Below are 121896 nucleotides of genomic sequence, written 5' to 3' on the forward strand. Positions count from 1 at the left end.
CCATACAAACGCCCTGGCTAGGTTCTTCATTTTCACTCCACCCAGATGCCCCTCGTGAAGCTCCTTTAGAACTTTATCCTGGAGTTTGGGTGGAATCACCACTCTGGATCCACACATCAAGGTTCCTCGGCACACTGACAGCTGTTCTCTTCTTTGCAAAAATGCTGGCAACAGTGGTTCGCCATGTGCTGGCCATGCCTTCACTGTTAAATCGTAGACTCGTGAGAGAGTCGGGTCATTTCTAGTTTCCCTTTCAATGGCAGAATTTGTTACTGGTAGACATTCGACTATGGTAGAGTGGAAAATCTCCACTGGGTCTACGGTAGGTGCTTCTTCTACCGTTGGCAACGGTAGGCGCGATAACCCGTCAGCATTCCCATGCTGTTTTGATCCTTTGTATTCTATGTTGTATTGGTGTACCCCTAGAAAAAGGGACCACCTCTGTAGCCTTTGCGCTGTCATAATGGGAACACCCTTTTTAAGGTTGAATATGGAGATGAGGGGTTGATGGTCAGTCAGGAAGGTAAATTTTTGTCCGTGTAGGTAATGGTTGAATTTCTTCACTCCCCATATCAGGCTGAGTGCTTCCCTGTCGATTTGGGCATAGTTACGCTCAGCTGAGTTCAATGAGCGTGACGCAAAAGCTATCGGCCGTTCCGAGCCATCAGGGAATTTATGCGATAATACTGCTACGCCGTAAGGGGATGCATCGCACGCCAGTCTGATTGGCAGTGATGGGTTGTAATGAGCCAAAACTTCTTTGGACGTGATTAAGTCTTTGCATTTATGGAAGGTACGTTTACAGTCTTTGCTCCATTTCCAAATTACTCCTGTTTGTAGCAGTTCATTAAGAGGGTGTAGAAGAGTTGATAAGTTCGGTAAAAATTTATGATAGTAATTTATTAATCCCAGGAACGACCTTAATTGTGAAACATTTTCAGGTGCTGGGGCTTTTATGACCGCTTCAATTTTTTCACGTGACTTATGCAACCCTTCCTTATTAATTATGTGGCCACAATATGATATTTGATTTTGGAAAAATTCGCACTTGGGGCGATTTACTCGTAGGCCCCGTTCTCTCAGCCTAGTGAGCACCTGCTCCAAATTGGCAAGGTGGTCGTTTTCTCCTGTTACAAGGATGTCGTCTAGGTAGCATTGAGTCCCCGGAATCCCTTGGAGGACTTGCTCCATAGCTCTTTGCCAGATAGCTGGAGCGGATGCTACTCCGAAAACCAGTCGATTGTACTGGTACAGACCTTTGTGTGTATTTATCGTGAGATATTTTTTAGAGGCCTCTTCAACCTCCATCTGTAGATATGCCTGTGCCAAGTCAATTTTGGTGAAACGTTTCCCTCCGGATAGTGAGGCGAAAATATCTTCTATCCTCGGAAGAGGATACTGTACTGTGTGAAGGACCGGGTTTACAGTCACCTTGAAGTCTCCACAGATGCGAATTTTTCTCTGTTCTTCAGATTTATCATTATTCAATGCTTTCTTCATGACTGGAACGATGGGTGTTGCCCACTCGCTCCAATCTATTTTGGATAATACGCCTGCCTTTTCCAAATTCTCCAGCTGTGCCTCGACTGCTGGACGAATTGCGTATGGCACCAGTCTTGCCTTAAAAAACTTGGGAATTGCTGCATCTTCCACTTTTATTGAGGCGGTGATGCCTTTCAAGGTTCCTAGTTTCTCTTGAAACACTTCTTTGGCGTTGGCCAAGATGTCTTTTAATCGTTCAGGTATGACGTCATCATCGTTTTTTTTCTTACTGGTCACCGTCAGTGTCTGAATGGAGTGCCAGTCTAAACGTATTTTCCTGATCCATTCACGTCCCAACAGCGGTGGACCACCATCTTGTAGAATGTATAAATACAACTTTTGTATTTCCTTGCCGTTGTATACAACAGGCACCCTTATTTTTCCTTTGGGGTATACTTTCTGCCCCGTATATGTTTTCAAGATAATGGATGTGTCTTTTTTAAAGGTATATGCGGAAATAGCCGCTCGTAATCCCGTCGATTTATGACGGTCAGAGCTGATCCTGTATCTAGCTCCATTTTAACTGGGGACCCTGCTATCGTGAGGGTAACCCAAATGGTCTGGTAATCATCTTTGGCAATTACATTATGTAATTTGAGACAGCTTAGTCTCTTGTTTTCGGAGTCGCTATCGCTCTTCTGGTCTTCAGAGCTACTGTCCGTCATCATTTGTACCTTTCTGTACTTTTCTTTATTGATTTTTTTTTTCCTGTCTGTGGATTTTTTTTGTCCAGATCGGCATACCCGTGCAATGTGTCCAATCTTTCCGCATTGCCTGCATGCTTTGTCCTTGAACCAGCAGTCCCTCTGGTCATGGGTGGATCTGCCGCAGCGATAACATCTCTCGAAACCCTGTGTCATTTCATGGGTGCCGAAGTCCTGTGTCTTTTGTTGTATCTCTGCAGCTCCTCTTGCGGCTGCTTCGTATGATACAGCCATACTGAAAGCCTTGTCCAGTGTTAAATCTTTTTCAGAAAGCAGCCTTTTCTGTGTTCCTTCACTTAAGAGACCGCAGACGAATTTGTCTCGAAGATAATCTGCTAGTCCTGCCCCGAATTGGCAGTGTTTTGATAGCTTTCTTAATTCGGTGAGGTAATCAGCGTTACTTTCATTCTTGTGTTGATTTCTCTTGAAGAATTTGAATCGTTCTGCTATCAGCAGCGGTGTTGGGTTTAAGTGCTCCTGTAGGGTATCAACAATTTCTTTAAAATTCTTGTCCTTTGGTTTGGCTGGAGTGATTAAATTTCGTAACAGCCCGTATGTCTTTGCGCCCATTAGATTTAGCAGTAGTGAAGCTTTTTTTTCATCTTCTATTCCATTTGCGGTGCAATATACCTCCACTCTTTCCACATATGTGGTCCAATCCTCTATCTCGTTATCAAAAGCATCAATATTGCCAGACTTAGGCATCCTAGAAATAAAATGGCGCTTCCCGCGCTTTTCTTTCTTTTCTGCAGAAAAGATATGGCGCTTCCCCGCCGCTGCTGCCGATGACAACGCTGTTTCCGTGGTTTCCGTTCTTTTTATTTATTTATTTACAGTTGGAGACTCGTTCCCGCCGGACTCTTTCTCTAGGTCTGAACGCCGACCTGCTTGCAGCGCCGGCCGTCTCCCGAGTGCTCCCTCCCCGTCTGTTACTGCTTGCCTCCGCTTTCGCTGCTTGGCCCAGCTGTAGAGCCAGCCGCTGGAGCCCCAGCCCGACGCCCAGGAAGGATTATTGCAGTACCTGCCACCAGCTTGGCTAGCTGGTGAAACCACAGCTTTTTCTTTTTCTTGATTTTTCTTCAACTTTGGACGCCAGAGGAATCGATGTCCTTGAGGTGCTGCCGAATTGCAGGTAAGTCCGTTTCCAATTCGTCGCCACTGTTGTGTCTGTGTGTTGATAGAGACACTGAAGACAGGAGTTGGTTTCATAGCTGTTTACTAAACAAAGTCTGGAGGGGAACTAACTGATACAACACAATATACAGGCTTATATAGCCCGAGTGGCCATTACCGGCATTACAGTACACATGGGGCTCTTAAAGGCACATACACTACACTTTCCCTGTGCGGTGAAGGTCATGGTGGCGCTTCCTGCACTGCATCCAGGTGCGATGGGTGACTCCCAGAGAGTTTACCTCTGCTGCCACCTCCATCCAGGCAGCCCTGGACTCTTTGGGAGGCCTCTTCCTCCCTGAGCGAGGGTAGAGGACCTCCCTGTGGGCCCTTACCCCATCCACCAAGGTCTGCAGTGACGTCTCGTTGAATTTGGCCGCAGCTCGGCCTCTGCCGCTGGCAGCAGCTGGTGCAGGCTCCTCTGCCATTTTGCAAGAGTGGTTGAGAAGCCTGCAGAGGTGAAGAAGCTTGCTGGACACTTTAAAAGCACCACGAATGATGACATCATACTGTGGGGCTTTCTGACTGGAAATGGACAATTAGCAAGGCTGCCCACACGCTGGAACTTAATTGGCCACTTGAGGGAAAATTGCGTCCAGCTGGCTGACCCATTTTTTTTCGGGTCAGAACCCCACATTCGGGGAACCCGAACATTTCCTGCACGATCCAGAAAATCGGGCCCATTGAGATACATGAGAATTCTCATGAGAATTCTTTAGCGCCATGAGTTTTAACATCAGTAATGAAGGACATAGTCATTAAATTTATTTACAAGAATTTATGATTAAACAAAAACAAAAGCATAGAGTACAGTAATACAATGCTTGACCTCTACAATACTTCAAACTGTCCTGAAAATAAGAAAAAGTCCAAGCTCTTGGTGTTTGTTCCACAATTTTTTAACTGACTCTTAGAATAACATAATGTGGGGACTTAAGCTCCATGATGCCTCTCCCACTGCTACTGCATAGGTACAGGCAGGCAAAGAATAATTAAAAACTGGAGAACGGGGTGGGGGGATTGTCATTTATGCTATACTGAACAGGCTGCAGTGCCTCAGATAAAACAAAAATTATCACTAAAAATTACATAACTATGGTGAAAAAAAATCAACAATGAAAATAACATAATACTAAAATATTGCAAGAAAATGCAAAGCCTGTGGCAATTTAAAAGATCCTTTCCACATGGAGCTTCCCTTGCTCTGATTCCAAATTTCTATCTTTCTGTCTTCCTTTCTTGGGTGAGTTCCACACTGGGAAATTTGATGCGGGACCTAACTTGAATAAAAGTCACTTTAATGAGATTCATACTTGCCAGTAATGCAGCCTAATTTTCTCTTCCCAAATAGTGCCTTGGAAAATTAAGTATCGTGAGGTCGGAGATCTGATTTTCTAACCCGTGACCATTGTCAATGAGGCTCTGAGCTCCTGCCAGAGCATTTTTTTTTCATTGTACAATCAGGGCTTTTAACTTTAAACAGTTTCAGGCCAAGACCACAGCTGTGTAAATGCATCATAGAAGCTTCTTAATTTACCTCAGTATGAACCCAATGTTCGTTTAACAACAATTAGTCTCTCTAGCTGCAAATAGCATATACCTATGCTTTTAAGTAGCACAATGCTCCTGAACTTATAATATATTGCATCCTTTGACTTTGCATGAGTAGCGCCAGAATTGAGTTCAGAAAGTCCTGGGTTTTGGGAAGTGTAATTTCAGCACAGTGGGAGTGGAGGGACAGGAAATTTGAGCAGAACTCATTTCCACCCTTTTCTGACGCAATGGGTGTTGTGTATGTAATATGTGTGCTACTTTAAACCTATGGACAGGACTGCACTACTTGTAGGGCGTAGTGATACGCAGTACCACTCCTGGCCATAGGGGTATAAATAGTACTGTGGGTACTGATCTCCCCTCAGTTCCCGCCTGTGGGCATGAAGTAAAGACCTACGTGTAGTCCCTACCTCCAACCAGTAAAGACCTGTTTGAGTTATACGTTTAAGTCTTTGTGTTAATTGTTCAATACAATACACATACTTAACACTGGCGACGAGTCAGGTTCTTACCCTGCGGCAGTTATTCCACGGCGGTTGAAGAGAGGTTTCAAACCACACCACCCCACTGGAAGCGACAGGCATTAGGACCCTGAAGCCTCCATCAGCGACTGAAAACTGGAGGACAGAAGACATCCTGCAGCTTCTTTTTCAACCTCGGTGGTGGGTAAGCCGAGCAGCGTTGGCTGCAAAGACAGGGCTGGGGGAAGTCGGAGGAAGAAGGGCGATCGCGATCGGGAGATAAGGGCCATCGATCGCAATCCCTGATAAGGGCCGCACTCGGGCTGGAAGGCGCAGCGTCGGCAGACACTGAAGGCGCGAGAGCCGCGGTGAAAAGCGCGGGCCATCGATCGCGGCGGAGATAAGGGCCGCACTCGGGGCTGAAGGGAGAAGACCGCCAAGCGCGGGAAAACCGCCATTTTGTGGGCGGAGGACGACGGCAAGAGCGGGAAGCCGCCATCTTTGATAACAAGTAAAGAAAATAAAATCTGAGAAATTGCAAATCTACAATGCCTAAACACGGGAATATTAGCACCTTTGATAGTGACCTCGAAGATTGGGCCATATATGTTGAAAGAGTAAAAAATTATTGTAAGGCCAATAAAATTCGTGACCAAGATAAAGCTCTAACATTATTAAATTTAATGGGTGCGAAGACATACGGGCAATTGAAACACCTGTTATCACCAGATGAACCGGCGGATAAGACGTTCGATGAGATTGTTACTGTCCTGAAAGATCATCTAAACCCCACGCCGCTGATGCTAGCGGTACGATTTAAATTTTATGACAGAAGGCAGCTACAGCATGAAAGCAATGCTGAATATTTGCTGGAATTGTGTAAATTAGCGAAATATTGCCAGTTTGGAACGGGACTGACAGATGCACTACGAGACAAATTTGTGTGTGGTTTATTTAAACAGGATACACAAAAGCGACTGCTCGAGGAGAATGAGCTGACGCTTGAGAAGGCGGTCACTATGGCAGCAGCACACGAAGCCGCAGCGAGAGGCACGGCAGTAATGCAGCTACGGTCACCGGAGCTCAGTGCACACAAATTGGGTGTGAGTTCTGGCAAATGTTATCGTTGTGGAAAGACAACGCATGATCAGAACCAGTGTTGGTTTAAAAACCAAGAATGTAGAACTTGTGGTAGGCTTGGACACATAGCTAGAGTATGCAGGTCAGGGAAGAAGACCAGCAACAAGAAGTCACCGCAAGGAAAATACGCAAAAGTACACAAGGTGGCCGAACAGGAGTCCGATTCAGACGCTAGCAGTAATGAACTGGCTGGCTTAAGCAGTATTGAACTGGCTAGCTTAAGGGTACTCAACGTGGGTAAGGGTGCAGACCTCCAGACAATTTGGGTCACTCTTCAGATAGAAGGAGTCCAAGTAAAACTGGAATTGGACACTGGATCGGCATTGACGGTCATAAATAAGAAAGATTATGGAAGGTTATTCCAACATATTCCCCTACAGGATACGGAGCTCATATTGAAAACATACACGGGGCAAAGAGTGTACCCCATCGGGAAAATTGAGGTCACAGTGGTCCACAAGGGCGAAGAAAGTCAAATAATGGACTTATATGTGCTATCTGAAGGAGGTCCTCCACTACTAGGACGGGAGTGGATTAGGAAAATGAATATCGACTGGCATTTCCTACAAACAATAACGAGTGAGAACTCGGTGAACATAATCAACCCAGACTCTGGAACTGATGATGGTAAGACCAACCCGTGTGCAAAAGACAAAGTTTCAGCACAGAATTCCACTGAGATAGAGAATTCTGAGTCTGTCCAGTCTACTGACATGCACATTTCTGAGGGACACCGGGCTCGAACTCAACTCCATTTCAAACTGCAACAGCAATTAGAACAAATGATTCGCCGTTTTGAGCAAGAGATGAATGCGACGAAAGAGTTCTTTGATATAGAGTGGGAACATCTGGAAAGACAACAGAAGCAGCTGCTGGAGCAAATGGAGCAGGAGCACACAAAACGTCTGATGTCAGAGGAGTTAACGGTCAGCCAACTCCTGCATATGCTGAAGGACAGGACTCTGAAATGGGAAAAACTTGAACACGAACTTCAATATTCAAACGAAAGGGGTTCGGAGCTCTCAAAGGTTATTGGAAGAGCTGAGGTGGCAACACAGACTGAGATGACTGCAACAGAGCAGCCCTTGGATGCCAAAAGTACACTGACTCACGTCAACGTAGAACAACAGACCGCTGAAACAGCTGCTACGGTAGAGGGATTGAATAGTCCGATCAATCAATCTCCAAAAGAAGTTGAAGTATTAAAATCACAAATGAGGTCATTAGTAAACAACTTGCTGAAAGCCCAGAAAAAGTTAGAGGAAGCGGAACACGTGAAGAAGTCTCTTCAGGAAAGATGTCTGGATTTGGAACAAAAGCTGGCTGACGTCCAGCTGGGTAGGGAGGACATAGAAGACCCTCTCGCTGACCTGTCGGACGACTCCGAATATTACTATGTCCTGTCCTGCCCAACTTGTAACTTCGACTCCCACCATACAGAAATCATGGAGGAGCACCGAAAGTCTACGGAACATCGGGAGAAGGTGGCTCTACTACGGAAAAAGGAGGAAGAGAAGGAGGAACTGCGCATGCAGCTGGCAGCTGACAGTGGAGCCCAGAGAGTCTCCAAGAAGCAGAAAAGGAAAAGTCGAAACAGAAGATGACCCATCTGAACCATTATTACCTCTACCAGATCACACACGTGGTCCCTCCGAACGGAGCCAAATCAGTTCGGAAGTTCAAGCTGTTAAATCCATGGAAGGACTATTGAATGAGTCACTCCAGCAACGTGAACCGACTACACCACAGAGACTGAATCTGTGAACTATTTTCCGCAGAGATTGAATCTGTGAACTGTTTTCCGCAGAGACTGAATCTGTGATCTGTTTTGACATGAAGTTATCTATGTATCTATGTTATTCTGTTATGTAAACCTGAAGTTATATATGTATATATGTTATTACGTTATGTTAAATGGGGAGATGACTGTAAAGCTAAGAAGGGAGGAATGTTGTGTATGTAATATGTGTGCTACTTTAAACCTATGGACAGGACTGCACTACTTGTAGGGCGTAGTGATACGCAGTACCACTCCTGGCCATAGGGGTATAAATAGTACTGTGGGTACTGATCTCCCCTCAGTTCCCGCCTGTGGGCATGAAGTAAAGACCTACGTGTAGTCCCTACCTCCAACCAGTAAAGACCTGTTTGAGTTATACGTTTAAGTCTTTGTGTTAATTGTTCAATACAATACACATACTTAACAATGGGAAGTTCTGACAGAGAGGAGCGGTTACTTCACCTTAACCCGCCCGCCATCATTTTTGGAGGTGAGACTGGCAGGATGCCCAGTTCCCCTAAAATCCCACCAGTTGCACCTATTGTACAACCAGCAGTAAATACTACTGCATGCAGCAGGCATACTTGCTCTACAAGGGTCATAAGTGTGACCCACAATGCCGTATCCAAACAGCAATTATTCCAAAAGAGGTGAACTGCCAGGAGAACCAGTGAGAGAACAACTTCGGATAAAATTTCAAAGATTTGGAACTTAGCTTGTGCCTGCCCTCCCTCTCCTGTCCACTGTAGTATTGGCAATGTAGTAAGAATTCTGGAATTTCTAGCCCCTGCTTTCTGTACTTATTATTCTTTATCTTGTGGGTCTTTCAACACTAAGAGGCGCTGTAGTACCTTCAAATGGTCTCCCAATTTCATCCATAGCCAGCTGTCCTGCCACCAACTGCAAGTTGAGTTGCAATGTCTAACATTGAGTTTTGATTTTTCAAATGTTAATTTCTTCTTTAACTTTTAGTAAAATCGGGGCTTATAAATACAGCACTGGTACGAAGTGCTTCTTTTTGAGGCCGCGTTTATTTAATTAATTTATTAGTGGCAAACCCACTCTGCACACCAGGGATGCCTGCTAGCGTGGCCTGCTGAGCTGTTTTTATTTATTGCTTTGGGAATGCCTGGCTGGCTGAGCTGCAAGCTTATACATTTAATTAACTCTGGGGATGCCTGCCAACCCATTCATTTCTGATTTTATTTATTCCATTTATTAACTTAAAGAATACGTACTGGCCCCCTGAGCTGCAACTTTCTTTCAATTTAATTTATTAGTTCTCAGGATGCCTGCCAAACCGCCAAAGGTTTTTACATTTAATTAATTTCAGAAAACTAGTTTTCTGAACCCTTAGGTGCTAATTGCCAACCTGCTAAAGCCTGTTGTTTTCATTAATTAATTTGGGTGAATCCTGCTCCTTGAGACTGAAGGTGACTTTTTGCCTGCCTCTGTCCATCTTACTCTGTTCCTCTTTAGCTCGCTCAGTCAGCTTCAGCCCCACTATCTCTCTGTTTTTCCATATCCATTCCTTGTCATTTCTATTTTTTATTTTAATCTGATTTCCTTTTTTTTATCTCATTTATTTCTACTTGGCTCTAATGCTTCTATTTATCTATTTTTTTCTGTCCACTTCAGCCGTGCCCTTTCTCTGTTCTTCTGTGGCTGCTGTGTCTCCTTTAGCCCTGCTCTTTCTGTGCTCTTCCATAGCCGCTTACATCCACTTAGGTCCTCTTTTTCCAGTTCTCCCCATCCATCCTATTCAACTCCTCTCCATTTATATTTATTTCAAATCACTATACTCACCTGTCACCCATCCTACTCTGCCTTTGTCAATTCCTTCAATCCACAATAACCATTACCCCACAGATACCCATTACCATCTCATATACCCACTGTCTCCCCAGTCTCCATTACCAATCGCCTAGCTATTCTTTTCCCCAACTGCCCACTGACCACCAAATAACCACTAGCCATCATCCAAACTTTTTACCCGTCAGCTGCAATCCCCCCAGTACTCACTACTTATCCTTTCAATACTCATTATGCCCATACCTTCACCCCACATACTAAGTACTCCCTCCCCAGTACCCACTACCCATTCCTTCAACTACTCATTATGTCCATAACCATCCTCACTCTACCCAAATTAATTCTTACTATCCCAGACTACTCACCTTGTTTACTCACTTTTCTAATGGCCCAAATACTTGCTATACATATTACTTAATACTCCCTCAATACCACTCCCTACCACTTCTCTACTCAGTAATCTACCTCAACTACCCCTCTACCACAGTACTTCCCTTCCCCAACTGCTCACTTGTCTGCCCATAAAATTCACTACCCTGCAGCATACCTCACTTTCCCAGCCCCCTAAACTACTCCACGCCACCTCGCAAATCACAAAGCCAACACGCCTTCCCCAACACCATATCCTCTCATTTACCTCCATCAACACCACCTGACGTAAAAAAAACTACTAACCACTTGGTCTAAGTATTAAACAAAGCTTTAATCAACTGTTTTTCAACCTGGAGATCTAGTTGTGTCCTTCACTAGTTCCTGTTAAAGAATTTCCTGAGCAAGCTGGGCCCGTGCCCGAGTATTTATACTCTCCCTGGACAGCGCTACCAGCAGGCCGCCCAGTATCATTTCATAAGTCATTTCCACATGAATGACAAGATTCATGTCACCACCTATGTCCACTTCTTTTACAACACTATTTCTGCCAACAGCATATGATGAGAGATCCACCAGTAATATATTAAAAGTCTTGCATAAGCATGTGCTTCTTGCATATAGTTTCTTGTCACACTTTTCCCGACCTACTGTTTCCATCTTGTCTGCCTGTCACCTTTTAAAACTTATTTATATTTTATATTTAGCTCTCATTGAATCCTCCTGTTGCTCACTACAAGAGAGGTAGCGATGTGGTGCTGTTCTCCACCATGCCATCTGCTTGAGGACTGATAAAATTGGGCTTCTTGCCCGACGCTGTTTCTGGTCTTTTCCCACTGCCTGCTGCTGCTTCCTCGCCACCATATATAATTGGAAAATACTGCAGTAGCATAGCTCACCCTTTGAAGTGAGTATAATCGAAGAATAGGCTTTTGGGGAACAATGGAATCATTGCAGTTTTGATCCCCTGAAAGGCCTGAAACAGATTGGGAAATGCTGTCTGCGAAAATTCCAAAAGGGCCAGGGGGAAACCAGAAAAAAAATTAAAAATTGAGCACAAATGATGGGCACAGAAATAGGAAGAGGGTGCCCTAAGCAGTGATGCTGACATTAGTATGTTTCTAATCGCAGTAACGCCACTAGTGGGAAGCTGATGGTAGTGCCACCTCTGGTGAAATTTTATTAAAATGTAATATTATAATTGATTATTCCACCAATTTTTTTCTTTCGTCTCCTGAAGCTAATCATATGCTGGGATACAGCTCTATATCATATACAGCAATGGCTTGAGTGAAAATAGTATATTGTAATAATTTGTTCACTTTACTAATAATTAAGATAGATGTATCATTTACATCATAAATTGCAAACATTTTCATTTAAATAAAAAATTGAAATTTCTGTCTTTGCTAATTCTAAAATTATCAATGATTGGAATTTCACCTGCACTAGATTCACGAATGGCAGTAATATAGATTCATACAAATATATCCTCTGGATGTGACAACACAGATACTGAATCAAACTTGTCAAGCACTTTTCATTTAGATTCTGAAGTTCCCTCTTTGTTGATCATTTCAGAATTAAACGGATTTTCCTGTCTCCAAGCAGAATTCTAAAGATAGAAGAAAAATATAATTTATTGGTTTTAGCTTTTTCATTCTTTTATTGTTACATTTTAATAGTATCACTGTTAAAACAATCAGTTATGCTGCTATGTTGTCCAAACCATTTCATGCAGTAGTGTTTAAAAAGCACAAATTGAGTATTCTGTTAGATATTTCTTTATGCAATGTATGTGTGTTTACAGTCTCTGGTCTTTAGAAGAATAGTTAGAGGTTGGATTCTGGCATTGTTGTGATGCGAAACCTTTTATTCCCCAGTCTTTCCATTTTTATAATCAATCTTATGGATGTTTACTGCAATGGGCTGGAGTGAATATAACATTGTGAAAAACAAATTTCTTCAGGTATCTTTAGATATTGGAAGTCTTGAAGAAGGCATACAATATTAAATTTGTAGTCATAAATTAAGTTTAATTGAACTAAGTCCCTATGTTGCTGCATCTGAGAGTCACTGAGGATGCTGATGTGGTCAATGTGTTGATGACAATTCCTGCATGTTGGAGTCCATTTCAATTGCCCTCCAATCATCTCAGAAACAGCCAACCTCTGTTCTATGATTCAGAAGTGCAGCATTAACATTCCTTCTTTCACTGCATTTGTTGCCGTTAGCCGCAGTGTATTCGCTGATCAATCTGTCCTGAAGTTCGTAAATTGGAAGCTCTTTCAGTCTCTTTCAAAGTTCCTAGGCCCAGAGGCTACATCTGGATTGATGCAAAAATGCTGCTCCTTGGTCTAAACGCACAAACCAGAAAGCAGCTTTTCTAAGCCTTGAGGCCGATGAAGTTTAAACAACTCAAGGAAGTCTTTGTTGTACACGAGTGCAAACAGAAGGAGGGACTTGTGGACTGGGTTGAAGGAGCTCGTAGGATGGATTCAGCCCATGGGCCACATCTTGCATACTGCCAAATCAGAGCCAGAATCTTATTTGTTGCTCATTCATTCATTTTTTCTAATCCTCTAATCCATATCTTTTTGAATGTAGGGTGCACAGAAGTGCATACAAGCTTCTAAACATCACCATACCATTGAATTATACATGCATATTTAGCATATTGACAACATTTTCATATTGATTGGAGCCTTTCAGTAAATAGTAAATAATCACCATCCAAATCCTTTTATACATTTCCAGTTCACATATGCTTTACCTGTTATATATCCACATTAAAATCCATCTGCTATTCTTCAATCTGCTTAGATCCCTTGGAATGCTATTAATTTCCCTTACAAAAGTCACCTGACCATGGAGCCTGTAAACGAGAGATACCAAGTGGGACCGTCACTTCTTTCAAAGAGCAGGGAGGCACTTTGGTAGTCAAGTCATGGTGACTACACTATTGCAGCTCCTAGAGCTTACATAAGCGTGGCAGAGGCCACCCTCTTAACTAGGGAGTAGATCATCATATGAGGAGAACTATAAAGAGTGAAAATATGTTTAAAAGATAGTCAAGTTTTGTATCTCATCATGTTTGCTCTGATATTCCTGATGGCCATTATAATTGAACTCACTTTGAATTGTGGACTTCGCACTTTGTGTGCAGAGTAACTTGAATAGGCTGCAATACTGTGCTTGGAAGGGTAGGCAGAGATTCTGCTAATAGGACGTTTACCAGAGTTGGATATATCTGCCCTTCCCAACAATCCCATCCCATTCTTGTTTAAATATTAGCCAACAGGAAGCATTCCTTGTTTTTCTTTGTGTATATGTTTGCACACAGTACTTATTAGTAATATTGCCTCATACTCTTTTTGTATTAAGAGAGATGGACTTAATAAATTGTGTTACCTGATTAAAATTCCTACTACCACTGCTCCAATCATTGGTCCCATCCAGTAGACCCAATGATAGTCCCAGTAGTTGGCCACCACTGCTGGTCCAAAAGCTCGGGCAGGATTCATACATGCCCCAGACGAACCACCACTGAAAATGACAAACAATAAGGGTTATATTATTTGCTGTGTTACAAATCTTATTTTCAATCATTGTAAGAGTAATCCTGGTCTCAATTTTATATTAGCACAAATGCATTATATCCAAAGACTAGTTTGATAGAATACACCATGTACATGTATTAGTTACTGCAACTGACATATTTATAAAATATGATCAATGAATGATTTATATTCAGTGTAAATCCCCATCTAAAATTACTACTTGAAATTTTTTTTGCATCTGACCAGTAATTAAAATTACTAAAATCTTTAAAATTAATAGTTTTAAGTTTTTTCCATCACTCTCACTGGGTGGTTCCCTAGCAAACTCATGAATTAAACCTTATAATTTGTCCATTATCTATTCTGATGCTGATATTGTCCAGTGAAACAGCTCAATGAAGAAAAAGAAAGCAGTATATGTTTGGAAGTGGCATTAGTTTATAAATCTGCAGTGAAGTTGCAATATATATTTTCCTCTGATAGGTGGATCGGAGATAAGGCATTACATTATTGCTGTTTCAAAATTCCTAGAGCCAATATTAACATATTAATGTTTTCACACTGGCAATCTATTCTGTAATTGTTTTTTATATACACACTAGTGGCCTCTGTGCTTTATTCCTGTGTTCTGGGCTGCAATTGGCTGAAACCTGGGGGGAATCACCACCAGAAATGGGTCGACCATTATTTTCCTCCGTCAGGATGAATTAAGTATGCAGAATAGATTCTTAGCAGTATCTCCACTTCTCAGTGGGTGTCTGCCACTACAGGGGAGGGAACTGTCATGGTGCTGAAATGGGCAGGGTCAATTTTAAAGGTGACAGAAGAACCCTATATGTGCCTGCTCAAAATTTTTAATTTGCTCTGAATGTCCTCGGGAACAAAAAATTGCAATTTGAGGGGTTAGAAGTGGGAGAGGTGTCCAAAACGCCTATCTTGCAGCCAAACAACTCATCCTGTTCCCCGAAAAAATTGTATTAATTATGGGTCCCTGCGTTTTAATAAATGATCCATTAACTATTAAATCAGACAGTTTTTTTATACAATTGCCCACATCTGATTTTATGTAATAACTTGTATCAAACTGATCTGACCAGAATTTCTAAATTGTGATATCGTGACTTTGGCCTTCAGATGGCAATTAAACATTTCAAATGCAGGCTTATATTTAGTAAAGATAGTGTGTTGGTTGGTTGGTTTCGTCATTCCAAAATGAATAGTGCACAAGAAGGCACTAACAATTCCTTAATAAATGCTGCTGGTATTCTGATCTCCGAAAAAGTTTGTCATTTGGATGAATCAACTCTTGCGAGGAGGGGCAGATGTGACTTTTGATGAGTAACACTTTAACATTTTTGAATAATTTGCAATTTTACAGTGCCACCCATCTTGGAGATGCAGCTGGAGAGGCTCAGAAGTAAGTAAGAAATAACACCACCTACCTTGGAGGCCAAGCTTGGAAAACTCAAATCAGAAGTAAGTAAAATGAATAAGTAAATTTAATTATGGCAGACAGGTGCAATGGAAATAGCATAACAGGTGGGAGCAATCAAGTGTTACTTGAGAGGAAGTGCATGTATATGTAAAACTTTAATATATTACTCGCAGATCTTTCATGGCATTCCTCATGGTGAGTCGAAGGATTTTATTTTTATTTGTTCATGGGGTGTGGGCGTCGCTGGCAAGGCCAGCATTTATTGCCCATCCCTAGTTGCCCTTGAGAAGGTGGTAGTGAGCTGCCTTCTTGAACCGCTCCAGTCCGTGTGGTGAAGGTACTCCCACAGTGCTGTTAGGCAGGGAATTCCAGGGTTTTGACCCAGCGACAATGAAGGAACGGCAATATACTTCCAAGTTAGGAGGTGTTGGTGTTCCCATGTGCCTGCTGCCCTTGTCCTTCTAGGTGGTAGAGGTTGCGAGTTTGGGAGGTGCTGCCGAAGAAGCCTTGGCGAGTTGCTGCAGTGCATCTTGTAGATGGTACACACTGCAGCCACGGTACGCCGGTGGTGGAGGGAGTGAATATTTAAGGTGGTGGATGGGGTGCCAATCAAGCAAGCTGCTTTGTCCTGGATGGTGTCGAGCTTCTTGAGTGTTGTTGGAGCTGCACTCACCCAGGCAAATGGAGAGTATTCCATCACACTCCTGACTTGTGCCTTGTACTGTAGATGGTGGAAAGGCTTTGGGGAGTCGGAGGTAAGACACTCGCTGCAGAATACCCAGCATCTGACCTGCTCTTGTTGCCACAGTATTTATGTAGCTGGTCCAGTTAAGTTTCTGGTCAATGGTGACCCCCAGGATGTTGATGGTGGGCGATTCGGCGATGGTAATGCCGTTGAATGTCAAGGGACGGTGGTTAGACTCTCGCTTGTTGAAGATAGTCATTGCCTGGCACTTGTGTGGTGCGTATGTTACCTGCCACTGATCAGCCCAAGCCTGAATGTCGTCCAGGTCTTGCTGCATGCGGGCATGGACTGCTTCATTATCTGAGGAGTTGCGAATTGCACTGAACACTGTGCAGTCATCAGCGAACATCCCCACTTCTGACCTTATGATGGAGGGAAGGTCATTGATGAAGCAGCTGAAGATGTTTGGGCCTAGGACACTGCCCTGAGGAAGTCCTGCAGCGATGTCCTGGGGGGGCTGTGTTGATTGAACTCCAACCACCACAACCATCTTGTTGTATTATAACAATAGATATGTTGTCGACAATACCTTGTGGAAACTGTGAAAAGGAAAATGTTACAGGAAGTAAATGTGCACTGTATGCAGGAGTTTTAATCTATTTTGGGAGATCTAATGTGGCGTTGCATGGATATTTTCCTGGGGTCTAGGAATAATGGGGTTAGTCCTGTGATCAGAGAACACTGAGAAAAAGGTCTGGGAGCAAGAGGAAAGTCTTAGGGAGGTGAGCCATAGGGACTCTATCACAAAGATAGAGCAGTGCTGAGAGCACTGGGCAGGTCCTGGGATCTGTGATGACTGGAAGGAGATCATGAGGTCTAGAAACAATGGCGGCATACCCATGATCAGAGAACACTGGGAGAATGGTCTGACCCATGATCAGAGAACACTGGGAAAATGGTCTGGGAATGGGAGGAACGTGGTGGGTGGCAGATTCTGGACTCCAGAACTACTGGTGACGGGCACGGGAGCATTGGGAGGGACAAGGTCTGGAATTCTTGAGGGAGAGGAGGCCACGTATTGATTGGGGGAGGAAACGTACTGGTTTGGGGAGAACACTGACGTGCAATGTGGTAATGGGAGGGGTGGGGGGACATGATGATTGGAAAGAGGCTTAAGGCATGTTCAGAAATCTTTAGCTGCTTTCTTTGCTTTGGATTTATATATCCCCTACCTCTTCAGTTCTGATTTGCCGTTACTTTTACGCCAATCAACAAAGTGTGACGGAAATGTATGATGAGGGACGTGTTACAGGAAGTAAGTGTCACACTTACAAGAAGTGTGAAGTATGCGCAAAATGTTAATGTATCACTAGTGGATCACCTGTTGTGTTGCACATAGTAAGAACATAAGAAATAAGAGCAGGAGTAGGCCATTCGGCCCCTCGAGCCTGCTCTGCCATTCAGTAAGATCATGGTACTATCCCCATATCCCTTGATTCCCTTAATATCCAAAAATCTATCGATCTCTGTCTTGAATATACTCAACGATTGAGCTTCCACAGCCCTCTGGGGTAGAGAATTCCAAAGATTCACCACCCTCTAAGTGAAGAAATTACTCCTCATCTCAGTCCTAAATGGCCGACCCCTTATTCTGAGACTGTGACCCCTGGTTCTAGACTCCCCAGTCAGGAGAAACATCCTTCCTGCATCTACCCTGTCAAGCCCCGTAAGAATTTTGTATGTTTCAATGAGATCACCTCTCATTCTTCTAAACTCCAGAGAATATAGACCGAGTCTACTCAATCTCTCCTCATAGGACAATCCCCCCATCCCAGGAACCAGTCTGGTGAACCTTTGTTGCACTCCCTCTATGGCAAGTATACCCTTCCTTAGGTAATGAGACCAAAACTGTCCACAATACTCCAGGTGTGGTCTCACCAGGACCCTATATAATTGCAGTAAGACATCTTTACTCTTCTACTCAAATCCTCTTGTAATAAAGGCCAATATACCATTTGCTTTCCTAATTGCTTGCAGTACCTGCATGTTAACTTTCAGTGATTCGTGTACAAGGACACCCAGGTCCCTCTGAACACCAACATTTCCCAATCTCTCACCATTTAAAAAATACTCTGCTTTTCTATTTTTCCTACCAAAGTGGATAACTTCACATTTCTCCACATTATATTCCATTTGCCATGTTCTTGCCCACTCACTATATCCCCTTGAAGCCTCTTCACATCCTCCTCACAACTTACATTCCCACCTAGCTTTGCATCATCAGCAAACTTGGCTATATTACATTTGGTCCCCTCATCCAAATCATTGATGTAGATTGTGAATAGCTGAGGCCCAAGCACTGATCCTTGCGGTACCCCACTAGTTACAGCCTGCCAACCCGAAAATGACCCGTTTATTCCTACTCTCTGTTTTCTGTCCGTTAACCAATCCTCAATCCATGCTAGTATATTACCCCCAATCCCGTGAGCCCTAATCCTGTTTAATAACCTCTTGTGTGGCACCTTATCGAATGACTTCTGAAAATCCAAATACACCACATCCACTGGTCCCCCCTTATCTATTCTGCTAGTTACAACCTCAAAAAACTCTAACAGATTTGTCAAACACGATTTCCCTTTCATAAATCCGTGTTGACTCTGCCCAATCCTATTATTATTTTCTAAGTGCCCTGTTACCACATCCTTAATAATAGATTCCAGCATTTTCCCTACTACTGATGTCAGGCTAACTGGTCTGTAGTTCCCTGTTTTTTCTCTTCCTCCTTTCTTAAATAGTGAGGTTACATTTGCCACCTTCCAATCTGCAGGAACCATTTTAGAATCAATGGAATTTTGAAAAATGACAACCAATGCATCCACTTTCTCTCGACACCTCTTTCAAAATTGGAGCATATGGCCTCTCTGACTTGTCCTTGTGTTGCCATTTCTCTCTCAGTCTCTCCTCTCTGTTTCCTTCTGTCTCTTTCCCTTTTGCTTATCTATCGATAGCATTTTGACTGATTTGTGGAGAAAAGATAATACAGCATCACATAGTGGTGTTACAGGAAGCCATGACAGGTGGGTAATAAAATTAACATTGGAAATCCAATCAGATCGTCACTTCCTGGCATTACAGGGAAATGTAACAGGTAGAAAAAAAAAACACATTATCAGTGAGAATGGTGATTAAAAACCTCTACCTACCCATAGTGCAAATTAAAAAACGCAAAGCACATCTTAAAACTCTGTACAGCAGCTCGAAGGTCATTATTTCAGTCCAGTTTCTAATCCATAACTATTCTTTAGTTGACTACGTTAAAAAAAAATTCTTAACAGTCTAATCAGTTTTATTGAAGCTTCAATAAACAACAGCAACTTGCATTTATATAGTACCTTTCTGCTCATCTTTCAACTCCTGGCATTACAGGGAAATGTAACAGGTAAATATAACAGGCAAGTATGGGCATTTTAACATGGGAATTCTTTACATCGCAGTTTTCAATGAACTGTGTTACTCCGGCCAGAATTTTAATATAGTATATAGATTTAGATAGATAAATGTAGATGGATATAGATAGATGAATATGTCTACATGCACTCTTACCTAGCCAAGATATTTACTGTAACAGTAAACCCAATGCAGAACGGTGCCAAAGGAGTTGTGCTTTTCTGATTAATAGCTCCCATGCAGACTGCTAGTACAAGAAAGGCTGTTGTGATTATCTCACAGATAATAGCTCTTGCAACATGTTCGTCCTTTTGAATAGCTGTGAATGCTGCTCCAGTTGCGTTGAAAAAGTTTCCATCCTGTGTAACAACCTTAAAACAAAACAAAAACTAATTTTTAACAGTCTTCTTCAGTGGCTATGATACAGTTAAGCTTTTCATGTCTAGTTAGAGTACTTTGTATAGAGTTAGGTTCTAAACTTTTTTTGAGCCTTTTTAATAATTGATAGTTACACAATCATATATGAGTGAAAAAGCTGTGACATTTAAATATTCAAAGAACTTCCGTTTCTATTGACTGTTCACTGGATTGGAAATGTTTGACAGTAACATTTTGGGCACAGAGGAGAAGACCATTGGTTCATTTAACCTATCCTTACACACCTCCCATCTAGTTCCTTACCTGATTCTAATAGCCCTGTACCCCCTTTCCTAACAGGAATACATCCATTATTTTTTAAGCTCTGCTTTGGTTTTCTGTTCCAACACCCCTGCTGGTAATCTGTTTCCTCTGAAAAACACCAGAGCCGATGTAACAAAACTTCAATAACATATGTGAATAAACATATCAAAAGAAAGGCTAAAATGCGTGAATGATATTGCAACAGGCGACATAATCCTAATGGCACTTTCCTATTCCATAATATTTTGAATTCTTATGAATATTTAATGTATCTCTATCTAAAATGATATCTAGAATTTAAATTCAGTATTTATCCCAGTCATATGGATGGCTGAAGAAACCCTTGCATTTCATCTTCATTTTGTTCTAATGATTTGAAATACTTCTTGTACCCAAACTCTATATCTGTACACTCCAGGAAGTCTGCCCTTTCATTATCCATTCTTGCCCTCAGCATTAAAAGGCTGTTGAAAGATATGAGAGATAAAGTGGGATATAAAGCCTGTGACTTTTGAGACCAGTTTGATGGATGGAAATGTTTCTCTCTAGTCCTATAGAACAGGGAAATATCCAGGTTTTGGGGTTGTATGCATTTGTGTATGTTTTTTTAATTTCACAGGGCAGCAGATATGGGCATGGCTCCCCGCTGTCCTCTCTGCTGCTGCTCCACACTGCTGTGGGCGTGACTTCTTGTAGCTTAAACTATTGTGAAAATTCCCACCCACACCACCCTTCCATCCCTTCGAACACCAGCAGGTAGGAACCAGGAGTGGATCTGGGAGGGGAGGAGAGTGACTGTTGAAACAGAGTGTGGGAGGGGATTGAAAGGTAACAATGTGAACTGAGGGGGAGGGGTGGATAGTGCCACAATGAACTGAGGAGAGTGGGTTGAAGGATACCAGCACAAACTGAAAGAGTGTGGGAGGGGGTGAAATGCGCCAGAAGGAACTAAAGGGAGAGGGGGAGGGTAGTGGAAAGTGCCAGTTTGAACTGAGGGGTGGAGGTGAGTGAAAAGTGACTAACATTCATTGAAAGGGGAGGGGAGTACAGGGTGCCAGCCTGAACTGGTGGAGGTGGGACAGCATGAATTGTGGGGGAGTGGAGGGCTGAAAGGTGCCAGCAATTCTAGCATGAACTCGGAGGATAGGTATATTTGAGTACCTGTATGAACTGGGAGAGAGTAGAGAGTGCTGGTGTGCTTGGTGAGTGGGGGTGGGAAGTAGAAATTGCCAGAATGAACTGAGTGGAATGGGTGTGAAAAGTATCAGCATGAATTGAGGGAGGACATTGAACATGTCTTCATGAACTAAGGGGAGAGACTGCCAGCGTGACCTAAGCAGAGGGGAAGAAAAGTGTCATCTTGAACATTTGTGAACTGTTTGTGCATTGTATGGCCATTATCTAAACTACACCATTTCCCTAAACTCTCAACTGCATTGTGCACCCTCTCTCTTAACGTCCTTGTTGTGTCGGTACCTTTCTACCTAGACACAATTTAGGACTCAGAACTCAGAGATTCAAACATGAAGTGCTTTATTGGAAGGAAAGGAAGTTCTGGCAAGTTCCGAACAAAGAGAGCTAAACTTAACCGAGAGAATACCCAACCATTTATCTCCTGTGACAGCGCCACCACAGGTGGGAGGAGAACACACAATACATAACATTTCCTCCCCTCTTAAATGGAAGGTCCACATTATTCCTCAATAGGTAAGTTACTTTCAATACACTGAACGAACATAGGGTAGAGGTAGACTGCCTCAAACCCTGACTTTACCCTGGGGTTTACTCTGCCCCAGTCTTGTGGGTAAGTCACTAAGCCTACAGATCCAAGCGTCTTGGAGGCCGCCGCTCTCTGACAGGATACCGGCGGTCATCGCTGGCTTCCACAGCAGTAGGCATTGACACAGACCTGGATGGAGAAGGTGCCTGTGTTAGTTGAAAGTCAGGAGTTTGCACAGGTGGAACAGTCTCTTTGACTTCCTGTGTTGGAGAAGAGCACTGTGGCAAAGGATGCTGGTTTGCGGTATCATTCGGAAACAGTTCAGGCCAACCAGCCATTGGAGCCTCTGTGGCTGTCTCTGCTCCTAGCAACAGTTGATCTGTGTGTCTTCTCCAGACGACGTCCTCAGCAGTCTCAACCGTGTAAGACACCGGGCCCGTCTGTGCGATCACCGTAGCAGGAACCCATTTCGGTCCAGTGTTGTAGTTTCGAGCTAGGACATGCTCTCCTGGATGAAACCGTCTCTCCTTGGCTCTTTTCTCTCTCTTTTCAACTTGAGCTTATTGTTGACGATGGACAACCTGCTCTGCCCTTGGAGGTTTGAGTAAGTCAAAACTTGTCCGCAACTGCCTCTTCATCATGAGCGAAGCGGGGGAAGTTTTGGTTGTGGCATGCGGCTCGTTCCTGTAGGACAACAGGAAGCTGTTCAGACGTTGGTGGATTGAGCCCTGACCTTGCGATGCCTTCAAGGCGTGCTTCAAAGTTTGCACGAACCTTTCTGCCTGGCCGTTAGTAGAGGGATGATAGGGCGCAGACCTGATGTGTTGGACACCATTCACATGCAGGAAGGTTGCAAACTCCTGTGATACAAATTGTGGACCGTTGTCACTTACGAGTTGTTCCGGTGAGCCATAACGGCTGAACATCTCACTAAGTTACTCAATTGTTTTCTCTGCCGTGGTAGACCTCATCACAGCGACCTCCGGCCACTTGCTACGAGCGTCCACAACCACCATAAACATCTTCCCTTCGAAAGGACCGGCAAAGTCCACATGTACTCGCTGCCACACTTCTGCAGGCCAATCCCAGGGGTGTAGGGTTGCCAGCTGTGGAACATTCCGGACCCTTTGACATGGGGAACATGTTTTGGCTTTCTCCTCAATATTCCCATCGAGACCTGGCCACCAGAAGTAGCTTTTTGCCATTTCCTTCATCCGAACCATCCCACTGTGGCCTGTATGAAGTTGTTGCAGTATAGGTTCCCTCAGAGGTGGCGGAATGATGACACGGCGTCCCCAAAGAAGACAACCTGCCTGGACGGAGAGCTCATTTCTTTTTGAAACGTAAGGTTTCAAACTAGGAGAATCTCCTATCGCTCTCCCTCGAATGACATCGTCCATTACCTCAGACAGGACTGGATCGTTGCGGGTGTACCTTCGCACCTGAACTGCAGTGACAGGTGCTCTCTCCACTTGTCTAAAGTAGAAGATGTCTATCTGACGAGGCTCTGGGGGAGTAACGAGCAAGGGTAGCCTCGAGAGACCGTCTGCGTTGCCGTGCAAGTCTGATTTGCGATATTTGATGTCGTATGTGTGTCCTGACAACAGTAAAGCCCACCTTTGCATCCTGCTTGCAGCGAGAGACGGAATTCCGGTGTGGGGCCCGAAGATTGAAGTCAATGGACGGTGGTCTGTCAGGAGTGTGAACCTTCTCCCAAACAGGTACTGATGAAATTTTCGAATTCCAAAAACGATTCCCAAGGCCTCGCGCTCGATCTGCGCATAGTTACTCTCGGCCTTGTTCAAGGTGCGTGATGCGAAGGCGATAGGTTTCTCTTCACCCGAAGGCATGATGTGGGATATGACTGCTCCCACACCATATGGTGATGCATCACATGCTAGCTGCACGGGTAGCTTTGGGTCGAAGTGTGTCAGGACCTCCGAATTCAGCAATGCTTTCTTTGCTTGGGTGAAAGCTTCGTTGCACAGTTCAGTCCATTTCCATGTTTTGCCTTGACATAGCAACTGATGTAACGGCTTCAGCAATGTTGCTAAGTCTGGAATAAACTTCCCATAGTAGTTAAGTAGCCCCAGAAATGAACGTAACTGGCTCACATTCTGGGGTGCTGGGGCCTCCACGATCGCCTTGACCTTTGGCGGCGCCTTATGCAGGCCAGTAGCGTCAATCACATGCCCCAGGTACTCAACTGAAGACTGAAAGAATTCACATTTGTCTTTACGAACTCTGAGTCCGTACTCTTTCAGTCGTTGTAGTGTCGCATCCAAGTTCAGAAGATGATCCTCCTCATTTGTCCCAGTGACAAGGATGTCATCCAGGTAGCACTGGACTCCTGGCAGTCCACTCAAAATCTGATCCATTGCCCTTTGGAATAGAGCAGGGGCCGACGTAATTCCAAACGGAAGGCGGCAGTACCTGTATAGCCCCTTGTGTGTCACAATTGTCAGCAGCTCCTTTGATTTGTCATCGACATGCATTTGTAGATAAGCCTGGCATAAGTCTATTTTGCTGAACTTTTGCCCTCCGGCCAGGCCCGTAAAAAGATCATCAATGAGGGGAAGAGGGTACTGTTCCACAGACAGCACCGGGTTAATAGTCACTTTAAAATCCCCGCAGATTCGAACAGATCCGTCCTTTTTCAGGACGGGAACAATGGGTGTGGCCCATTTGCTCACGCTCACAGGCTCCAGGACTCCATTCTCGACTAAGGCCTCCAAGTTAGCCTCAACTTTTGGCCTAATTGCATAGGGTACAGGTCAGGCTTTGTGAAACTTCGGCTTGCTGTCAGGTTTAATGTCCAGTCTCACGCTGATCTTTTTCATGCTCCCAAGTTCCCCATTGAAGAGTTCTGCATGTTTGTTTAACACTGCAGTCAGACCTGACTCCCCTTTTGACATCATGCGGACTGCAGGCCAGTCCAGCGTGATTTTCTCTAGCCACGCACGTCCCAGTAGCGATGGGTAATTTCCCTTTACCACATATAGTGGCAGTTTTGCAGTCTGTCCGTTCAATTTAACTGTCACCTCAATGACGCCTCTCATGGCCACAGGTTCGCCGGTATACGTCTTTAGCACAATGTTTGTTGGCTGAAGGGTAAGATGCTTTAGCATTTTGTTGTAGACAGTGTCTGAAACAAGGGACACAGCCGCGCCTGTGTCCACCTCCATCCGCACTGATTGTCCCTCCACCAGTGGTGACACCCAGTAGCCATTTGAACCACCTGCAACCGTCAGTATATGCACCTCTTCCTCCTCAGAGGTGTCGCTCCCCTCTGTTTTGCTTGTTCCATCATACTGCACTGAATGAACACTCTTTTTCCTCTCTTGTCCAAATACAGACATTTTGCTTCCATGCTTCCCAGCTCTGTCTGTTCTTTTTTTACCTCTACAGGCGCGTTCAATGTGACCCTTTTTGCCACAATTTCGGCATTCCAGCTCCGTACACCAGCAGTCATTAGCATGATGGCCCGTTTTCCCACAACGGTAACATGTGCCGTTCCGCGCACCTTTAGGCTCAGACGACACCTTGTGAACTCTCCCTGTTGAACTCAACTGGTGAGCCTCCTTTTCCGCCATCTCCATGGAGCCACTAACTTCAGTGGCCTTTTCAAGAGTAAGGTTGTCCTCAGTAAGAAGGCGCTTCAGTGTGGCTGCATTTTGCAGACCACACACAAGTCTGTCTCTAATGGTGTCATTCAGCACCTCCTTGAACTGGCAGTGTTCCGACAACCTTTTTAAAGCAGCAATAAACATCGTCACTGATTCCCCCTCCTCTTGATTCCGTTTGTGAAATCTAAATCTCTCAGCAATAACCAGAGGTTTTGGTGAAAAATGTGCTCCAAGAATTTCCACTAGTTGCTTATATGTTTTAGTTCCTGGCTTATCTGGCTGCACGAGGCTGCGAAGTAAATTGAAAGTCTTCAGCCCGATTACACTCAAAAAGGTAGGCACGACCTTTTCATTTGCCACCGCATTCGCCAATACAAAATAGTCAAAATGTTCCGTATATGCGCTCCATTGCTCCACATTTTCATCAAAATCACCGATGTTTCCTAATATAGTAGCCATCTCACGTTTCAAATTAAATTTTCTGTTTACTCACTGCACCCGTAACGTACGCAGATTCATCCGCTCCTCGTTGCCACTTGTTGTGTCGGTACCTTTCTACCTAGACACAATTTAGGACTCAGAACTCAGAGATTCAAACATGAAGTGCTTTATTGGAAGGAAAGGAAGTTCTGGCAAGTTCCGAACAAAGAGAGCTAAACTTAACCGAGAGAATACCCAACCATTTATCTCCTGTGACAGCGCCACCACAGGTGGGAGGAGAACACACAATAGAACACACAATACATAACAGTCCTAGTCCATACACTGCAACAAAAGCTTTAGTCCCTCCTGATTAGAAAGGTTTTAAATATTATTCATCCCATTTGTAATGTTTTTCCGACTCCATTTCTACTAAATTGAACAAAAACACTTACCTTTCCCTCCCATTGCCCTGGATTATAATTTCTGTTGAGGTATTCTTCAAAATTAGTTTGAATTTGAGTCAGTGGTTTACCTTGTTTAATAGGTATTGTCTATTAGTTGGATTATAACTACAAGGGTGATCTTCTACAGGAAACTTTCGATTTACCGGCACCTAAATAACCGGAAATCTCGGTTAACCGGCAGAATTCAGGAGTAGGTTCAGGTAAGTTCTACTTCATATTGTACTTGCCTTCCTCGATCTGTTGCTGTGCAAGGGTGTGGCTGCAGCTATTGCTAAGCTACAGAGACGCTTGGAACTTGTGGCCATTGTTCTGCACCTGTTGCTAAGCAACAGGGTTTGTTGCTTTATACGGAGCTCTCAGCTCTCCGTATCTTTTACTATAGCTCTCGGTTATCTGGAATTTTTGATGAACCGGCACCACGTCGGTCCCGTCGGTGCCGGATAAAAAAAAGTTTCCTGTAATTGAGTAGGTGTTACTTTAGTTTGTACTTCTATTAATTGTCTTACTGTCGAAATTACATTTCACTTGACCAACCTTTGTGAGTGCTGCTCCGATCATTCCACCACATAGCTGTGCAGTCCAATAGGGAATGAGTAGAATAATATTAAGTCCACCAATTAAATATGGTCCTAAGGACACTGCTGGATTAAAATGTCCACCACTGAAAACAATGGGAAGATGTCAGTGTCAATGTAATCATTTGAAAAATTACAAAACCGATGAGATGCCTGTACATGATACCCAAATAATAACTCCAGTTCTCTTCCATTTAACTTCCTAACCTAGTGGTATTAAAATACTAAATGCATAGTTGTGGAGGTGCAGGTGCGTTTGTTGCTTTGCTGGTGCCTGGTACAGTTGCAGTGGTTGTAAGACTGCTTTCTCCTGCGGCATGATGCGATTCTGCTCTGGAGTATGGATGGTCTGGGTTAATTAAAACACAAGAACTAAGAAGGTCAGTATTGAGAAAAGACTGTCCTATTGAAGCAAATCGCTATAGTACTGTAACTCTCCCATCGTGGCGTCCAACAGTATCTTCAAAAACCCTAATATTTTTCCATCTACCATTGCCAGATTTCTTCATACATTTTATTTGTTGTATAATTATGGCTTATACTTTTTCAACCAATGTGTAATACTTCCCTTTTATCACTAACTAGCTGAAGTGCCCGGCGGTGCCGAGGGATTTTTGAGGGCATGTTGTTGTTGGAAGAGAGAGAGAGAGCGCGACTGGGGGGGGGGGGGGGAAGAGAGAGCGCGACTGGGGGCAAGAGAGAGCGCGACTGGGGGCAAGAGAGAGCGCGACTGGGGGGAAGAGAGAGCGCGACTGGGGGGGAAGAGAGAGCGCGACTGGGGGGAAGAGAGAGCGCGACTGGGGGGAAGAGAGAGCGCGACGGGGGGAGGGGGGGAAAGGGAAGGGGGGAAGGGGGGGAAGGGGGAGGAGGAGGGAGGGGAGGGAGAGGAGGGGAGGGAGAGGAGGTGGGGGAAGGAGGGGGGAGAAAGGGAGGGGGGAGCCAGCAGACCCTCTCCCCTCTGCCGGCGATGGGGGGGAAGGAGGGGGAGAGGGGGGAAGGGGGAAGAGAGGGGGGGGGGGGGAGTCCCCGAGCCCCGCCCCCCGATGTCCTGATCTCCCGGTGTCCCGAGCCCCGCCCCCCGATGTCCCGAGCCCCGCCCGCCGCCCTCCCGAGGCCCGATCTCCCGAGCCCCGCCCCCCAATCTCCCGAGCGCTGATCTCCCGAGCTCCGATCTCCCGAGCCCCGCCCCCCCCATCTCCCGAAGCTCGCCCCCCCCCCCGATCTCCCAAGGCCCGATCTCACGAGCCCCGCCCCCCCCCCCCCCGGAGCCCCGATCTGCCGAACCCCGATCTCCCGAGCCCCGCCCCCCACCCGAGCTGGCTTCAAGAGCAGAGAGAGAGACGCCGCCGCGCAACCTACCGCGTGAGGCCCGGCCAGACTCAAGTCGCGCGCGCTGACTCCTGCCCCACCCGCCTTTACTAAGATGGCAGCGGTGGCGACGCTCGGCTCAGGCCCGCCCCCTCCAGCCTTCACAAAGATGGCGGCGATCGCGAGCCGCTTGTTGAGCGCGACGGGTGGTGCCTAGCTCGGGCGTGGCTGGGCAACAGAGGCCCAGGCTTACAGGCCTGGAAAAACGGTGAAAGGTAGGAAAATTCTAGATGTTCGAGAAAAGATTTACAAATTAATTAACTTTTTTTTAAAACAATTTGTGTTTTAAAAGCAACTTTTTTTTTGCTGGAAATGTAGATTTGAAAAGAAACACGCAGAAAGTGGGAAAAAGAAATGAAAAGTTTGGAATCAAGATGGCGGCGACTCACCTCGGTTCAGAATTATAAGGCCCGCCCACACACGCACGGATTGGTCAACCGTCAGGTCACTGAACTGTAGGATTGGTCAATCATCACGTCACTCAACTGTAGGATGGCCTGCCCGCGCACACAATGAACCCGCCCCCACTCGATGCAAATGAGCAGATAATGAGAGGAATTTTGAACATTTTTTGGATACCGTCGGCACAATGTTTGTCCGAGCAAAAAGTAAATACACCTACAAGAGTCCCCTAATGATGAGCTTTCTTTTGATATAACATATGTGTAGGTACGCTCTATAACTTTTGATTGTATAGCCGGCCAGAGAGAGAGACAGACATATCCTTTATATATATAGATATAGATAAATTGTATCTGCCTTCTGTCTGCTCATTTCCATAACTGATCTAAATCCTCTGCAAACCTTTAGCAATATCCTTTGTCTCTATTGCTCTCATTTAAGTTTCTTCAGTAAATTTGAAAAGTTTACAATTATTTTCAAATTGCTTTTGTAGATGATAAACCACAAGGACGAGGGGGATTACTGTCAAAGCACTGACCCTTGCACAGTCTGCTCAACATGTCCTCCTCTCAGACCTCTCACAACACTGTTTCCCATTCTTCTTCTTATGCAGCCCATGTTCTATCCTGTATTTATATCACTTTGAGTGTAATCAGAAGTACTTCATATGGAACTTTATCAAGAACTTCCTAAAAATGTAATTAAATAATGTTGCCATTAGAATAAGAATTGCTGGGGTCAGGATGGGTAGCAACAAAATGGTTTGTGAAGCATTCTTTTGCTGGGTATTTCTAATAAAATCCTTAACACCTACTTTGGGATCATGTTTATAATTTCACTAGAAATACCAAAGAGGAATATCTTCAACACAATTATGATACCGTTATATGCAGATGAACTCTTACCCCCATTACGTTAAAACTTAAGTATCTTTGAATATTTGGGAGAGGGATCGGAGGGAATACGAGTGGCGCCTTGTAATAGTTAAAACTTCACTTTTTCACCAATACTAAGCATTGTTTTCCCTGGTTGAATGACCCTTTGCCAGAGAAATTCTCCCATTTACCTGGCCCGGTAGTAAAATAAGAGAAACTTCCTCCAAAATTACACACATTAGGCAGTAGCCAAAAAAAACCTCAATAAGATCTTCCAGCTTATTCAGAAGTTTAAGATTTAAGCGCAGCAGTAATTAACGGATTGCAAATGGAAGACCTGCTGAAAAATAATAATGAGGAATATACGGTGCCACCATGATTGTTTAACCAGAGATGATACCATTTATAAAATCACATCCGAAACCTCTGCAAAGTATGAAACCCAGGAAGTAAATGGCCATTTGGGGAACGCGCCCTTTAATTTCCTTTCCGTGCAACAGGTACCGACATTTAAGTAGAGTCCTACTGAAGGAAGCAAATTGAATTTTGACACAGTTTTGGAATAATGTTGTTCGTTAATCTTGAAACTGCTTTCCTACATTAAAAGCGCTGGATCAATGTAAGTTGTTTTAACATTGAAAATACCTCCGCTTCTTTCTACATAAATGAATCGTTTATGTGCCGATTTCTTAACTTAATATTATTGAATTCGAATCAGTAAATGCACTATTTCTTTTGGTGGTGGTTTAGTAATCATCAAGAGTGCAAAGTCACCTAATATTCCCGAGGATAGCGATGATGAGCCCCAGCGCCAAACCGTGAGCCAAGGCGGGCTGGAGCCGTCCTGTTCCCTCCACGTTTTCCACCACCGATAAACAGCCGAAGAAGATAAAGAGCGCTGACCCCAGTAGCTCGACCACACAGGGCTGGAGGTACCGCTCGTACAGCGTGCATTTGGAGAGCATTTCAGAGGGTTCGGTGCCTGGGTCGTCCGCTCCTTCTTTCACTGACATGCTGCTGAATCCCAGATCGTCCTCCGAAAAGAACTGATCGCGGAATCGGCTATTTGAATTTCTTGCTAATAATAAACTACGCCGGTACGAAATTAATCTCTCCTTGCAATAAACATTCTCCCATAGTAACAGTGATACTCAGAGCAGGGCACAGTGATTAAAGCCTCAGTAATCTTGAAGGCGATTTAGACAAGTTGAGTGAGTGGGCAAATACATGGCAGATGCAGTATAACGTGGATAAATGTGAAGTTATCCACTTCGGTAGGAAAAACAGAAAGGCAAAGTATTATTTAAATGGTGATAGATTAGGAAATGTTGATGTACAAAGGGACCTGGGTGTCCTTGTATACCAGTCACTGAAAGCAAACATGCAGGTACAGCAAGCAGTTAGGAAGGCAAATGGTATGTTGGCCTTCATTGCAAGAGGATTTGAGTACAGGAGCAAGGATGTCTTACTACAGTTGTACAGGGCCTTGGTGAGACCACACCTGGAGTACTATGTGCAGATTTGGTATACTTACCTAAGAAAGGATATACTTGCCATAGAGGGAGTGCAGCGAATGTTCACCAGACTGATTCCTGGGATGGCAGGACTGTCGTTTGAGGAGAGATTGGATCGACTAGGCCTGTATTCACTAGAGTTTAGAAGAATGAGAGGGGAGCTCATTTAAATGTATAAAATTCTGACAGGGCTAGACAGACTGGATGCAGGGAGGATGTTTCCCCTGGCTGGTGGGTCTAGAACGAGGGGTCGCAGTCTCAGGATACAGGGTAGGACATTTAGGCCTGAGATGAGGAGAAATTTCTTCACTTAGAGGGTGGTGAACCTGTGGAATTCTCTACCACAGAAGGCTGTGGAGGCCAAGTCACTGAATATATTTAAGAAGGAGATATAGATAGATTTCTAGATCCAAAAGGCATCAAGGGGTATGGGGAGAGAGCGGGAATATGGTATTGAGATAGAGGATCAGCCATGATCTTATTGAATGGCGGAGCAGGCTTGAAGGGCCGAATGGCCTACTCCTGCTCCTATTTTTCTATGTTTCTAACCCTGTGTGTTCATTGATTTCAGTCGATCGCAAGTAAAAAATCAATTGCAAAATATGTTTTTATTTCTACCCACCAGCCTCCCCATTTTCATATCACATTTATGGTGTGTTTATCATATTTTCTTTCCAATAGTATATAAATTATCTGCCTCTTTGCTCCATTGCACGCAATAAAGTATTAATGATATCACATATCCCAGTTACTAACACACTGAAGGAAAGATGACATGATAGAGAATACAATATTTATCTCATACAAATGACCCAAAATCTATCAATGTTCTTACTTTCAAAAATAAAGGATTTCACTAGAGATTTTTATGAGTGTTATATATAATCAAAAATATATTGTCTGTAACTTGCTAAGCAGCTACTGAAAAGTTTCCCCTAAGTTTAGACACTGTAAACAAATCCTTAGCAGCATTAATTATATTGGACTTTAATACTTTAGCTAAGAAAAGTGCTGAATAAGAATCTTCTATTGATGCATATAATCAAAATTCTACAAACCCACCTTATTTTATTCTGTGTCGATAGAATCTCTCTTCTCCCCCTCCCCACCCCTTGGTTCCTTCTGGCACATTTCACCCCCTCCCACACTCTTTCAGTTTGTGCTGGTATCTTTCAACCCACTCTCCTCAGTTCATTCTGACACTATCCACCCCTCCCCCTCAGTTCACATTGTTACCTTTCAATCCCCTCCCACACTCTGTTTCAACAGTCACTCTCCTCCCCTCCCAGATCCACTCCTGGTTCCTACCTGCTGGTGTTCGAAGGGATGGAAGGGTGGTGTGGGTGGGAATTTTCACAATAGTTTAAGCTACAAGAAGTCACGCCCACAGCAGTATGGAGCAGCAGCAGAGAGGACAGCGGGGAGCCATGACCATATCTGCTGCCCTGTGAAATTAAAAAAACGTACACAAATGCATACAACCCCAAAACCTGGATATTTCCCTGTTCTATAGGACTAGAGAGAAACATTTCCATCCATCAAACTGGTCTCAAAAGTCACAGGCTTTATATCCCACTTTATCTCTCATATCTTTCAACAGCCGTTTAATGCTGCGGGCAAGCATGGATAATGAAAAGGGCAGACTCCCTGGAGTGTACATATATAGAGTTTGGGTACAAGAAGTATTTCAAATCATTAGAACAAAACAAAGATGAAATGCAAGGGTTTCTTCAGCCATCCATGTGACTGGGATAAATACGGAACTTAAATTCTAGATTTCATTTTAGATAGAGATACATTAAATATTCATAAGAATTCAAAACATGAAATAGGAAAGTGCCATTAGGATTATGTTGCCTGTTGCAATATCATTCACACATTTTAGCCTTTCTTTTGATATGTTTATTCACATATGTTATTGAAGTTTTGTTACATCGGCTCTGGTGTTTTTCAGATGAAGCAAATTACCAGCAGGGGTGGTGGAACAGGAAACCAAAGTAGAGCTTAAAAATAATGGATGTATTCCTGTTAGGAAAGGGGATACAGGGCTATTAGAATCAGGTAAGGAACTAGATGGGAGGTGTGTAAGGATAGGTTAAATGAACCAATGGTCTTCTCCTCTTTGCCTAAAATGTTACTGTCAAGCATTTCCAATCCAGTGAACAGTCAATAGAAACGGAAGTTCTTGGAATATTTAAATGTCACAGCTTTTTCACTCATTTATGATTGCGTAACTATCAATTATTAAAAAGGCTCAAAAAAAGTTTAGAACAGAATTCTATACAAAGTACTCCAACTAGGCATGAAAAGAGCGGTGACTGATAGAATAAAGACTGTTGTTGAATAAATATTCATTGCGAGAAGTGACCCCGTAACTCAGGAATAAATGTAGTGGTGAGTGGGTTGTGGAAGCTCACTCACTAAATATTTATGGTACTGAACAAACCCCTGCTGGATACTCCGCTAAGAAAGTTTCAAATTTTAAAACTATACTGTAAGTTCATACAACCTTTTAAAATTTTAAATATTACATGATATTAAATATTACATGAAATAAAATCAAGAAATATTGATGAATCACAGGACGCCAGTCAGCATCTGAAAGATCCTTCTGATCAAAGGTCTTGGCCTAAAGCTATAACCTTTCTTCCTCTTCCAGATGCTGTAAATTTCCAGCATTCCGTGTTTTTCTTTCTTATTTTCAGCATTCATTGATTTTGTTTTCATCACATCCATGATGTATTTGTTTTCTTGTGGGGGTGGGAGGGGAGCGTGAAGAATCACTATTCGGTTCATTTTATATTGCAGAATTAGGCACATTGTCCTCAGGTCTTATTCAGTTATGGTGGGGTGATGAGAATCAAAAAACAGGGGCTGGGGGGCGAGCCTCAAGAATCCCCAATATGACACTTAAAAAGCTAAAGATTTCCGATAAGGTTGTTTAGCTATGGTATAGTTGTGATTGATGGGACATTGCTAATCAAATAATTTATTAGCTGAGATTTGTCAGGAAATTGGCCAGGTCAATGCATGAGGTGCATCACAGGCATTTGCTTGTTGACAGTGAGCTCAATCTAGTGAGTGGTAACAAAGTGATGAGACACAACAGAATTGCAACTTGAGTGATCACTACTAAGGCTCATTAAGGTTCAGGTAATGGCTGGAAACCATGAATATGTGAAATTATAATTAGTATGTTGTAGTTATCTCCTCATTGTGTGATTGACTGTGGGAAAGAATGCCGGACAGATTATACCAGTGACAACAGACAAATTTAGTCTGCTCTTAATTCAAAATGACTTAATTTGAATTATCTGTTAATTTGATTGAAATCATACACAATCGCCTCCTGTGCTGTTTCATTCAAATTGCTTAATATGAACTAACCGATTAATCAATTAATTTTTAAGTAAAAAAGACTTAGTATTAACAGGAGTAGATGTATACATTCCTGTATAAATGAGGACAAAAAGAGTCGCTAAAATTAGATGTGATCTTTTACTTTTGTTGATAGTGAGACACTTTAAACATCGTATAGATGTAACAGCTGTTTGTCAGAGGGTCAGTGGAGCGGACTAATGGGTACCAATGTGAAATTGGTACTTTGTGGAGTACTGTAAGGCTGCTTTTCCTGTAAGTCACTGACCACTAGAAACCAAATTGAAACTGCACAGTCATTTTACAGGCAGCAGAGGAAACTAACCTGGGCTGGATTCATACTCAAGTCACACATAGGTGTATGAACATTGTACTAACCTACTGCACCAGTTAGTTATGCTTCACTGACTAGCCTTTGAGACTCAACCAGTTATATATTCTGCTCTTTTTGTAGACCAGAAATGACACCAAAAACTTAAATATGTTTAATTTTATTATTATTTTTATATTGCACCAGACAGAGGATCTATAGGATACATTTTCCACTTGCTTTCTACTGGTACAGAGCCTTGTTCATCGGGAGTGTATATTGAGAGAACATGTGAAAATTAATTGATGGGAAATTGTGGGCTGAGGACCACACAGTTTATGAATATGATTTCCATGCCTGAAGCGTGTAATAGGAAAATTGATTTTGATTTCCCTATTTTTCACTTAACCTTTGCCTTACTTGAACTGGGAGTACTTGTTTATGACAGTGAGGTCTAATAGTAGAAAAGTATCCAATTCCACAGTACAGATATTCTTCATCCTAATGTGTGCATAATTCTCTTCAATTTATAATTTGCAAAAGGGACAGATATAAATAGGTTAATTAAATTTTTGCCTGCAAACATATTTATTGATTTTTCTATTGGGCTTAATTTGCTGCTTATTGTTGTCACTGTCTAACATGGTAACATAACTTTGACACTAAATTTAATTGCATAATGTGATCAATATTTGATTACAGTTACCAATTTCTTTTTATCATGTATTTCTCCAATGACCTTCTGGCTAGCCTCTTTGCATCAACTATTCACAAGCTTCAACTCATCCAAAATGTCACACTATGACCCTTCCCAAGCTCCACTGGCTCCTTGTGCTAGTGTGCCAATTTCAAAACTTTTGTCCATGTTTTTCAAAATTCTCCATGGCCGTGCCCCACTGCACCTTAGTGTTCTCCTCTTGCCTTGCACCCCTGCAGACACTCTCTGCTCCTCTATTAGTGGAATTCTTTTTGTTCCCTCATTGTTGATCAACCAATACTCTTCTCACCACCTCAACCCAGTTCCCTCTGCTCTGCCCTCCCTGTTTCTGAAAACCACCCTCTCTTTGACTGTGCCTTTGGTTTCCAGCCCTAGCCATTCCATTCCCTTTTCCATGCTCTCTATCCATCATATCCTTTTCTTCCTTATTGTAAGAACTGGGACATCTTTTTTTCTGCAAGTGATGAATGCTATATAAACATAAGAACATAAGTTGTTGATTAGTTGTTGAACTACTTTTATAAGACAGCAAACACAAGAGACTCTGAGTACTTCCTAGCTTCCAAGTTATTTATAGCTAGATTATTCCATTCTCAAGGTCAAATTTTTTAAATGTTCAAAGATCATTTAACTGATGGAAAATCAACACAAAAGCTAAGTTTTTCCAAGTGCAAGATAAAGTGCCACAAATACTATTCAGACATTCAGGTACATAAACATTTCCAGAATTAACATCTGAGCTTAACAACAATTTTTAAACAGCTCAACAACACTGATAACACTTTCCTGGCATCCTGCACTTTGCCTTTTGGCTTACACGGCTCCTGATCAGTGCAAATTGTTTTATTTCTGTGTTTCTGTTCAACTACATTACAATACTTAGGACAAAAGTTTTTTTTAAAAACCATCAGGAAGGCAAAGAGAAAATCAAATTATCAAGGAATATCATTTATAGACACATAAATAACAAAAGGAAAATTAAAGTATGGATACGGCCATTAAAGGATGCGCAAGATAAACTCACAGGTAATGACTAAAGTATTGAATAACTACTTCACCTCAGTTTTTACTGAAGAAGATAACAAAATAGACACTTCACTAGAGGATGAGCTTAAAAAGAATATTAATAAATTCATCATCCAATGTCATGTCCATCTGTTCGATCTCCCTGGTAAATACTGAAGCAAAATAATTGTTTAATATTTCTGCAATATCTCTTATTAATCATCTTTAATTATTAATCAATAATAATTAAATATTATTAATAATAGAGATGGCAGAAGTGTTAAATAATTATTTTGCTTCAGTATTTACCAGGGAGATCGAACAGGTGGACATGACATTGGATAATGAGATTAGTAATGAGATAAGTGCATTTAAAATAAAAAGAGGGGATATATTAAATAAACTAATCAAACTCAAAGAAGATAAAACCCCTGGTCTGGATGGATTGCATCCATGCATTTTAAAAGAATCTAGGGAAGAGATAGCAGAGGCATTATTAAACATAATTAATAATTCATTAGAAAAAGGTGTAGTGCCAGGAGACTGGCGGATAGCTAACATAATACCTATATTCAAGAAGGGGGATAGAACATGTCCAGGGAATTATAGACCAGTCAGCTGAACATCAGTGGTAGGAAAAATAATGGAATCCCTACTAAAGAAGAAAATAGAAGAACATCTAGAAACCAAAAATATAATAATGAATAGTCAGCATGGATTTCAAAAGGGAAAGTCTTGCTTGACCAACCTCATTGATATTTTGAATAGGTAACAGAAAGAGTAGACAATGGTAATGCAGTAGATGTAATTTATCTAGATTTTCAAAAGACCTTCGATAAGGTACCCCATAATAGACTGATGAACAAGGTAGAGAATGCGGAGTCGGGGACAAGTAGTAGAATAGATAGCTAGCTGGCTTCAAGACAGAAAGCAGAGAGTAGGGGTAAAGGGTAGCTAGTCACAGTGACAGAAGGTGGGTAATGGTTTTTCCACAAGGATCAGTGCTGGGACCACTGTTGTTCACAGTTTATATTAATGATTTAGACTTTGGAATCAAAAATAGAATTTCTAAATATGCGGATGACACCAAATTGAGGGGGGGGGGGATAGTCAATACCGAGGAGGACTGCAACAAATTACAGGAAGACATTAATAAACTTGCAGAATGGGCATATAATTGGCAAATGAAATTCAACACAGATAAATGTGAGGTATTACATTTTGGTAGGAAGAATAGGGAGGTCATTTATTACTTGGAGGGTGCAAGTCTAGGTGGGGTAGAGGAACAAAGGGATCTTGGAGTACAAATAGACAAATCACTAAAAGTTGTGACACAGGCTAGCAAGGCCAGAAAAAAAGCAAACCAAGCACTAGGATTTATTTCTAGAGGGATAGAATTGAAAAGTAGGGAAGTTATGCTAAACCTGTATCGAACCTTGGTTAGACCACACTTGGAGTACTGCGTACAGTTCTGGTTGCCATATTATAGAAAGGATATAGAGACACTGGAGAGGGTGCAGAGAAGATTTACAAGGATGATACCAGAAATGCGAGGGTATACATATCAGGAAAGGATGAGCAGACTGGGTCTCTTTTCTCTTGAAAAAAGGCTGAGGGGAGACCTAATAGAGGTCTTTAAAATTACGAAAGGGTTTGATGGAGTGGATACAGAGAGAATGTTTCCACTTGTGGGGAAGAGCATAACTAGAGACCATCAATATAAGATAGTCACCAAGAAATCCAATAGGGAATTCAGAAGAAACTTCTTTACCCAGAGAGTGGTGAGAATGTGGAACTCGCTACCACAGGGAGTGGTTGAAGCGAATCATATAGATGCATTTAAGGGGAGGATAGACAAGCATATGAGGGAGAAGGGAATAGAGGGTTATGCTGATAGATTTAGATGAGGAAAGATGGGAGGCTCGAGTGGAACATAAACGCCGGCATGGACTGGTTGGGCCGAATGGCCTGTTTCTGTGCCGTATATCCTATGCAATACTGTTGGGATAGAAAGGGAGAAAGGAGTTGACAAACTAGCAAAACTAAAAAGAGGATAAGACCCCAGGTCTGGATGGTACACACCCACGCATACTTAAGGAAACTAAGGAGATAGCAGAGGCACAAGTTTATATATAGATAAATGTTCCATAGGAGAGCATAGTGCCAGAGTACTGGCGGACAGCTAATGTTGTTCCTATATCCAAAAAGGAAGATAGAACAAAACCTGGGAACTATAGACCAGTCAGCTTAACGTTAGTGATAGGAAAGATACTGGAATCTATACTAAAAGAAGTGATAGAAGAGCATCTAGAGACAGAAAATATAATTAAAAAAGCATGGATTCCGAAATAAGTCACGCTTAACTAACCTGATAGAATTCTTTGACGAGGAAACAGAAAGAGCAAACAAGGGTAATGCAGTAGCGTCACATACTTGGTATTTCAAAAGGCCTTCGATAAGGTACCACGTGGTAGGCTCATGACAAAGGTTAGGGCATGTGGAGTCAAGGGGAAAAATAGCTGAATGGATAGCAAATTGGCTAAAATATAGTAAGCAGAGTGTAGGAGTAAAGGGTAGTTATTCAGATTGGCGGAAGGTAATCCATGCTTTTCTCCAGTTCTGACGAAAGGTCATCGACCTGAAATGTTAACTCTTGTTTCTCTCTTCACAGATGCTGCCTGACCTGCTGAGTATCTCCAGCATTTTGTTTTTATATCAAAGATAGTGATGTTATGTTAAACTTGTATAGGACCCTGGTCAGGCTGCAGAGTACTGTGCACAGTTCTGGTCTCCATACTATAAAAATGACAGAGAAGCATTGTAGAAAGTGCAAAAAAGATTTACATGATGGTACCAGAATTGAGAGATTACAGCTATCGGGAAAGATTGAACAGGTTAGGACTTTTTCCTTTAGAAAAGAGAAGACTTTTCTGATAGGGTTTTACTATGAATGGGTTGAACAGGGTAGATGTGGAGAGAATGTTTCCACTTGTAGGAGAATCCAAAACTAGGGGCCATAAATACAAAATAGTTACTAATAAATCCAGTAGGGAAATGAGAAATTTCTTTACTCAGAGTGGTTAGAATGTGAAACTCAGTACCACAGGAAGTGGTTGAGGCAAATAACATAGATGCTTTCAAAGTACTTAAAGAGAAAAGGGAATAGTGAGATATGCTGAAAGGCTGAGATGAGGTAGATGGAATGGGAGTATAAACACCAGCACAGATTAGTGGGACCGAATGGCCTGTTTCTGTGCTGTATATTCGATGTAATAACTTCAATCATTGGGGGGGGGGGGGGAGAGGCCTGTAGTTTTCCCCATTACTCAGTCACCTAACAATTGCATCAGTTTATTAATACCTATCATTTAGAAGGTGAAAGTAAACATCAATGAACTGCTTAGTTTTGTAATGGTTGTTTTTTTGTAATGTGGAATCTGTTACTTTTTTTAAGTCACTGTATCTGATCAGTTACTTAATACAGTTTATTTTATATTTTTGCTTTAGGCTTTATGATTTCTGGAGACAATTTTGAAATATCTTTTTTTTCCCTAAGCGTGATCCATGGGCTCCAGCAGAACCTCACCAAGTGTCCATTCTTCATTCATGTGCTTAGACAATGGGTGCCTGCAAGCTATTCAACTTTGAAAGAGCATCACAACTAATTTTGCTTGGGTTCAGCAATGAAGCTCCTCATGTTTGAATACTGTGACGACATTCAGATGTGAAAAATATGAATGGTCATTTGGGCAACCATCTATGGAACTGTACTCTAAGCACGTGTACAGCCTTTAGGGGAGGAGAGAAAATTTAAGCTATAGGGAAAGAGGGCTCGCAGATCTCCTCATGCAGATTGCTCTATCAGTTTGCAGTCATAACCAAGCTAGTCATAGACGCAATCAGGCTTCCTCACGGTGCTCCTCTCTTTGCCAGTAACTTCAGTGTTGATCAGTGCAGCTGGTATCCAATATCCTCCTTGTACAATATATTCCAAAATAATCCAACTTCTGTGCTTTTGTCAGGGTCCAGCTCTCAACACTACACACAAGCATGGACTGCACACTATACTCTTTTTCACATCCCAAGCTGCGTGTATAACTTCTCAGGCAGATAAATATATCCACCATTTCCACCTCTTTATCATGCCTAGCTTCTTTTTCATGCTTCTATGCTCACCCGGGTACTATACGTCGTGGATAGCACGTTTAATGAGTTGGTCACATCGCAGGTAAAGGCTGCACAGGCAGAAAGGGAATGGGTGACCGCCAGGCAGAGTGGTTGGCGCAGGCAGGTAGTGCAGGGGTCCCCTGTGGCCATCCCCCTCTCAAACAGATATACCGCTTTGGATATTGTTGAGGGAGATGGCTTATCGGGGGAAGGCAGCAGCAGCCAACTTCCTGGCACCATGGGTGGTTCTGCTGCACAGGACAGGAGGAAAAAGAGCGGGAGAGCTATAGTGATAGGGGATTCTATTGTAAGGGGAATAGATAGGTGGTTCTGCGTCCGCAAACAAGACTCCAGGATGGTATGTTGCCTCCCTGGTGCAAGGGTCAAGGATGTCTTGGAGCGGCTGCAGGGCATTCTGGAAGGGGAGGGTGAACAGCCAGTTGTTGTGGTGCATATAGGTACCAACGATATAGGTACAAAATGGGATGAGGTCCTAAAAGCTGAATATAGGGAGTTCGGAGGTAAATTAAAAATAGGACCTCAAAGGTAGTAATCTCAGGATTGCTACCAGTACCACGTGCTAGTCAGAGTAGAATAGAGGGATATTTCAGATGAATACGTGGCTAGAGGAATGGTGCAAGGGGGAGGGATTCAAATTCCTGGGACATTGGAACCGGTTCTGGGGGAGGTGGGACCAGTAGAAATTGGACGGTTTGCACCTGGGCAGCACAGGGACCGATGTCCTAGGGGGAGTGTTTGCTAGTGCTGTTGGGGAGGGTTTAAACTAAAATGGCAGGGGATTGGGAACCTGTGCAAGGAGACAGAGGAAAGGGAAGCAAGGATAGAAGCAAAAGACAGGAAGGAGAAAAGCAAAAGTGGCAGTCAGAGAAATCAAGGGTGTAAATCAAACATGGCCACAGTAAATAATAATTCTAAAAGGTCTAAGAGTGTTAAAAAAACAAGCCTGAAGGCTTTGTGTCTTAATGCGAGGAGCACTCGTAATAAGGTGGATGAATTAGCTGTGCAAATAGATGTAAACGGATATGATATAATTGGGATTACGGAGACATGGCTCCAGGGTGACAAAGGCTGGAAATTCAACATCCGGGGGTATTCAATATTCAGGAAAGATAGGCAAAAAGGAAAAGGGTAGCATTGCTGGTTAAAGAGATTAACACAATAGTAAGGAAGGATATTAGCTCTGATGATGTGGAATCTGTATGGGTAGAGCTGAGAAATGCCAAGGGGCAGAAAATGTTAGTGGGAGTTATATACAGACCCCCAAACAGTAATGCTGAGGTTGGGGATGGCATTAAACGGAAAATTAGAGACACATGCAATAAGGGCACAGCAGTTATCATTGGTGACTTTAATCTACATATAGATTGGGCTAACCAAATTGGTAACAATACTGTGGAGGTGGAATTCCTAGAGTGTATACGGGATGGTTTCCTGGACCAATACGTCGAGGAACCAACTAGAGATCAGGCCATCTTAGACTGGGTATTATGTAATGAGAAAGGATTAATTAGCAACCTTGTTCTGCGAGGCCCCTTGGGGAGGAGCGATCATAATATGATAGAATTCTTCATTAAGATGGAGAGTGAAGTATTTGACTCAGAGACTAGGGTCCTGAATTTAAATAAAGGAAACTACGATGGTATGAGGCGCGAGTTGGCTAGGATGGATTGGGGAACGTTACTTAAAGGGTTGACGGTGGATAGGCAATGGCAAACATTTAAAGATCGCATGGATGAACTACAGAATTTCATCCCTGTTTGGCATAAAAATAAAACAAAAAAGGTGACTCAACCATGGCTAACAAGGGAAATTAGGGATAGCATAAGATCCAAGAAGAGGACATATAAATTGGCCAGAAAAAGCAGCAAACCTGAAGATTGTGAGTAGTTTACGATTCAGCAAAGGAGGACAAAGGGATTAATTAAGAGGGGGAAAATAGAATATGAGAGTAAGCATTCAGGGAACATAAAAACTGACTGTAAAAGCTTCTATAGATATGTGAAGAGAAAAAGATTGGTGAAGTCAAGCGTAGGTCCCTTGCAGTCAGAATTAGGGGAATTTATAATGGGGAACAAAGAAATGGCAGACCAATTAAATACATACTTTGGTTCTGTCTTCACAAAGGAGGACACAATTAACCTCCCAGAGATGTCGGGGAACACAGGGTCTAATGAGGGAGGAACTGAATGAAATCAGTATTTGTAGGGAAATGGTGTTTGGGAAATTGATGGGATTGAAGGCCGATAAATCCCCAGGGTTTGATAATCTACATCCTAGGGTACTTAAGGAAGTAGCCCTAGAAATAGTAGATGGATTTAGGTCATCTTCCAAAATTCTATAGACTCTGGAACAGTTTCCATGGATTGGAGGGTAGCTATTGTAACCCCACTATTCAAAAAAGGTGGTAGAGAGAAAACGGGGAATTATAGACCGGTAAGCCTGACATCAATAGTGGGGAAAATGCTAGAGTCCATTATAAAAGATGTAATAGCAGAGCACTTGGAAAACAGTGACAGGATCGGACAAAGTCAACATGGATTTACAAAAGGTAAATTATGCTTGACTAATCTACTGGAATTTTTTGAGGATATAACTGGTAGGATCTGTCCTGGGCCCCCAGCTGTTCACAATTTACATTAATGACCTGGATCAGGGAGTCGGATGCAGCATTTCCAAATTTGCAGACGACACTAAACTAGGAGGGGGGGTGGGCTCAGAGGAAGAGACCAGGAAGCTCCAGAGCGATTTGGACAGACTGGGCGATTGGGCGGATAAATGGCAGATGCACTATAATGTGGACAAGTGCGAAGTTATCCACCTTGGGTGCAGGAACGGGAGGGCAAATTATTATTTAAATGGCAATAGATTGGGAGAGGGGGAAGTACAGAGAGACCTGGGTGTTCTTGTACACCAGTCACTGAAGGCGAGCATGCAGGTGCAACAGGCGGTCAAGAAGGCAAACGGTATGCTGGCCTTCATAGCAAAAGGGTTAGAATACAGGAACAGGGATACCTTGCTGCAGCTGTACAGGGCACTGGTGAGACCACACCTCGAGTACTGTGTACAGTTTTGGTCGCCTCATCTGAGGAAGGATGTTCTTGCCATGGAGGGGGTGCAGCGGCGATTCACCAGGCTGATACCAGGAATGGCGGGAATGACCTATGAGGAGAGACTATGTAGTTTAGGGATGTACACACTGGAGTTTAGAAGATTGAGAGGGGACCTCATAGAAGTGTATAAAATTCTGACAGGTCTAGACAGACTGGATGCAGAAGGAATGTTTCCCTTGGCGGGTGAGAACAGAACTAGAGGACATAATTTAAGGATAAGGGCTAAACCATTTAGGACAGAGATGAGGGGGAATTTCTTCACTCAGAGAGTGGTGAACCTGTGGAACTCATTGCCACAGAGGGCAGTGTACGCCAGCTCATTAAATATATTTAAGAGGGAATTAGATATATTTCTACGGGCAAAAGGGGTTAAGGGTTACGGAGAGAAGGCGGGGACGGGATACTGAATTAAAGGATCAGCCATGATCTCATCGAATGGCGGAGCAGGCACGAAGGGCCGAATGGCCTACTCCTGCTCCTATCTTCTATGTATCTATGTATCTATAAGGGAGAACCAGTGGATGTGGTGTATTTGGACTTTCAGAAGGCTTTCGATAAGATCCCACATAAGAGATTAGCGTGCAAAGTTAAAGTACATGGGATTGGGGGTAAGGTACTGACTTGGATAGAGAACTGGTTGCCAGACAGGAAGCAAAGAGTTGGAATAAACTGGTCTTCTTCCGAGTGGCGGGCAGTGATTAGTGGGGTACCGCAGGGCTCGGTGCTAGGACCCCAGTTTTTCACAATATATATTAATGATCTGGACGAGGGAACTAGATGTAATATCTCCAAGTTTGCAGATGACACAAAGCTGGGTGGGCGTGTGTGCTGTGAGGAGGATGCAGAGAAACTCCAGTATGATTTGGACAGGTTGGGTGATTGGGCAGATGCAGTATAATGTGGATAAATGTGAGGTTATCCACTTTGGTGGCAAAAACAGGAAGGCAGATTATTATCTGAACTGCAATAGATTGGGAAAAGTTGAATTGTAACGAGACCTGGGTGTCCTTGTGCACCAGTCGCTGAAGGTAAGCATGCAGGTGCAGCAGGCAGTTAAGAAGGCAAATGGTATGGTGGCCTTCATAGCGAGAGGGTTCGAGTACAGGAACAAGGATGTCTTGCTGCAGTTGTACAGGGCCTTGGTGAGACCGCACCTTGAGTATTGTGTGCAGTGTTGGTCGCCTTATCTGAGGAAGGATGTTCTTGCCATGGAGTGCAGCGAAGATTCACCAGACTGATACCTGGGATGGCAGGAATGACGTATGAAGAGAGATTGGGTCGATTGGGCTTGTATTCGCTAGAGTTTTGAAGAATGAGAGGGGAACTCATTGAAACTTATAAAATTCTAACAGGACTAGACAGACTAGATGCAGGAAGGATGTTCCCGATGGTGGGGGAGTCCAGAACCAGGGGTCACAGTCGAAGGATAAGGGGTAGGCCATTTAGGACAGAGATGAGGAATTTCTTCACCCAGAGAGTGGTGAACCTGTGGAATTCTCTACCACAGAAGGCAGTTGAAGCCAATTTGTTAAATATATTCAAGAAGGAGTTGGATATATTTCTTAAGGCTAAAGAGATCGAGGGATATGGGGAGAAAGCAGGGACAGGGTACTGAATTTGGATGATCAGCCATGATCTCATTAAATGGGGGAACAGGCACGAGGGGCCGAATGGCCTACTCCTGCTCCTATCTTCTATGTTTCTATAGGCATAATCCTAATTGTGAGCCCCTGCTTTTTTTCCCTGGTGTAAGTGACACTGGCAGACTGCATCCTAACTGCCCTGACAAGGTGGTGGGCATTCCTGCAATTGTGTTTCTTAGTAATTGTTTGGACAACTGAGTGGCTTGTCAGGCCACTTCAAGCATGGCGAGAGTTATATGTAAGCCAGAACTATAGGGGTGTGCAAGTTCCCTTTCTGCAGAACATTAGTAAATCAGTTGGGTTTTCAATCTGGTAGCTTTCAAAATAATTTTTCTGGTGTTAGCCCATAAATTACCAGATTTATTGAATTCAATTTCACAACGAACCATGGTGGAATTTGAACTCATGATTTCTGAATTGCTAGCCCAGTACATAACCCCTACACTAACTTACTCCAATGTTCAGCACCCAGCTCCTCAATCACCATCATGCCAGCAACCAACAATCCACCTTAAATGCTAGCATCATCCTCTAACTCCCAAGTTTTATGAGCGCACTCCTGAATAGAATACTGGGATACCTGGATGGAAGGCTATTGTGGAGAAAATCAGAGTGACTTCTGAAAAGAATATGGGTGTGCTGACTAGATCTTCTTACTGAAACAGATGATTGGAAAATGCTGGAAATGCAGAAAAAAATCAGTGTCTGTTTCATAGGGGTTGAATTTCCACAGGGTTCTTCCAGTTGACCGCTATTACTTTGGCAGAAGATCTGTCCAAATGCCATAAACAATATTCATGATGTTTCTCTGGTGTTTCCATGGATCTTCTGCCAAAATTACAGCTGAAAATTGGGAGAAATCCTGTGGAAATTCAACTTCATCGTCTACAAGTGGCTATATGACTTATTGTGGCAGAATGGTACCAGGGAGTTTTTTTTTATTAGTTTTTATGGGATGTGGGCGTCGCTGGCAAGGCCAGCATTTATTGCCCATCCCTAATTGCCCTTGAGAAGGTGGTGGTGAGCCGCCTTCTTGAACTGCTGCAAGCCCTGTGATGAAGATACTCCCACAGTGCTGTTAGGTAGGAAGTTCCAGGATTTTGACCCAGCAACGATGAAGGATCGGCGATATACTTCGAAGTCAGGGTGGTGTGTGACTTGGAGAGGAACTTGGAGGTGGTAGTGTTCCCATGCGCCTGCTGCCCTTGTCCTTCTAGGTGGAAGAGGTTGCAGGTTTGGGAGGTGCTACCGAAGAAACCTTGGCGAGTTGCTGCAGTGCATCTTGTAGATGGTACACACTGCAGCCACGGTGCGCCGGTGTTGGAGGGAGTGAATGTTTAAGGTGGTGGATAGGGTGCCAATCAAGTGGGCTGCTTTGTCCTGGATGGTGTCGAGCTTCTTGAGTGTTGTTGGAACTGCACTCATCCAGGCAAGTGGAGAGTATTCCATCACACTTCTTACTTGTGCCTTGTAGATAGTGGAAAGGCTTTGGGGAGTCAGGAGGTGAGACACTCGCTGCAGAATACCCAGCCTCTGACCTGCTCTTGTTGCCACAGTATTTATGTGGCTGGTCCAGTTAAGTTTCTGGTCAATGGTGCCCCCCAGGATGTTGATGGTGGGGAATTCGGCGACAGTAATGCCGTTGAATGTCAAGGGGAGGTGGTTAGACTCTCGCTTGTTGGAGATAGTCATTGCCTGGCACTTCTGTGGTGCGAATGTTATCAGCCCAAGCCTGAACGTCATCCAGGTCTTGTTGCATGCGGGCATGGACTGCGTCATTATCTAAGGAGTTGTGAATGGCGCTGAACACTGAGCAGTCATCAGCGAATATTCCCATTTCTGACCTTATGTTGAAGGGAAGGTCATTGATGAAGCAGCTGAAGATGGGTTGGGCCTAGGACACAAGCTGGAACAATCACCACACTGCTAAGTTTATGAAGGAACAAAAGCTTGAAGAAATGTCAGACTGGTTCTGACTGCACCCTAGCAGTCGGTTTGTTCAAAATGTTTATGGAACATGAGTGAGAAGATGATGTTTGCATTTATCCACAGATGCTGTCTGACCTGCTGTGTATTTCCAGCATTTTCTGTTTTTATTTCTTGCATTTCTAAAGCTACTTACCAAGTCTCAGAAATTACTCAAAAGCATTTCACATACAGGAAACTTTCTGGTAGCCGGTGCGGAGAGGACCGACGTGTTGCCGGTTCATCAACAATTCCAGATAACCGAACGCTATAGTAAAAGATACAGAGCTCAGAGCTCCGTATAAAGCAACAAACCCTGTTGCTTCAAAACAATCGGCACAAGTTGCAAGCGTCTCTATAGCTTAGCAACAGCTACATCCTTGCACAGCAACAAATGGAGTAAAAAAAGTAACTAAAGGTAAAAAAAGTTACCTGAACTGACTCCTGAATTTTGCCAGTGGATAGAGCGTTACGGTTATTTAGGGGCCGGTTAATCGAAAGTTTCCTGTACAATGAGTTTTTAAATGGTACTGGTTGACCAAAGAATGTTGGCCACAACACCAGGAGAACTTCTTGCTCTTCAAATAGTTCCATGAGATCTTTTTCATCCAATGAAACAAAAAGATGGTAGGGGAATTTTAAGTGCTGGGGAGAAAGCCCGTGGGATGCACAGGATGCCCACCTCAGAGATGCAGTGGGAGGCCCGCTCCATTTTTAATGGCCGGACCTTGAAATGGGTGTCCAGAGGCAGCTCACTGGTTTGTGCCCCCTATCCCTAAGTCTGTATCATTTATATATACTGAGAAGAGCAATGGCTTTGACAGTGATCCCTGGGGCATACCAACATCCCAACAGTCCAAAACATCTACCAATCATTACTCTTTTTAAATCATGGACTTCCTATCCATGCTGCCCCATTCCTTTAAATACTATGCACCTTCATTTTATCAACAAGCTTCCTACAGGGTACTTTATAAATAGTGCCTACAGTGCAATAAATACTGATTGATCACTAATGAAGCAATTAGTGATGAACTGATCACACTAATGTAATAAATACTGACACTAATACAGTAAATAGTGACACAGACCTCAATTATGCAGTAAATAGACAGTAACTGTCTAATCAGATTAATTTACTAGAAAGGTAACAGCAACCGTCTAATTACATTACTATAAGTGTTAGCTGATCACATCAGTTTAAATACCCATGCATGTATTCAGTTTGGATATATTCCAAATAGAATTTCTCATTTAAATAATCAATAACAATACTGTAAAGAAATGCCAATTAACAACTGCAGCATTTTGTGGCAAATTGTATTTTTGTGTATTGATGATTATAAAGACAACTTATTGATGATACCAGTAAACTTCTGTTGTTTTGGTGAACAGATCAACCTCAACTGAAATTTTTTTAATTAAATATAACAAATCAGTCTTTTTAATGCAAAACAAGTGGTTTGTTAATCTGACATACATTAGAGGCTGCAAGTTCACAAAATTAAGTTAATTCAGCCTTTCCTGTTGCTTATACACAGTAACAAAAAGCAACATTTAATCACAAAGGCACTGTCCTATTATGGTTTCAGTGGATTTCCTTTTTCATGCAGATTGATTGCAGGATTCATTGTTTCAGACTTGAAGTAGCTTCTCAATGGAAATCAAATGCTCCCAAACATAATGTCACCGATACCTAAAAACAGAGGACATTTGCATTACATGTGGGAGTACAGTGAGTAGTAATTATGGATGGGTAGTTTGCTGAAGGGCAGATCGCATATCAAATCTGTCCATCCTTAATTTCAACCCACTGTACTCCCCCATGTTCATTTTTCTCCATTCAGGTCACACCTTAAAAGGGGGGAATTTCATCATTGGGACTACTACTAAAAAATAAAAATTAACTTGATTCTATGCACTTTTTTAAAATTACTTTGATGAGATGATCAGCAAACTGGCTTGGAGGAATGTACACAGAAATGATAATATGGAAATAAACCATTCTGTCCAACCAGTCTGCCGATTCTTATCCTTCACACTAGCAGTAGTCCCAATCCCATCCGGTTTCCCATATCCCTTCACCCCACTTTCTTTCAATTACCTATCTAACTGTCGACACGGGCTCTGCTTCAATCACTGACTCGGATAGTGTAAAACAAAGTTTCTCCTGCTTGAAGTCCTAAATCTCTTACATTTATGTCACAATCACCAAAAGCAACTTCTAGGCTTATGGGTTTGTAATTTGTTTAATCCGGTTTGGTTTCTTATCTTAGACTTCATACCATACACCTTTCTGCCCCTGCTTTTGCCAGTGATGTTTTCGAACCAGCTGTTTGATGTGTTAGAATGGAAAATATCGACTTATCTGCCCTTCCCTCCCTTCACAGGAGGTGTGGTTTGCCTCTGTTTTCCCCTCCTTCAAGGGAAACACAGTGAAGCTTTCCCAAGATGGTGGGCTGAGAACTGGAACTCAGAGTGTAGTGTCATAGGGGTGAACTCATATTACCTTTCAGTCTATCCAGAACTATTAAGTTCTATTCAGAACGCCAAACCATCGTCAACACCTTCATTGAAGCGTACGAGAGCATAGGCCTTACACTAAACATCCGTAAGACAAAGGTCCTCTACCAACCTGCCCCCGCCACACAGTACTGCCCCCCCCCCCCCCCCCCCGATTATCGAAATCCACGACAAGGCCTTGGACAACGTGGACCACTTTCCATACCTCGGGAGCCTACAGTCAACAAGGGCAAACGTCGACGACGAAGTCCAGCACCGCCTTCAGTGTGCCAGTGCAGCCTTTGGTCGCCTGAGGGAGAGAGTGTTTGAAGACCAGGACCTCAAACCCGGCACTAAGCTCATGGTCTACAGGGCAGCAGTGATACCTGCCCTGCTGTATGCCTCAGAGACATGGACCATGTACAGCACGCACCTCAAAGCACTGGCGGGGTACCACCAACGCTGCCTCCGCAAGATCCTGCAAATCCATTGGCAGGATAGGTGCACCAACGTCAGTGTTCTTGCTCAGGCCAACATCTCCAGCATCGAAGCTCTGACCACGCTCGATCAGCTCCGATGGACGGGTCACATTGTCCGCATGCCCGATACTAGACTCTCAAAACAAGCGCTCTACTCGGAGCTCCGGCACGGCGAGAGAGCCCCAGGTGGGCAGAGGAAACGCTTCAAGGACACCCTCAAAGGCTCCTTGAAAAAGTGTAACATCCCCACCGACACCTGGGAATCCCTGGACAAGACCGCACAAAGTGGAGGAGAAGCATCTGGGAAGGTGCCGAACACCTCGAATCTCTTCGCTGGGAGCAAGCGGAAGCCAAGCGCAGGCAGCGCAAGGAGCGCACGTCAACCCAGGCACCCCACCCACCTGCCCCTTCAACCACCGTCTGCCCCACCTGTGACAGAGACTGTAGGTCCCGCATTGGACTCATCAGTCACCTGGGAACTCATTTTTAATGTGGAAGCAAGTCATCCTCGGTCCTGAGGGACTGCCTAAGACAAGTTTCTTTTTCAACCTCAGTATCTATAGGGCAGCATATAATGCACAACATGAAATGATTACCGAAGTCATCACTATCCTTTGTGGCCCAGCAGATGCAATAATGTTGCAGTAGTTGCTGCAAAAGCTCCTTCTCATCCAAGAATTCAAGAAGTTCTATCCTAGAGGAAACCAATGAATAAGGATTAGAAGGAGAAGTTTCAGGAAAAAGAATCTCAGTGACTGAAGGAATGAGCTAGCCCATGGTATACAATACTCTTGCATTGCCACTGGATATACAGCTTGTGATAGAGATAGTGGCAATATCTAGTACCAGCCCATCAGAAAAAGCAAAAGCTCAGGAAATTCTCATCCCCGAGTAGGTCACAAACAACGGCTATATTAAGCCTTCAAGTAAAAACAAATAACTATTTAAAAATCAGAGAATTTCGTAAATTTTGTTCACTCATATATATTCCTGCATTTGTGGCCTTTGCACTTAGATTTCCATTAATTATTCTGACTGACATGACAACTGTAAATTGCCACGACTGATTTAGATACATGTTCCAAAGTAATTCAGAGAAAAGTAGACCTACAGAATGGACTGTAAGACTGATTTGACTGTCACCCTGTCACATAGCAAACTCATACATTGTTTTAATTTGTAATGCTAGCAGCAGAGGAATCCTACTGAAAATCACAAACACAAATTAAATGTACCTCTGAACATCTGCTTGTGGCAAACTGTTATAAACAGTCATCATGTCCATAGCATTCGCATGATCCCAGCCATTCAAAAGAAACCGATCTTTCTGTGGAGGAATAAGCCCAAACATAGTTTGAAACTAGAAGCAATCACAGACTGTACTTATAAAGCTGTTCAATATTTAGGAACCAGAGATAGCAGTGCTGTTTGAAATTCAATTTAAATAGAAAAAGGAGAACATTTGTATTTACTTAGCACCTTATCATGCCACTGAAATGTCTCAAAGTGCTTAATTTGTTTTTGGAGTGCAGTGACTGTTGTTATGTAGACAAACTGAAGGCATTCTGCACCAGAAACATTCAACAAACAAAAGTAAGATGAATGACCACTTAATCTGATTTTGGTGGTGTTGGTTGAAGGAGGAATGTTGGCCAGGAGACGGAGAACTTCCTACTCTTGTTCGGATAGTGGCATGAGATCTTTAATATCCACCTAAACAGGCAGATGGAACCTTGCTTTAACATCTCATCCAAAAGGATGTCACTGCTGACAATACTACTCTCAGTAGAATGTCAGCCTACATTATGCACTCAAGTCCTGGTGTGGGCTTGAATCCACAACCCATTGACCCAGATATGACAGTGCTACCAACTGAACAAGCTAACTGCTTAGTTACTATTTTTGTATGGTTTCAAAATGCAAAATGTATTTTATGTAGTTATAGTTACTGTTTAACAAGTATTTTATATATTACACATAGGATATACAGCACAGAAACAGGCCATTTGGCCCAACCAGTCCATGCTGGCGTTTTTGCTCCACTCGAGCCTCCTCCCGTCTTTCCTCATCTAACTATCAGCGTAACCCTCTATTCCCTTCTCCGTCATATGCTTATCTAGCCTTCCCTTAAATGCATCTATATATACTATTCGCTTCAATCACTCCCTGTGGTAGCGAGTTCCACATTCTCACCACTCTCTGGGTAAAGAAGTTTCTTCTGAATTTCCTATTGGATTTCTTGGTGACTATCTTATATTGATGGCTTCTAGTTTTGCTCTTCCCCACAAGTGGAAACATTCTCTCTATATCTACTCTATCTAAACCATTCATAATTTTAAAGGCTTTATTAGGTCACCCCTCAGCCTTCACTTTTCAAGATAAAAGAGAGCCAGCCTGTTCATCCTTTCCTAATCTCACATTTCTGGCATCATCCTTGTAAATCATTTTTGCACCCTATCCAGTGCTTCTCTATCCTTTTTATAATATGGTGAGCAGAATTAGTCATAGTCATAACAGCACAGAAAGAGGCGATTCAGCCAATCAAGGCCGTGCCGGCTCTCTGTAGAGCAATCCAGTCAGTCCCATTCCCCCACTCTATCCCTGTAGCCCTGCAAGTTTATTTCCCTCAAGTGCCTATGCAGTCTCCCCTTGAAAACATTGAGTGTCTCCGCTTCCACCACTTCCGTCGGCAGCGAGTTCCAGGTCATCACCACTCGCTGCGTAAAAATGTTTTTCCTCACATCCTCCCTGTATCTCTTGCCCAAATCCTTAAATCTGTGTCCCCTCATCCTTGTATATAAGAAATAGGAGCAGGAATAGGCCACTTGGCCCCTCGAGCCTGCTCCGCCATTCAATAAGATCATGGCTGATCTTGGGCTCAAAGCCACTTCCCCGCCCGCTCCCCATAACCCTTCACTCCCTTATCTTGCAAAAATGTGTCCATCTCAACCTTAAATGTATTTAATGACCCAGCCTCCACAGCACTCTGGGGCAGAGAATTCCACAGATTTACGACCAGAGAAGAAATTCCTCCTCATCTCAAAAGGGCGACCCTTTATTCTAAAACAGTGTCCCCGCGATCTAGATTTCCCCACGAAGGGAAACATCCTCTCTGCATCTAACTTGTCGTGCCCCCTCAGTATCTTATATGTTTCAATAAGATCACCTCTCATTCTTCTAAATTCCAATGAGTATAGGCCCAGCCTGCTCAACCTTTCCTCATAAGTCAACCCCCTCATCTCTGGAATTAACCTAGTGAATCGTCTCTGAACTGCCTCCAATGCAAGTATATCCTTCCTTAAATAAGGAGACCAAAACTGTACGCAGTACTCAAGGTGTGGTCTCACCATTACCCTGTACAGTTGTAGCAGGACTTCCCTGCTTTTATACTCCAACCCCATTGAAATAAAGGCCAACATTCCATTTGCCTTTTTGATTACTTGCTGTAACTGCATGCACAAGGACCCCCAACTCCCTCTGAAGTGTAGCATTTTGTAATCTCTCTCCATTTAAATAATAATTTGCTTTTTTATTTTTCCTGCCAAAGTGGATAACCTCGCACTTTCTCATATTATACTCCATCTGCCAAATGTTTGCCCACTCACTTAGCCTGTCTATATCCCTTTGCAGGTTCTTGGAGTCCTCTGCACAACTTGCTTTCCTACCCATCTTTGTAGCATCCGCAAACTTGGCTACATTACACTCGGTCCCTTCATCCAAGTCATTAATATAGATTGTAAATAGCTGAGGCCCCAGCACCGAGCCCTGTGGCACCCCATTAGTTACCGTTTGCCAACCGGAAAATGACCCATTTATCCCAACTCTCTGCTTTCTGTTAGTTAGCCAATTCTCTATCCATGCAAATATATTACCCCCAATTCCGTGAGCTCTTATCTTATGCAGTAACCTTTTCTGTGGCACCTTATCGAATGCCTTCTGGAAATCCAAATACACCACATCCACTGGTTCACCTTTGTCCACCCTGCTTGTTACCTCCTCTAAGAACTCCAGCAAGTTTGTTCAGCATGATTTCCCTTTCATAAAACCATGCTGACTCTGCTTGACTGCATTATGATTTTCCAAATGTCCTGCTACTGCTTTCTTAATGAAGGACTCCAGCATTTTCCCCAACAGATGTTAGGCTAACTGGTCTATAGTTTCCTGCTTTCTGTCTCCCTCCTTTCTTAAATAGGGGTGCTACATTTGTGATTTTCCAATCTGCTGGGACCTCTCCAGAGTCTAGAGAATTTTGGTATATTGCAACCAATGCATCCACTATCTCTGCAGCCGCTTCTTTTAAGACCAGCGGGAGCAGTGGACTTGTGGGAGACTCGGCGGCGGCAATAAAAGCGGCAGCGAGGCCAGGAGAGGCCTCAGAGCAGCGGCGGCAGGTAGCGGGAGCAGCGGACCTGTGGGAGACTCGGCGGCGGCGGCAATAAAAGCGGCAGCGAGGCCAGGAGAGGCCTCAGAGCAGTAGCGGGAGCAGCGGACTTGTGGGAGACTCGGCGGCGGCAATAAAAGCGGCAGCGAGGCCAGGAGAGGCATACCAAACTCCAGTCTGCGAGCTCGGAAGTTGCAGAGAGGTAAAAAGTAATCGGGGTGTGACGTCACCAGGGAGCAGGTAAGTGATTGGTTGGTGAGTATTTCTCTCTTTTCATTACAAGCTTGAATTCTGTGGTGTTAAATTTCTAGGGGCTCTGTGTTGTAGTGAGGACAGTTGGTAAATAAAGCGCCCTAGAGTATACCTGTAACTGGGGTATTGAATAAATTTTTAGATTAATTAAAGGAGTAAGTCATGGCAGGAGAGCTCAGACCCGTGTTCTGCTCCTCCTGCTCTATGTGGGAAGTCAGGGACGCTGCCAGTGTCCCTGGCGACCATGTGTGCGGGAAATGCATCCAGCTGCAGCTACTTGTAGACCGCATTGTGGCGCTCGAGCTGCGGGTGGATGAGTTTTGGAGCATGCGCGATGCTGAGAGGCTCGTGGATAGCACGTTTAGCGAGTTGTTCACGCCTCAGGGTAGGGCTGCACAGGGGGTGACCATCAGGCGGAGCAACAGAGGCAGGCAGGAAGTGCAGGGGCCCCCTGCGGACATCCCCCTTTCAAACAAGTATACCAAGTTGGATACTGTTGAGGGGGATGACTCACCAGGGGAAGGCAGCAGCAGCCAGCTTCCTGGCACCAGGGACGCTTCTGCTGCTCAGAAAGGGAGGAAAAAGACTGGGAGAGCAATAGTGGTAGGGAATTCTATCGTAAGGGGAACAGATAGGCGTTTCTGTGGCCGCAAACGTGACTCCAGGATGGTTTGTTGCCTCCCTGGGGCCAGGGTCATGGATGTCACTGAGCGGCCACAGGGCATTCTTAAGGGGGAGGGTGAGCAGGCAGAGGTCGTGGTCCACATTGGGACCAACGACATAGGTAGGAAGGGGGATGAGGTCCTGCATCAAGAATTTAGGGAGCTAGGTAACAGATTAAAGAGCAGGACCTCAAAGGTTGTAATCTCTGGATTACTCCCAGTGCCACGTGCTAGTGAGTATAGGAATAGGAGGATAGAGCAGATGAATGCGTGGCTAATGAGTTGGTGTAGGGGGGAGGGTTTTACTTTCCTGGATCACTGGGCCTGCTTCTGGGGAAGGTGGGACTTGTACAAGTCGGACGGGTTGCACCTACATAGATACATAGAAGATAGGAGCAGGAGTAGGCCATTCGGCCCTTCGTGCCTGCTCCGCCATTCGATGAGATCATGGCTGATCCTTTAATTCAGTATCCCGTCCCCGCCTTCTCTCCGTAACCCTTAACCCCTTTTGCCCGTAGAAATATATCTAATTCCCTCTTAAATATATTTAATGAGCTGGCGTACACTGCCCTCTGTGGCAATGAGTTCCACAGGTTCACCACTCTCTGAGTGAAGAAATTCCCCCTCATCTCTGTCCTAAATGGTTTAGCCCTTATCCTTAAATTATGTCCTCTAGTTCTGTTCTCACCCGCTAAGGGAAACATTCCTTCTGCATCCAGTCTGTCTAGACCTGTCAGAATTTTATACACTTCTATGAGGTCCCCTCTCAATCTTCTAAACTCCAGTGTGTACATCCCTAAACTACATAGTCTCTCCTCATAGGTCATTCCCGCCATTCCTGGTATCAGCCTGGTGAATCGCCGCTGCACCCCCTCCATGGCAAGAACATCCTTCCTCAGATGAGGCGACCAAAACTGTACACAGTACTCGAGGTGTGGTCTCACCAGTGCCCTGTACAGCTGCAGCAAGGTATCCCTGTTCCTGTATTCTAACCCTTTTGCTATGAAGGCCAGCATACCGTTTGCCTTCTTGACCGCCTGTTGCACCTGCATGCTCGCCTTCAGTGACTGGTGTACAAGAACACCCAGGTCTCTCTGTACTTCCCCCTCTCCCAATCTATTGCCATTTAAATAATAATTTGCCCTCCCGTTCCTGCACCCAAGGTGGATAACTTCGCACTTGTCCACATTATAGTGCATCTGCCATTTATCCGCCCAATCGCCCAGTCTGTCCAAATCGCTCTGGAGCTTCCTGGTCTCTTCCTCTGAGCCCACCCCACCTCCTAGTTTAGTGTCGTCTGCAAATTTGGAAATGCTGCATCCGACTCCCTGATCCAGGTCATTAATGTAAATTGTGAACAGCTGGGGGCCCAGGACAGATCCCTGTGGTACCCCACTTGTTACTGCCTGCCATTCAGAAAATGAGCCGTTTATTCCAACTCTCTGTTTTCTATCTGACAGCCAGTTCCCTATCCACGCCAAAACTTTCCCCTTTATCCCATGAGCCTCAATTTTCCATGCTAATCTTTTATGTGGGACCTTATCGAAGGCCTTTTGGAAGTCCAGGTACACCACATCTACTGGCTCTCCCCCATCTATTCTACCAGTTACTCCCTCAAAAAATTCCAATAGATTAGTCAAGCACGATTTACCCTTTGTAAATCCATGTTGACTCTGTCCTATCCTGTCCCCATTTGCTAAGTGCTCCGCTATTTCATCCTTAATGATGGACTCCAGCATTTTGCCCACAACTGATGTAAGGCTTACAGGTCTGTAATTACCTGCTTTTTCCCTACCCCCCTTTTTGAATAGTGGGGTAACGTTAGCTACCCTCCAATCCATCGGCACTGTTCCCGAGTCTAATGAATTCTGAAAAATCATCCTTAGTGCATCCGCTATCTCTAGGGCCACCTCCTTCAGTACCCTAGGATGCATGTTATCAGGCCCTGGGGATTTGTCCACCTTCAATCCCTTTAGCTTCCTTAACACCATATCCTTAGAGATATTGATTTGCGTCAGTTCCTCCTTTGCCAATGTCCCTATTTTTCCCGATATCCCAGGGAGGTTTTTTGTGTCTTCCTTCGTAAAGACTGACCCAAAGTATGCATTTAGTTGATCTGCCATTTCCTTATTTCCCATTATATATTCCCCCGTATCTGACTGCAATGGACCAACTTTGGTTTTCACCAGTCTTTTCCTTTTGATATACTTATAAAAGCTTTTGGAGTTAGTTTTTATATTTTCCGCCAGCTTGTTTTCGTAAGCTATTTTGCCCCTCTTGATTATGCCCTTTGCCCTCCTTTGCTCTATCTTAAACTGTTCCCAATCTTCCGCTCTGGCGCTTTTTTTGGCTATTTTATACGCCCTATCTTTGGATTTTATGCTGTCTCTAATTTCCCCTGTTATCCATGGTTGAGTCACCTTTTTAGATTTCCTTTTATGCCAGATTGGTATAAACAATTTTTGCAATTTTGTCATTCTATCTTTAAATGTTTGCCATTGTTTATCTACCTCCAGTCCTCCCAGGAACGTTGTCCAATCAGACCTACTCAGTTCCCGTCTCATGGCATCATAATTCCCCTTGTTTAAATTCAGGACCTTAGTCTCTGAGTCAATTTCTTCGCTCTCCATTTCGAGTGAGAAATCGATCATGTTATGATCGCTCTGACCCAAGGGTCCCCGTACAACAAGATTACTGATTAGTCCCTTCTCATTGCACAGTACCCAGTCCAATATAGCCTGTTCCCGAGTTGGTTCCTCGACATATTGATCCAGATAACCATCCCTCAAACACTCAAGGAATTCCTCCTCCTCATTATTTTTACTGATTAGGCTAGTCCAATCTATATGTAAGTTAAAGTCACCTATGATGACAGCTGTGCTCTTATTGCACGCTTCTCTAATTTCCCTCGTGATGCCCTCCCTAACCTCTATTTTACTATTTGGAGGCCTATATACCACTCCTATTAATGTTTTTCGCCCCTCGCTATTTCTTAGCTCCACCCATATAGATTCTGTATTAACTGAGTTAATATCCTTCCTTTCAATTGCATTTATCCCCTCTTTTACTAGCAATGCTACCCCTCCTCCCTTTCTTTTTTGTCGATCCTTCCTAAATACTGAATACCCCTGTATGTTAAGCTCCCAGCCCTGCTCACCCTGCAACCATGTTTCCGTAATCCCAATTAGGTCATAATTATTAACCTCTATTTCCACAGCTAATTCATCTACCTTGTTCCTGATGCTTCTCGCATTAAGGTATAAAACCCTCAGGCTTTTTTTATGCTCACATTTTTTATGAATTAGTTTGGCCCTTTGTTTTTTGTTCCTCACCCTTTTATCATTTATTTCTGTCTGCCTTTCACTTTCCTCTATTTCACTACATAGGTTTCTAGCCCCCTGCCATACTAGTTTAAATGCTCCCGAACTGCTTTATCAAAAATTACCCCGAGAACATCAGTTCCATCTCTGCACAGGTGTAGACCGTCCCTTTTGTATAGGTCACACCTACCACAAAACTGGTTCCAATGCCTCAAAAATTTAAAACCCTCCCTCTTACACCACTGCTCAAGCCACGTATTTAGCCTAACTATCCTGTTCTCTGTACTCTTACTAGCACGTGGCACTGGTAGTAATCCAGAGATTACTACCTTCGAGGTCCTACTTTTTAGCTTGGCTCCTAACTCCCGAAATTCTACTTGTAGGACCTCTTCCCTTTTTTTAGCTACGTCGTTGGTACCAACATGTATCACGACAACTGGCTGTTCCCCCTCCCCCTCCAGAATGTTCTGCACCCGCGCCGAGACATCCTTGACCCTTGCACCAGGGAGGCAACATACCATCCTGGAGTCTCGGTCGCGACCACAGAAACCCCTATCTATTCCCCTTACAATCGAATCCCCTATTACTATAGCCCTGCCACTCTTTTTCCCTCCCTTCTTTGCAACAGAGCACCTGAACCAGAGCGGGACAAATATCCTTGCGGGGAGGTTTGCTAGCACTGTTGGGGGGGGGGTTTAAACTAACTTGGCAGGGGTATGGGATACAGAGGGGAGCTGAAAGAGGGGGTGATGTGCTGCCAATTATAGAGAAAAAAACAAGTCAGCTTGGTAGACAGGGCAAATATACAAGGACAAGGCTGGATGGCATCTATTTTAATGCAAGGAGTCTTGCAAATAAGGTGGATGAACTGAAGGTGTTGATAAACACATGGGAGTATGATATTGTTGCTATCACGGAGACATGGTTGAGGGAGGGGCAAGACTGGCAGCTCAATATTCCGGGGTACAGAATCTTCAGGCGAGACAGAGGGGGGGGTATAAGAGGGGGTGTAGCAATATTAATTAAGGAGTCAATTACTGCAGTAAGGAGGGATGACATATTAGCAGGTTCCTCTAATGAGGCCATATGGGTGGAGCTTAAAAACAAGGGGGCAAGCACTTTGCTGGGAGTGTACTATAGGCCTCCAAACAGTCAGGGGGAGATAGAGGAACAGATATGTAGGCAAATCTCAGAGAAATGTGCAAATAATAGGGTAATAATAATGGGGGATTTCAACTTCCCCAATATTAACTGGGATAGTCAGAGTGTGAAAGGCACAGAGGGTGTAGAATTCGTAAAGTGCATCCAGGAGAGCTTTTTGAGCCAGCATGTAGAAGGTCCTACAAGAGAGGGGGCGGTACTGGACCTAATTCTAGGGAATGTGGCTGGCCAAGTGGAAGAAGTGCTAGTAGGTGAGCACTTTGGTGACAGTGACCATAATATGGTGAGATTTAAGGTGGCCATGGAAAAGGGCAGGGATGGGCCGGAAATAAAGGTTCTAAATTGGGGGAAGGCCGATTTTAATAGGATAAGGCAGGATCTGGCCAAAATGGACTGGGATCAGCTACTGGTAGGAAAATCCGCATCGGAGCAATGGGAGGCTTTCAGAAGGGAGATTGAGATCATACAATGGCAACATGTTCCCGTAAAGGTCAAGGGTGGTTCCAAAAACCACAGGGAACCGTGGATGTCAGGGGATATACGAGAATGGATTAGAAAAAAAGAGGGCTTTTGGCAGATACAAAAGGCTAAAGACGGAGGAAGCCCTAGAGGAGTACAAAAAGTGCAGGGGGATACTTAAAAAAGAAATTTGGAGATCAAGGAGGGGCCATGAAATAACACTGGCGAGCAAAATAAAGGAAAATCCTAAGATGTTTTATAAGTATATTAAGGGTAAGAGGATAACTAGGGAAAAAATAGGGCCCATTAGGGACAAAAGTGGCAATCTGTGTGTGGAGCCGGAAGATGTAGGAGGGGTTCTAAATGAATTTTTTGCATCTGTTTTCACTATGGAGAGGGACGATGTAGACATAGAAATAGGGCGGGGGGACTGTGATATGCTCGAACACATTAACATCGAGAGGGAGGAGGTATTGGCGGTTTTAGCAGGCCTAAAAATGGATAAATCCCCAGGCCCGGACGAAATGTATCCCAGGCTGCTGTGTGAGGCAAAGGAAGAGATTGCGGGGGCTCTAACACACATATTCAGAACCTCTCTGGCCACAGGGGATGTGCCAGAGGACTGGAGAACCGCTAATGTAGTTCCATTATTCAAGAAGGGAAGTAGGGAAAAACCGGGGAACTACAGGCCAGTGAGCCTAACATCAGTGGTGGGAAAATTATTGGAAAAAATTCTGAGGGACAAAATCAGTCTCCACTTGGAGAGGCAAGGATTAATCAGGGATAGTCAACATGGCTTTGTCAAGGGAAGATCATGTCTGACTAATTTGATTGAATTTTTTGAGGGGGTGACTAGGTGTGTGGATGAGGGTAACGCAGTGGATGTGGTATACATGGATTTCAGTAAGGCCTTCGATAAAGTCCCGCACAGGAGACTGGTCAAGAAGGTAAGAGCCCATGGAATCCAGGGTGCCTTGGCACGTTGGATACAAAACTGGCTTAGTGGCAGAACGCAGAGGGTGATGGTCGAAGGTTGTTTTTGTGACTGGAAGCCTGTGGCCAGTGGGGTACCACAGGGATCGGTGCTGGGTCCCTTGCTGTTTGTGGTCTATATTAATGACTTGGATATGAATGTAAAAGGTATGATCAGTAAGTTCGCGGATGATACAAAAATTGGTAGGGTGGTAAATAACGAGGAGGGTAGTCTCAGTCTGCAGGACGATATCGATGGGTTGGTCAGATGGGCGGAACAGTGGCAAATGGAATTTAACCCGGAAAAGTGCGAGGTGATGCACTTTGGGGGGACTAACAAGGCAAGGGAATACACAATGAATGGTAAGACCCTAGGCAAGACGGAGGGTCAGAGGGATCTGGGTGTGCAAGTACACAGATCCCTGAAGGCGGCGGAACAGGTGGATAAGGTGGTAAAAAAGGCATATGGGATACTTGCCTTCATTAGCCGAGGCATTGAATATAAGAGCAAGGAGGTTATGATGGAGCTGTATAAAACACTGGTTAGGCCACAGCTGGAATACTGTGTGCAGTTCTGGTCGCCACACTACAGGAAGGATGTGATCGCGTTGGAGAGGGTGCAGAGGAGGTTCACCAGGATGTTACCAGGGCTGGAACGCTTCAGCTATGAAGAGAGACTGGGCAGATTGGGTTTGTTTTCCTTGGAGCAGAGGAGGCTGAGGGGGGACATGATTGAGGTGTACAAAATTATGAGGGGCATAGATAGGATGGATACTAAGGAGCTTTTTCCCTTAGTAGAAGGGTCAATAACTAGGGGGCACAGATTCAAGGTAAAGGGCGGGAGGTTTGGAGGGGATTTGAGAAAGAACTTTTTCACCCAGAGGGTGGTTGGAGTCTGGAACTCACTGCCTGAAAGGGTTGTGGAGGCTGGAACCCTCACAACATTCAAGACGCATTTGGATGAGCACTTGAAATGCCACAGCATACAAGGCTACGGACCAAATGCTGGAATATGGGATTAGATTAGACAGGGCGTGATGGCCGGCGCGGACACGATGGGCCTCTATCCGTGCTGTATAACTCTATGACTCTGGGATGTAGGTCATCTGGTCGAGGGGACTTGTCATCTTTTAGTTCCATTATTTTAACAAGTACTATTTCCTTAGTGATAGTGATTGTCTTTAGTTCCCCCCTCGATTATCCATTATTGGGATGTTGTTAGTGTCTTCTACCATGAAGACAGATATAAAATATTTGTTTAGAGTCTCTGCCATTTCCCCGTTCCCCATTATTAATTCCCCAATCTCATCCTCTAAGGGACCAACATTTACTTTAGCTACCCTCTTCCTTTTTATATACCTGTAGAAGCTCTTACCATCTGTTTTAATGTTTCTTGCTAGTTTACGCTCATAATTGATCTCTCTATTATTTTTTTAGTCATCCTTTGCTGGTTTTTAAAAATTTCCCAATCCTCTGGTCTCCCACCAATCTTGGCAACATGGTATGCCTTCATTTTCAATTTGATACCATTCTTTACTTCCTTAGTTAGCCACGGATGGTGCTCCCTTCTCTTAAAATCTTTCTCTCACTGGAATATATTTTTGTTGAGAGTTATGAAATTTCTCCTTAAATGTCCACCACTGCATTTCAACTGTCTTACCCTTTTATTTATTTTTCCAGCCCACTTTAGCCAGTTCTGCCCTCATGCCACTGTAATTGCTTTTGTTTAAGATCAGGACACTGGTTTGAGATACAACTTTCTCACCCGCCAACTGAATTTGAAATTCAACCATGCTATGATCACTCTTTCCTAGAGTATCCTTTACTATGAGATCATTTATTAATTCTGTCTCATTACACAGTACCAGATCCAAGATGGCCTGCTCCCTGGTTGGTTCCATTACATACTGTTCCAGGAAACCATCCCGGATACACGCTATAAACTCCTCCTCAAGGAGGTCCCTCTGTCCCTGCACACACACTAAAACTACCATAGCCAATTTGATTTGTCCAATCAATATGGAGATTAAAATCACCCAATTATTACTGTACCTTTTTTTACAGGCCTCCATTATTTGTTGATTTATACTCTGTCCAACAGTATTGCTACCATCAACTAGTGGGAACAGCCTTTCCCCGTCTAGCCTATCCAAACCAGTCATAATCTTGTACACCTCTATCAAGTCACCCCTCAACCTGCTTTGCTCTAATGAAAACAAATCCAGCTTCTCCAACCTGTCCTTGTAACCAAGATCCCCCATCCCCGGAACCATTCTGGTAAATCTCCTCTGCACCCTCTCAAGGGCCTTCACATCATTCCTAAAGTGTGGTGACCAGAAGTGGACGCAATACTCCAGTTGTGGCCTATCTAGCGCTTTATAAAGGTTCAGCATAACTTCTCTACTTTTGTACTCAATACCTCTATTTATGAAACCCAAGATCCCATATGCTTTGCTAACCACTCTCTCAATATGTCCTGCCACCTTCAGGGACCTATGCACATTAACTGCCAGGTCCCTCTGTCCCTGCACACTCTTTAAAACTGTGCCATTAAGTGTATATTGCCTCTCCCTGTTCCTTCTGCCTCACACTTCTCTGTATTAAATTCTATCTGCCACTTGTCTGCCCATTCTGCTAGCCTTTCTATGTCCTGTTGCAGTCGATTGGTATCATCCTCACTGTTTGCCACACCCCCAAGTTTAGTGTAATCGGCAAATTTAGAAATTCCACTCTGTATTCCAATATCCAGGTCATTAATATGCATCAAAAGCAGTGGCCCCAGCACAGACCCTTGGGGAACACCACTGTCTACCATCCTCCAGTCTGAAAAACAGCCATTTACCAGAACTTGCTGTTTTCTGTCCTTAAGCCAATTCCTTATCCAAGCTGCCACTGACACACCTATTCCATGAGCCTCAATTTTGTTAACCATCCTTCTATGTGGTACTTTGTCAAATGCCTTCCTAAAATCCATGTCGACAACATCCATTGCATTCCCTTCATCAATCCTCCCTGTTACTTCATCAAAAAATTCAATTAGATTAGTCAAACACGAGCTGCCTTTTACAAATCCGTGTTGGCTCTCCTTAATTAGCTTAAACCTCTCCAAGTGCCCGTTAATTTTTTCCTTGATTATTGTTTCTAAAACTTTACCCACCACTGATGTTAAACTGACCAGCCTGTAGTTACATGGATTATCCTTACACCCTTTCTTAAACAATGGTGTCACATTTGCCATTTTCCAATCCTCAGGCACCTCCCCCGCATCTAGGGAAGATTGGAAAATTATGGCAAGCCCTTCCACTATCTCCTCCTCCATTGTACACAGTACTCCAAGTGTGATCTATCCAAGGTTCGATACAAGTTTAGCATAACTTCTCTACTTTTCAATTCAATCCCTCTAGAAATAAACCCTAGTGCTTGGTTTACTTTTTTAAATGGCCTTGTTAACCCGTGTCTCTACTTTTAGTGATTTGTGTATTTGTACTCCGAGATCTTCTACCCCATTTAGATTCGTATTTTCCAAGTAATATGTGACCTCCCTTTTTTTCCTTACCAAAATGTAACACCTCACTAAATGCCCTGTTATTATTAAGGACGTGGTAACAGGGCACTTAGACAATAATAATAGGATTGGGCAGTGTCAACATGGATTTATGAAGGCAAAACCATGTTTGACAAATCCATTAAGAGTTTTTTCAGTTTGTAACTAGCAGAATAGATCAGGGGGAACCAGTGGATGTGGTGTAGTTGGATTTTCAGAAGGCATTCAATAAGGTGCCCCACAAGAGGTTATTTAACAAAATTAGGGCTCATGGGATTGGGGTAATATACTAGCATGGACTGAGGATTAGTTAATGGACAGAAAACAGTAAGTAAAAAAGACTTGCATTTATATAGCGCCTTTCACGACCACCGGACGTCTCAAAGCACTTTACAGCCAATTAAGTACTTTTGAAGTGGAGTCACTGTTGAAATGTGGCAGCCAATTTGCGCACAGCAAGGTCCCACAAACAGCAATGGGTAAAACCAGATCATCTGTTTTTTTTGTTATGTTGGTTGAGGGATAAATATTGGCCAAGACACCAGGGATAACTCCCCTACTCTTCTTCGAAATAGTGCCATGGGATCTTTTACATCCACCTGCGAGCAGACGGGGCCTCGGTTGAACGTCTCATCTGAAAGACGGCACCTCCGACAGTGCAGCATTCCCTCAGCACTGCACTGGAGTGTCAGCCTAGCTTTGTGTTGAAGTCCCTGGAGTGGGACTTGAACCCACAACCTTCTGACTCAGAGGTGAGTGTGCTAACAACTGACGCACAGTAGGAATAAACGGGTCATTTTCGGGTTGGCAGGCTGTAACTAGTGGGGTACCGCAAGGATCAGTGCTTGGGCCTCAGCTATTCACAATCTACATCAATGATTTGGATGAGGGGACCAAATGTAATATATCCAAGTTTGCTGATGATACAAAGCTGGGTGGGAATGTAAGTTGTGAGGAGGATGCAAAGAGGCTTCAAAGGGATATAGACAGGCTAAGTGAGTGGGCAAGAACATGGCAAATGGAATATAATGTGGAAAAATGTGAAATTATCCTTTTGGTGGGAAAAATAGAAAAGCGGAGTATTTTTTAAATGGTGAGAGATTGGGAAATGTTGTTGTTCAGAGGGACCTGGGTGTCCTTGTACACAAATCACTGAAAGTTAACATGCAGGTACAGCAAGCAATTAGGAAGGCAAATGGTTTGTTGGCCTTTATTACAAGAGGATTTGAGTATAAGAGTAAACATGTCTTACTACAATTATATAGGGCCCTGGTGAGACCACACCTGGAGTATTGTGTACAGTTTTGGTCTCCTTACCTAAGGAAGGATATACTTGCCGTAGAGGGAGTGCAACGATGGTTCACCAGACTGATTCCTGGGATGGGGGGGGGGGGGGGGGGGTGGGGGGATTGTCCTATGAGGAGAGACTGAGTAGACTAGGCCTATATTCTCTGGATCTTTGATGAATGAGAGGTGATCTCATTGAAACATACAACATTCTTACAGGGCTTGACAGGGTAGATGCGGAGAGGATGTTTCCCCTGGCTGGGGAGTCTAGAACCAGGGGTCACAGTCTCAGAATAAGGGGTCGTCCATTTAGGACTGAGAGGAGGAAACATTTCTTCATTCAGAGGGTGGTGAATCTTTGGAATTCTCTTACCCCAGAGGGCTGTGGAGGCTCAGTCGTTGAGTATATTTAAGACATCCTAGGATCGTAAAAGAAGTGGCTGCAGAGATAGTGGATGCATTGGTTGTAATCTTCCAAAATTCCCTAGACTCTGGAAAGGTCCCAGCGGATTGGAAAACCGCAAATGTAACGCCCATATTCAAGAAAGGAGGGAACCAGAAAGCAGGAAACTATAGGTTAGTTAGCCTAACATCTGTCATTGGGAAAATGCTGGAATCCATTATTAAGGAAGTAGTAGCAGGACATCTAGAAAATCATAATAAAACCATATTGACTCTGCTTGATTGTATGAACAGGAAATCGTGTTTGCAAATTTATTAGAGTTCTTTGAGGATGTAACGAGCAGGGTGGATCAAGGGGAACCAGTGGATGTAGTGTATTTGGATTTCCAAAAGGCATTCGATAAGGTGCCACATAAAAGGTTACTCCACAAGATAAAAGCTCATGGTGTTGGGGGTAATAAATTTGTTTGCCAATCCGCTATCCATGCTAACAGAAAACAGAGTCAGGATAAATGGGTCATTTTCAGGTTGGCAAACTGTAACTAGTGGGGTGCCACAGGGATCAGTGCTGGGGCCTCAACTATTTACATTAGTATTATGTAATCTATATTAATGACTTGGATGAAGGGACCGAGTGTACTGTAGCCAAAGTTGCTGATGATACAAAGATAGGTGGGAAAGCAAGTTGTGAGGAGGACACAGAGTCTGCAAAGGGATCTAGATAGGTTAAGTTAGTGGGCAAAAATTGGGCAGATGGAGTATAATGTGGGGAAATGTGAGGTTATCCACTTTGGTAGGAAGAATAGAAAAGTAAAATATTAATTAAATGGAGACTACAGAATGCTGCGGTACAGAGGGATCTGGGTGTCCTCATACATGAAACACAAAAAGTTAGCATTCAGGTACAGCAAGTAATTAAGAAGGCAAATGGAATGTTGGCCTTTACTGCAAGGGGGATGGAGTATAAAAGTAGGGAGGTCTTGCTACAACTGTACAGGGTGTTGGTGAGACCACACCTAGAGTACTGCGTACAGTTTTGGTCTCCTTATTTAAGGAAGGATATACTTGCATTGGAGGTAGTTCAGAAGGTTTACTAGGTTGATTCCTGGGATGAAGGAGTTGTCTTATGAGGAAAGGTTGAGCAGAATAATAAATGTTTCACGAACGGCCCTTGCAGAAGCAACATTGAGCGGCTCCCTCCGAAGTTGGTGCTGTTCCTCCTCCTCTGCCTCCTCCTCTGACTCTACCTCCTCGTGAGGTGGTCCACCAATCCCTGGTGGCAATGGCTGGGTCCTCAGAATGGCGAGGTTATGCAGCATGCAGCACACAACTATGAAAACGGATACTCGATCAGGGGAGTACTGCAGGGTTCCTCCAGAGTGGTCAATACAGCAGAACCGTTGCTTTAGCATGCCGATGGTGTGTTCGATCAGGTTCCTGGTGGTGCTATGGCTCTCATTGTATGCAAACTCAGCAGGATTGTTGGGGTTATGGAGCGGTGTCATCAGCCAGGTACCAAGTGGATAACCCTTGTCCCCGAGCAGTCAGCCGTGTGGTTGGAACAGTGCTGGGGCAACAGTCTGGCGCAGGATAAATGCATTGTGGCTGCTGCCAGGATAGCGGGCATTGACGGTGAGGATGCACTGTCTGTGGTCGCACACCAACAGCACGTTCAGAGAGTGGTAGTCTTTGCGGTTGCGGAACGCCTCTGCATTTTGATGAGGTGCCCGCAATGCCATGTGGGTGCAGTCAATGGTGCCTTGAACCATGAGGAAAGCCCGCTATCCTTGCGGAGCCACATGCGCATTCATGCTGTTTGTCTTGGGTCATGGGGAATGAGATGTACTCCCTTCTCCTTTTGTACAGAGCATCTGTGACCTCCCAGATGCAGCAATGGACAGCAAACTGGGAGATGTTGGCAATATCCCCTGTTGAAGCCTGGAAGGAGCCGCTGGCATAGAAATTGAGCGCGACTGTGACCTTCACTGCCACTGACAGAGACGTCCTGGTCCTGAGCGGAGGCTGGAGCTCTGGCTGCAGGAGGTGGCAAAGCTCTGTGACCACTTTCTTGCTGAAGCGGAGCCTTCTAAGGCACTGCTCCTCTGAGATGAATCTATGAGAACTGCTCCCAGAATACCCTGGAAGGGTAAGGTACTCTGTGGAGAGCCCTATTGGCCCTCCTCCCTCTGGCCACGTTTTCAAATCATTCTCTCCGCCTCCGCCGGTGAAGCTGGAGGACGAGGCCCCATGCCAGTACAGCCCCCATTAACTCTTATAAATGTTACCGTACCAAAGGTAAGTGAAATGCAACCCGATAAGTTTTGCTGACGAGCAAAACTCCTTCAAGTAGGAAACCGTTAAATCTCTCCAAACACCTCTCTGCTTCTGTCAACATGCGAAGGCTGAACTGATTGCCGTCAGGGAAAAACAAGAAGTGCCCGCCTTTAAATAGTGCTCCCCCAGCTCTCAGCCGACTGTAAACCGTCGTCCTCTTCCTGTTGTTCCTAGTGGCAGGCGCACAAGCAGGGCGCGAGGATCAATTTCCGGTCTGGGGCCCTACCGGTGCGGTGCGCGCTCAGATGACGTCATGATCTCTGGATGCAGAGGAGGAGGAGCTAACCAACCAAATTTTTTCCCCTTAATGATGTCTTCTTGTAGCAGTCCTCCTCAGCACGGTGGCATAGTGGTTAGCACTGTTGCCTCACAGCGCCAGGGACCCGGGTTCGAATCCGGCCTCGGGTGACTGTCTGTGTGGAGTTTGCACATTCTCCCCGTGTTTGCGTGGGTTTTCTCCGGGTGCTCCGGTTTCCTCCCACAGTCCAAAGATGTGCGGGTTAGGTTGATTGGCTATGATAAATTGACCCTTAGTGTTAGGGGGATTAAATACGTGGGGTTACGGGGATAGGGTGGGATATGTGTTGGTGTAGGGGTTACGGGGATCGGGTGGGATATGTGTCGGTGCAGGCTCGATGGGCCGAAATGGCCTCTATCTGCACTGTGGGGTTTCTGTGATTCTGTGATATCCCCCCCAATTTGGTGTCATCCACAAATTTAGAAATTGTGTTTATGATTCCAAAGCCTAAATCGTTAATATAAATTGTGAACAACAGTGGTCCCAGCACTGATCCTTGTGGAACACCACTACACCTTCGGTCACTCTGAATAGCTACCCTTTACCCCAACTATCAGCTTTCTGTCTTGAAGCCAGCTAGCTATCCATAACACCGCATTCTGACCTCATTCATTAGTCTATTATGTGGTACCTTATCGAAGGCCTTTTGAAAATTTAGATAAATTACATCTACTGTATTACCCTTGTCTACGCTCTCTGTTGCCGCTTCAAAAATATCAATGAGGTTGGTCAAGCAAGACTTTCCCTTTTGAAATCCATGCTGACTATTTATTATTGTATTTTTGGTTTCTAGATGTTCTTCTATTTTTTTCCTTTAGTAGGGATTCCATTATTTTTCCTACCACCGATGTTAAGCTGACTGGTCTATAGTTCCCATGACATGTTCTATCTCCCTTCTTGAATATAGGTATTATGTTAGCTATCCGCCAGTCCTCTGGTACTTTTTCTAACGAATTATTAAATATGTGCAGTAATGCCTCTGCTATCTCTTCCCTAGATTCTTTTAAAATGCGCAGATATAATCTGTCCGGACCAGGGCTTATATCCTCTGAGTTTGATTAGTTTATTTAATATATCCCCTCTCTTTATTTTAAATACAGTTATCTCATTTCTAATCTCATCTTCCGATGTCATGTCCACCTGTTCCAAGTCCCTGGTAAATACTGAAGCAAAGTTATTAATTAATATTTCCGCCATACCTCTCTATCGCTGCCTGTGATATTATCCTGTCCATCCCTTAGTGATCCTATTCCTATCCCGACTTTCCTTTTTTAAAATTTATATGCCTGTAAAATATTTTACTATTTTGTTTTACGTTCCTTGATAATTTAATTTCATAGTTCCTTCTGGCATTCCTAATTTCTTTTTTGACTTCTCTCCTAATCTCTTCGTATTATCCCTCGTCATGCTCTCCCCTGCTGACCGGGAACAGTAGCATAGTGGTTATGTTACTGGGCTAGTAATCCAGAGGCCTGGACAAATGATCCAGAGATGTGAGTTCAAATCCCACCACGGCAGCTGGGGAATTTAAATTCAGTTAATTAAATAAATCTGGAATAAAAAGCTAGCATCAGTAATGGTGACCATGAAACTGCTGGATTGTTGTAAAAACCCATCTGGTTCACTAATGTCCTTTAGGGAAGGAAATCTGCCGTCCTTACGCGTTCTGGCCTATGTGACTCCAGACCCACAGCAATGTGGTTGACTCTTAACTGCCCTTTGAAATGGCCTAGCAAGCCACTCAGTTATACCAAACCGCTACAACAAAGTTAGTACTGTGGGAGTACCTTCACCAGTCAGAGTGCAGTGGTTCAAGAAAATGGCTCACCACCACCTTCAAGGCCAGCAACGCCCACATCAACCTCAATGAATAAACTTTAAAAAATGTACTTAGTATATGCCTCTTTCCTTACCCTCAATTTTCCCTTATGTCCATGGTGTCTTATTAGTACGATAGCAAAATACTGCAGATGTTGGAAATCCGAAATAACAACAGAAAATGCTGGAAAAACTCAGCAAGTCAGGCAACATCCGTGGAGAGAAATTTGAGTTGACGTTTCGGGTTCTAATCTCTTTTACTTCTTTTGGTTCTTTAATTCTTTTGTCCGATCGCAGCCCTGCCTTCGATCTAGTTCCTTTTCTCTCCAGTTTTGAAGAAGGGTCAAACCCGAAACGTCAACTCAAATTTCTCTCCACGGATGTTGCCTGACTTGCTGAGTTTTTCCAGCATTTTCTGTGTCTTATTAGTGTTTAGCTTGTTCTTGTGATTTAGCAGAATATATTTTTCCTGGACTCTGTTGAACACCATTTTAAATGTTTCCCACTGCTGTTCTACATCATTGTTTGTTTTCCCAAGTTCTATTCTCAGCCCCTCAAAATCAGCTTTTCTCCAATCTATTACCCTAGTCTTCATCATACTTATGTCCTTCTCAATTATTATCTTAAAGCATATTATATAATGGTCACTATTGCCTAGATGTCCCCCTGCTTTTACCTGCTCTGGTTCATTCCCCATTACTAGAACCAATAGCGAATCTGCCCTTGTTGGGCTTCTTACTTATTAGGTTAGAAAGGAGTCCTGTACACATTGTAGGAATGCCATTCCCTTTTCCCTACCTCTTCTGGTCAATTAATATCAGAGTAGTTAAAATCCCCCATGATTATTATTCTTTGTTTTTTACTCATTTCCCTAATTTGTTTGCATATTTCTTCCTCCACCTCCCTTCCACTATTAGGTGGTCTGTAGACTACCCCTAGTAGTGTGATTGATCCTTTATCATTTATCTCCATCCACATGGATTCTATTTCTATCTTGCCGATAGCTGCGTCACTTTTTTCTACTGCCATTGTTATCCTTAATAAGAACAGCTACTCCACCTCGCCTTTTTCCCTATCTATCTTTTCTAACTATGTTACATCCTGCAATGTTTAATTCCTGTCCTGATTTTTCTGTAGCCATGTCTCAGTAATCCCTACTATGTCTGATTCCTCGCAACGTGTTATTGCCTCCAGTTCCCCTGTTTTATTATGGACAGTGTGTGCATTGCTGTACAGACAGTTTAACTCATTTTTAATAACAGTCCCTCTCACTTTATTTTATTTTAACCATCTTTTTACACTCCTGTTCTATAACTATTTATTCCCTGGCCATAAATGTCCTCCCCTACTTTATTCTTTCCTATGCTCTCCTTTCCTATTTTGTTTATATTTAGGCTGATTTCATTTCTTGTAGATCCCTCCCATCGTCTTATTAGTTTATAGCCTTTACCACCTCCCTATTTACCCTTTCCACTAGGACATGGGTCCCACCCTGGTTCAGGTGAAACCCATCCCATCAGTACAGCTCCTTCCCACTACTGGTGCCAGTGTCCCATGAAAAGGAACCCCTCCTCCCCACACCAGCCCTTTAGCCACATGTTTAACAGTATTTGACAACAAAAGAAAATCAAAAATTGCTATTTTTTTTTTTTTAACAATTGTTAAAGAATATGAATTACTGCAATTGTGACAAAAGTATACACAACCTGCGTCTCCAGAGTTTGACAGATATCTACTCCGGCAAGGTTACACTGCCGTCGCTGCAAATTTTCTATCATCACCTGGCCAAAACGATCAGTCATGTTCACCTGAAAAATGCGCAATCAGTAGAATGTTCCCATTACTCAATAGACTGAAAGATCTCTTACAGTACAATGGTGATGCTGTGTGGGCTATGTAGAGCTGCTCAGGGAAAAAAGCCAGTGATCTGTTAAAGCCAAAATTCCACACACACACACACTCAATAAAAAAATACTTGGATAGCATTTCTCATGTAAAAATGACTCAGTGTTACATAATTATATACATTTTTGGAGCAGTGACTATTGTTACATTGGCAAACACAGCAGTCTCTTGTGCCAGCAATTTGCCAAAGCAGCAAATAGATAAATAAGAAGTTAATTTGACTTTAGAAAACATTGGTCAAAGGAAAAATGTTGGCTATATCATCAGAACTCCTTGCTCTTAATTAACACATGTGACACTAAGACTAACTCCATGTACCATCAGTTATCTCAATGCTTCCACTAGTGAAAGACACTACAGAAACACTACAAGTGCCTTGAAATAAAAAGAGCAACTAATCTTAGGTAAAGTTGTTAAATTTAAAATGTAACCCGAAATAAGATTCTCAAAGGTTTATTACAGGTATTATTTTCCTATCCCAACTTTACACAGCTCGTATGGTGTATTTGTACCCTCTCCATCAAGTTAGAACATTACTGAATTAAAGTTATCCAAAGTCAGTTTTTAAAAAAATCAGAAAACGACATGCCCCATCACAAGTGTATAAGTAAAACACTGCCTGGGAAAATTAAAATGGGTTTTACCTGCTCATAATTGATAAACATGGTGGTATTAAAAGTACTTGAAGCCCACTTTATTAATTCTGCAGATTGCTCAGGTGTGATATAGACAAGAACACATTCTGCCATTAGCAATGTTGGTAATCTACAAGAAAAACCAAGAGAGGGTTACATGCTAGATATTTTTAAACTTCATAATACACTCCATACTCATAAGATTCTCAATTATAACACTACCTTAGTTATAAATCCCAATTGCAACTAGGGCTCAAAATTTAGATGATGGACATCTAGAAGGTGATGATGAGTGCAGTGTGCGCTTGGGGCATGTGCCAGACAGGATCATTAATTTTGTTCCCCTGCCTGCTTTTGCATCAGTAAGAAAGAATATGCAAGTACAGAATATAAGGAGTATATAACCCCTTTCCCCTGTTGATGCTGCCCTGTGTACACAGATATTTAAGCAATGCCTCGAGTTAGGAGAGGGTAAAAAATGTTTTTAAATAAAGAATGGTCAGAATGTGGAATGTTCAGCCAAAATTCAGTGTTTAATCCAAATCTATGAATTCTTTTAAAGGGAAATAGATGGTTGTTTGAAGAAAAGGAGTAAGAAAAGGGTACAGGGAGGGAGCAGGAAAATTGAATTACAGTGTGTAGCTCATATGGAGAAAAATATTGGTGCAGACTTGATAGACTGAACTGCTTGTTTCTGTGCTGTAACAGTCTAGGATTACTAATGTAACCCAACAGGCCAATTTCAGAGCACACAGAAAGCTGGGGTTAACTAAAAGTAGCGATGCAGGTTAACAAGTCCATAAAAAAAGAAAACCAAGCACTGCGTTTCATTTCTAGAGGAACAGAATTGAAAAGCAGAGAAGTTATGTTAAACTTGTTTCGAACCTGGGTTAGACCACACGTGGAGTAAAGTGAACACTTCTGGTCTCCATATTATAAAAAAGGATATAGAGGCATTGGTGACGGTGCAAAGAAGATTCACAAGGATGATACCAGAACTGAGAGGGTATACTTATCTGGACGAAATTCAGGCTTGGGCTGATAAGTGGCAAGTAACATTCGCGCCACACAAGTGCCAGGCAATGACTATCTCCAACAAGCAAGAATCTAACCACCGCCCCTTGACATTCAACAGCATTACAATCGCTGAATCCCCCACCATCAACATCCTTGGGTGTCATCATTGACCAGAAACTTAACTGGACCAGCCACATAAATACTGTGGCAACAAGAGCAGGTCAAAGGCTGGGTATTCTGTGGCGAGTATCTCAGCTCCTGACTCTCCAAAGCCTTTCCACCATTTACAAGGCACAAGTCAGGAGTGTGATGGAATACTCTCCATTTGCCTGGATGAGTGCAGCTCCAACAACACTCAAGAAGCTCGACACCATCCAGGACAAAGCAGCCCGCTTGATTGACACCCCATCCACCACCTTAAACGTTCACTCCCTTCACCACCAGCGTACCGTGGCTGCAGTGTGTACCATCTACAAGAGGCACTGCAGCAACTCGCCAAGGCTTCTTCAACAGCACCTTCCAAACCTGGGACCTCTTCCACCTAGAAGGACAAGGGTAGCAGGCCCTTGGAACACCACCACCTTCAAGTTCCCCTCCAAGTTACACATCATCCTGACTTGGAAATAGATCGCCGTTCCTTCATCGTCACTAGGTCAAAATCTTGGAACTCCCTCCCTAACAGCACTGTGGGAGTACCTTTACCACACGGACTGCAGCGGTTCAACAGGAAGACCCACCACCTTCTCAAGGGCAATTAGGGATGGGCAATAAATGCTGGCCTGGCCAGTGATGCCCACATCCCATGAATGAATAAAAGGCTGAACAGGATGGGGCTCTTTTCTCTAGAAAAAAGGCTGAGGGGTGACCTGATAGAGGTCTTTAAGATAATGAAAGGGTTTGATAGAGTACCATTACAAGATCAGTTAGTGGTACTTAGGAGGTACATGGAGCAGGACAGAAATAGAAATCTGGGCTTAGAGTGGGAAAGATAGTATGAGGCATGAATTTAAATCAGAAGCATGGATTCAGGAAGGACAGGGGATTGGAGAAAAAGGTATAGAATAAAGGAGGTGGTAATGAGACAATTGAAGAAGAGTGAAGATAGAATGGAAGAGGCATAAATGAAAACTAAAAATTAGTCAACACCATTGTGCTTTTCCATAAATAAATCAATCTCGTGATTTTTCTTTTCTTATTACTGTGCCAGTTAGGGTTATAAACAATGCAGTCATACAAAGTATCATCACTTCAGGCCAGAATTTGCAGTTATTGAAAACAAAATCTATACCAGTACATAAGAGGTAGGGGAAGTAAGCAACATTATCAAGAGTAGTACCCGGTCCCTGCTTTCTCCCCATACCCCTTGATCCCTTTAGCCTTAAGAAATATATCCAACTCCTTCTTGAATATATTTAATGAATTGGCCTCTACTGCCTTCTGTGGTAGAGAATTCCACAGGTTCACCACTCTCTGGGTGAAGAAATTCCTCCTCATCTCTGTCCTAAAAGGCCTACCCCTTATCCTTACACTGTGACCCCTGGTTCTGGATTCCCCAACCATTGGGAACATCTTCCTGCATCTAGTCTGTCCAGTCCTGCCAGAATTTTATAAGTTTCAATGAGATCCCCTCTCATTCTTCTAAACTCCAGCGAGTACAAGCCCAATCGACCCAATCTCTCCTCATACGTCATTCCTGCCATCTCAGGTATCAGCCTGGTGAATCTTCTCTGAACTCCTTCCATGGCAAGATTATCCTTCCTCAGATAAGGCGACCAAAACTGCACACAATACTCAAGATGTGGTCTCACCAAGGCCCTGTACAACTGCAGCAAGACATCCTTGTTCCTGTACTCAAACCCTCTCGCTATAAAGGCCAACATACCATTTGCCTTCTTAACCACCTGCTGCACCTGCATGCTTACCTTCAGCGACTGGTGCACAAAGACACCCAGGTCTCGTTGCACTTCCCCTTCTCCCAATGTATTGCCATTCAGATAATAATCTGCCTTCCTGTTTTTGACAAAGTGGATAACCTCACATTTATCCACATTATATTGCATCTGCCATGCTTCTGCCCAACCTGTCCAAATCATCCTGTAGTTTCTCGGCATCCTCCATCACGGCACACACGCCCACCCAGCTTTGTGTTGTCTGCAAATTTGGAGATATTACATCTAGTTCCCTTGTCTAGATCATTAATATATATTGTGAATAGCTGGGGTCCAAGGACCAATCCCTGCGGTACCCCACTAGTCACTGCCTGCCACTCTGAAAAAGACCCGTTTATTCCAACTCTTTGCTTTCTATCTGCCAACCAGTTCTCTATCCAAGTCAATACCTTGCCCCCAATCACATGTGCCTTAACTTTACACGCTAATCTCTTACGTGGGACCTTATCAAAAGCCTTCTGAAAGTCCAAATACACCACATCCACTGGTACTCCCTTATCTATTTTACCAGTTACATCCTCAAAAAATTCCAGTAGATTAGTCAAGCAAGATTTACCTTTTGTAAATCCATGTTGACTTTGTCCGATCCTGTCACTGTTTTCCAAGTGCTCTGCTATTACATCTTTTATAATGGACTCTAGCATTTTCCCCACTACCGATGTCAGGCTTACCGGTCTGCAATTCCGTGTTTTCTCTCTACCACCTTTTTTGAATAGTGGGGTAACATTAGCTACCCTCCAATCCATGGAAACTGTTCCAGAGTCTATAGAATTTTGGAAGATGATCAGTAATGCATCTACAGGAAACTTTCGATTTACCGGCAGCTAAATAATCGGAAATCTCGGTTAACCGGCAAAATTCAGGAGTAGGTTCAGGTAACTTTTATTACTTGCCTTCCTCCATGTGTTGCTGTGCAAGGGTGTGGCTGCAGCTGTTGCTAAGCTACAGAGACGCTTGCAACTTGTGGCCATTGTTTTGAAGCTGTTAAGCAACAGGGTTTGTTGCTTTATACGGAGCTCTCAGCTCCGTATCTTTTAATATAGCGTTCGGTTATCCGGAATTTTTGATGAACCGGCACCACGTCGGTCCCGTGCGTGCCGGATAAAAAAAGTTTCTTGTACTATTTCTAGGGCCACTTCCTTAAGTACCCTAGGATGTAGATTATCAGGCCCTGGGGAATTATCGGCCTTCAATCCCATCAATTTCCCCAACACCATTTCCCTACAAATACTGATTTCTTTCAGTTCCTCCCTTTCATCAGACCCTATGTTCCCCGATATTTCTGGGAGGTTATTTGTGTCCTCCTTTGTGAAGACAGAACCAAAATATGTATAATTGGTCAGCCATTTCTTTGTTCCCCATTATAAATTCCCCTGATTCTGACTGCAAGGGACCTACGCTTGACTTCACCAATTTTTTCTCTTCACATATCTATAAAAGCTTTTACAGTCAGTTTTTATGTTCCCTGCAAGCTTACTCTCATATTCTATTTTCCCTTTCTTAATTAATCCCTTTGTTGAATCCTAAACTGCTCCTAATCCTCTGGATTACTGCTTTTTCTGGCCAATTTATATGTCCTCTCCTTGGATCTTATGCTATCCCTAATTTCCCTCGTTAACCACAGTTGAGTCACCTTTTTTGTTTTATTTTTATGCCAAACTGGGATGAACAAATTCTGTAGTTCATCCATGCGGTCTTTGAATGTTTGCCATTGCCTATCCACCGTTAACGCTTTGAGTGACATTCCCCAGTCAATCCTACCCAATTCGCGCCTCAGACCATCGTAGTTTCCTTTATTTAAATTCAGGACACTAGTCTCTGAGTCAACTACTTCATTCTCCATCTTAATGAAAAATTCGATCACATTATGATCGCTCCGACCCAAGGGGCCTTGTACAAGATTGCTAATTAATCCTTTCTCGTTACATAATACCCAGTCTAAGATGGCCTGGATATTCTACAAACGGGATTACATTATTAAGGAGAGTATTCTATACTCATTCAACAAAAGAGTGCAAGTAGCATTCATTTTAGAATCAAAGACATTCACGGCACAGAAGGAAGCCATTCAGCCCATCGTGTCTGCGCCAGTCAAAAAAGAGCAATCCAACCTAATGCCACTTTCCAGCTCTTGGTCTGTAGCTTTGCAGTTTACGGCACTTCAAGTGCATATCCAAGTACTTTAAAAATGTGACGAGGGTTTCTGCCTCTACCACCCTTTCAGGCAGTGAGTTCCAGACCCCCACTGCCCTCTGGGTGAAAAAAGGTCTCCTCAACTCCCCTCTAATCCTTCTACCAATTACTTTAAATCTATGCCCCTGGTTATTGACCTCTCTGCTAAGAGAAATAGGTCCTTCCTAGCCACTCTATCTAGGTCGCTCATAATTTTATACACCTCAATTAAATCTCCCCTCAGCCTCCTCTGTTCCAAAGAAAACAACCCCAGCCTATCCAATCTTTCCTCGTAGCTAAAATTCTCCAGTCCTGGCAACATCCTTGTAAATCTCCTCTGTACCCTCTCTAGTGCAATCACATCTTTCCTGTAATATGGTGACCAGAATTGTACGCAGTACTCTAGCTGTGGCCTAACTAGTATTTTATACAGTTCTAGCATAACCTCCCTGCTCTTTATTCTATGCCACGGCTAATAAAGAAAAGCATCCCATATGCCTTCATAACCACCTTATCTACCTGTCCTGCTACTTTCAGGGATCTGTGGACATGCATTCCAAGGTCCCTCTGTTCCTCTACATTTCAGTCTCCTACCATTTATAATGTATTCCTTTGCCTTGTTAGCCCTCCCCAAATGCATTACCTCACACTTCTCCAGATTGAATTCCATTTGCCACTTTTCTGCCCACCTGACCAGTCCATTGATATTTTCCTGCAGTCTACAGTCACCATCAACCACACAGCCAATTTTTGTATCATCTGCAAACTTATTAATCCTGCCCCCTACATTGACATCTAAATCATTGATATATACCACAAAAAGGGGCCTGGTACTGAGCCCTGTGGAACCCCACTGGAAACAGCCCTGCAGTAAAAAAAAAACCGTCAACCATTACCCTTTGCTTCCTTCCACTGAGCCAATTTGGATCCAACTTGCCACTTTCCCTTGGATCCCACAGGCTTTAACTTTTTTGACCAACCTGCCATGTGGGACCTTGTCAAAGACTTTGCTAAAATCCATGAAGACTGCTGCCAATATAGTTCTAATATTTCATAGTAAACAGAGTTACTTTATTTGTTCTTTTAAAAATCATGAGTAACTTGTTATTGGACCTGAACAATGCCATCATTACATGCTGTGATTAAACCGAATAAAATGTTTGTCTTTCAGTGTGCAATACATATTCAACTTGGCAAGCATGTGCAAAATTAAAGAAATGCACCAAAACTAACTAAAATGTATTCTGTACTAAAGTTTGTTCACCGATTGCAGGAAAAGTGTGTTTGTGAGTTAAAATGACTTACAACAATCTGCTTGACCGTCAGAATTATATTTTAAAAAATCCAACATGTTCTGCCAGTGAACTGCTGGACTCTCACCTAATTAAATACAAAGGCTACATTTACACAAAAAAATAACCTCTGGCAGAATTTTACCACTCTTGAAGACAACAATATCATTAAAAATGCACTGGAGGAAAAAGGAAATTGTCTTGGAGCTTCTGGAAGCAAAAATGGTCAGAGTTTGAAACTTGATTCCAATTCTCATGAGTGCCACTAAACCTTTACAGGAATCTTAAACATTTTCAGGCAGGAAAGAGAGGCGGAGAGGATTAGGGAGGGAATTCCAGAGCTTAGGGTTGTGGGGCTGGAGGAGATTACAGAGATAGGGAGGGGTGAGGCCATGGAGGGATTTGAAAACAAGGACAAGAATTTTAAAATCAAGGCATTGCTTAACCAGGAGCCAATGTAGGTCAGCGAGCACAGGGGTGATGGGTAAACGGGACTTGGTGTGAGTTAGGACACGGGCAGCCGAGTTTTGGATGACCTCAAGTTTACGGAGGTTAGAATGTGGGAGGCCAGCCAGGAGTGCATTGGAATAGTCAAGTCTGGAGGTAACAAAGGCATGGATGAGGGTTTCAGCAGATGAGTTGAGGCAGGGGCGGAGTCGGGTGAAGTTCCGGAGGTGAAAATAGGCGATCTTAGTGATGGAGCTGATATGGTTGTAAGCTCATTTTGGGGTCAAATATGACACCAAGGTTGCAAACAGTCTGGTTCAGCCTCAGACAGTTACCAGGGAGAGGGATGGAGTCAGTGGCTAGGGAATGGAGTTTGTGGCAGGTATCAAAGACAATGGCTTCAGTCTTCCCAATATTTAGTTGGAGGACATTTCTACTCATCCAGTACTGGATGTCTGACAATTTAGAGACAGTGGAGAGGTCGAGAAAGGTGGTGGTGGACTTTCAAAAGGCATTTGACAAAGTACCACAAAATAGACTGGTTAGCAAAATTAAAGCCCATGGGATTAAAGGGACAGTGGCAGCATGGATACGAAATTGGCGAAGGGACACAAAACAGAGGGTAGTGGTGAACATTGTTTTTCAGACAGGAGGGAAGTATACAGTGGTGTTCCCCAGGGTCGGTATTAGGATCAATACTATTTTTGATATATATTAACGACCTGGGCTTTGGTGTATAGGGCACAATTTCAAAATTTGCATATGACACAAAACTCAGAAATGTAGTAAACAATGAGGCGGATAGTAGCAGACTTCAGGAGGACATAGATAGACTGGTGAAATTGGCAGACATATGTCAGATGAAATTTAACACAGAAAAGTGTGAAGTGATACAATTTGGTAGGAAGAATGAGGAGAGGCTATATAAACTAAATGATACAATTTTAAAGGAGGTTCAGGAACAGAGAGACCTGGGGGTGTACGTACACAAATCTTTGAAGGCAGCAGGACAAGTTGAGAAGGCTGTTAAAAAAGCATATGGGATCCTTGGCTTTATTAATAGAGGCATAGAGCACAAAAGCAAGGAAGTTATGCTAAACCTATACAAAACACTGGTTAGGCCTCAGCTGGAGTCTTGTGTTCAATTCTGGGCACCACACTTTAGGAAGGATGTCAAGGCCTTACAGAGGGTGCAGAAGAGATTTACTAGAATGGTACCAGGGATGAGGAACTTCAGTTATGTGGAGAAGCAGGGGTTGTTCTCCTTCGAGCAGAGAAGGTTAAGAGAACATTTGATGGAGGTGTTCAAAATCATGAATGGTTTTGATAGCGTAAATAAGGAGAAACAGTTTCTAGTGGCAGAAGGGTCGATAACCAAAGGACATAGATTTAAGGTGATTGGCAAAGAACCAGAGGCGACATGAGGAAACTTTTTTTTTTAAAGACAGAGTTGTTGTGATCTCAAATGCACGGCCTAAAAAGGTGGTAGAAGCAGATTCAATAGTAACTTTCAAATGGAATTGGATAAATGTTTGAAGTGAAAGAATTTACAGGGCTATGGGGAAAGAGCAGGGAGCGGGACTAATTGGTTAGATCTACCAAAGAGCCGGCACAGGCACGATGGGCCAAATGGCCTCCATCTATGCTGTATTATTCTGTGATATAGAGCTGGGACGCAACACTTTAGAGAAGCATAGACTATGGGGTGATCCGATTGAGGTTTATAAGATGATGAAGGGAATAGATTGTGCTCGAGTTGACAGTTTGTTCTAAATAAATAGTTTGGGGAGGACTAAGGGTCACAATTTTAAGTTGTACAAGGCAAGATCTAAGTTAGAGGTCACAAGATGGTTCTTTTCCCAGAGAATAGTGGACCGCTGGAACAGGCTACCCAAGGTATCACAATTGTGTAGGACAGGCTGGATGGACCAGAGGGTTTTTCCCTGTCCATCATTGTTCGTATAAAAAGAACCAATTCTGGATTAGAATTCTCTTATATTTATGCGCAATGAACATTCACTAAAAATCGCTTTGGACGTTCAATCTCTTCTGCGTGTTATTACTGTAAATTCACAGTTAGCACTGTTCTGGGTGGTTGTCAGATGCTAGTACCTCAGTACTATACACTGAGCGCTAAATTAAAAAATCTCTTTTGTATGTTTAAAAAAAAAAAAATCTTTCATTATTATAACAGTGCTAAAAGGTTTTCTGTATGACCCAAACTATCAGCAAACGTTAGATTATCACGCACCATATCAATCATGGTGTTACACCACAAAAATTGATGGTAAATGCTATAGACTGGGATAATACTGAAATCTCATGACTAATGGTCCTAAAAGCTAGCCTACTAATATCATACCGTGTTGTGAATAATTTTGACTAAACATAGTAGCAATTATCAAAACAGACCTGGATTCATTTTTTACTGAAGTGGTAATCAGTTGTACCTTCATAATTAAGAGTATGCCAACCATTAAATCTCTCCCACACAGATTGGCTACAACAGCCGTCCCACAATTCCCCAAAGACCTCCACAGGCATGTTGATTGGTGCCCCAAAGACTAAGGTTGGATTTTAAGTGTAGTTATAGATTACAGAAAGCAACATAATAAAAAGTGGTGTCCTATATGCCACATCAATCTTCTAGCTTTAAAAATCAATTCTGTGACAATCTTACCTCAACATTAACTGTGCAATTTAAATAGGAGATACTTTTTTTTTTAAAGACTGTTGGGAGGTAACCGCTTTACTGAACCTACTGTATATTCCGTGAGCTCAGGCCACCCTATGAAACCTTGTACAAAAGAAGCTCAATTTAAGTATTTGCACAGCATATTAACCTGTATATACAGTGCATTGGCTAGGATTATTGGAATTCTTTGTAAGGAAATATCAATCTCCCTGGTTATGCTTTTAGTTTAAGTCTGGTGATGTGTACCCTTGGTGTCTTGTCTTGAACATACCTAATTTTGTGGGAGCAAAATCCTGAAGGGCTGGAGCAAAATATATTTTCTGACATTCCACCCAAAAAAAACTCAGCTTCTCGCACTAAACTAAGGATATGGATTTTGACTAGGGGAAAACATCTCTGTCCTCCTTTCTTTCAGCGTGTCTATCACCTTCTCTTCAACTACAGCAACTTGTGTTTAAGGTACAAAAACATCCCAAGGCGCTTCACAGAGGTGTGATCAGACAAAAATGGGTGACGAACCAAAGATGAGGATATTAGGAGGGGTGACCAAAAGCTTTGTAAAAATCCACCTCTATGACAAAGGTCTTAAAAGGAGGGGTGGGAGGTAGAGAAGCAGAGAGATTTAGGAAAGGAATTCTAGAGCATGGGGCTTTGGCAGCTGAAGACACAGCCACCAATGACAGGTCACAGGAGGAGGGATTCAAAGAAGTTGAGTCAGAGGAATGGAGAGTTCTGGGGTTGAGGATATAGAGTTGGAAAAGAATAGAGAGAAGGCCATGAAGTGTTTAGACATAAGGATGAGAATTTTAAATGGGAAGCATTATTTAAAAATATATATATTTTTTAAATTCATTCACGGGATGTGGGCATCGCTGGCAAGGCCAGCATTTATTGTCCATCCCTAGTTTCCCTCGAGAAGGTGGTGGTGAGCCGCTTTCGTGAACCACTGCAGTGAAGGTACTTCCACAGTGCAGTTAGGTAGGGAGTTTCAGGATTTTGACCCAGCAACAATGAAGGAAAGGTGATTTATGTCCAAGTCAGGATGATATGTGACTTGGAGGTGGTGGTGTTCCCATGTGGCTGCTGCCCTTGTCCTTCAAGGTGGTAGATGTCGCAAGTTTGGGAGGTGCTGTCGAAGAAGCCTTGGCACGTTTCTGCACTGCATCTTGTAGCTGGTACTCACTGCAGCTACGGCGCACTGGTGTTGGAGGGAGTGAATGTTTAAGGTGGTGGATGGGGTGCCGATCAAGCAAAGCGGGCTGCTTTGTCCTGGATGGTGGTGAAATTCTAGTGTTGTTGGAGCTGCACTCATGCAGGCAAGTGGAGAGTATTCCATCACACTCCTGACTTGCGCCTTGTAGGTGGTAGAAAGGCTTTGACCCCGGGAGGTGAGTCACTCGCCACAGAATACCCAGCTTCTGACATGCTCTTGTAGCCACAGTATGTGTGTGGCTGGTCCAGTTAAGATTCTGGTGATCCCCAGGATGTTGATAGTGGGGGATTCAATGATGGTAATGCTATTGAATGTCATGGGGCAGTGGTTAGACTCTCTCTTGTTGGAGATGGTCATTACCTGGCACTTGTGTGGCACGAATGTTACTTGTCACCTATCAGTCGTAGCCTGGATGTTGTCCAGGTCTTGCGGCATTCAGGCAGGGACTGCTTCATTATCTGAGGAGTTGCGAATAGAACTGAACACTGCAGGCACCAGCGAACAATCCCACTTCTGACCTAAAGATGGAGGGAAGGTCATTGATAAAGCAGCTGAAGATGCTTGGGCCTAGGCCTAATCCTGAGGAACTCCTGCAGCGATGTCCTGGGGCTGAGATGATTGGCCTCCAAGCACCACAACCATTTTCCTTTGTGCTAGGTATGACTCTAGCCAGTGGAGAGTTCCCACTCCAGATTCCCACTGACGTCAATGTTACTAGGGCTCCTTGATGACACATTCGGTCAAATGCTGCCTTGATGTCAAGGGCAGTCACTCTCACCTCACCTCTGGAATTCATGTTTTGGCCAAGGCTATAATGAGGACTGGAGCCACATTGTCCTGGTGGAACCCAAATTGAACATCAGAGAAGGTTATTGGTGAGTAAGTGCCACTTGATTGCACAGTCAACGACACCTTCCATCACTTTGCTGATGATCGAGTAGGCTGATGGGGTGGTTATTGGCCAGATTGGATTTGTCCTACCTGGGCAATTTTCCACATTGTCGGGTAGATGCCAGTGTTGTAGCTGTGCTGGAACAGCTTGGTGTGGCTAGTTCTGGAGCACAGCTGGGATGTTGTCGGTGCCCGTAGCCTTTGCTGTATCCAGTGCGCTCAGCCGTTTCTTGCTATCATGTGCAGTGAATCAAATTGGCTGAAGACTGGCATCAGTGATGGTGGGGACCTCAGGAGGAGGCCGAGATGGATCATCCACTCGGTACTTCTGGCTGAAGATGGTTGCGAACGCTTCAGCCTTGTCTTTCGCACTCACGTGCTGGTCTCCGCCATCTCGTTAATTGTTTAATCGTCCACCACCATTCACGACTGGATGTAGCAGGACTGTAGAGCTTCAATATTATCTGTTGATTGTGGGATGGCTTAGCTGTCTATAGCATGCTGCTTCCGCTGTTTAGCCTGCATGTAGTCCTGTGTTGTAGCTTCACCAGGTTGGCACCTCATTTTCAGGTACACCTGGTGATGCTCCTGGCATGCTCGTCTACACTCTTCATTGAACCAGGCTTGGTTGCCTGGCTTGATGGTAATGGTAGAGTGAGGGATATGCCAGGCCATGAGGTTACAGTTTGTGGTGGAATACAGTTCTGCTGCTGCTGATGGCCCACAGCGTCTCAGATGCTCAGTTTTGAGCTGCTAGATCTGTTCTGAATCTATCCCATTTAGCAAGGTGGTAATGCCATACAACACGATGGAGGGTGTCCTCAGTGTGAAGACGGAACTTCGTCTCAACAGGGACTGTGCAGTGGTTACTCCTACCAATATGGTCATGGAAAGCTGCATCTGCAACAGGTAAACTGGCAAGGATGAGGTCAAGTAGGTTTTTTCCTTCGTGTTGGTTCTCTTGCCATCTGCCGCAGGCCCAGTATGGCAGCTATGTCCTTCAGGACTCAGCCAGCTCGGTCAGTAGTGGTGCTACCGAGCCACTCTTGGTGATGGACATTGAAGTCCTCCACCCAGAGTACATTCTATGCCCTTCATTCTATGTTCAACATGGAGAAGTACTGATTCATCAGCTGAGCGAGGCCGATAGCTGGTAATCAGCAGGAGGTTTCCTTGCCCATGTTTGATCTGATGCCACGAAACTTCATGTCAATGCCAGGTAGTCCGTCCGGTTTGATTCTTATTGTACTTCTTTGTAGTGCTTTGATACAATGGAGTGGCTTACTAGGCCATTTCAGAGGGCAGTTAAAAAAGTCAAACACATTGCTGTGGGTCTGGAGTCACACACAGGCCAGACCGGGTAAGGACGGTAGGTTTCCTTCCCTAAAAGGACATTAGTGAACCAGATGGGTTTTTATGACAATCCAATAGCTTCATGGTCACCATTACTGGTACCAGCTTTTTATTCCAGATTTATTTAATTGTTTTTTTAAAACGGAATTCAAATGATTACATTGGGTTAGATTATGAGGAGAGATTACATAAACCAGGCTTGTATTCCCTGGAATATAGATGATTAAGGGGTGTATTGATTGAAGTTTTTAGGATTTTGAAAGCAATTGATAAGGTAGATAGAGAGCAACTTTTTCTGCTGGTGGGGGGAGTCTAGGACAAGGGGACAGAACCTTAAAATTAGAGCCAGGCCATTCAGGAGAGAAGTTAGGAAACACTCCTTCACACAAAGGGTGGTAGAAGTGTGGAACTCTACCACAATAAGCAGTAGATGCTAGCTCAATTGATCATTTTAAATCTGAGATCGATAGATCGGGGGAGAGCAGCAGCGGAGGAGGTGAGCCCGGTATAAAAACCGGCGCCAAGGCAGAGGCCCGACCAGTTCGGGGGAGAGCAGCAGCGGAGGAGGTGAGCCCGGTATAAAAACTGGCGCCAAGGCAGAGGCCCGACCAGTTCGGGGGAGAGCAGCAGCGGAGGAGGTGAGCCCGGTATAAAAACCGGCGCCAAGGCAGAGGCCCGACCAGTTCGGGGGAGAGCAGCAGCGGAGGTGGTGAGCCCGGTATAAAAACCGGCGCCAAGGCAGAGGCCCGACCAGTTCGGGGGAGAGCAGCAGCGGAGGAGGTGAGCCCGGTATAAAAACCGGCGCCAAGGCAGAGGCCCGACCAGTTCGGGGGAGAGCAGCAGCGGAGGAGGTGAGCCCGGTATAAAAACCGGCGCCAAGGCAGAGGCCCGACCAGTTCGGGGGAGAGCAGCAGCGGAGGAGGTGAGCCCGGTATAAAAACCGGCGCCAAGGCAGAGGCCCGACCAGTTCGGGGGAGAGCAGCAGCGGAGGAGGTGAGCCCGGTATAAAAACCGGCGCCAAGGCAGAGGCCCGACCAGTTCGGGGGAGAGCAGCAGCGGAGGAGGTGAGCCCGGTATAAAAACCGGCGCCAAGGCAGAGGCCCGACCAGTTCGGGGGAGAGCAGCAGCGGAGGAGGTGAGCCCGGTATAAAAACCGGCGCCAAGGCAGAGGCCCGACCAGTTCGGGGGAGAGCAGCAGCGGAGGAGGTGAGCCCGGTATAAAAACCGGCGCCAAGGCAGAGGCACACCAAATCAACAGCAGAGGAGAGAGGTAAAAAGTAATCAGTGTGTGACGTCACCAGGGAGCAGGTAAGTGATTGGTTGGTGAGTAGTTCTCTCTTTTCAATACAAGCTTGACATCTGTGGTGTTAAATTTCTAGGGTCTCTGGTGTAGTGGGGACAGTTGGTAAATAAAGCGCCCTAGAGTATACCTGTAACTGGGGTATTGAATAAATTTTTTAATTAATTAAAGGAGTAAGTCATGGGAGGAGAGCTCAGACCCGTGTTCTGCTCCTCTTGCTCCATGTGGGAAATCAGGGAAGCTGCCAGTGTCCCTGACGACCATGTGTGCGGGAAATGCATCCAGCTGCAGCTACTTGCAGACCGCATTGCGGCGCTCGAGCTGCAGGTGGATGAATTTTGGAGCATGCGCGATGCTGAGAGGCTCGTGGATAGCACGTTTAGCGAGTTGTTCACGCCTCAGGGCAGGGCAGCACAGGGGGTGACCATCAGGCGGAGCAACAAAGGCAGGCAGGTAGTGCAGGGAACCCCTGCGGGCATCCCCCTTTCAAACAAGTATACCGCTTTGGATACTGTTGAGGGGGATGACTCACCAGGGGAAGGCAGCAGCAGCCAACTTCCTGGCACTGGGGGTGCTCCTGCTGCCCAGGAAGGGGGGAAAAAGAGTGGGAGAGCAATAGTGGTAGGGGATTCTATAGTAAGGGGAACAGATAGGCTTTTCTGTGGCCGTAGACGTGAATCCAGGATGGTTTGTTGCCTCCCTGGTGCCAGGGTCAAGGATGTCACTGAGCGGCTGCAGGGCATTCTGGAGGGGGAGGGTGAACAGCCAATGGTCGTGGTCCACATTGGTACCAACGACATAGGTAAAAAGAGGGATGAGGTCCTGCATCAAGAATTTAGGGAGCTAGGTAACAGATTAAAGAGCAGGACCTCAAAGGTTGTAATCTCTGGATTACTCCCAGTGCCACGTGCTAGTAAGTATAGGAATGGGAGGATAGAGCAGATGAATGCGTGGCTAAAGAGTTGGTGTAGGGGGGAGGGTTTTACTTTCCTGGATCACTGGGCCTGCTTCTGGGAAAGGTGGGACTTGTACAAGTCGGACGGGTTGCACCTGAACCAGAGCGGGACAAATATCCTTGCGGGGAGGTTTGCTAGCACTGTTGGGGGGGGTTTAAACTAACTTGGCAGGGGGATGGGATACAGAGGGGAGCTGAAATAGGGGGGGGATGTGCTGCCAATTATAGAGAAAAAAACAAGTCAGCTTGGTAGACAGGGCAAATATATAAGGGCAAGGCTGGATGGCATCTATTTTAATGCAAGGAGTCTTGCGAATAAGGTGGATGAACTGAAGGTGTTGATAAACACATGGGAGTATGATATTGTTGCTATCACGGAGACATGGTTGAGGGAAGGGCAAGACTGGCAGCTCAATATTCCGGGGTACAGAATCTTCAGGCGAGACAGAGGGGGAGGTATAAGAGGAGGGGGTGTCGCAATATTAATTAAGGAGTCAATTACTGCAGTAAGGAGGGATGATATATTAGCAGGGTCATCACAGAAATCACAGAAACCCCACAGTGCAGATAGAGGCCATTTCGGCCCATCGAGCCTGCACCGACACATATCCCACCCGATCCCCATAACCCCTACACCAACACATATCCCACCCCAGCCCCGTAACCCCACGTATTTAATCCCCCTAACACTAAGGGTCAATTTATCATAGCCAATCAACCTAACCTGCACATCTTTGGACTGTGGGAGGAAACCGGAGCACCCGGAGTAAACCCACGCAAACACGGGGAGAATGTGCAAACTCCACACAGACAGTCCTCTAATGAGACCATATGGGTGGAGCTTAAAAACAAAAAGGGGGCAAGCACTTTGCTGGGAGTGTACTATAGGCCTCCAAACAGTCAGGGGGAGATAGAGGAACAGATATGTAGGCAAATCTCAGAGAAATGTGCAAATAATAGGGTAATAATAATGGGGGATTTCAACTTCCCCAATATTAACTGGGATAGTCAGAGTGTGAAAGGCTCAGAGGGTGTAGAATTCTTAAAGTGCATCCAGGAGAGCTTTTTGAGCCAGCATGTAGAAAGTCCTACAAGAGAGGGGGCGGTACTGGACCTAATTCTAGGGAATGTGGCCGGCCAAGTGGAAAAAGTGCTAGTAGGTGAGCACTTTGGTGATAGTGACCATAATATGGTAAGATTTAAGGTGGCCATGGAAAAGGACAGGGATGGGCCGGAAATAAAGGTTCTAAATTGGGGGAAGGCCGATTTTAATAGGATAAGGCAGGATCTGGCCAAAATGGACTGGGATCAGCTACTTGTAGGAAAATCCGCATCGGAGCAATGGGAGGCTTTCAGAAGGGAGATTGAGATCATACAATGGCAACATGTTCCCGTAAAGGTCAAGGGTGGTTCCAAAAACCACAGGGAACCTTGGATGTCAGGGGATATACGAGAATGGATTAGGAAAAAAAGGAGGGCTTTTGGTAGATACTAAAGGCTAAAGACGGAGGAAGCCCTAGAGGAGTACAAAGAGTGCAGGGGGATACTTAAAAAAGAAATTAGGAGATCAAGGAGGGGCCATGAAATAACACTGGCAAGCAAAATAAAGGAAAATCCGAAGATGTTTTATAAGTATATTAAGGGTAAGAGGATAACTAGGGAAAAAATAGGGCCCATTAGGGACAAAAGTGGCAATCTGTGTGTGGAGCCGGAAGATGTAGGAGGGGTTCTAAATGAATTTTTTGCATCTGTTTTCACTATGGAGAAGGACGATGTAGACATAGAAATAGGGCGGGGGGACTGTGATATGCTCGAACATATTAACATCGAGAGGGAGGAGGTATTGGCGGTTTTAGCTGGCCTAAAAATGGATAAATCCCCAGGCCCGGATGAAATGTATCCCAGGCTGCTGTGTGAGGCAAAGGAGGAGATTGCGGGGGCTCTAACACATATATTCAGGACCTCTCTGGCCACAGGGGATGTGCCAGAGGACTGGAGAACCGCTAATGTAGTACCATTATTCAAGAAGGGTAGTAGGGAAAAACCGGGGAACTACAGGCCAGTGAGCCTAACATCAGTGGTAGGAAAATTATTGGAAAAAATCCTGAGGGACAAAATTTGTCTCCACTTGGAGAGGCAAGGATTAATCAGGGATAGTCAACATGGCTTTGTCAAGGGAAGATCATGTCTGACTAATTTGATTGAATTTTTTGAGGGGGTGACTAGGTGTGTGGATGAGGGTAACGCAGTGGATGTGGTATACATGGATTTCAGTAAGGCCTTCGATAAAGTCCCGCACAGGAGACTGGTCAAGAAGGTAAGAGCCCATGGAATCCAGGGTGCCTTGGCACATTGGATACAAAACTGGCTTAGTGGCAGAAGGCAGAGGGTGATGGTCGAAGGTTGTTTTTGTGACTGGAAGCCTGTGGCCAGTGGGGTACCACAGGGATCGGTGCTGGGTCCCTTGTGTTTGTGGTCTACATTAATGACTTGGATATGAATGTAAAGGGTATGATCAGTAAGTTCGCGGATGATACAAAAATTGGTAGGGTGGTAAATAGCGAGGAGGGTAGCCTCAGTCTGCAGGACGATATAGATGGGTTGGTCAGATGGGCGGAACAGTGGCAAATGGAATTTAACCCGGAAAAGTGCGAGGTGATGCACTTTGGGGGGGACTAACAAGGCAAAGGAATACACAATGAATGGAAAGACCCTAGGCAAGACGGAGGGTCAGAGGGATCTGGGTGTGCAAGTACACAGATCCCTGAAGGCGGCGGAACAGGTGGTAAAAAAGGCATATGGGATACTTGCCTTCATTAGCCGAGGCATTGAATATAAGAGCAAGGAGGTTATGATGGAGCTGTATAAAACACTGGTTAGGCCACAGCTGGAATACTGTGTGCAGTTCTGGTCGCCACACTACAGGAAGGATGTGATCGCGTTAGAGAGGGTGCAGAGGAGGTTCACCAGGATGTTACCAGGGCTGGAGCGCTTCAGCTATGAAGAGAGACTGGGCAGGTTGGGTTTGTTTTCCTTGGAGCTGAGGAGGCTGAGGGGGGACATGATTGAGGTGTACAAAATTATGAGGGGCATAGATAGGATGGATGCTGAGGAGCTTTTTCCCTTAGTAGAGGGGTCAATAACTAGGGGGCATAGATTCAAGGTAAAGGGCGGGAGGTTTAGAGGGGATTTGAGAAAGAACTTTTTCACCCAGAGGGTGGTTGGAGTCTGGAACTCACTGCCTGAAAGGGTTGTGGAGGCAGAAACCCTCACAACATTTAAGAAGCATTTGGATGTGCACTTGAAATGCCATAGCATACAAGGCTACGGGCCAAATGCTGGAATATGGGATTAGATTAGACAGGGCTTGATGGCCGGCGCGGACACGATGGGCCGAAGGGCCTCTATCCGTGCTGTATTACTCTATGACTCTATTGTTGCTAGCCAAGGGTATTAAGGGATATGGAGCCAAGGTGGGTAAATACAGTTAAGATACAGATCAGCCATGATCTCATTGAATGGCGGAACAGGCTCGAGGGTCTGAATGGACTCCACCTGTTCCCATGTTCCTATTAAGAGCTGGGAGCCAATGTAAGTCAGCAAGGATAGGAGTGATAGGTGAACGGGACTTGGTGTGGGATAGGATACGGGCAGAGTTTTGGATGAGGTGAAGCTTACAGAGCCTGGTGGATAGGAGGCTGGCCAGGAGAACATTGCAATATTTAAGTTTTGAGATGACAAAGAGGTGATGGTGAGATAGAACTGGGTGTCGTCACCGTGCGTGTGGAACCTGACCCTATGCCTTTAGATGATGTCGCCATGGAGCAGCATGTAGATGAGGAAAAGGACTCCAGAGGTAACGGTCCAGGGGCACGAAGAAAAGCTATTGCTGGAGATGCTCTGGCTATGATTAGATAGATAAGAGTGGAACCAAGCTGGGATTGGGCTTTGGAAGAGGGTGGTGTGGTCAACCGTGTCAAAGGCTGCCGATAGGTCGAGATGGAAAATGCACCATGGTCACAGTCTCAGAGGACTTCATGCATGATTTTGATTAGAATTATTTGTGCGAAACCTGTTTGGAGAGATTCAAACATGAAGTTGCAGGAAGGATGGTCACGGATTTGGGAGGCAACAACAAATTCTTGCATTTTGAAGAAAGGGAGATGGGCAATAGTTTGCAAGGACATGTGGGTCGAGGGTAGGCTTTTTGAGGGGATAATGACAGTGATTTTCAAAGGGAGGGGAACAGTTCCCAAGCAGAGGGATCTGGAAAGGTAGGCTGTAAAAGGCTAGTGAGAGGATGAGACGGGATAATGCAGCATGGTTTCAGTCAGAGAATTATTCATGACTTTGGTTAGGGTTGGTTAGAGATAGTGCAGTTAGTTGCAGGGCAGTAATGAGATTCAAATGTAGTTTAAAGACAATCTCAGAAGAGTAAACTTACTTTGTATTCAGGCCAAATTTCTTCAATCTTTCCATGAATATGGGCAGGTCACGGAGATCTTGCCCAATAATGGTGTAACGATCAGAGTCCAGGCTGTAGCCATCTAGCAAATGTGCAAAAAAAAGTGTGAAAATTCTTTGCCATAGTTTACTGAAACTTAGTTTTAAAACAAAATTAAAATGCAAATTACAGTATTTTGAACTACAGTGTTCTCGAAATGGAAGAGTTGGGAGATCACTCCTTTTCAGTACATTGCTGCACAAGAGGTCACAAGAATATTGGAGGTTACTCTCACTTTCCTACTAGCCCAATTCAAGGTATCTACCTTATCAAGCTAGGCACATTGGACGTGTGGCACCCATCAAGTACAACATGATCAAGGAATACCATTTATTAGGTTATGCATGCTAAGGGTACATAATTCATCAAACTGGCCAGAATTAAGGTATGTACATAACTCATCAGGCTTTGTGGGCTTGAGATGTGGCTTTCAAAAGGTTACGTGCATTTGAGATGCATGATTCATTAGCCCAGCTGGGCGCAAGGAGAAATTATGTCATCAGACCAAGGATCAGTCCACTTCAGTCATTACTTTGCTTCATAAGCCCCATTAAAATTTTGAAGAGATAAAGAATACAAGTATAATTTTTCTTTCTCACCTATCAGCAGGCTACTACTCGAGTGTGTTTCTATAATTGGCTTTGACAATGGAGGCTTTGTTCTGCAGGAAAGAGTAAATAGTTACACATTGTTTATTAGCAATCTTACAACGCATTTCTGCCGATTTACAGAAAAAAGAGGAATTTCAACAATGGTATATCACTCAGATACACGAACATTAAAGACCAATTTAATAAAATTAGCATCATTCACACAAATATTGTTGACTATAACAAAACAGATCCTTACTTAAAATACCAAAGCAAATACTCTAGGTTAGTAAAGATAACCCAGATTTTTGTAGTTATTCCAAATTGAAGTGACTTGCCTGAATCTAACTATACTGCAAACTGAAAAAGTTTCTTGTTAAAATAATTTCCATCAAGTGTTAGTAACTATTTATTCATGCACCATCTGCATAAGAATCATATAGCGTGCACTTACAGTCCACAAATGTTACTGCCTATAACATTTAGAATGGAAACTTCCTATGCAAATATTTATTATAATGGGAAATCTGTATGCAAACATTTATAATGGAAAATCCTGTATAAATATTTCATCATCCTATTTTGCTAATGGACTAATTGAATCGCTGAAAATTCTTCTTGAAAAAAAGTGTAATTTTCCCCCCCTCAGTAACTGAAATTTCTAACTGTCCAAAATATTATTTTAAACAAAATAAAATACATACTTTACAATAACACAATTACATTTATCCACTGAACTGCCTTCTATGTCCTTGAATAGTTTAATTAATGCGTCAGCTTCTCCAAAAAGTCTAGATTTAGACTTGATATTTTTGAACAGAAGAATGACTATTAGCTGAAAGCAGATTTTGCCGTCGGAGCATGTGCAGTGTGCACAGTTTTTTTGAATGAGTCAGTAGAATTTAGCCAGCCAAATGACCATTTTTTGGAGGGGAATGGCATGATCCAAGTTTGCTGATAATACAAAGCTAGGTGGGAAAGTAAGCGGTGAGGAGAACACAGAGATTGCAAAGGGATATAGACAGGTTAAGTTAGTGGGCAATAAGGTGGCAGATGGAGTATAATGTGGGGAAATTTGCGGTTATTCACTTTGGTAGGAAGAATAGAAAAACTGAATATTTTCTAAATGGTGAGAAACCATTAAATGTTGGTATTCAGAGAGATTTAGGTGTCGTAGTACAGGAAATACAGAAAGGTAGCATGCAGGTACAGCAAGCAATTACAAAGGCAAATGGGACGTTGGCCTTTAATGCAAGGGGGCTGGAGTACAAGAGTAAGAAAGTCTTACTACGATTGTACAGGGCTTTGGTGAGACAATACTGTGCACAGTTCTGGTCTCTTTATCTGAGGAAGGACACACTCTCCTTAGAGGCGGTGCAACAAAAGCTCACTAGATTGATCCCTGGGATGAGAGGGTTGTCCTATGAGGACAGATTGAGCCTATACTTGAGTTTAGAAAAATGAGAGGTGATGCATTGAAACATACAAAATTCTGAGGGGGATTGACAGTAGAAGCTGAGAGGTTGTTTCCCCTGGCTGGAGTGTCTAGAAGTAGGGGCCGTAGACTCGGGATAAGGGGTCGGACATTTAAGACTGAGATGAGGAGGAATTTCTTCACTCAGAGGGTTGTGAATCTTTGGAATTCTCTACCCCAGAGGGCTGTAGATGCCGAGTCTTTGAGTATATTCAAGGCTGAGATCAATAGATTTTTGGACTCTAGGGGAATCGAAGGATATGGAGATCGGGCAGGAAAGTGGAGCCGAGGTCAAAGATCAGCCATGATCTTATTGAATGGCGGAGCAGGCTCGAAGGGCCGTATGGCCGACTCCTGCTCCTAATTCTTACTATCAACTGTGTTAAATGATGGAGATAGGTCCAGGTGGGAAAAAGTACTGGGAGATGACAACATGTTCAAGGACCTTGCAGAGGAAAAGGAGATGGAAATGGGATGATAATTAGACAGGACAGATGGATCAAGTGGGTTTTTTTTTAAACTGGGGGTTGAGGGGGGGGGGGGGGGGGCTTGTTGATGATGGTGGCTTTGAAAGGGAGAAGGACAATGCCTGAGGAAAGGGAACCACTGACATTGTCACCTCGTATGGGACTAAGAAAGACAGTAGAGTGGGGAGGATCAAGCATTTTACCACTATTGATGTTAAACTAACTGGTGTGCAATCCTCTGATTCATATCTCGCTCTATTTGTCGAAAAACAGATAATGCAAGACACTTTTATATATGGAGCACCAGAAAATATATCTTGCTATTTTTTTGCTTCTTTCCCTGAGAATGCTAGACTGTATTTCATCTGGTAGAAACATCTTGGTGATGATTAAAATCGTTACTTGGTCTGATTGTACTTTATCTATGCTGACAATCGCAAATTCTACTGGACAGAGTGATGCTTGTTTTCCTAAAGAACCTTTAATAACCTTAGGAAAGTGTGGTTCGGCTGTACTGAAATAAATTAACAAAGTCAATTAGCTGTAATATAATCAGTCTCTTGGATATATAGGCTCAAAACTTGGCAATGCTTCCCCAATAATGTAAATGACTTTGCCACCCTCCCCTCCCCCCACTGTGAACCACTTGTGCCTTAGGGACAGGCTCGCTACCAGCTACAAGTCACAACTATTTTGTTTTCATCTTTTCTCGATGACTAATAGGCAAAGGAATTGCACTCACAGAACAGCCAGTCACCAGAGAGAAGTAGCCCCAAAAATCATATGTTGCAACAGAAGGAGCTGGTTCCAATAAGCAAGTGATACCACTCAGCTGTGCAGCACTGGGACCATCTGGATTCCTTCTGCGCCGTGCACTTGCTGTATGATAATAATTTTAAACTTTGGCTTTATTTTATTTACACATACATGAGCAACTACCGCCACAGTTGAGTGCAGCAAGCTTTCATCCCAGACTCAACAACCAGCAACATGATATTCAAGATCCAAGGCTACAATGGATATGGGAAACTAAAGAACTACTGGACAAGTCACAACACAGATGTGAATAAATACCCAGAGAAAAAGCATGCCTGCTGCAGAAATGCAGATGACACGGGACTAGCTATACACACTGTACAGAGACTATTACCGAGAATTTAATTGAGGCGGCGGGATGGGGGTGGGACAGCTGGTTTCTGGGTTCCGGTCCTGCTCCCAGCCGCATCCGCTCTGCAGACGTGATTTTACCTTGATTGGCCTTGTTAAGCCCGCCCTGTGGGCTTACTGGCCAATTAACAGGAAGTGGGTCTGATGACACCATTTGATGGCACGTCATCAGCCGGTTTCCTTAAAGGGATCACGTTCACATGGAGTTTGACAATTGTTCTGTCAGTGTTTGACAGCATTGAGGTGCTGCAAACACTGACAATCACTGCACAAAGGTGAAGGCTTGCACCCAGGCTCTCCAATGACTCCCTCCATACGCTCTCTCAGCACGCAGGGAGGTTCTCTTCCCTTCCAAGGGCGGAAGAGACCTCTCCAGGACACCAACTTACCTTGCACCTCCACCCAACCCTCTCTATCTACTTTATCACGTCCCCATCTCACTAGCCACCCCTCACCTTCATCCTACTGCAAGCATACCAACTAACAACACACAAGGGTAGGCACTTGAGAGGTTTAGCCAATGCCCATGTGACGTTTCTGGTAATGAGTTGTCATACAGTGAAATCTATTTTTCAAAAAGTGCCCCTTATTGGACAGATCTGAGTGCACCTGGAGAAGTGTCTTACTCAGTTCCAGTGATTGTTCAGTCATAACTTCCCCCCTCCCCCCAGCTATAGTGATGAGTGTGCATGGAATGGCTTGGACATTAAAGGGATGCTTCACGGTGCTGGTGTGGGATGGTGTCAACCTGGCGCATCATGTGCAAGCCAGGGCTTACAACATCAAGTGAAGAAAATCTGGCCATGGTGATACCATCGCTGGCCTCCCGGCCAGCAAATTTATCAAGGGCTGATGCCCTGTGTCCAGTGCAGCATCAGGTGATGGCGGAGAAGGTTGGTGATGGAGGTCGGGCCGCGGTTCGGGTCGGGTGAAAAGAATATCGGACGGGTCGGGGGTCAGGTCGGGTCGGGTCCGGGGGGGTAGAAAAGAATATCGGGTGGGTTGGGTCGGGGGGAGAAAAGAATATCGGACGGGCTGCTGCAGCTATCGGACCGGCCGCTGTATTGTTGGGTTCACTCTCCCGGTACCTCCTTCACACTGCCCAGCTCGGCCTGCAATCTCCCACCCAGGAGGGAACTCCGTGACCCTCTGCCCTGCTCAGCGTAAGTCGTGCACCACTCTGGTCATGTCGTGCGCACGACTTACGCTGAACAAAAAAACTTTCGGTTTTTAGAGGTTTTCGGAAGTTCGGATAAAGGATAGTCTACCTGTATTAAAAATGCAGTAACCATCATTTTCTCTGCTCTGAAACTCACCATCTGCAACATGGCATCCTTGACACCACTTCTGCAGCTGTCAGCTTTTCACAAACATCAGAGCAGACTCAAAACACATCAGGTTGAGCTGGCGTGTGCCCCGAACAGCAGGTAACCAGAAGGGGAGAAGGTAAAATTAGAAGTAAGCCTCAAAATACTCTTAAATTGGCTCTTAACAAGCCATTTAAGTACCAGAATTGTCTCCCGCGCCACTTGGTGTCGGGTCAGTGCTGACAGACTCGACACCTGGGAGACTCACATGGAGGCGGGCTGACAGCAGGTTTCCTACCCGGTCAATCTCTGCGATTTTGACAGCGGACCAGCCTCCAAACCTGTCCCCTCAGCACGATTAAATTCGTGGCCTATGACTTCTAGGCTGGCTGCTGGAATGCAGCAATGTACAGCACCAGAAAAGACCGCTGCAGTCCACCTGGGTGGTCCCAATGTCTATGAAATAGCATAATCTACAATAATTCTTCTACTCCGCTAACAAATTTGTCAGGTACTTTTTCAACTTTCTCTTGAACATAACTGATACAATCACTGCCTCCCTTGGGAGTCCATTCCATAAACTGACCACCTTCTGCGTAAGACAGTAAAACCTAAACTATGTTTTCACCCTCCCTCTCCTCAGTTCAAGACTATTGTTTTTCTATTCTTTTATAATGTCTATCCACGTGCATGCTGCTTCAGTACTGCTTTCACTGTTTTGCACAATGTAGTGCCTATGTTCAGATACAGTACTTGTGTACTGTTGTCCCTGTAATGTAACTGATTTCAGTCAAAATATAGTAGCTGTGTCCAAGTCTAGTTCTTGCAAGTGTAATTAGTCCCTCACTGCAATTGTCTTTTATACCAGTTTGAAACAGACCGAGTACTGACATTCTACGTCGGCGGGAATTCAGCGGCAGCAGCGGGGCTATAAAAAGTCCCAGAGACCAGGTAAGGCCTCACAGCGTCGGCGGGAATTCAGCGGCGGCAGCGAGGCTATAAAAGTCCCAGAGACCAGGTAAGGCCTCACAGCGTCGGCGGGAATTCAGCGGCAGCAGCGGGGCTATAAAAAGTCCCAGAGACCAGGTAAGGCCTCACAGCGTCGGCAGGAATTCAGCGGCAGCAGCGGGGCAATAAAAGTCCCAGAGACCAGGTAAGGCCTACCAGTCTCCGAACTCGGAGGGAAGGAGAGAGGTAAAAAGTAATCCAAGTGTGACGTCACCAGAAAGCGGGTAAGTGATTGGTTGGTAAGTATTTCTCTCTTTTTTAAGCTTAAACTCTTTGGTTTATACTTTCTAAGGTGCGATATTCATCATCTAGAATCGGGGCAGAGGGTATTTAAAAATAATATCAATAAATTTAATTAATTACATAGAATGGGAGATCAGGTGATGTGTTGCTGCTGCAATATGTGGGTGCTGGTGCACACCATTGATGCTCACGGTGATCACATTTGCAGTAAGTGTTGGCTGTTTGAGGAATTCCGGCTCCGTGTTGAGGAGCTGGAGTCCGAGCTTCAAACACAGACACATCAGGGAGGGGGAGAGTTACCTGGACTCTGTGTATCACGAGGTAGTCACACCAATGAGATTAATTAATTCAGATGTAGTCCGTGGCCAGGGTCAGGATGGTGTGACTAGAAGTGAGGCAGGTACGGGGATCCAGGAGGTAGTGTTGGAGGAGCCGCAGCCCTTGCTCTTGTCCAACAGGTTTGAGGCGCTTACTCCCTGTGAGGATGGGAACAGGGACTGCGGGGAGGATGAGCAACCTGGCCACAGCACAGTGGAGCGGGGGGCCATTCAAGTGGGGGGAGTTAAAAGAAATGTTGTAGTGGTAGGGGATAGTATTGTTAGGGGGATAGATAGAGTTCTTTGCAGCCGAGAGCGAGAGTCCCGAAGGCTGTGTTGCCTGCCCGGTGCCAGGGTTAAGGACATCTCCTCTGGGCTGGAGAGAAACTTGGACTGGGAGGGGGAGGATCCAGTTGTCGTGGTCCATGTTGGTACCAACGACATAGATAGGACAAGGAGGTTCTGCTGAGGGAGTTTGAGCAGCTAGGGGCCAAATTAAAAAGCAGAACCACAAGGGTAATAATCTCTGGATTACTACCTGAGCCACGTGCAAATTTGGCTAGGGTAAATAAAATTAGAGAGTTAAATGCGTGGCTCAAAGACTGGTGTGGGAGAAATTGGTTTTGCTTCCTGGGACACTGGCATCAGTACTGGGACAGGACAGAGCTGTTCCGTTGGGACGGACTTCACTTGGCCAGTGCTGGGACTAGAGTCCTGGCGAATCGAATAGCTAGGGCTGTAGAGAGGGCTTTAAACTAATTAGTGGGGGGGAGGTTTTAAGAGAGCGAAAAATAAAAATGACAGCGGAGAAGGCAATAGAGCAAGGTAGCAGTGGGGGAATTAAAAACCAGAGCGTGTCAGGAAGGGACAGAATGTATAATGATAAAGGTATAGTAAAAGGGGTAAAAGCAGGAATAAATTGTCAGAAAACATATTTGAAAGTTCTTTATCTGAATGCACGCAGCATTCGTAACAAAATTGACGAGTTGACGGTGCAAATAACTACACATGGGTATGATCTGGTGGCCATTACGGAAACATGGCTGCAAGATAATCATGACTGGGAACTAAACATACAAGGGTATTTGACAATTAGGAAGGACAGACAGGAAGGAAAGGGAGGTGGGGTTGCTATGTTAATCAAGGATGGAATCACTGCAATAGTCAGAAATGATATTGGGTCAAAGGATCAGGATAGTGAAACAGTTTGGGTGGAGATAAGGAATAATAAGGGGAAAAAGTCACTAGTGGGCATAGTCTATAGGCCTCCTAACAGTTGCAACTCTGTTGGTCGGAGTATAAATCAGGAAATAGTTGGGGCTTGTAATAAGGGAACAGCTATAATCATGGGGGATTTTAACTTTCATATTGACTGGACTAATCAAATTGGGCATGGCAGCATTGAGGAAGAGTTCATTGAGTGTATTAGGGATGGGTTTCTTGAGCAGTATGTAACTGAACCAACCAGGGGGCAGGCAACCTTAGATCTGGTCCTGTGTAATGAGACAGGATTAATAAAAAATGTCCTAGTAAAGGATCCCCTTGGAATGAGTGACCATAATATGGTTGAATTCCAAATTCAGTTTGAGGGTGAGAGAGTTGGATCTCAAACCAGTGTACTAAGCTTAAATAAAGGAGACTATGAAGGTATGAAAGTAGAATTGACTAAAGTGGACCGGGAAAACAGATTAAAGTGTAAGATGGTACAAGAGCAGTGGTCTACATTCAAGGAGATATTTCACATCTTTCAAGATAAATATATTCCACTGAGGAAAAAGGGGAGTAAAAGAAAAGACAGCCATCCGTGGCTTAGTAAAGTAATAAAGGATAGTATTCGACTGAAAACAAGGGCATATGAATTAGCCAAATCTAGTGGGAGGATAGAAGATTGGGAAGCATTTAAAAGCCAGCAAACAATAACTAAAAGATTAATTAAGAAAGGGAAGACAGATTATGAAACTAGCAAAAAATATAAAAACAGATAGCAAGAGTTTCTACAGCTATATAAAAAGAAAAAGGGTGGCTAAAGTGAACGTTGGTCCCTTAGAGGATGGGACCGGGAAACTAGTGGTGGGGAACATGGAGATGACAAAGACGCTGAACAAATATTTTGTATCAGTCTTTACAGTAGAGGACACTAAAAATATCCCAACACTGGACAAACAGGGGGCAATGGGGGGGGGGGGGGGGAGGGGGGGGGAAGGAGCTAAACACGATTAAAATCACTAAGGAGATGGTACTCAGTAAAATAATGGGACTGAAGGCGGATAAATCCCCCGGACCTAATGGCCTACATCCTAGGGTCTTGAGAGAAGTGGCGGTAGGGATTGTGGATGCATTGGTGATCATTTTCCAGAACTCCCTGGACTCAGGAAAGGTCCCGGCAGATTGGAAAACTGCTAATGTAACACCCTTATTTAAGAAGGGAAGTACACAAAAAGCTGGAAACTATAGACCAGTTAGCCTAACATCTGTGGTTGGCAAAATGTTGGAGTCCATTATTAAGGAAACAGTATCAGGGCATTTGGATAAACATAATTTAATAGGACAGAGTCAGCATGGTTTTACGTTCAGAGGAACGGAAGTACCGGTTTCCCACGCATGCAGGAAACCGACACTTCCATCGGGCCTACGGGTGAGTACCCCGTGCGTACTCACCTGTGGAGACCCGAATTTCTGGGCCAATGTGCCATATGGGGGCCTGCTGATAAAATTAAGTACATAGTATTAAAGGGAGTGTGGTATTATGGATATGAAGTTGATTCAAGGTTAAAAAATAGAGTAGTGATTAACAGATGTTTTTCAGACTAGAGAGATGTAATTGGTGGTGTCTCCCAGGTACCAGTGTTGCGACCAATGTATTTATATATTAAAAATCTTACATCTGCGTGCATTTCCTGTCAACATTTCCCATTATAAATTCCCATGTATAATGAAAACTGCCTATCCATACTGTAATGACATCCTCTCTCCAGTGGAGACGCTGCACTGCCACCACGAGTGGAAGCAGGTCATTACAGCAAAGAGGCACTTTCCATTCAAAATGTGGACATGGGAATTTATAGTAGAAATCTACAAGGACAGAATGTATGACTTTTAAATGGAGCCTGAATTACATCTTCAAACTGTGCTTTAATAATCTCTCACCTTCTACCCCTGGGAAGAGGAGAACTAGGATGCACCATTCCATGACACATCACATTAATACATTGTTATGCTGTGCCAATACATCTGTTATGCTGTGCCAATACATCTGATATCATAAGAACATAAGAAATAGGAGGAGTAGGCCAATCGGCCCCTCGAGCCTGCTCTGCCATTCAATAAGATCATGGCTGATCTGATCCTAACCTCAAATCAACTTTCACTCTCCATCCCACCCGAACCCATGTGATCTCCCGGGAGAGGCAAAAAACCAGATAAAAAACCCAATGGCCAATTTGGGATAAAAAAATCTGGGAAATTCCTCTCCGACCCATCTCGGCGATCGAAACTCGTCCAGATCACTCTGTCCCTGTATTTCCTGCAGTACTTACCTTCTGTAAGAGGTGATCTCCACCCTAGCCAGGAACAGGCCCAATTTACTCTTGAAGGACTCCTAGCTGGCAGCCTGTTCCCAAGGTCTCCACTAATCCCTGTGAATAAAACCATCTCCTGAAATCTAACACAGAATTAGAACACAAGAAGTAGGAGCAGGACCAGCCTACACGGCCCCTGGGCCCACTCCGCCACCCACAGGGCCATGACCGATCCGAACCTAGACACATGTCTGATTTCCTGCCCGCTCCCTGTAGCCCCTAATTCCCTTTACTTCTAGGAAACTGTCTAGTTCTGTTTTAAATTTATTTAATGATATAGCTTCCACAGCTCTCTGGGGCAGCAAATTCCACAGACCTACCACCCTCTGAGTGAAGAAGTTTCTCCTCATCTCAGTTTTGAAAGAGCAGCCCCTTATTCTAAGATTATGCCCCCTAGTTCTAGTTTCACCCATCATTGGGAACATCCTCACCGCATCCACCCGATCAAGCCCCTTCACAATCTTATATGTTTCAATAAGATCGCCTCTCATTCTTCTGAATTCCAATGAGTCCCAATCTACTCAACCTCTCCTCATGTCAACCCCCTCATCCCCAGGATTAACCGAGTGAACCTTCTTTGTACTGCCTTGAGAGCAAGTATGTCTTTTCTTAAGTATGGACACCAAAACTGTATGCAGTATTCCAGGTGTGGTCTCACCAATACCTTGTAGAACTGCAGCAATACCTCCCTGTTTTTATATTCGATCCCCCTAGCAATAAAAGCCAAGATTCCATTGGCCTTCTTGATCACCTGCTGCACCTGCATACTAACTTTGTGTTTCGTGCACCAGTACCCCCAGATCCCTTTGTACTATAGTACTTTCCAGTTTCTTGCCATTAAGATAATAACTTGCTCTATGATTTTTCCTGCCAAAGTGCATAACCTCACACTTTCCAGTATTGTATTCCATCTGCCAAATCTCTGCCCACTTACTTAAAAAACCTGCAAAGGGACATACAGGTTATGTCCTCCTCACTCACTACTTTCCCTCCCATCTTTGTATCATCTGCAAACTTTGATATGTTACACTCGGTCCCTTCCTCCAAATCGTTAATATAGATTGTAAAGAGTTGGGGTCCCAGCACTGACCCCTGCGGAACACCACTAGTTACTGATTGCCAGTCTGAGAATGAACCATTTATCCCAACTCTCTGCTTTCTGTTAGATAGCCAATCTTCCACCCATGCCAGAATATTACCCCCAATCCCGTGATTTTTTTATCTTGAGCAATAAACTTTTGTGTGGCACCTTGTCAAATGCCTTTTGGAAGTCTAAATACACTACGTCCACTGGTTCCCCTTTATCCACCCTGTATGTTATGTCCTCAAAGAACTCAAGCAAATTTGTCAAACATGACTTCCCTTCGTAAAACCATGCTGACTTTGTCCTATTAAATTATGTTTATCCAAATGTCCCGTTACTGTCTCCTTAATAATGGACTCAAATTTTACCAACCACAGATGTTAGGCTCTGGTCTATAGTTTCCAGCCTTCTGTCTACTACCCTTTTTAAATAAGGGTGTTACATTAGCAGTTTTCCAATCTGCCGGGAGTTTTGGAAAATTATTACCAATGCATCCACAATCCCTATCGCCACTTCCCTCAAGACCCTAGGATGTAAGCCATCAGGTCCAGGGGATTTATCCGCCTTAAGTCCCATTATTTTACCGAGTACCACTTCCTTAGTGATTTTGATCGTGTTTAGCTCCTCCCCCCCCCTATAGCCCCCTGTTTGTCCAGTGTTGGGATATTCTTGGTGTCCTCTACTGTAAAGACTCATACAAAATATTTGTTCAGCGTTTTTGCCATCTCCATGTTTCCCACCATTAATTTCCTGGTCTCGTCCTCTAAGGGACCAACATTTACTTTAGCCACCCTTTTTCTTTTTATATAACTATAGAAACTCTTGCTATCTGTTTTTATATTTTTTGCTAATTTACTTTCATAATAATCTATCTTCCCTTTCTTAATCAATCTTTGTGTTATTTTTTGCTGTCTTTTAAAGACTTTCCAATCTTCTATCCTCCCACTAGATTTGGCTACCTTATATGCCCTTGTTTTTAGTCGGATACTATCCTTTATTACTTTACTTAGCCACGGATGGCGGTCTTTTCTTTTACACCCTTTTTTCCTCAGTGGAATATATTTTTCTTGAAAGTTGTAAAATAACTCCTTGAATGTACACCACTGATCATGTACCGTCTTACCCTTTAATCTATTTTCCCAGTCCACTCTAATCAATTCCGCTCTCATACCTTCATAGTCTCCTTTATTCAAGCTCAGTACGTTTGTTTGAGATCCAACCTTCTCACCCTCTAATTGAATATGGAATTCAACCATGTTATGGTCACTCATTCCAAGGGGATCCTTTACTAGGACATTTTTAATTAATCCTGTCTCATTACACAGGACCAGATCTAAGGTTGCTTGCCCCCTGGTCGGTTCAGTTACATACTGCTCAAGAAACCCATCCCTAATACACTCAATGAACTCTTCCTCAAGGCTGCTCTGCCCAATTTGATTTGTCCAGTTAATATGAAAGTTAAAATCCCCCATAATTATAGCTGTTCCCTTATTACATGCCCCAACTATTTCCTGATTAATACTCCGTCCAACAGAGTTGCAACTGTTAGGAGGCCTATAGACTACGCCCACTAGTGTTTTTTTCCCCTTATTATTCCTTATCTCCACCCAAACTGTTTCACTATCCTGATCCTTTGACCCAATATAATTTCTCTGTATTATAGTGATTCCTTCCTTTATTAACATAGCCACCTCACCTCCCCTTCCTTCCTGATCGTTAAATAACCTGGTATGTTTAATTCCCAGTCATGGTCACCCTGCAGCCATGTTTCTGTAATGGCAACAAGATCATACCCATATGCAGTTATTTGTGCCGTCAACTCGTCCATTTTATTACGAATGCTACGTGCATTCAGATAAAGAACTTTCAAATATGTTTTGACACTTAATTCCTGCTTTTTCCTTTTACTCCATACATTCTGTCCCTTCCTGACACTCTCTGGTTTTTAATTCCCCCACTGCTACCTAGGTCTATGACCTTCGCCGTTGTCATTTTTATTATTTGCTCTCTAGAAACCTCCCCCCCACTAATTAGTTTAAAGCCCTCTCTACAGCCCTAGTTATATGATTCGCCAGGATTCTGTCCTACCCACTCTTGAAGAAACTTGAAATTGTAAATGAAGCTGGTGATTTAATAATCAAAAGGAACTTACTTGATCAAGTGTATTTTTCTCATGACAATCATTGGAAAGTCAACTTCAAAGTATTTTTTTGGAAGCAGGTTTTGATCCTGGAAAAAAAATGATAATGCCAGGTAAACAGAAATTTAATACGTGAAATAGTTTGAATAGCTTTACTTCTCAAGAAGTTGATGAAATCAGGCAAACACGGTTACAATTCAGGTGTTCTCCCAACGTGTAAATTGTGTTCAAGGCAGTTTCTGTAAGCAGATCTTCTACAGACTGAAACTCACAACTTTAAATATGAAATGATTGAGAAAGGACTAACAATTACCCTTTTATCATGAAATTCTGCAGCAGAACCTATGTCGGCTGCCCATCACATTCTCCTTTCCATTTCAAACGGTAATAATCACACCATTATCATTTAGGACTATTTCAAGTAGCCTAATGCCACCAAACTAAAATACACACAAGCGCATTCCCCAAGAAGCAGGCACCACTAATATAAGTGATCTATCCAAACTAAAGAGTGCGAGTCAAATTAAAATTTGCTCTTCATGGTCAAATGATGGTGCCCAGTTGAAGTTAATTTTAAATTTCCATTATTCTATTTAGTCATAGCAAAAATGGATGTACTACCAAAATGCTCCTATTTGGAGCATGATGGAGCTCTGCTCTGTCCTATCATAGTCCAGTGACATCAGGCAAATAGCAGTGCTCTGTTTTGCTGCAAGGATTCCTTTGGATTGTCTTGTAGCCTAAATGCTTGTTCAGAAGAGTGATCTTACAGGAAACTGGGTGTAATATATGTATTGGAATAAAGATATGAAACAAGTTACAATTTGTCATACACATTTTCAAAGTTAACAGAAACAGTGAATATATGGCTAAACTTAAACTTTGCTATTCCAAGACATAAAATGTTGAGTTTCTGTGCCCAGCTGTACACTCCTACCATTGGCAGTTCATCTAGTCTCTAGCTAAAATCTGCACATATAATCTCACATCGATCAAATGTGTCACAATTATTCACCCTGGGGAATGGGTCTACTTCATGTTACCGAGTCCCCATGACAGAAGTCAAACCTTCAACCCCCCACCAATATGTTTGTGAACATAATAGGCAGGGCTGGGGATGCTCAGGCCCATGTAAACTGTGCTTTACCTGTAAGTGTTAAGAAGACTTAGATTTTTAAGCTCTACGACTCAAATAATTACATAGAATATGCAGCACAGAAACGGGCCATTCGGTCCAACCAATCCATGCCGGTGTTTATGCTCCACTCGAGCCGCCTCCCATTAATGCTATCAGAATAACCCTCTATTCCCTTCTTTCTCATTTGCTTATCTAGCCTCCCCTTAAATGCATCTATTCTATTCGCCTCAACTACTCCATGCAGTCGCAAGTTCCACATTCTCACCACTCTCTGGGTAAAGAAGTTTCTTCTGAATTCCCTATTTGATTTCTTGGTGACTTTTAGATTGATGGCCTCTAGTTTTGCTCATCCCACAAGTGGAAACACCCTCTCTATATCTACTCTTATCAAAACTTTCCAGAATTTTAAAGACCTCTATTATGTCACCCCTCAGCCTTCTCTTTTCAAGAGAAGAGAGACACAGCCTGTTCATCCTTTCCCGAAAGGTATAACCTCGCAGTTCTGGTATCATCCTTGTAAATCTTTTTTGCACCCTCTCCAGTGCCCCTATATCCTTTTTATAATACAAGAACATAAGAAATAGGAGCAGGAGTCGGCCATTTAGACCTTCGAGCCTGCTCCGCCATTCAATAAGATCATGGCTGATCTTCTACCTCAACTCCACCTTCCCGCACTATCCCCATATCCCTTGGTATCTAAAAATCTATCGCTCTCTGTCTTGAATATACTCAACAACTGAGCATCCACAGCCTCTGGGGCAGAGAATTCCAAAGATTCACAACCCTTTGAGTGAAGAAATTTCTCCTCATCTCAGTCCTAAATGGATGTCCCTTTATTCTGAGACTGTGACCCCTAGTTCTAGACACCGCAGCCACGGGAAACATCCTCCCAGCATCTACCCTGTCAAACCCCTTAAGAATTTTATACGTTTCAATGAGATCACCTCTCATTCTTCTAAACTCCAGAAAATATAGGCCTAGTCTACTCAATCTCTCTTCATAGGACAATCCCCCCATCCCAGGAAACAGCCTACTGAATCTTTGTTGCACTCCCTCTCAGGCAAGTACATCCTTCCTTAGGTAAGGAGACCAAAACTGTACACAATACTCCAGGTGTGGTCTCATCAAGGCCCAATATAATTGCAGTAAGACTTCTTTACTCTTATATACTCCAATTCTTTTGTAATAAAGGCTAAAATACCATTTGCTTTCCTAATTGTGTACAAGGACATCCAGGTCCCTCTGAATACCAACATTTCCCAATCTCTCACCATTTAAAAAATATTCTGCTTTTCTATTTTTCCTACCAAAGTGGATAACTTCACATTTCATTCCATCTGCCATGTTCTTGCCCACTCACTTAACCTGTCCATATCCTTTTGCAGACTCTTTGCATCCTCCTCATAACTTACTTTCCCACCTAACTTTGTATCGTCAGCAAATCTGGGTAGATTACACTCGATCCCCTCACCTAAGTCATTGATGTAGATTGCAAATAGCCGAGGCCCAAGCACTGATCCTTGCAGTACCCCACTAGTTACAGCCTGCCAACCTGAAAATGACCCGTTTATTCCTACTCTGTTTTCTGTCCATTAACCAATCCTCAATCCACGCTAATATATTACCCCCAATCCCAGGAGCCTTAACTTTGTGTAATAACCTCTTGTGTGGCAGCTTATTGAATGCTTTTTGAAAATCTAAATACACTACATCCACTGTTTCCCCTTTATCTACCCTGTTAGTTACAACCTCAAAAAAATGTCCCTTTCATAAATCTGCGCTGACTCTGCCCAATCATATTATGATTTTCTAAGTGCCCTGTTACCATGTCCCTAATAATAGATTATAGCATTTTGTCTACTACCGATGTCAGACTAACTGGTCTTATAGATCCCTGTTTTCGCTCTCCCTCCTTTCTTGAATATTGGTGTTAAGTTTGCTACCTTCCAATCCTCAGGGATCGTTCTAGAATCTAGGGAATTCTGAAAGATCAAAACCAATGCATCCACTATCTCTGTAGCCACCTCTTAAAACCCTAGGATGTCAGCCCACAGGTCCAGGGAATTTGTCTGCATTTAGTCCCATTAATTGTTTCTTTAAATGCTTGCCATTGCTTATGTGCCATATCTTTTAATCTAGTTTCCCAATGTACCTTGGCTAACTCGCCCCTCATACCTACGTAGTTTGCTTTGTTCAGATTTAAGACCCTAGTTTCGGACTTAACTAAATCACTCTCAAACTCAATATGAAATTCTAACATATTATGATCAATCTTCCCCAGAGGCTCCTTTACTACAAAGGTTATTAATTAACTCTGTCTCATTGCACAATACTAGATCTAAAATAGCCTGTTCCCAGTTGGTTCCTCGACATACTGATCTAGAAAACTATCTTGAATGCATTCCATGAACTCATCCTCCACACTATTACTGCAAATTTGGTTTGTCCAGTCTATATGAAAATTGAAGTCTCCCATGATTATTGTATTACCCTCGTTACAAGCACCTCTAATTTCCTGATTTATACTGTGCCCGACACTACAACTACTGTTAGGGGGCCTATAAAACTACTCCCACCAGTGTTTATGCCCCTTGTTGTTTCTTGGCTCCACCCAAAATGATTCTACATCTTGATTTCCCAAACTAAGATCCTTTCTCTCTATTGTCTTTATTCCATCATTTATTATGATACCCTGCCCCCACACGCCGTTTCCATTTTGCCTATCTCTTCTAAAAGTCAAGTATCCTGGAATATTTAGTTCCCAACTGTGGTCACTCTGCAACCACATCTCCGTAATGGCTATTACATCAAACCCATTTTATTTATATTTGTGCTATTAATTCATCTATTTTGTTGCGAATGCTTCACACACAGAGATAGTGCCTTTAGCTTTATTCACTTTTTCCCCTAATGTCACTAATGGCCTATTACCTTTGTTCAGCTCTCTGTCCCTTCATAACACACTCCTTACTTTTACCCAAATCGCTACTCTGCTCTACTGCCTTGACATTTCTCTTACTGGTTTTTGAATTTATCCTTTCCTGAATCCTCCCAACCCCCACCCACTTCATTAGTTTAAAGCCATATCTACCACCCTATTTATTCGATTCGCCAGGACACAGGTCCCAGCCTGGTTTAAGTGGAGCCTGTCCCAACGGAACAGCTCCCTCTTTTCCCAGTACTGGTGTCAGTGCCCCATGAAGCGAAACCCCTGCCTCCCACACCACTCTTTCAGCCATGCATTTAACCTTCTAATTTGTTTGTCCCTATGCCAATTTGCACGTGGCTCAGGTAACAATCCAGAGATTATTAGCTGTGAGCAATGTTTTCCTAATTTTTTTTGGTGCGCGCAGCCCAGAGTTTCATGAATGCGCAAAACTTAACATTGAAAAAGCTGGCCCCAGGCTGCGCAGGACCGGCAGAGAGCTGCGCAGCCTAGAGGGAGTGTTGCCTGTGAGGTTCTATGTTTTAATTTCAACCCTAGTGCCTCAAACTCTCTCAGCAGAACCTAATTTCTAGTTCTACCTATGTCACTGGTTCCTACGTGGATCACGACAACTGGATCCTCCTCCTCCCACTCCAAGTTCTTCTCCAGCCGCGAGGAGATATCCTTCCCTGGCACCAGGCAGGCAACACTGCCTTCGGAACTCCCGGTCGCGGCTGCAGAGAACAGGATCTATCTCCCTGGTTAATGATTACAAGGTCTCCTACAACATTCCTTTTCACTCCTCCCACTTGAATGGCCTCCTGTACCACAGTGCCGTGCTCAGTTTGCTCATCCACCCTGCAGACTTTGCCTTCATCCACACAGGCAGCAAGAACCTCATATCTATTGGATAAGGGCAAAGCTCCTCCAGCACTGCACCTGGGGTCCCCTGACTGACCCACAGTCACACCCTCCTGTCCCAGACCACTAACCAAACCTGTACCACTACCTAACCTAAAGGGCGTGACTGCCTCCTGGATCAAAGTGTCCAGGTAACTCTCCCTCTCGCCCAGCAATGTCTGCACCTCGGACTCCACCTCAACAACTCTGAGCCGAAGTTCCTAGAGATGCAGACACTTACTGCAGATGTGGCTGTCTGGTATCACGATGCTATCCACAAACTCCCACATGCTGCAGTTGCAGCACAACTCCTGCGCTGCCATCCCTATCTAACCTGGTTTTAGTTATTTAATGAATTAAAGTTTATGTAGTTAATCAACTTAGCTTATAGTTTTTAGTTTTTTAACTAACTGCCTGATCTAGTTTAAGTTATAGGTAGATTAAATTAAATATATACCTGTAACAAGAACCACTACAAGTATTGGAGGCAAAAAGCAGCACCTCCTTCCCCCTGTGCACCAAATTTACACTCTCGCCAAATTCCCAACTTTTACACTCTGCTTATGCTGCACTCAGTTTCTGACCAGCGTTGTGCGACCAGATACAGTATTCCAAGTGTGGTCTACCCAAGGTTCGATACAAGTTTAGCATAACTCCTCTACTTTTCAATTCTATCATGGACTGGTTGGGACGAATGGCTTGTTTCTGTGCTGTATATCCTATGTAAATATGTATATCCCTCTAGAAATAAACCCAAGTGCTTAGTTTGCTTTTGTTATAGTCTTGTTAGTGATTTGTGTATTTGTACTCCCAGATCCCTTTGCTCCTCTACCTCAATTAGATTCTTATTTTCCAAGTAATATGTGACCTCATTTTTCCTACCAAAATGTAATAACTCGCACTTATGTTCAAATTAATTTGCCAAGTATATGCCAATTCTTCGTTTATTAATGACTTCTTGAAAAAATGCAAAAAAACAAAGCATGTTATTCACCATAACAGCCCTTTTTAAAAATCAAAGAATTATGATTAACGTCCTCCTTCCTTGTTATATCCATTCCAGTAATTTTTTAATGAAAACATTTGTTAAACATCAAGTACTGATGACATAATTGGGCTATTAACAAAGCAGTTAGTAAGGCCAATTATGAAGAAGCTTAATCATAATTTCTAAAAGTATGGACATAAGCGCAAAGACAATTCAACATGAAGAGTCTATGATTCAGCTTCATCATACACCAGCTCAATAATCCTTCTTAGCTAGTACATCCTAACGACTCAAAACCTTTCAATATGTCTTAACAAAAAGTACAATCCCCACCATCTCCAGGTTCAGAAATAAAAATTCACTCTTACCAGTGTGCAATACAGAACTGTATAGTAAGCACTGGTATTGTTTCCTTGCGGTGACCCACGATTAATATGATATATTTTTAATTTGTCATTTACAGTAAGTCAGAGCTAAAATGTATTTTTTGTTTTTTTAAAGTATGACTCACCGTAAAATGAGTTTTACATGAAGCATACACACATTTAACTCTGCTTATTGGTGAGGGGTTTGAATCACCGGCCCGTTAGCTTGGGAGTAGAAAGCCCAGATATAAATGAGAGCACTAAAGAATCATAGAAGGTTACAGCACGGTAGCAGGCCATTTGGGCCCATTGTGTCCGTGCCACCCAAATCCCACTTCCCAGCTCTTGGTCTGTATCCCTGCAGGTTAGAGCATCCCAAGTGCACATCCAAGTATTTTTTAAATGTGGTTAGGGTTCCTGCATCTACCACCCTTTCAGGCAGCGAGTTCCAGACCCCCACATTTCCCCTCAAATCCCCTCTAAACCTTCCACCAATTACTTTAAAATCAGTGCCCCCTGGTTTTTGACCCCTCTGCGAAGGGAAATAGGTCTTTTCTATCCACTTTATCTAGGCCCCTCATAATTTTATACATCTCAATAAGGTCTCCCTTCAGCCTTCTCTGTTCCAAGGAAAACAAACCCAGCCTATCCAATCTTTCCTCATAGTTAAGATTCTCTACTCCCGGCAACATCCTTGTAAATCTCCTCTGTACCCTCTCTAGTGCAATCACATCTTTCCTGTAATGTGATGACCAGAACTGCACGCAGTACTCTAGCTGAGGCCTAACTAGTGTTTATACAGTTGAAGCATAACCCCCCCTGCTCTTGTATTCTATGCCATGGCTAATAAAGGCAAGCATTCCATATGCCTTCTTAACCACCTTACCTACCTGGCCTGCTACCTTCCGGGATCTGTGGACATGCACTCCACGGTCCCTTTGTTCCTCTACACTACTCAGTGTCCTACCATTTATAATGTATTCCCTTGCCTTGTTAGCCCTCCCCAAATGCATAACCTCACACTTCTCCAGATTGAATTCCATTTGCCACTGTTCTGCCCACCTGACCAATTTATTGATATCTTCCTGCAGGCTACAGCTTCCTTCTTCAGTATCAATCACACAGCCGATTTTAGTATCATCTGCAAACTTCTTAATCATACCCCCTATATTCAAGTCTAAATCATTGATATATACGACAAAAATCAAGGGACCTAGTACGGAGCCCTGCGGAACCCCACTGGAAACAGCCTTCCAGTCACAAAAACACCCATCAACCATTATCCTCTGCTTCCTGTCTGAGCCAGTTTTGAATCCAACTTGACACTTTGCCCTGGATCCCATGGGCTTTTAACTTCGTGACCAGTCTGCCATGTGGAACCTTATCAAAAGCCTTGCTAAAGTCCATATACACTACATCAAACGCACTACCCTCATCTACCCTCCTTGTTACCTCCTCAAAAAATTCAATCAAGTTTGTCAGACACGACCTTCCCGTAACAAATCCGTGCTGACTATCCTTGATTAATCAATGTCTTTCTAAATGAAGATTTATCCTGTCCTTCAAAATTCTTTCCAATAATTTTCCCACCACCGAGGTTAGGCTGACTGGCCTGTAATTACTCGGTCTATCCTTTTCTCCCTTTTTTAAACAGGAGTACCACATTAGCAGTCCTCCAGTCCTCTGGCACCACACCTGAAGCCAGAGAGGATTGAAAAATGCTCAGGGCCTCTGCTATTTCCTCTTTTGCTTCGCTTAACAGCCTGGGATACATTTCATCCGGGCCTGGGGGTTTATCCACTTTTAAAGCTGCTAAACCCCTTTATAATTCCTCTCTCACTATGTTTATTTCATCTAATATTTCACACTTCTCCCCCCCCCCCCGATAGCTTCACCCCTCTCCTTTGTGAAAACAGACGCAAAGTATTCATTAAGAACCCTACCGCCGTCTCCCGCCTCCACACACAGATTACCCTCATGATCTCTAATAGGTCCTACCCTTTCTTTAGTTATCCTCTTACTCTTCATATATTTATAATAAAGCATCTTTGGGTTTTCCTTGATTTTACGTGGCAAGAATTTTTCATGCTCTCTCTTTGCTTTCCTAATATCCTTTTTAATTGCACCCCTGCACATTCTGTACTGCTCTAAAGATTCTGGAGTATTTAGCCCTCGGTATCTGTCATACGCCTCCCTTTTTTTCTTTATCCTACCCTGTATGTCTCTAGACATCCAGGGAGCTCTAGATTGGTTAGTCCCACCTTTTTTCTTTAAGGGCACATATTTGGTCTGAACCCTCCGGATCTCCTCCTCGAATGCCTCCCACTGCTCGGACACTGATTTACCTTCAAGTAGCTGTTTCCAGTCCACTGTGGCTAAATCCCCTCTGAGCTTAACAAAATCTGCTTTACTCCAATTTAGAATTTTTATTCCTGGTCTATCCTTGTCCTTTTCCATAACTACCTTGAATCTAACAGAATTATGGTCACTAGCACCAAAATGCTCACCCACTGATACGCCTTCTACCTGCCCAGCTTCATTCCCTAAAACTAAGTCCAGAACCGCCTCCTCCCTTGTTAGGCTTGCTACATACTGGCTAAAAAAGTTCTCCTGGATGCATTTTAGGAATTCTGTACCCTCTATACCCTTCACACTAATTCACACAAAAGCTATGTTATCCCCACACAGTCCCCTTTATAACTACAGCAATACATTTAATTTTAGTCTATCATTTATTTTGAAGACTATTTGCCAAGGCTGTACCATAAACAGGCTATCTGGTGAAAACCAGTATATTAACGAGCTTATACACCAAAGGTCCAACATATCCCAAAGTTCTGTAAACAAAAAGCAATTCTAGAAAGACTCACAGATTTGGTCTGACCTTTCGAAAATGGCTCAGTCACATTTCTAGCATAAGAAGCAGGTCCAGGTGGGCAGGGAGCTACCCGCAATGGGACTGAATTTTTTTTTTTTTTTAATAAAAAGAACAGAAAATTCAATCCCCTCACAGTAAATATCAATTTGTATCTGGTATACAGTATCTATTTAAATTAGGCCCGTGTCCTGATAGGAATGTCTGTAGCTGGACCCGTAACTTCACCTCTGGAAACTATAGAGTCAATAATTAATGTGAGCACGGCGGACATATTTTTATCCAAATTATAAAAAGTGACTGTTTTACTATTATATTATACTATTGTACAGTATTACTAGCCAATATTACCTTGAGTCTCCAGAAAGTTGTGTCCAGGCCAGCACCGAGGTTTATAATCTGACAATTACAGCTGGTTTTCTTTATAAAAGCATCCAGCAATATATTCACTGCCTTTACACGGGCATAATAACCTACAAAGCAAAACAGCACGATTAACGGTATCTCAAAGCTGAGCCCAGGACTCAGTGGATAAATACACCCCCCTGGGAAGACCAGAAAGGTCTCAGATTTGAGTCCCAATCTGTTCTGGTTTAACTGATCTCAGGGAGGGCAGCGGTTCTAGTGCTTCAACAGCCTCTGTGCCCTTAGGCTAGAGAGACAGGGAAAATCAGCTAGGGCTCTCCTGGAAAGTGCGCGGGTGGACATAGGTGAGGAGGGGTTTAGGCTCGACAGTGCTACATTCTGTAGTCAAATAGCAGCTGATACTCACCATTTAGGTTTACACATGAAGGCAAGCCACTTGGGCGGGATAGCAGAGGTCTACCATCATGTGTAGAATTGTACTCCAGCAAGAATCGGTGGCTTACTATTACATGATGTATGAAACCTTTTTTGTTTTCAAATACAATTAAAATATGTTAATATACATGAAATATAATGCACTGGGTTGTGCATGGATTCCCAACGTGTTGAGTTCTAACTTGAGCAGTGCCCACAAGGAGAGGTTCAGCATAGAAGCCAGGCACTATTCCTTAGGAAGCAAAAGTAAAAATGAGAGGCACAGAGCTAGCCATCATAGATATCATGACTGTCCCATCCTCCAAATGAAGGCGGCATGCCTACATTCAGTAGAAACAGCTTTAGAGAGCATTAAAAAATATTTCATAAAAAGCTCTAATAAGGGCTCCTCCAATAGCTCATCCAGTGAGTAGCTGTGCTACACAGTTCAGGAAGATCTGAAGTTCAATTAGTCTGTGTTAAGTTGGCTGATTTCACCCACGTGGACAATCGGCCCCCTGCATCTAACTTAGAAAGGGGAAAATAGGCTAGGGTTCCTACTGCTGATCACTATCCAGCAACTCTGCTGGAAAGTGGTTTTTTTTGTGAGGACATGGGCTGCCTTGTGAAGCCCTCTGTCTAGGCTCATAATTGAATAATAGCCACAGGGGTGAAGTACTGGAGGATACCAGCACCCACGGAACAGTACCCGAACAAGGAGTCAACATCTTCAGGAGGTGAGCAGAGACAACTCAAGGCATAAAAGTATAGTGTAGAAGGATTTAGCCAAAGCAAACATTTAGCCAAAGCAAACAATGTGTGGTGAAAGCAACAAGGTTCTATGCTTATATGATACATATATATACAGGAGACAAATCTACTTCTGTGCCACTTGGTGGCGCAATAATGCAACAGCTTTCCATCTATCTCTTAATAGATCTGAAATATTACTCTGGAAAATTGGTTAGGAAAACAGTACTCAGCTATTGTTATTTGAAGAAATATACAAACCTGACCACTACATGAACGTCAGCATCACAAATAGATCCTTTCACTTTTGTGAAATACTGCTCAAAGTGCTTTCCCTCCATGGTAACTCATCCTCACTATCCCACTCCACAGCACCAAATCCAAGAGAATGTACAGTAAACAGTTAGTGTTCCCCTGATGGTTCAGTGAGCCCCTGAGCCACATAGACCACAAATAGCCTAGTTGTGTGCTAGGTTAGCTTATTTCAATTGAATGCTGGTAGAGACGCTACATTTGGCCTCAACATCTCTGGGTAAGGAAGGAGAAAAATCAACCAGGGGAAAAATCAACTAGGGTTCGAACTCTTGATCACAGCAGCGATCGCTGCTGAAAAGTGTGCACATGTGGTCATCTAGGAGGACAAAATTGGGGTTGGCTGTGATGCTATCCACCGCTGAATAGACAAGACATTTATTGTCTGGGCTCACACATACAAAACTGCCATTTAGGATACTGAAAGACTGCTGTGCCCAGGGAACTGTACCCCAGCAAGAAGTCAGTACCTACAGTCCTTCAAATGTGTTGGGGAAAATATTAGAAAAAGGTATGGAGAGAAGAAATTAGGAAAAAAACTGCAAAGATGCAGGGAATTACCTCTGTTGATTTCAGGGGCTTTCCTTTCATTTGGCTGTTTTATAAAATACTGTATGTACGGGTCCTTCCAGTAGTTCAGACTCACTGCAAACCTGCAAACAGAAGTGGTAACCATCAAGAGAAACTCCACTGAAGTGGAACTGACAGTAATTTGACATGTTTTCTAGATTCTGCTACTGCAGTATTAACAGAGCAACTAAGCAAATGGTTTAATTAGGTTCCATGGTAAGCAGAAACACTGCACTTCTTACAAAAACTCTAAATTAAATACAGGCCTTCTCTACGCAGTGTTCAGATGTATCTGTAAGCTTTGGTGTTAAAAAAAGTATCACATTTTGGATAGAAATCCTCAAATGGCCAAACCTACTGGCTTCATTACTCTACAATCAGCCAAAGGGATGGCTATGGAGGTGAATTTATCAAATCTCAGATGCATACTTGCAGATCCTTGTGTTCTGAAATACCATTCCTACCACAGGACAAAAGATGACCAGTCAGTTTTTTTGTTTCCTTTGGTCCTGGAGAAGACCGTTTGATTTGCTTGGTTTGCCACTGTCACTGGGAGGTCGATTTAACGACAAGTTTGGTGTCCTTTGAGACATTAGTTGTGATCTAAGATCATGTAACAGGGTGGGCTGCGAGAAGGCTGTCGTCATCCACCACAAAAGACCGTCACCTCAACACCCACCAAGCTTTGAAAGTCTCCTTTTGCGGCGCAGAGGTAAACCATGCCAAAAGCCCCTCCTATTTAGGAGTCACGCTTGATCACACCCTGTCATTTAGACAACGTCTCCAGAACCTTGGGAAGAAACTAAAGAGTAGGGTCAACTTGATCCAGAAACTGGCCGGATCCACATGGGGAGCAGACGCTCAAACCCTCTGTACGGCAGCACTCACCCTGGTGTACTCTACAGTGGAGTACTGCTCTCTGGCATGGCGATCGAGTCCGCATGTCAAATCCGTTGATGGCCAGCTGAACTCGACTATGAGAATTAGCAGCGGTTCCCTTTTTACCGAAAGCAATACCTTGGCTGCCCGAGCTTGCAAACATCGCACCGCCACACCTATGCCGCAAATATGCGGTCTTCAGAGAATACAACCACTACACCAGCAAAGATATGCCGATCCAGGCCGACTTGAACAACCTACCACCAACTCGTCTCAAATCTAGAAGGCCATTTTGGACCGTCGCCGAAGCCCTTCAGCGATCTCCCCTCAGCCTTGATGACCGATGACGAAATGCTTGGAAGAACTGTGACATACGGAATTGATTCCTTATCGAGGACCCCACAGTACAACCTGAAGGATCGAACCTTCCTCGCAAACAGTGGACAACCATCAACCGTCTCAGAACCAGTCATGTTAGATGCTGCCACCTTCTCCATAGATGGAAGATTAAAGTGTGCCCAGCATGTGACTGTGGAGCTCCTAATCAGACCCTGGAGCACATCATTGAGCACTGCCCTCAGAGGAAATTCACAGTCTAAGATATCCATGCTGTTACACCGGAAGCTTTGGCCTGGATATCTGACTTAGATATTGACATTTGATTTGCTTTGCTACTATCATACGAAAGTAGTAGTAGTTTCTTTGTAAACAAATGATCAGGGCAATGTTTCTGTTACTAATCTGATTTTACTAGGCAAGCACTGTCAAGTACATAGTGCACTTCTGCAATGCCTACTCTAGATAGAAAATAATCCTGCTTAAACAGACAGAGTTGTGCACAAACAAGTGGAAGTGCCTGTTCTCTGTTCAACCCAGCAGTGTGACACTATTGAGGTTTAGAAGCTCACTATGTGCAGAATATGAACCATGTCCTACACCATGTAGCACACACAACAGAATACACCACCACACTCAACAGTTTTCAGATACAGCATATCCCAATCCTCCAGTAGCTCTGCCATTCCTACCTTTTACAAACTGTTGCATCATCACATGTGGAGCGGACTGCTTCGTCTGCTGTATCATCAGACCCCGTGAAAGTATGGTTGGTCGCCATTAGATTCTCACACTGTGGGGGTAGAAAATATTACACCAGTATTATTTTTTAGAAGTTTGTTAATACCTTCCACAAACTCATTCCCAAACTCCCACAAATTCATAAACATTTCTTAAACTATCTTCTCAATGATATCATTTAACATATATGTTGGCTATTTTTGCTGTTTTCCCATTACTCATACTTAGATCTTTAAAAATATAAAATAAAGCTCCATTTCCTTACAATTGGTTGAACAGGTATCTGCTCCTTCAAATTACTCAATCTATAGTTTAAGAAATATATTTTAAAAGGTTGCTTTGTTACAAAGATGACTTGTACATACAAAGAGGCTACACTGAGAAATTAGTTTACTATAGGTTTCTGCTGAGATCACAAGAGATGCTAGATTACTACACTGAAATTGCACTGTCACACTAAGAATAAAATGTTACACAGAAATTATTCTGAGGGGTTAAAGACTGTTACTCTGCTGGGTGAGGAGCTTAAAACTCAATTAGAACTACGTGCCTCGAGCTGCCGTCAGTTCCTCAGTAAAGTGCATTGAAGGCTGTGGGTGCAGCACTGGCGGATCGGGAACGCTCACACGATGCGGTCTGCTAATCCGCACATTCCTTCCCTAGGACTGTCGCTGACACAGGGACACCAACACCTGCGCTTCCCAGCGACGTCACGCAGTTACCTCTGACACAGCAGCAATACAGCTCCCGATTGGTGCGAGCGGTCAGAATGATCGGATCCGCTGATTGGCCGGCCCGGCCCGGCACGCCCCTGATTGGGTGCCGGGTAGCAGAGGGCGGCTGCCATTGGGGGGGGGGGGGGGAGATGCGGCTGCCATTGGGGGGGATGCGGAAGCACGCCTCCCCGGGGGTCGGTTGCTCTGGAAGCGCGCACCCGAGGGCTGAGATTGATCTGGGCCTGATCCCCAGTTTATCATGGCACTGGAAACTTCCCATCTGTGCGTGATTTTGCACTTTGTACTTGGACTTCGGATTCCTCCCTACGTCACACTTGTCCTTAGGAACAGTCACAGTGGGCGCAGAATTTCGCTCTTGGGACAAATGGGAGAATTGTTAGCCCTTTGTGTTCAATATG

At 43.7% G+C, this 121896-nt stretch overlaps 2 protein-coding genes across 2 annotated transcripts; both read right to left on the bottom strand.

The window, feature by feature from the left end:
• Positions 1–11159: 11159 nt before the first annotated feature.
• On the bottom strand, positions 11160–36910 carry LOC147110288 (aquaporin-8-like). The gene is made up of 5 exons (XM_086000128.1): positions 30571–36910; positions 27111–27237; positions 19819–20033; positions 13947–14081; positions 11160–12150 (listed from the first exon to the last, which is right to left on the bottom strand). Exons 1-5 carry the CDS (start codon positions 30807–30809, stop codon positions 12108–12110), a joined length of 759 nt encoding a protein of 252 aa, XP_085856254.1. The 5' UTR covers positions 30810–36910; the 3' UTR covers positions 11160–12107.
• Positions 36911–48723: 11813 nt separating this feature from the next.
• lcmt1 (leucine carboxyl methyltransferase 1) lies at positions 48724–121497 on the bottom strand. The gene is made up of 12 exons (XM_086000127.1): positions 121312–121497; positions 120713–120813; positions 118797–118888; positions 116745–116866; positions 107214–107290; positions 94426–94487; positions 93767–93869; positions 74048–74168; positions 73205–73306; positions 51844–51935; positions 51205–51302; positions 48724–49323 (listed from the first exon to the last, which is right to left on the bottom strand). Exons 2-12 carry the CDS (start codon positions 120799–120801, stop codon positions 49292–49294), a joined length of 990 nt encoding a protein of 329 aa, XP_085856253.1. The 5' UTR covers positions 120802–120813; positions 121312–121497; the 3' UTR covers positions 48724–49291.
• Positions 121498–121896: the final 399 nt, after the last annotated feature.

This window comes from Somniosus microcephalus, chromosome 11, assembly GCF_052327205.1.
Source record: "Somniosus microcephalus isolate GS21.2 chromosome 11, FLI_Smic_1.0, whole genome shotgun sequence".
Taxonomy (NCBI): Eukaryota; Metazoa; Chordata; class Chondrichthyes; order Squaliformes; family Somniosidae; genus Somniosus; species Somniosus microcephalus.

Bases quoted from the DNA above. Each gene is read 5' to 3' on its own strand.
- LOC147110288 (XM_086000128.1), bottom strand. From the start codon at position 30,809: ATGTCAGTGAAAGAAGGAGCGGACGACCCAGGCACCGAACCCTCTGAA. The intron at 27,238-30,570 runs GTGACTTTGCAC...CATTGTTTTCAG, and splicing joins GCTATCCTCGGGAATATTAG to TGGTGGACATTTTAATCCAG. The intron at 14,082-19,818 runs GTAAGAGTGCAT...TGTCATTTTCAG, and splicing joins ACAGTAAATATCTTGGCTAG to TGGTGGTTCGTCTGGGGCAT.
- lcmt1 (XM_086000127.1), bottom strand. From the start codon at position 120,801: ATGGCGACCAACCATACTTTCACGGGGTCTGATGATACAGCAGACGAA. The intron at 94,488-107,213 runs GTAAGTTCCTTT...TCTTTCCTGCAG, and splicing joins AGAAAAATACACTTGATCAA to AACAAAGCCTCCATTGTCAA. The intron at 74,169-93,766 runs GTAAGTTTACTC...TTTTTCTTGTAG, and splicing joins AAATTTGGCCTGAATACAAA to ATTACCAACATTGCTAATGG.